The 124436-nt window shown below is 43.0% G+C and overlaps 5 protein-coding genes across 15 annotated transcripts; 1 reads left to right on the top strand and 4 right to left on the bottom strand.

Annotated features, from left to right (window-relative positions):
• Positions 1-2168: 2168 nt before the first annotated feature.
• On the bottom strand, positions 2169-19975 carry LOC121918325 (glycine N-acyltransferase-like protein 3). 5 transcript variants are annotated; one of them, XM_042444392.1, is made up of 8 exons: positions 19757-19975; positions 17660-17791; positions 16607-16743; positions 15705-15842; positions 13884-13991; positions 9014-9140; positions 6312-6432; positions 2169-2818 (listed from the first exon to the last, which is right to left on the bottom strand). In XM_042444392.1, the coding sequence occupies exons 4-8, from the start codon at positions 15780-15782 to the stop codon at positions 2413-2415; spliced, it is 840 nt and encodes a 279-aa protein (XP_042300326.1). In that variant the 5' UTR covers positions 15783-15842; positions 16607-16743; positions 17660-17791; positions 19757-19975; the 3' UTR covers positions 2169-2412. The 5 variants fall into 5 exon arrangements, with proteins under 5 accessions (XP_042300326.1, XP_042300338.1, XP_042300345.1 ...); XM_042444404.1 differs by lacking the exon at positions 16607-16743; XM_042444411.1 differs by lacking the exon at positions 15705-15842.
• A 2516-nt stretch (positions 19976-22491) lies between these two features.
• Positions 22492-41316, bottom strand: LOC121931709 (glycine N-acyltransferase-like protein 3). Its single transcript, XM_042469695.1, has 6 exons — positions 41180-41316; positions 30653-30791; positions 29814-29921; positions 29323-29449; positions 26097-26217; positions 22492-23186 (listed from the first exon to the last, which is right to left on the bottom strand). The coding sequence occupies exons 2-6, from the start codon at positions 30728-30730 to the stop codon at positions 22784-22786; spliced, it is 837 nt and encodes a 278-aa protein (XP_042325629.1). The 5' UTR covers positions 30731-30791; positions 41180-41316; the 3' UTR covers positions 22492-22783.
• Positions 39202-46093, top strand: POLD4 (DNA polymerase delta 4, accessory subunit). 4 transcript variants are annotated; one of them, XM_042469704.1, is made up of 5 exons: positions 39202-39361; positions 40794-40927; positions 43366-43467; positions 44095-44206; positions 45630-46093. In XM_042469704.1, the coding sequence occupies exons 2-5, from the start codon at positions 40831-40833 to the stop codon at positions 45652-45654; spliced, it is 336 nt and encodes a 111-aa protein (XP_042325638.1). In that variant the 5' UTR covers positions 39202-39361; positions 40794-40830; the 3' UTR covers positions 45655-46093. The 4 variants fall into 4 exon arrangements, with proteins under 4 accessions (XP_042325638.1, XP_042325646.1, XP_042325652.1 ...); XM_042469712.1 differs by having other exon boundaries at positions 39214-39361; positions 40799-40927; XM_042469718.1 differs by lacking the exon at positions 39202-39361 and adding an exon at positions 39664-39818.
• Positions 46094-54021: 7928 nt separating this feature from the next.
• Positions 54022-79372, bottom strand: LOC121919609 (MLX-interacting protein-like). 2 transcript variants are annotated; one of them, XM_042446408.1, is made up of 18 exons: positions 79045-79372; positions 67591-67697; positions 67249-67331; positions 66911-67000; positions 65111-65152; positions 64781-64934; positions 63936-64031; positions 62484-62612; positions 61287-61324; positions 60597-61047; positions 57890-57933; positions 57521-57617; positions 57016-57092; positions 56765-56881; positions 56500-56627; positions 56265-56388; positions 55995-56124; positions 54022-55232 (listed from the first exon to the last, which is right to left on the bottom strand). In XM_042446408.1, the coding sequence occupies exons 1-18, from the start codon at positions 79329-79331 to the stop codon at positions 55111-55113; spliced, it is 2316 nt and encodes a 771-aa protein (XP_042302342.1). In that variant the 5' UTR covers positions 79332-79372; the 3' UTR covers positions 54022-55110. The 2 variants fall into 2 exon arrangements, with proteins under 2 accessions (XP_042302342.1, XP_042302343.1); XM_042446409.1 differs by lacking the exon at positions 62484-62612.
• A 2462-nt stretch (positions 79373-81834) lies between these two features.
• Positions 81835-115978, bottom strand: SSH3 (slingshot protein phosphatase 3). Of its 3 annotated transcripts, XM_042440259.1 has the most exons (14): positions 115807-115978; positions 105613-105650; positions 103243-103441; positions 95459-95577; positions 94277-94348; positions 92389-92454; positions 90256-90450; positions 89668-89761; positions 89232-89360; positions 85902-85948; positions 85470-85616; positions 84144-84344; positions 83134-83569; positions 81835-82864 (listed from the first exon to the last, which is right to left on the bottom strand). In XM_042440259.1, the coding sequence occupies exons 1-14, from the start codon at positions 115870-115872 to the stop codon at positions 82364-82366; spliced, it is 2310 nt and encodes a 769-aa protein (XP_042296193.1). In that variant the 5' UTR covers positions 115873-115978; the 3' UTR covers positions 81835-82363. The 3 variants fall into 3 exon arrangements, with proteins under 3 accessions (XP_042296193.1, XP_042296187.1, XP_042296202.1); XM_042440253.1 differs by lacking the exon at positions 115807-115978 and having other exon boundaries at positions 105613-106400; XM_042440268.1 differs by lacking the exon at positions 115807-115978 and having other exon boundaries at positions 103243-103398.
• Positions 115979-124436: the final 8458 nt, after the last annotated feature.

The raw sequence follows: 124436 nt of genomic DNA on the forward strand, positions 1-124436 counted from the left end.
ATTATTATTATTATTATTATTATTATTATTATTATTATTATTATTATTATGCATTTTGGTTGGCCTAATAAAGGTGTCACTGTCTTGTGGATTTTGGATGTTATTGTACTTTGCTGCATGGCTAACACAACTACCCCTGAATATGTTTCCATAGTTATGTTTCATTTTGGCCAGATCCAGCATCTTTAAGAATGGTTGCAGCTGGCAAACTGGCTTTGACAGTGCAAAAGCAGCTTTGGCCACTGTAGAAGTCTGGGCTCCAGGTTCAAGCTGATTCTAGGATTACACTGAAATTGTGAGTGTGCATGTTCAGGGGAGATGTAATCTCATCCAATACACACTGAACCTCCTTTTTCTGATTTACTTTTCGACTGACCAAGAGCACTTCTGTCTTGTCTAGATTAAGTTTCAATTTATTCACCCTCATCTAGTCCATAGAATCATAAAATCATAGAGTTGGAAGAAACTGCAAGGGCCATCCAGTCCAACCCCCTGCCATGCAGGAAATCTAAATCAAAGCATCCCCGACAGATGGCCACCCAGCCTCTCCTTAAAGACCTCCAAAAAAGAGACTCCACTACACTCTAATGTTGAGGTGGAATCTCTTTTCCTGGAGCTTGCATCCATTGCTCCGGGTCCTAGTCTCTGGAGCAACAGAAAACAAACTGGCTCCCTCCTCAATATGACATCTCTTCAAGTATTTAAACAGGGCTATCATATCACCTCTTAAACTTCTCTTCTCCAGGCTAACCATCCCCAGCTCCCTAAGTCATTCATCATAGGACATGGTTTCCAGACCCTTCACCATTTTGGTCACCCTCCTTTGGACACACTCCAGTTTCTCAATGTCTTTTTTGAATTGTGCTGCCCAGAACTGGACACAGTATTCCAGGTGGGGCCTGACCAGAGCAGAATAGACTGATGCCAAGTGCCAGTTTAGAACTGAGGCAGCTTCCTTGAATTGAGGTGGATTGGACTGAGATATATCAGGTGCCAAAGTAGTTATGAAGTTGTCAGGGGAGTGGAAGAGGGAGAAACTGTCGCCTCTTTCTGATTTTCTGCCAGTACATGCCACAGCATCTCTGGGTAAGGGGACACCTCCAGGCCCCCAGCCATTGATCGGCTGTGGTGTTGTGTCCAGGTGCGTTCTGGGTGTTGTTGCATATCTGGGAAAGAAGCCTCCTCCTTCTACTTTTTTTCAGCTGCAGGAGGTATAGGATATTTTTCCACAACATCTCAAGAAATACCTAAAAAGACATAATTAGGAATTATGCCTGCACATGTCACCAAGAGAAGCCTTGTCATAATTAGCTAGAGAGCGCAATTATCAAAGGTATATAAAAAATAGATGACTTCATATGTAATGAGATGATGGAGCTAGAACAGACTTGGGAGGAAAAATGTAAGTAGAATAATACTAGATTAGTTGAGGGGAGATGTAAATCTGAATTCATGGTGGAAAATACTGGATGTGCCATAATAATTTACCATCCTGGTCTCAGAGGGATAGGAAAAGCAGGCACAGCTTCACCATGCTTAGCCCCAGAGGCAGATTACAGGCCCTCCCTCCATTCCAATTGCACCATACTGGCTTTGGAGGGAGAGAAGAAGCAGTATGTGCTGGAGTTGAGCCCCTTCCCCACTGCCATTCCCTTCTCTTTTTTTATCATCTCTTTTCCCCTATATTGAGAGAAAGGTGGGATATAAGATGATGATGATGATGATGATGATGATGATGATGATGATGATGATGATGATGATGATGATGATAATAATAATAATAATAGTCAAATTAACAATCTGTAAGGTGCTCTGAGAGCCTCTGTGGCTAAGTGCGGGATATAAATACTCTAAATAAGAAAATTTCTACAGTGTTCCCTGTAGCTTACAAATGGTGTCAGAGAAGTAAGAGCCAGAGAGGTTTGATTTTAGTGATTTGTTTGTTGGGCAGAAATGATTAGATTAATATAATGTTCACGTATAATAAAAAACCCAGACCCCCCCCCCCCCAGCAATTCTAAAACAATTTTATGCTGTATGTTAAGAACTGAACATATTTTATTGGCTAAATTCTGGTACACTCCACAAATACCATTTGCAGACCTATAGAACTGAAAGATATGCTCCTATATGTTTATAAGTAAAATATCCAGTTATAAGGCTTCCACATGTGGTCCGATGTTTTTTAAAAACTGATTTTTATTAATTATTGGAGTACAATCTGATCAGATGAAGAGAAGACTTTAGATACATTGTTTTTGAAATCAATAAAAGTGTCCATACAGTTTTTGGGGAATGCTGATGGGATTAGATCGCAACGTGAAAGTCTCTCTCCCCTGCAGAGTGATGGCAGGCTGGGTAACAGTTGGGCCAGGCAGACCTATGAAGGAGCCCTCTCTCATTCTTTCTATCCTATATTTCAGGATGTATTGAACAGATATGACACAACTCAGATAATTTCTGGTAACCTCGACGTTCATTTATCCCCTGCATGTGGAAGTTATCTAGGGCAACATGTCCGTATATTGGGTAACCAGCTGCATGGGCTTTCATGGCCAGTGACCTTCCTGCCACAGCTAAATAGTGTTTTCTACGGTGTGCAGGCAGAGTGTAGCCATGTCCCATTGCCCCAAGTGGATCCATTACACTCCAACTGATGGGTTGACCATCAGGATCCAGGATGCAGGCACTGAAGAAATACTGAACCATGTTGGCCAGGAACCTACGGCTTTGTTCATTGCCCCCATACGGCCAGGTTTCATTCAGCAATTGAACATGGGAGGCATTCAGGGTGGAAAGTGTGAAGCCAGGATCTAGCCTGGAAGAAAAGGAACATAAGAATTCAGCCAAAGTGATAGCTAGATATTTAAATGCAAAGACTGGGATACTAGCTCAATCTAAAGGTCTATCTAGTTCCATTATCCATCAGTCATGAGTTGGGCACCATGAACTATTCTGTCTCTGTAGAAGTTGGTTGCACCATCATAGCACCAGAACTATTCTGTCTCTGTAGAAGTTGGTTGTTATGGTGTGAAACATAGCCATTAAGAGATAATCTTTTTTCAAAAGCCATTAATGCTGATAGCCAAACCTTCATAACATAAGAATTACTGTCCTGTGAGCAGGGCATGGAGCTGAGGGAATACAAGTGTCATGTCACAGGTCAGCCCTAATGAATATTTCTTTCCATCTATAGACTTTTCCACAGGTGAAACCTTGATGAAATGCTCCCCACAAAATCAGGCAGCTTCTGCCTTCCCTCTCCTTCCGTTTTGATACCTGGTGCCTGTTTTCCTGTGTCAAACTCCTGCTGCGCATGGGAGCAACTCCTGCCTTCTCTTACTTGCCTACTTCCCATCCCATGCCTAGAAGTGGCAACACTCAGCTAGGTGGGAGGACTCTTGGTACTTCCTGTCTGGGGGGTTCCCCCCATTATTTTCTTGTCTCTGTTGATGGGATGGAGAAGAGATTGTTATTTATTGTTTGTTTTCTCACTCATTACTTGTGACTCAGCACTCCCAAAAGATGACCATCCAATCTTTGTTTGCAAACCTTCAAAGAAGAAGATTTTAGGCCAGGCCAGTGGGGTGGCATAGTGTTGTCCTAGGTGTGTGTACAACAATGCACCTTTATACCAGATTTACCCCGTGTGTGTGGTTGTTATCTGGGGCCAGCCCAGTTCATAAGACTCTGGACTGGCCCCCGAGTTTTAAATTGTGAGTTTTAAATCAAGTATCTCCTCACATGTGTACAAAGCTTTGGCATAATACTATTGTTCCTCCATTCTTGTTTGGTCTATATCTTTGGAAGAGATTATCTTCCTCCATTAATACTTTCCAGTCATAAGAATCATCCCACCAGGCTTTAGTGATGCCTATGAAATCATATTTACCAGGCTGGGTTAAGTGTTCTAGTTCACTGTTCACTGTGTTTATTTCCCATGCTCTGCACATTGGCCTATAGGACCATGGGTCATTGTTTCCAGCTGCTTCTTTCATGTTGTTTTTTCTGCCCCTTGGTGGATTCTTATACTATTATCCTAATTTCTCTTGTATCATTAACAATATTGTCTCTTGTGATTGTAGTCTCCCTGCCCTTGGGAATAATATCTCATCTCCCCACACAACACAGTTTAAAGCACTCTGTTCAGATCTGCAAAACTCCCAGAAAATACATTCTTAATAATAGCTGCGTGGTACAATCCATCTCTTGCCAGAGGTCCTTTTTCATGAAAGCAAAGACTATTGTTCAAGAAGACAAACCTTTTCCAACAGTACCACAAGAAAAAATAGGTGTCTACTTCTAGTATTCTTTTGTCTCTTCCTGGGTCATGTCATTTGTCAGGGAGAGGGATGAAATAACAACTTGTCCCACAAGGTCCTTCAGTTTCCTGACTGTTACTAGTCCCTTGCAATATACTGAAGGATATATCTTGCAGTTCATTTGTTACCACATGGATGTAAAGGAAAGAATAATGACTGGTAGGTTTGGTGAGTTTTGTCAGCTTCTCTATTACACCATGGATCTTTACCTTGGGACTCAGTGCACATCCTGAAACATTCTCTCACCACTGCCTCTGTTCCACTCAGTGCCTCTGTTCCACTCAGTAGGGAATCACCTACCACCAACACACATCTCTGAGAATGGACAGAAGCCCTTTCATCCACAGAACCCTCCAATGTAACCTCTATGCTGTCTCAGGACAAAAACTGTTGTTCATGTTCTGTTGGCTTAACATCACTAATAAAGGGCAGAACTTGGAACTGACTGTGTAACTTCAGACACACAACATAATTCTGCTTCTCTGTGTCACATTCTTCCAAGTTCATGCCTCTTGTGTTTGGGAATTGTCTTCTACCTAAAGTATGTTGCTCCTCCGGAGAATCTGCTCTGTTCTGTCCAAAAAGGCCTCATCCTCCCTGATATGTTGAAGTGTGCATACACAGTCCTCAAGCTGTTTGCTTTCTCTTCCATCAGAGTAACCAGCTTGTACTTGCTGCATATATAGCTCCCCACATCTTCAGGCAAGAAAACAAACATAGCACAGAGGTTTTTGGGCACTGCAGCAGCTCCCTCTCCATCCATGTTGAGATGTTCTATGCAAGCAATGTCAGAGAATGCTGGGCCTTCCACTCAAACCCCTTCACAAGACACCCACTAAAAATGCCTGTTGCCTTTCTCCTGTTAGTTGAGCTCTTGCTCCTGTGTTATCTCAAGAACCACCAACTGTGCAGTTCCTTTTGTGCAGAAGGTAAGGACACCTGGTCATCATCAGAATGCAGGGAAGGTAATAGGAGGGGGAGAGGAAGCCAGTGCTATTAATGTAGACAACTGAAATAGCAGTTTGTACAAAGGACATTAAAGAAAGAAGTAAAAGCATGCAATCAATCTTTTTTCCCCCATAATAGATCAGGCCTATTCTGAACACAATAAATGGAGCAACCAAAAAGTTCCAAAACCACATCTTCTTCTCAGGGTACATAGCATTATTATTTTTAAATGGGAAAGAACTAACAAACAAGGTTAAACAAAGATAATTTTTAAAAGGTAAAGCATGTTGAGCGATCCTACTATTTTTCATAATACATAATGTTTTGCAACTGTCATTATGCAACATTAAAGGTCTATTTGCACACAGAAAATTACATTATATGAGCGGTGGCTTTTTAGCATGCATGTGAGAAAGAGATTATGGAGTTTGTCACATGAAGTTTATCCCGTACAGAAATGGGACTTAAATCAGGAAAATCCTACAAAAGTAGGATCTTTTTCAGACAACATCGGGTGGCATCCCTCACAGAAAATGGACAAATCCCACAAAAGCGGGACCATTTTGAGACAATGTCGGGAGCACTGAGCATTAATCCTACATTAATCTACACTGAAAGTGGACAAAATTAGCTGCTTTTTACTTTTAATATTTTCCCGAAAGTAAAAAGCAGCCGATTTTGTCCACTTTCTATGTGGGTTAATGTCGGATTAATGGTCAATGCCTCCGATGTGTCTGAAAATAATCCCACTTTTGTGGGATTTTTCCGGGATTTAAATCCTGTTTCTGCACGGAATTTCTGACCTTAGCCTCCAGTGTGATAAACTCCTATATTTCAAATTTATGACCTGAGACAAAAAAAAAGTTATGCTTGAGCCGTGTTCATAACTATGGGATGATGGGCCAAAAAGCATATATGTCAATGAAATATCAGCACACAGGCAAGCAAGATTTTCCAAGTGTGAGCACCCCAGGTTGCTCAGTGTCTCAAAAGCATTGAAAGAGAAACCCTCAGTTTTTGTGTAGCAGGATGGATACTCACTGGTGTACTGCTAATTTATTTGGATTGGGATGAAGATAGGTAATGTAGAACGTTGCTGACAATTGCACCTTCTTGATGGCAGCAGCATTTTGGGAAACTTGATATACTCCATCTTGGTTCCCTAGTGAATCATACAATAGTTAGTCAGCAAGCACAAAGTGTGTGGATACTAGAGTGTAGATAGAATTCTATTAAATACAGTACTCATATTGAAATGATGCTCCTCTGCAGCTCATGTGAGGAGCAAAATACAAGAATTACAGCTATGTGGCAGCGGGAGATCCCATGCAGGAGTAATGCAATGTTTGGGTGCTTTAAAATATGGAAGGTTTATCTTGTTCTATCTGCACATACTATATTTATAGGTAGACTGAGAATGGTAATCTATTTTAATGGATTCCAAAGAATTTCTTATGTATGAACGGTGTATTATGTAGTTAATTATGCATGAATGGCGTGCCATTGACTATTCTGAAATATTGCTCAAATTCCTGCTTTTTTGGTTGCCTTCTACTACAAGAATAGTCTTTTCTTTTCTTTTTAAGTCCAAAAGTCCCACTATGGACCTCAATGCATGAGGCATTCCATAAAAAAGAAAATTTACTAAATTCTATAAAATATTAATGTCATTTGAAAACGAAGAAGAAACAGCAAAAAATAACATGGTAATATGGGCCCACAATATTGACTAAAATTTGGACTCAAAACATCAAATTCTTTGGAAGTAATGATTTAAAGGAGAACTTTTATAAAGTCTTATTTAGATGGCCTTTGATACCTTGGAAAGTGGCAGAGATGTACAGAAATATGAAAAATAATTGCTGGAAATATGGAGGGGAAAATGCGACATATTGTCATATGTGGTGGCAATATGTCAAAGTGAAGGAATACTGGAAAATGATATACAAGATTAAAGAAATATTACAAATAGATATTCCACGAATCCCAGAACTATTTCTACTTAACATTTTAGACAAAGTGGATAGGCAAGAAGAGAAGAAATATGGGAAAGTGTTACTATACATGGTGACAGTGACAGGGATCATCTATGCCAGAAAATGGAAGAGTAAGGAGATACCTTCAATAGAAGAATGGAATATGAAGATGGTGGATATGTATGAGAGGGATAAGCTAACAACCCTCTTAGGAAACAGGACAACTAGAAATTTTTATGAGAACTGGGACAGTATTGGCGCTCTTTGGGAATAAATGAAAGGAAATGGGGAAAATGAAATGGGAAGAAAAGGGAAAAGGGAAGACAAATAAAAACGAGATTAGGACCCATTACTCATAATTAACAAAGGGTGGTAACTAGTAATGAGATAAGAAATTAGACTTATCAGGAAAGATAAAATATCACCTCATTAAAGTGGAATAAAGAAGTTACAATTGATGTTAGGTGACTAAATATGTTGGTGGGACAGTCTGGTGTGAATCAGTAGATGCTGATATTGTAATGTATGTAATGTAAAGTTATCGTGTTCTGTGATAGTTCTGAGAGTATTGTTTATTGTACTATTGTAATATTTTATGGAAGAGAAAATTTGTGTTTTTTAAAAAAATTGTATGCATGCTCTAGAAATGTGACCTGCTAATTAATGACATTATTCCTACGTAGAGATAGGATGCTTTGTGATTATCATCTGGAAACATGTATATACCTAGAAGTTGGCCCTTTTCCTTTGTATCAGTCTTTTGAATCAGCCTAGCTTGGCATCCCTCCCCACCAAAAAGTCCCAATGAGACAGCGAGTCCAAATAGAGGTCACAACCTTCTGGGGAGAAGTGAACTCCATCACCTCTTGACAAGTGTGTATTCAAATCAATGGGAATTAGATTCTAACTAAATCTAAGGAAGACCTGTTTGGCAGCAGAGCAGATGGGCTTTGTCATAGATGCTTTAAATGTGGATTCCTGCATTGGCCAGGAGGTGGACTAGATTATTGTTGGAACTCTTTACAACTCTGTCATTGTATAATTCTATGAAACCATTTGTTATTTCTTCTCCTTCCAATGTTACTGCCAGGAAGTGTTAGAGGCACTTAGGGATTATCTTCCTGCAGTTAAAAAACAAAACAAAACTTGATACTGAACTTCAAGAAACAAAATCCGCTGGAATGATCTGTTGAAGTAAATGTGCATGAAACAGAAAAGAAAATATTTTGATTGACAAGCGACAGGTATTCTCTGTGACAACCACAGACTGCTGAGTCATGAACACATGGCATGAGACAAAGTTACAGTAAGCTTGTATCATGCTGTGTGGCACAGGGTAATGACTCAGAACTACCCTCCTATATAAGTGGACCAAGAGACTGGTCAATGTGGGTTAGTTGGGTGAGGTGCATTGGTTTGGAGCAGTTTTAGTAGCTGGTTGGAAGTTGTTGGGAGTCAGTGTGTGGAAAAGATCCACTCCTTTTTGGGCCAGGAAAGAGGTGCCTTTCATGGTCCTGACACAGCCTGAAGCCAGCTTCATGATGCTCTGGCAGCGTGTGGTGTGTAAACACCATACTGCTGCACCGTCTTGAAGCCATCCATGCCTGGGTGGCTGCTCAACTTCCAAGAGGCTTCAAGGAGGCTTGTGGGTGTGTGCCATATAAATGCTGCACTCCAAAGCTGCCCAGGCAGTGGCTTTAAAGGGCCATCTGTTCCAGCCCAAAGTCTTCTTAACTCTTCCCTCAGAAGGAAAGAACTGACAATTACCTTGGATACGGAAAGTTTGAGCCCAGTTGATAACATCTGTGTCTAGTATCACTGACCGATACACATCAAAATCATGGTAAAATGCTGTATACACATTGGCATACAAATCTGAGTTATCTAAGGCAACCTGAAAAAGAGAGACATGGATCTCCTCAGTAATTTGTTTAATAATATAACTTGCCTGCTTTTCTCCAGGTTAGTTATTTCTAACATGAGCCCATATTCTACTTCACCTACTTAGTTTTAAATGTGTAACTAAGGAGATTACCACACACAGCTTTTAAACCATGATCTCACTCAAAAGGAAGCGACTTGGTGATTCTGGTTACATGATGCCACCCCCCCCCCCCCCACCCATTCCTTTTCATTCTTGGGGCAACTCATGAATGAACAGGCAATTGCAAAATGCCGCAGGTGTGAAACATCATTCTTGGTGCACTTGCGCAATTGCCAGTCACATGGTGTCACTGTCCCTCCTGCTTTCCCTCCTCCTCCTCACTAGTCTTTTTATTATTTTTTCCTGTTTTTCTCACAATTCCAGAGCTCAATTTAAGTTTTAAAATTGAACACGATGAAGGCAGCTGTCCCAGTGATGCAAATGAGAAGAGGTGGCCGCCTGCAAAGTGGTACATGCCCATTTTAATTTAATTGTGTGACTGCACCAAGAAAGAGGCTGGTGTGATAACAAGGATGGTGGTGGTGATTATGATGATGATGACTTATTTCTCACCTGTCTTCAAGGCCTGAGGTGGGATACAACATATTAAAACACAATTACAAATACTTCAACCCACATTTAAAATGCTACTACAAAATTATTAAAATACACTCATAAGAGTTCATATCCAAATTAAAAATTATCATTAAAAGTTGACTGGATATGCCTGCTGGAAGAAACTTTGAGGTTGTTTTAAATGCGGTCAATGTTTTCATAGGTTGTATATTTTCCCAAATTGTACAGAAGAAGGCGATACTGTAGGTAACCTGGATACAAATCATGTATGACTTTAAAGGTAATAACCAATACTTTGTACTTTGCATTAAAACTTACTGTCAGCCTGTGGGGTGCTTTTAAGATTGTGTAATGTGATCACTCCTAGATCTACCTGTAATCAATCTGGCTGCCATATTCTGGTACAAAGGTAGCACAATGTAGAGTTCATTGCAGAAGTCCAGCCTTGAGATTACTAGCATGTACACTACCATCTTTAGGTCATTTGATTCTAGACTTTAGGAAAGCGGATTTCAGTAAATTTAGAGAAGTATTGAGGGTGATCCCGTGGTCAGAAATACTAAAAGAGAAGGGAGTTGAGGACGGATGGGAGTTTCTCAAAAGGGAGATATTGAAGGCACAATTTAAAACAGTTCCAGTGAGAAAGAAAAATGGGAGATGTCTCAAGAAACCAGGATGGATGACTAAGGAACTTTCAACTGAGCTAAGTTTTAAACCGAACATGTATAAGAAATGGAAAAGGGGGGAAATCACCAAAAAATAAAAAATCAAAGAAATAGCAGGCATGTGTAGGGGTAAAGTCAGAAAAGGTAAAGTGCAGAATGAACTCAGGCTTGCTAGAGAGGTTAAGAACAACAAAAAGGGCTTTTTTGGATGTGTCCACAGCAAAAAGAAGAAGAAGGAAATGGGAGGGCCACTGCGTGGAGAAGATGGCAAAATGGTAACAGGAGACAGAGAAAAGGCAGAATTGCTCAACACTTTCTTTGCCTCAGTCTTCTCAGAAAAGGAAAAGGGTGCTCAACCTGAGGATAATGGAGCAGAGGACAGAATAGGGGAAGTTCAGAACAGAATAAATAAAGAGATAGTACAGGAATATCTTGTTAATCTAAATGAATGTAAGTCTCCAGGACCAGATGAACTACATCCAAGGGTATTAAAAGAACTGAAAAATGTAATATCGGAGCCATTGGCAATAATCTTTGAAAACTCCTGGAGAACAGGAGAAGTCCCAGCGAGGGGGGGGGGGAAAAGTTGTCCCCCCCTTAAAAAAAGGGGGGGGGGGGAGAGGATCCCAACAATTATTGTCCAGTTAGTTTGACATCAATACCAGGAAAGATTCTAGAGCAGATAATTAAACAGAGACTCTGTGAACATCTAGAAGGCAATGCCACAATCACAAAAAGCCAACATGGATTTCAGAGAAAGAAGTCATGCTAGACGAATCTGATATCTTTCTTTGATAAAATTACTAGCTTGGTAGATGAAGGGAATGCTTAGGATATAGTAAGGCCTTTCAGTAAGGCCTTTGACAAGGTTTCCCATGACATTCTTGCAAACAATCTTGTGAAATGTGGGCTAGACAATGTAACTGTTACATGGATTTGTAATTGGTTGACTGGCTGAACCCAAAGGGTGCTCAACAATGGCTCTTTTTCATCCTGGAGAGAAGTGACCAGTGGAGTCCCACAGGGCTCTGTCCTGGGCCCAGTACTGTTCAACATCTTTATCAATGACTTGGAGGAAAAAATTGGGAGAATACTTATCAAATTTGCAGATGACACCAAATTAAGAGGAATAGCTAATATCCCAGAGGACAGGATCAAAATTCAAAACAACCTGAATAGACTAGAAAGCTGAGCCAAAGTTAACAAAGTGAAATTCAACATGGAGAAATGTAAGGTACTGCACTTAGGGTGGAAAAATGAAATGCACAAATATAGGATGGAGGACACCTGGCTGAACAAGACTACATATGAAAGGCATCTGAGAGTCCAAGTAGACCACAAGTTGAACATGAGTCAACAGTGTGATGCGGCAGCTAAAAAGGTCAGTGCAATTTTAGGCTGGATCAATAAAAGTATAGTGTCTAGATCAAGAGAAGTAATAGTGCCACTATATTCTGCTTTGGTCAGGCCCCACCTGGAATATTGTGTCCAGTCTGGGCACCACAATTCAAAAAGGACATTGAGAAACTGGAGTGTGTCCAAAGGAGGGCGACTAAAATGGTGAAAGGTCTGGAAACCATGCCCTATAAGGAATGGCTTAGGGAGCTGGGGATGTTTAGCCTGGAGAAGAGAAGGTTAAGAGGTGATATGATAGCCCTTTTTAAATACTTGAAGGGATGTCATATTGAGGAGGGAGTAAGCTTGTTTTCTGCTGCTCCAGAGAACAGGACCCGGAGCAAAGGATGCAAGCTGCAGGAAAAGAGATTCCACCTCAGCATTAGGAGGAACTTCCCTGACAGTAAGGGCTATTTGACAGTGGAACACACTCCCTCGGAGTGAGGTGGAGTCTCCTTCTTTGGAGGTCTTTAAGCAGAGGCTGGATGGCCATCTGTCAGGTATTCTTTGACTGAGATTTCCTGTATGGCAGGGGGTTGGACTGGATGGCCCTTGTGATCTCTTCCAACTCTACAAATCTATGATTTTATTATTCTACCATGCACAGTAGTGGCTTTCCCCTTGCATTTTTATTTTTCCCCATATTTAATAAATATAACTCTGGATTTAAAGATTAATCTAATTGATAAGTATTTGTTCTCCACACAATCAGCAGGCAGACCAGCAGGCAGTAGTTAGAGAAGAGAGGGATGATAGATATAGCTCCAACTTCTTTTCTCTGGGGAGTAATGATGGTGATAATCTCCTAAGTAATAGCAATAGCAATAGCAAGTACATTTCTACACCACTTATCAGTGCGCTTAAGCACTCCCTAAGCAGTTTACAACATGTAAGCTAACTGCCCCCAACAAGCTGGGTACTCATTTTAGCAACCTACAGAAGGATGAAAGGCTGAGTCAACCCTGGAGCCCCTGGCTGGGATTGAACTAACAGCCTTGTGGCTGTGAATTGTAATATTGCCTGGCCTACCACTTTTCCCCAAACCTCTTTTACCAGGTAGCAGCTGCACCTAGGGAATGAAAGTCTGTTCTACTGGTGATCAGGACACTGCAGGATGACATCTTTGTCCATCCTATCTGCGAGTGTGGCTGTGACACGGAGTTATGACAGGGTGGCCTGCGTCTGATTGTCACAGCCTCACTTGCTGGTGAGAAGGGGTAGAAATGTAATCTTGCTGTGGTCCGATTACTAGCAGAACTGCAGCCCGGTACAGATCACCCAAAAAGGGTGGTCTGCCGGCGCCTAGTTTTCCGCCAGGGGGAAAACGCAGTGGAAAACCGCACAGCTTCCCGCCAGCGGAGAAAGAACCCACAAAAAGCAGGTTCTTTTTGTGCCACGCTTGTGATGCCCGCGTGTGCCAATGGCGCACTTGTAACATCACAAATGCAGTGCGATGTGCGGATGCTATGCATCCATCACGTCATAATGGTGGCGCCTGTGTAGACAGGGCACCGTCATTTTGCCACCGCCAGTACGTACTAGGGTTAGGGAGCATGTGCATGGTATGCACTCCCCAACCCTACTGACGACAACACCACGCCACATTTTGCCCATCTGTACCGGGCCTGCATTTCTTGATAAAGCTGCTGCTTGGTAAAATAGGTTATGTGTGTATGTTTATGATTGTTGCAATAGTGCAAAGATCATGACTATGCAACATTAAAAAATATAGAACAGTTATGGATCCATAATTCTAGGTTACAAATTTCTAACTTCAATACAGAATGCCAACCATGGTTCCTAGTAGACTTCTGCATTTTAAGAATGACCTAGCAGTGTACAAAGAATGAAGGTACCCTCCCCAATTCCTTAAGTTGAGATGAATGAGAATAGCTTTGCCTGTTCAGCATCTTCATGTTCACAAGGTGGGCCCCTAGAAACAAAGCCAGAACCCCTTAGTACTTCTACCTACACCTGGTACAGAGAAGGGCATCAGCAAGGTACAAACAGATCAGGAGAGCATTTCTTGCATCACTGTATATATTGTGTGTTCTGTAACATTCCCCAAGGGTTTTACCTCTCTGCGTGGTCGGGTGAGGACAGCTTTGAATTTTGGCCATGAATCCACGATTACCTCATACCCTGCTGGATTTCCACGGTTTATGTTCATTACTGTACCATGGACCTGTCAAGAGTCAGATGTCAGAACTATTATTGCACTGGTATCACTAGGGTTGTTGTCACCCAGTGTGGGTGCCTGGAGAGAGCTGCTGAAGAGCAATGACAACCTGCCTCATCCTCTCCCCCTCCCTCCCTCTCCCCTCCTTTCTTTCTGTTGCCTCAGTTATTTCCCTCGCCCCCGCAGGGCATCTCACTGCCCATCACGCAGCCAGACCTAAAAAGGTGGTAGTGGCAGTGGGCCACCCTGTGCTCCCTCCCCTCCTGCTGTGTTTGCTCACCAGGCTGCCTAGCCGTCATCTGCCCAAACCTGGAAAGGGCTGCTGGAGGAGGCATGTGGCTAGGCAAATGAGGCAGTGGGAGGGGAAGGAAGGGGCTCACGCTGTGCCTCCTTCTCTGTTTCCTTGGCTCCCCCAAATGAGAGAGTCATGGCAGTGGAGAAGACAGGGTGGGCACCGGAAGTGGCATCACACATTACCACTCTACGGCAGGAGGAGGGCCCAGCCAGGTGTCACTTCCCCTCTGAGGCGTCACCCAGTGCAGTCCGCATTCCCCTCAACCCCTAGTGATGCCCCTGTGTAATTGAAGAAGGGTAGAATTACTAGAGTGAGCTCTTATTCAAATTATGTCCTGTTGTATTCCCCCCCCCCCCAAAGTGACTGCATCTTCCTCACTGCCAGGTGATGAACAAAGTGTGAGGATTTACAAGCCTGTTTCATAGGACTTTTTCACACGTGGACCTATGTGCTTCCATCCCAAAAATGGTTAAAGTGCTGGCATCCCATAAAAGCAAGCCCATTTCCTAATGGTTATCACACACAGAGCACATTACTTAAGGCCCAATACAAATTTGGCTTTTAAAAGGAGACAAAAAAATCCCCATTGCTAGTGTTGAAATATTTTTTCTGTGCATGCTCCAAACTGTCATTTCCACAAGTACACACACATGCTCCAGAGAGGGGGGAAACCAGGGGGGAATCCTCTTTACCCCAGAAGCTGTGTCAGAGGGAGGCAGAATGAGGATTCCCTTTGCAAACTCCGTAAAACCATAAAGACACACACACAAGAGGGGGGGGGGGCTGGGTCCATAAGCCTGCCTGATTCCACAGAGGGCTGACACTCCCAAATGCTCTCCTTTTCCAGAACATGTTCTCCATTTCTCCCTCCTATCTAGGAGGAATCCCAAAACGTCCTTTCTCTGCCTTCTCCCACCAGCTGTTTCCTAATTAGAGCCTGCAGGAGGAAGGAGAAACAGCTGGGCGAGAGAAAAAGGGGAGTGTGTGTGTATCCCCTTAAGAAGAGAGCTTTCTCCCTGCAGCAAGGTACCTTGGGAAATCTGGAAACAGGAGCCATCCAGAGGCTTGTTTTCCACACAGCTGCCATTACACGAAGGGAGTGAATTTGCAAGCATGGACATGCAAATACAGTAGTTTTGTGAATTTGCTCATTTCTTGATTCACCTCACATTATCCCTGGATTCTGTCCTGATTGCATGCAACATCATGTGGAAAGGCAGCTGCAAAGTTGTCCCTAATGCCCTGGATGACCCTGCATTGCCCCCACTTTAACCTTCCAATTTTCCCCATGTGAAAAAGTCCATACATATTCCCTCAACAACACTAGATTTGCCACCCACTGCACTATCAATAGAGAGCTGCATCTAGTCTCTGCAATTTGCTGCTGTTTAGCTGCTAATGCAGATGGTATGTCTCACAATTACCACAAGTGCTTGAGGGAGGCACTTCCTCAGCATCTCCTCTAGCATCCACAGTTTGGAAGGACAGGAGAGAATCAACATCACTTGGGATGAAGAAGCCTAAAGGCAGGTCTCAGAAGAAACGGAGTGGATGACAAACACCTAAAGAAAGGAGATAATAATTCTGTAATCCCCAGGTTGAGATGCTTTATATAGCATCTACTAAAGAGGTTTGGTATATGATGGTTTAGCTCCTGTACTTCCAAGAGCTGTGGCATCACTAGGGTTGGTGTAACCCACTGGGGTAACTCATGAACATCCCCCAAAGTGGAGGGCACCCACTGTAGGAATTGGGAAGGTCACAGGCACACACACAGTGCCACACAAACCCTCTGCCACCAATGCTTGGTTTTTCTATGTGCAAGATCACATACCGGGCCTTAGAGAAGCCTCCCTGCAAAAAATAACAACTAAACCCTCCCATTCCACAATCTTGCTTGGGTGCTCCTATTCACTGGGTGCTGCCCTTGAGGATAGTTGGCCAACATAGCAGGTGAGGAAGACGAGTGCATTGGATCCTCTTCCTCCTCCTCCTGAGCAAGAGCAGTCACAGTGGGACAAAAGTGGCAGAGGGCAGCACAGAGGCATCTCAGCTTTGGTGGCTCCAGTGACCAAGATGAGATCTTCTTGGGGTGCCAGGCATGCTGCTGTCACTGTCACCTCCCCAGGCAGTCATGTCACCTTTTCTGATGGTATCAACCAGTGCAATGCGCATCCCCCCCCCCCCACACACACCCCTATTGATGCCACTGACCAAGAGGAGCAAATAAGACCTCCTTCCCCTTCCTTTCCAGCTTAATGCTCAAGAGTGGTAACAACATGCCCACATAAATCAATGCAGCTCTGACACACTGTCGACTACTCACCAATAGTGGACAAGATTTTCTTGCTAAAAGGAATCTTTTAGGAATAAAAAGCTGAGGCAGTCTTTCCTCTGCACCTTTGCCTGATCCAGCCGGGTGTCTAGGCAAGACTGCATTGTTTTAAAACAGGTACCAGGAGTCTAGGTCAGAGGGAGGAACACTTGTGTAAATGTATAGTAGAATGAATAAAAAATTAACAGACTTTGCCCCCTCAGATTGTAGCCATGGATTTTGGTGGATGGGATCCATACAGCACAGTATAATTGATTGAGTCCCTAAATATAGGTGAAATGGCTCAACTTGTAATGGATGGGAGGAAGATACCTATTTAATGGGAAGTTCTTGTTGTCTACAGTTTCTCCCACCAAGTGCTGCTGATGGAGATAATGGACAAATTTAGGGTTTGGTGAGGAGGAAGCCTGAGGATGCCTGAGTGCTACTGGGGAATTGTGCTTCAAAGAGTTGTAACAGCAACTTACTCATAGGACTTCATCCCACGGGGGAAATCAATTATTCCGTGAAAATCATGCAATCACAATTAGCATTTTCACATGATGTCACGATTAAATTGCTATTATCTCAGGAATAAACAGGCTATAAACAGCTAGAAATCACTCACGGGGAAATCCCGTGAATCATTTGTTGCTGTTTATTGCCTGCTTATTGTCTGTTTATTCCTGGGATAATGGCAATTTAATCTCGACGTGTGTGAAAATGTTAATTGTATTTGTATTTCATGGGATAATTGTTGTTTAAATTCTCTTGTTTCCCCTGATAAAGTCCATAGCGTCATTAGTCCTGCAAAATCCTTATCTAAATAAAGATTGCTTAATTGCAAGAATGAAATTCTACATTATGGAACTGAAGAATCCAGCTTTGTACATCAGCATGAACTGACATTTACATTCATACATAACTTCTAGCACTGGTTGCTACTCAGAACTTTGCTGTCCAAGTGGTTGTAGAAGGCACTGAACCATGTCTTGGCTACCATCTCCAGGGAGAAGTTCAAATACATGATTGATTTACTTCAAATCAAATACATGATTTACTTACCTCTGGTTAGAGATGCAAAAATTTGTCCTTCCCATTTCTGAGTAGGCTGAGTAATGTAAGTACCCTTTCGTGACTGCTGGAAAAATCCTGATGAAAACTACACCCTGTTTCCTTTGTAGATGGCATGAATTTCTGGTAGGAGAAATTGTGTAAAATCAGAGAAGATATCTGGAAAAGAAGTGCTGTTTATATTGCTTAGGTGGAAAGTTTACTTCAGATATATTGGGGAAACTTTCAGACTCTGATAGAAAGTGACAAAGCAAGAGAGCAGAAAGGGATCGTCTGTCTCTCCACCACCACTACCAGCACCCCACTAAATCTCACACAAGAAAAGAAGGAGTATTATTGTCAGAGAAACACATATGAAAGGGAGATTTGGAAACTGGTGAGGTGTGGGTCCCATGATTTCTCTGCTCTCAAATGTGATGGGATAGTCATTCAATGCCAAGGCAGTTAGGGACTGTACAGACAGCTCCTAAGGGGCGGTACAACACCGCCCTTTGCTAGCCAGATCAGGCTTGCGGCAATTGCACACTGCAGCCCCAATCTGGCCTTTCCACGGCACAAAAAGGAGTTGCAAAAAGTGGCTTCTTTTTACGCTACAGAAAGGGTGCCATAGCCACCACACTGCAGCTTTTCGGGGTTCGTTTGGCACAGCATGTGTACACCCTGCACCAAAGGAGTGCCGTGACACCTCCTGCTATGGTTGGGGCATGCAGTGTCTTACCGGCATGGGGACGGAGTAGGGATGCACAGGATGCAGCCGCCATGCCCCCACTCTGCCCCAATGTCGATGTTTATCACCAGCCTGTACAGTGATAGACTGGCAACTGTCACCCAGAGGACATTTTTGTCGGCCACCCCTAATTATAGAATGACCTGCAGAGAGAGATTTGACAGCTCAACATGTATTAAACAGTGTTAAAGACCTATCTCTTCCAGCAGGCCCACCCAGTTGGTTTTAAACTATGAATTTTAAATTGGTGTATACATCTGACATTCCTGATAAGAAATCTGTACTTAGGATAAGAGGCTACTGTTAGAATAGAATTCAGAGAAACAAAATGGTTCCCAATTGGCAAAGGAGTCAGGCAAAGATGCATTTTATCATCCCACTTGTTCAACTTATAAGCAGAAGATATCATATGAGGAGCAGACTTAAACTCAGAAGGAGGAGTGAAGATAGGAGGAAGGTATATCAACAATCTTAGATAAGCAAATGACAGCATAATACTAGCCGAAATCATTATAAACTTGGAGCAATTACTAAGGATGGTCAAATATGAAAATGCAAAGGCAGGCTTAATGCTGCATATAAAGAAAAAAAAAGGCCATTGAAAAAATATATAAATTCAACCTAGACAATGAAGAAACTGAAATATTTAAAGAGATCCTTCCTAGAGTCAAATATTGGTTGGAATGGTGACTCACAAAGCTCCCCAAAGCTGGTCTGCCAAGATGTCCATGGCCAAGAAATGCCTAAACATTCATGTTTAATGAACACTTTTTAAATGGTCTCCCATGCTACCACCACAGAAGCATGACGATATCATGTGGGAGGCACCACTTAAGGCATTATTATCCTGGTGCTGTTGTGCTTTACTGGCTTCATGTGATAAGCCTCTTAGAAAAAATTGGACACATCATAGATTTCTGCATGCAAATGCCTCCTAAAATGGAAGCCTATGGCCCTGGATAGATGGGTGGTGAAATGCCACCTATTTTTGCTACGCATCGTTGCCACGGCAACCAAATGGAATGGCAATGCTGCGCAGCAAAAAGGGAGCCGCCTAGAGCTGCTCCTTTTTTGTGCCGTTGTTAGGAAGGATCGAATTAGGGAAATTTAATTAGCTCAAAATTACGAGAGGCGTGTCCTAACAATGCACGCAGCCGGATCGTGTCCCTGTGTGTATACCAGAGGTCATCTAGCCCAACCCCAAGAAACAGAGACTCCAATGCCAATGAGTTGCAAACATTTATTAAAGCCACACAACCAAAAGGGATCACACACGCACACACACATTCAATGCTAAAGCAAGGGAGGAGAAGAGGTTGGGGGTAAAGGAGAAAGGATAGAGGCATCGTTGAAATAATTACCTTAGGAGTCTTCTCCAAGCGACGGATGTGAGGGATGTTGGAAGGTGAACACGGCCGCAGGGAACGGGGAAAGCAAGCGGCGACCACGGTGGCTAGGAGCTAAGTTCCAGCGGGCTAAGCTAACAAGAGGCCCGAAAGAGACAGTGGGCTTTGGCTTGCCCAAGTGATTTCAGTGGGGCGCAATGCCCAAGAGAGCTCTGGAGCAGTTGCTCGACAGAGTTTAAGGTTTGGAACTTCAGCTCACAAGTCCAAAGAAGGCTGGAATCTAGGTCTTATTTATACTGCGAAACATATCCTCAGGCTATAGCTACCTGTGGAACAAAGGTCTTGATGGCTATCTATTGACTAAGTCTAAAGTTAAACAATGGATACACAAAAAGGGTCTGCCACTTCTTTGGGAGAAGACCACTATCTAGATGGCTGAATACTTAATGCCATCAATAGGTGAGGCAAACTTCTTTTGTCCTCATTCTTTCAGGTTGCCGGCGAAACTGGAAGGGCAACTCCCAGAACTGGTTTTAAAAGGTTTAAATCTACCTCTTGCTTATAGCCATGCCTTGCTAGGCTGTCTGACTATGTGGTCAGCTCACTTTTGGGATAATGGCGGCTGCGATGGGGTCAGTCAGGGCTCATGATTTTTTATCGCTTGGCACCCAAAATTTATATAAATCCAAACTTGATAACACCATCATAAGGGCTGCAAAGGGCTCTTCTGTCCACAGGCATGTGGGTGCTCAAGCTCCCTCACGTCATGGACATGCACCCTGTATGGGCAGGGCCACGCAATCATGGCGGCACCCACACATCATAGGGCTCGCTGCCAGGACGCTGCCTCCTGGCGGTGTGTACTGGCCCAATAATGTCTGAAATGCTGCTCTTAAGTTTAGAGATTTTCTTTTTCATTTACATAAAAATGAAGGATGTGAGTTGGGAAGAATACCTTCTGAACAAACCTCAACAACAAGGACCTCAACAAGGGATGACGAAGCTGTACACCTTGGAACTCCCTGTTCCCTAATTCACACAGTTAATAATCTTCTAAGTAGTATATTATTTACTGACAGTCCTACCATGTGGTAGTAATGATCTGTAAGTGAAAGCACAAAAACATTTTCAGTCTGGAAGGGTCTACTCAAAAATGGGCACATAGTTCACAGAGGCAAGAAGAGAACACCCAGCCATATGATCTTTTAGCTTAGCCACTTTGTCAGATGACAAGCTGTACTTTTGCATGTTTATTCAGTATGGTGTAGTGTTCTAAGTGTCAGACTAGTACATCAGAAGACCAGAGTTCAAATATCTGGTCATCCATGGAAACTCACTGCATGAACTTGGGCAAGTCACAGTCTCTCAGCCTCAGAGGAACCTCTCTGAACAAATATTGTCAAGAAATTTTTAAGATAGGGCACTATAAGTCAGAACAGATTTGAAGGCACATATCACAAAATCTACACAATACTAAAATACTTCAGCAAATGCCTTTTGCATCTTTGTTGTATCTGAGTCAGATGTGCCCAACTTAAATCATTTTTTGGCCCATAGAAGCCATTAGGTAGGGTAACCTGAATTAAAAACATTTTTGTTTTTAAACATTCCAGGATTGTCAGATATTATGTCTTTAAATATAAAAGGATTTTTTCTCAGAAGAAAAGGACCAAAATTGTTACTGGATGTAAAAATAGAATTTAAAAAAAAAACAAAAAACAGACATCTCAAAATACTCTCATATCACAATATTTATAGCTTGCTTGAAGCTAACTGTGTCCTTGTCACTTATAGGGCTAAAGGAGGCCTACAAGGCTGGGCTGAGTTACCTATCTCATCACTTGGCAGAATGGAAATATTATTTTGACCTTGAAACTCTGGTACATGCGCTAGTAACCTCATGACTCGATTTCTGCAATGCGCTCTACATGGGGCTACTCTTGTGCTTAGTTTGGAAACTTCAGTTAGTTCACAACATGGCAGCCAGGTTGGTTACTGATAAAACCAGAAGCCATCATATAACACCTATTTTAAAATCACTCCACTGGCTGCCCATTGCTTTCCGGGTGCAGTACAAGGTGTTGGTCATGACCTTTAAAGCCTCCTTTCGTATAATCCACCCCGCGCACTCAGGTCCTCAGGGAGGAATTTATTGCAGCCTATAAATACAGTGAGCCTATGCCATACATGGGCTCATTATAGGTGGCTTCCAGTTTATGCAGAAGCTGCCGGAAGGCTGGGAGAATGGCGTGCGCGCCTGTGGCACGCGCACACAGCCACGCGTCATGCATGAGACCCATTATATGTAATGAGGCTTGAACATACGTGCTTTTTGCCTTACGCAGGGGGAGCTGGAACATCCCCTGCATAAGGCAAGGGAAGACTGTACTAGGCTGATTGCAACCACCCAGAGGACCTTTTCATCAACCACTCCCAGATTATGGTATGGCCTGCCAGAGGAGCTCCATCACATTCCCAGCTTAGACAGTTTCAAAAAGGCTGTCAAGGCAGATCTCTTCCAGCAGGCCTTTCCTGAATAGAAAACTCAGCCACCAATCTGAACACCATCCCTCTAAATCCACTATAGCCCATTGGCTCGATTTGTTTATTTTAATGTATGATTTTACAGTGTTAACTGTTTAATTGATGTTTTAGGGGTGGGTGGGATATTGGGACATGGGATTTTGGATGAAAATTTTAACGTGTAAATTGTAAGCCGTCTCAATTGTCATTGACACAGAGGTGGGATATAAATAAAGTTTTATTATTTTACTATTTATTATATTATTACAGATCAGACATAGATAAAATTCTAGATCCCTTATCTCTGAAATCATTTTATTGTAAGAGAACTGATGTTACATAAAAATACAATTAAAATTTTAAGGAAAACCCTTAATGATTAGCCACTAAAAGAGGTCAGTGGAGGGCTCTCTGTCTCTCCCTCTCATTCAGAGCAATATCAGAGTTATAACTTGAACGGCCTGGAAGGCAGTGGGACTTAGGGAGACAGACAGAGAAACCCCTCTTATGTTTCCATTGCTACATTTTGGCATGGAAGCAGATATGATACAATTCAGACAATTTCTGGTAGCCCCGATGTTCATGTATCTTCTGCATGTGGACATTACTTAGGGCAACATTGCCATATACAGGGTAGCCAGCTGCATGGACTTTCATGGCCAGTGCCCTCATTGTCATGGCTGAATAGTGCTTTCCACGGTGTGATGGCAGTGTGTAGGTGTTTGCCATTGCACCAAGAAAATCCATTGTGCTCCAGCTGATAGGTTGACAATCAGTGTCCATGACGCAGGTAGTGAAGAAATGCTGCACCACGCTGGCCAGGTAATGGCGACTTTGTTCATTGCCTCCATAGTTCCATGTTTCGTTCAGCAGATCAACATGAGAGGCATTCAGGGAGGACATTGTAAAACCAGGCTCTAACCTGGAAGAGGAATAAGTTAATAAGAATTCAGCTAAAGAGACTAAACGAGTTGAATGCAAAGATTAGCATGTACTGTCAGACCAAAGGTCCATCTAGTTCCACTCTTAAGAATGGCCAGTTACAATTTGGACAATTATTAGCTCTCACCATCACCACAGGTATTCTTCCTCTGTAGAAGGAGCTTGCATTCTTGATTATTATAGTACCAATATAGCCTTTAAGAGAGTAATGGTTTTTAAAAGCCATCAATGCTGATGCAAACCTTCATAATATAAGAATACCTGGATTGTGAGCAGGAAAAAGGGCATGGACCTCTGGGAATATATGTACCATATAAAATGATGACCTTATTGGGTATCTCTTTCCACAGGTGAAACCAGGATTGGAAACACATGAGAAAAATGAGTGACTGTTTTTCCTTTCCTGGTGTTTTCTTACACTAAGCTTTTATTCATCTATTATAGTGTGAAACATTTACAGTGAAGAATAACAAACCATAGCCAGTGCACTGAGAATTATCACATATAAAGTTCATTTTTTGTAAGAATGAAGTGGCTGTTTCTGATTGCTATTTCATTTAGAGGACTATGATTCAGTGCATGAAGTAAGATGTAGATATTCTCTGTCAAAAGGTGCTAAGCTAAAATTTGATCATATGTAATGATGGGTTCCATGGAGTGTGTACAGTAACAATAAAAACAGTGCCAATAACAATAAAAGGATAATTTACAATAAAACAATAAAAGAATGCAAAATCTTGACAAAGTCACTGTCATTAGACCCTACTGCATGGGGTTAAAATCCCGGCTTACCTTTCCTGAAAACAGTCCTTATTCGGGAGGCAGCTGAGTGTTATCGCAAAGAAATTGCTGCCAAATCACTGCCTGGGTCCATTCCAGATGCAGCCCGGGTCCTATAAGCTGCTTCATTAGCCATTTTTAGAATCCAGAAGCTTCCAACTTGAATGGCTGCCGAAGTGGCTTAGAGGACCCAGGCTGCATCTGGGATTTCTTTGCAATAACACCTGGCTGCCTCCCAAATTATGACTAAATTTGGGAAGGTAGATGGGGTTTTAACCCCATGCAATAGGGTCCATTATTAGATACTTTTTTCAGTTTACAAGTTGGCATTTAACATAGAGCTATTTGCCATTTGCAACATAATAGACTATGTAAATGTCTCCAATGGCAATAAGACATAATTTTCATCCTTACTACCACCAACAGGAGAGAGATCAGGCTTTCCCCCCCCTTTCAGATTCTTGTTCTACTATGAAACAGAGACAATAACAACACCTTATAAAAATGGAATTGTTTGGACATTTTAGAAATTACAGTACATCTAATATTTGCATCCAGAAGATTTTATCATTAGGGTATGTAAGCCATATATGTCTTATTGTTCATTTTTCTTTGTTCCTTTGTGCATTCACATACTGTGGATAGGTTGCAGTTTATATATGATAACCTAAAAGGCACGAGATGTCATCTGTGAATTACTTTTAGGATACTCTCATTCACTGCTGCTGATGTAGATATGTAAGGCAGTCCAGACCATATGTTGTTCCACTGATTGTCAGGAATGACTATATTGAAATCAGATTCCCATAATGATTTTTACACTCTGATTTGGTTTACATGATACTTTAACAATCCAGTTTCTTTTGGGTCAGTTATATGAGATATGCAAAGATTCTCACTTCTGAAATCCTCTTCCCAAACATTTATGGACAATTACTTTAGTGAACTTTAAGTCCGAATTAAAGACTATTTTGTTTTGGGAAGCTTTCCAGCTTACAGCCTAATTTTGATAGTTAGATAAGTGTAAGTGTGTATTGCTTTTATAGTATACTGTTTTAGAATTATTTAATTATGTTATTTTATCATCTTTGCTGCTTTTGATTGTAGCTTGTACACCATAGGCAGGTTTTAACTGTATTCTTGTTTTGATGATTATGTAATAATAATAATAATAATAATAATAATAATAATAATAATAATAATAATAATAATAATAATTCTCTAATTTTGTTAGGCACTGTGGTGATCCTTCTTTTTAATAAATAGAATGGACTAGAACAGGGATGGCACTCCCTTATTCCTTCTGCTGGAAGCTCAGAGTATCTGCATCTTCTTTGCCCGAATGGTGCTCCTCTGTCCCCTTTCCCCAGCAATAGTAGCTGCTACTGTGACCCCGTGGCAGCTGCTACAAAAGACAAGAAACAAATTGAAGGTTTCTAATTACAAGAAAGGCGATCCCATTTAAACACTAGAAAGAGAGTGTTGCTATAAGACCTGCTCAACCATGGAATAGACTACCTCATAAGGTACTGGACTCTCTTCATTTGAGATCTTTAAACAGCTTGTATGGCCATCTCGCGGAAGTGCTTTCACTTGGATTCCTGCACAGTAGGAGATTGGATTAAATGGCCCTTGGAATCACTTCCAACTCTTACAATTCTATGAATAGGTTGCAATCCGTCCTATAGTTTTCAAAAAAGATGAGATATAACTGGCTCAGGAAATACACTATTGACCTACCATAAAGTTACAAAACAGGGTTCATGGTATAATCTTCTTCAGGGTGCATGGTATAATTTTTAAAAGTTATATGGTCCATGGTGTAATTTTTAAAACTTAGAACATTTAATTTTAGAATGAAAATAAATTCTTTTGTTTCATAGTGTCCTAGCAGTGGGATGGTAGCATGTGTGAGAAAAAAAGTTGTATTCCAGATTTATGACTTGGGACCAAAAGCCATAGGATGATGATCTAAAAAGCTTACATGCAATTTAACCATGAGCACACTGGCAAAAAAGATTTTCCAGCTGGAAGCATCCCAGGTTACCCAGTGTCTCAATAGCACCAAAATTGAAACTCTCAGTGTTTGCATAGCCAAATGGATACTCACTGGTACTCAGGAAGTATACTTGGGTTGGGGTGCGTATAGGTGATATAAGAAGTAACTGACAGTGGCTCATGCTTGCTGGTGGCAGAATCTTGGAAGACTTTATATATCCCATCCTGGTTCCCTGTAGAGAGTAATAAAATATTTAGTCAGCAAGCAAAAGTGTCTGCCCCTCTGCATGTCAGAGCAGGAGGAATGAATAGGATTCTGTTAGATGCTCATATTGAAATGATGCTCTTCTGTAGCTCATGTGCAAAATAAACATTTTAAAGGCAATTGTGATGTGGTGATTTAAGTGTAGGACAGACTTTGGGAGACCAAGGTGTACATCCCCACTCAGCCAGGAAAGCCAATAGGTGACCTTTGGAAAGTCACACTCTCTCAATCCTGTGGTGATGGAAAACTTCCTCTGAATAAATTTTGCCAAAAAAAACCCCATGATGGGGTTATCATAAGTCAGAGTCGACATAAAGGACCACCACAACAAAAGAAGAATGAAAACTCTAGTGGATTACATTTTTTAAAAAAAGGTTAAAATTCTTGCTGGCCTCCTGACAGCACCTTTTCTATTCTGCTGGGTGCTTTAAAAAATAATGACCGTGTAGCCAGTCAGCTAAGTACATCACTAGCTAGCATTTGGGAAGCGTCAGATAGGATGTGAAAAGAGATGGCAAAAGCCCCAATTACAATTACAAGAATTCAAAAACATATAATTTAAGACTAACTGAAAGAAAGAAGTTGGCACCATGAGCTTTTGTAGACTTAAGTCTACTTCCTCAAATGAATTTGGTGGAGTGGAATGCCAGAGACAGATCTATATAAGTCATTTGTGTGTGAGAATGTCAATTCAACTTTAAAATCCCAATTATAAAAATTATGCTTTGTTGGCAGCGGGAGTTCCACGCCAAAGTAATGCATTGCATTGGGAAATGGTAGAAGCGTTCCTAATTTAATTATATTTTATTATTATATGCATGCATTCTTAGAGATCCTTTTGAAACAAATGATCGGAGGGCTATCCAAAAGAAATAACATTCATTATCACATCACATAAATTAATTAGCTATCAAATAGCATTTTAAAGTGCACATAGTCAGGGTGATTAATGAGTGCTTAAAATATATATTTTATTTCATCTGTATGTGAATGGTTATCTGGCACCTTTTTACTCTCTACAGTTATAGCATTATGATTCTGTTTTAACTGCCATGGCATCATCCTATAGAATCTTGGCAGTTGAAGTTTGGTAAGAAACTAGAGCAGTGGTTCTCACCCCCAAACTGGGGTGCTAGCTAATATCTGAGAAGACTGCAGTATTGTCTAACAGGCTCAAGAATTGAGCCAAAACTAACAAAATAAGTTTCAACAGGGGAATAGCTATCGTTCTGATCTTAGATAGGAAAGTTCAGGTGCACAAATACAGAATGGGTGACCCTGGTTTGATAGCAGTAGAAGTGGGAAGAATCAAACCACAAGCTAAACATGTGTCAGTAGAGTGGTCTGGAGGCAAAAAAATCTAAAGGAATTTTCTGCTGCATCCACAGAAATGTAGAGTCCAGATCAAGGGAAGTAATAATACTTACTGTATTCTGCTTTAATTATATACACACACACCCAGTGAAATACTATCTCGAGTTGTGGGCAACACAGCTTAAGAAGGTCATAAGGAACAGTTGAGGTAATTGTATACATTTACCCTTGAGCTAGAAGATGGAGAGTTACTGAAACAGCCATCTTCAAATAACCTAAGGGTTGTCACAGAGAAGATGGAGAAAGCTATTTTTCTGCTGCTTTTGGAAGCAGGACCCAAAGCAATGTATTGAACTACAGGAAGAAAACAATAAAAAATGAGACTCCCCCACCTTCTGAGGTAGTTCTACTGTCAAACAGCTCTTACCAGGTTTGTTTGACAGTAGGGCTACCACAGAAGGTGGTGGACTCTCCTTTCTAGGAAGTTTTTGAAGACAGATTGAATGGTCATCTGTCAGGGATGCTTTAGCTGTGGATTCCTGCATACACTGGTCCATATTTCTGCAGTATCCTTTTGGTCTGTTCCAACTCTGTTATTGTGTGATTCTGTGAAATAATTTATTTATTGCCTTTGTAAACTTTGTTGTTGTTAGCTGCCTTTAAGTCGGTTCTGACTCATGACGATTCCGTGGATGAGACATCTCCAAGAATCCCTATCCTTCACTGTCCTGCCCAGATCCTTTGCCCACAACCTCCCTGATTGAGTTTAACCATCAGGTTTGTGGTCTTCCTCTCTTTCTTCTACCCTCTACCTTTCCTTAGCAATATAGTTTTTTCTAATAATCCATGCCTTCTCATTATGTGGTCAAAGTATGATAGTCTCAACTTGATCATCTTTGCTTTCAAGGAGAACCCTGGTCTGATCTGTTTAAAAGCCCATTTGTTTGTCTTCTTGGCTGTCCTTGGTATCCTAAGTACTCTTCTCCAGCACCACATTTCAAATGAGTTGATTTTCTTATTGTCTGCTTCCTTCACTGTCCAGCTCTCACATCCATACATGGTAATTGGGAATACAATTGCCTGAATGATTCTGACTTTAGTGACTTTTGTAAACTTACTTTTGGCAAATGGGAAAGGGGCTTGTGCAATTGTCAAGAAGATTTGAGTTTTCAGCTCTTTGATTGTTGGTGGAGATGCCAACTGCTACTCTATATTAAATGACAAAGCATTTTGGGCCAAGCTTGTCTTCAATTTATTTTTCAATATACTTGTTCTTTCACTTCACACTGCCTTTCTCCCCTCTATTTCTTTATTCCACTCAACCCATACTTTCTTCTAGGCTAATCATCATTGCTTTTGCTTTCATTTCACAGCTCTATCCTTCCTTCTCATTGGTTGCTTTTCCCCTTCCAATTCTCTGACCTTCCAATAATCACATTTTCCCCTCCTTGCAAATGCTTAAACACCAATGAAAATGTACTGTAAGCCTTGCATTAAAAAAAAGCCCTCTGTTTCCCTCATCCTTTTATCTCCCTCAATCCAGCCTCCATTTCATGGTTTTGTATTTCTTAACCTAATTACTTTGTAAGACCTAGCACTGTAACACCTAGTACTGTGGGGCATTATAATAATTATGATATTATTCTGTATATGGTGAAAGATAGTATCCTATCTGGCCAAACCTCAGACCTATAAACACACAAGACTTTTTAATGGGTCTTCTTAACTCTTCCCTCCAAAAGAAGGAACTGCTTGTTACCATGGATGCGAAAGGATTGAGCCCAGTTGACAGCATCTGTATCTAACATCAGTGTCCGGTAGACATTAGGATCATGGTAAAACGCTGCATACACATTGACATAGTGATCTGAGTCATCTGAGACAACCTAAAAAGAGAGACATGGATCACCTCAGTGACTGGTTTGTTAATATAGTTTTTTTTGGCATCCCTTAGTTGAGCCACTTCTAACAATTTTTCTAATAGTCTTTGTAGTCTACAAAAGATCAGGTAAGAATAGGTAATTCCCCAGGTGGAGAGGAATGAAAATATCTTTGCCTAATTAGCACATTCATGTTTTCAGGCTAAAAGTGTCCCTCTAGAAAGAAAGCCAGAAACCTCTTATACTTTCCACCTGCAGTTGACTTCGGAAAGGCCTCAGTATAGGACAAACAGATCAGGAATGTGTTCCTTGTTGGTGCTGCATAGAATGTGTATCCTATTAGACCCACCCCCCTCACCAAGCATATTACCTCTCTGCGTGGTCGGGTGAGGATGGCTTTGAATTTTGGCCATGAATCCACAATCACCTCATGGCCAACTGGGTTCCCACGGTTTATGTTCATTACTGCACCATGGACCTGTCAAGAGTCAGACGTCAGAACTGGTGTTATGGTGTAGTTGAAGGAAGCAGCTGAAACAGAATCACCAGAGTGCGCTCTGATTCAGATTTTGACCTGCTGCATCCACCCCCAACCCAACCCCTTGTATACTCTGACCCAGAATGGATCCAAATTGGCTACATCTTCCTCAGTGCCAGCTGATGAATAAAATGTAGTTATTCACCAGCTCATTTCATATCTATTCCATCAACAGCCCTAGATTTGCCTCCTGATGAACTCCGTAAAGGAAGCCATTTACCAAGTGGGTGACATCTTATGCTGGGGACCTATTCCCCCCTCCCGCCCCCAGCACTTGTGTGTTGCACTGAAAGCCTGAGACATACAGTGGGCCCTTGAGATCCACGGAGGTTTGGTTCCAGGGGCCTGCATGGATACCAAAATCTGTGGATGTTCAAGTCCCATTAAATACAACAGCATAGTAAAACAGTGCCCCTTATATAAAAGGGAAAATGGGGGGTTGCTTTTTGAAATTTATATATTTTAAAAATATATTTTCAAGCTGTGGATGCTTGAATCCGTGGATAAAAAAAATCTGTGGATATGGAGGGCTGACTGTACAACTAACAAAATGTAATGGACTAAGTTTTACTCAGATGCTTAATGTGGAGCTTTTAGGAAAGCTAGAAGTGCTGGTAGGTGTCTGGCCCATAAGCTCAGCTGCTCTCACACACAACAGGTCTCACTATTACCGCAAGTGCTTGAGGGAGGCACTTCTTCAGCATCCCCTCCAGCAGCTGCAACTTGGAAGGACAGGAGAGAATCAACATTGCTTGAGATGTAGAAGCTGATGGGCAGGTCCCAGGAGAAAAAAGAGTCGGTGGAAAGCACCTAAGGAGGGGAGAGAGCAATTCTGTAATTCCCAGGCTAAGAAGCCTTATATATGACTGATCAAAGACACTTGACATGTGTTGTTATAGTCTCCCCATTCTCAAAAGGAACTGACAGGCCTCCTTCCTCGTCTCTCTCTGCTCACTGCTCAAGAGCGGCAAGGACATGCTCATATGAGGCACTGAAGCTCTGTCACTCAGGCAGCTACTCACCGGGGGTGGACCAGATTTTCTTGGTGAAACCAATCTTTCAGGAATAAAAAGACAAAACAGCACCACACACCCTGGTGCCAGGGTTTATTCCAGCTTGGTCTCTTTAGGCAAAACTACTTTGCTTTGGGACAGGTACCAAGATAAGTAGGGGGAAAGGGAGGATGTATAAAATTTTGACTAGAATGAAACATTAACAGGCATAGTTCTTGGGAGTTGGGATCCACATAGTAGAGAATAAATGATTGATTTCTGAATGTAGGTGAAGTGGCTCTGCTTCTAACGGATGGAAAGTAAGTGCTATTTTAGACCACATTCCTGCTGTCTTCAGCTTCTTCCACTGGATACTCCTAATGGAGATAATGGACAACTAGGGGGGTGTCCCCACTTGGCAGTTAAAACGGATTATATTGGCACGATTCTGATTCAGATTATGTTCCGGGAATAATTCGAATTTTTTCCATCATTTCCATTACGAAAAGGGGCAAATTACCTCGATTCATTTAGACCCTGTTTTCGTTCCCATTTATTTTACATCGCTGTATTTTAAAGCGGATTAATTTGCTCCCCGTTCCCATTTGTGTCTGCAAGCTGTCAATCAAGTGTGTAGGCTTCAGACGTCACAAGTCTTGGGGTTTGGTTTTTTTGGGCAGCCAATGAAAATCGGCTGCATCCGAGGCTCTTCTGTTGTGTCTCCCCAGACTAGAAGGAGCCTCTATTCGTCCTAAACTCTTTGCTCTTCTGTGTCTCCCCATATTAACTGTCATAACTCAGTGCTAGGGAATTCTGGGAATGGTAGTTTATTATGGCACCAGCACTCTCTGGCAGAGGAGGGTAAATGTCTCACAAACACAACAGTTCCCATAATTCCTTAGTACTGAGCCAGGGCAGGTTAAGGGGTCTCAAACTGTATTATTTCTACAGCGGGTTTTGAACTACAGATGAGATTTTTTTCATAAATTAAAAAAGTTGTTACTTTATAATTTACTTTAGAAATACACACACACACACAAATATACATTCATATGTGTATATATACGTGCGTTCACACACACACAAACACATATGTATGTGGGTATATACCTATATGTTTGTGTGTGTGTGTGTGTGTGTGTATATATAGTGTGTGTGCGTTTGCCAAATCGCATCAAGGAGGAGAAGGCAGGGGAGTTCAGTGGGCAGAGACTATGCAGCCAAAGCCCAGGGCTGGAAAACTGGATCAAGGAGGAGAAGGCAGTGGGGTTCAGTGGGTAGAGACTCTGCAGCCAAAGCCCAGGGTTGGCAAATCGTATCAAGGAGAAGAAGGCAGTGGTGTTCAGTGTGTAGAGACTCTGCATCTAAAGCACAGGGTTGGCAAATCGGATCAAGGAGGAGAAGGCAGTGGGGTTCAGTGGGGAGAGACTCTGCATCCAAAGCTCAGGCTTGGCAAATCGGATCAAGGAGGAGAAGGCAGCGGGCGTCAGTGGGGAGAGACTCTTTGGGGAAGAGAGAAGAGAAGGCTTGATTCCCCCCCCCCCACAGATCCCTGGGTGCCCAATCTCACCTGTGTCTTCCCATAGTTCCTCTGGGAAAGAGAGAAGAGAAGGCTCAATCCCCCCCTCAGATCCCTGGGCGTCCAGGCTCTCCTGTGTCTTCCCATAGTTCCTCTGGGAAAGAGAGAAGGAGCCTCCATTCACCCAAATCCCTTTGCCTCCCCCATTGCTCCCTGGGCTGTCTGGGGGCATGTACTGCAAAGCCCATCTGCTCAGGCGTTCAGGCAGAGGCGAAAAAAGAAAAAAGAATAATTTAAAATGGTGTTCAATGGCTCTCCTCACACATCGGTCTATGAATGTGGAGCAGAGGGGAGGTTGCAGTCCACCAGGGTAGAGGCTATGTGAATGGAAGAAAATGGTGCTGGCGATGCAGAAAGAGAACAAAGAGGGTGACACCCCCAGGCCAGCCCCTTGAGTGCTGCTCCTCCCATCTCCAGGTTCCCGAATCAGACACCCTTGTCGTTCCCATTCGGATATCGCGAATCGGACCCCGGGAGCAAAAATAATCCGTGTTAAAACCTACTGTTTTTTTAAACCGGTTTATAGGCATATAATCTGGATTATACAATAAAACCCGAATCAGATTCAAAACTGAATGGTAATGATTCAGGGGCAATGCGGATCAAATTCGGGGTTAAATGGGAACAATGCCCCCTTAATTTGCATCCTAATCCACGTTTTAGGCCAGTGGGAACGCCACCTAGGATTTGATGGAGAATGAAGCCTGGAAATGTGACCCCAACCAATTTTCAATGTCATTAATCCTGCAAAACTCTATCTAGCAAAAGGATTTCTTAACTTGCAATAGCAAATAAAGAACAAAAGAATCCAAGATTGTTACAGCAGCCTGAGCAAACACTGATATTAATCAGTATCAGCTCTTAGGATTTGTCACTGCACAGTTCTTTGTTGTTGGAGAGAGCACTGGACAATGTGATGGCTTTATGCCTAGGAAGATATTCAAATACATTATTCACTTCTTTCAGCAAATGCCTCCAGGTACAACCATTCTGGATCTGGTGAAGGAAAGCTTGGACTGAATCAACTGTTTGATAGTTTATGATGACACATATGACAAGTCATATTCTCATTGCCTATACTAAAAGCATTGGGACCTGAATTCTGGAGAATTTTTAGAACTGTCAAGTATGGGGTTTTTTCAGTTTAAAACTTAGAAATGGTCTGTGGAGCCTCCTGTGAATTATAACACTTTCTTGCACTATCCAAAGGAGGATAAGAAAAGTTTGAGACTAGTGTAGAACACAGCAAGCGTGACACCATATCTTTTGGCTACTGTCTCTGAAGGTTCCTTGCTGGCTCCTTCCTGCAGAGGATTCAGAGCTGCACTATTAAGTCTGTCACACTGAAAACTGGGCACGAAGCACTTTCTTGCCCAAATTGTCCCAAATTACATTACAGCATAATTAGAACCAAGATGTGAACATAAAAGGGTATGTGATTTTAAATCTTCAGATTACATCTCACCAGGCAGTGGTGTCATTCAGCTGATTTGCCCAAACTAGTTGTTAAAATTTGTTGGGTTTGCCTCTTGTTATGGGGACAGAAAACAAAAACTTTTGCTGGCAACTGGCATATCCATATCAGCCATCTTCTCTGCCAACAACAATAACACAAGCAATCCAAAAACTTTCCCAGTCAGCTCTACCCCAGACGTGTGCACCGCTGTGAAAGGCTAAGGAAGAGGAGAAAAAGGAATTTATCATGGCCTTGTAAACAGCCCCTTCTGGGAAAGGAAAGGCAGGAAGAAAAGAAGAAAGGAGAGAGAACGATGGAGGTGTGTGTGTCTTCTGGAGAGCGCCCAACCCTGATTTCTCTCCTCCCTGCTGCTGCAGGCAAATGTGCATTCACACACATTTATAATCATAGGGGTTTATCACACAGAGGGCACATTGGTAAAATCCTGTACAGATATGGGATTTTAAAATCCAGGTGTTGTTTGTCAGATATGTTGGCATGAAAGAGAAATAACATGAAAATAATCTGAACTGAAAACTCCTTTGTACTTTTGGAATTTAGCAAAAATAAAAAGGAGCTGGTTTTGATGACTGCGTTCAGGTTATTTTTGTGTTATTTCTCTTTCATGCAAACATTGTCTGAAAAGCATCCTGCAAATGCGTTTTTCCCCAACTTTCTGTTTGCGTTAACCCTGAACATCATCTGAAAAACAACATTGGTTTCAGTTTAAATTTAGTTTCTACATGGGATTCATCCCATGTGATAAACTACATAGAACCATAGAGTTGGAAGAGACCCCAAGGGCCATTCAGCCCAACCCCCCTGCCATGCAGGAACTCATAATCAAAGCACCTCCAACAAATGGCCATCCATCCTCTGTTTAAAGACCTCCAAAGAAGGAGACACCACCACTCTCTAAAGCAGTGTGTTCCACTGTTACTGTCAGGAAGTTCCTCCTAATGTGTAGGTTTGGCTTGAATCGGTTGCTTCAAGGCCTGTTCTCTGGAACAGCAGAAAACAAGCTTGCTCAGCCTCAATAAAACACCCCTTCAAATATTTAAACAGGGCTATCATATCACCTCTTAACCTTCACTTCTCCAGGCAAAGCATATCAGCTCCCTAAATCACTCCTCATAGGACATGGTTTCCAGACCCTTCACCATTTTAATGAATTTTATCCAAAAAAGAGATCAGATAGGTCTGGCATGACTTGCTTCTGTGAAACTCATATTGACTTTTTGTGATTGTAGCATTGCCTTCTAAATGTTCCCAGACTCTCTGTTTAATGATCTGCTCTAGAATCTTTCCTGGTATAGATGTCAGACTAACCAGACGATAATTGTTAGGATCCTCTCTTTTCCCTTCTTTTTGAAGATGGGGACAACGTTTGCCCTCCTCCAGTCTGCTGGGACTTCTCCCGTTCTCCATGAGTTCTCAAAGATTATCGCCAGTGCCTCCAAGATTACATTTGCCAGTTCTTTTAATACCCTTGGATGTAGTTCATCTGGTCCTGGAGATTTAAATTCATTGAGATTAATCAGGTATTCCTGTACTTCCTCTTTACTTATTCTGTGCTGCTTTCCCCCTATTGTGTCCTTTGCTCCATTTCCCTCAGGCTGATGAGCACCCTTTTCTTTTTGTGAGAAGACTGAGGCAAAGAAGGTGTTGAGTAGTTCTGCCTTGTCTTTGCCCCATTATCCTTTCGCCATCTTCTCCAGACAATGGCCCGAATGTTTCCTTTTTCCTCCTTTTATGAGGGACATAACCAAAAAAATCCCCCTTTTTATTGTTCTTAACCTCTCTAGCGAGCCTGAGCTGATTCTGCACTTTACCCTTTCTGACTTTATCCTCACACATTCTAACTATTTGTTTGAATTCCACTTTGGTTATTTCCCTCTTTTTCTATTTCTTATACATATCCCATTTAAAATTTAGCTCAGTTTAAGGTTCCTTAGTTATCCATCCCAGTTTCCTGAGACACCTCCCATTTTTCTTCCTCACTGGAACTGTTTGAAATTGTGCCCTGTCTCCCTTTTGAGAAACTCCCATCTGTTCTGACCTCCCTTCTCTTTTAGTATTCCTGACCATGGGATCACCTTCAGTATTTCTCTAAGTTTACTGAAATCAGCTCTCCTAAAGTCTAGAATGCATGTCTGACTATGACTGGCTTCTCTTTTCCACTAAAACTCGAGGAGAACATGGTCACTCCCACCTAAGGATCCCACCACTTGCATCCCATTAACCAGGATATCCCAATTGGTTCAGATAAGATCTAAAATAGCTGACCCCCTTGTTGCCTCTTCCACCTTTTGACCAATGAAATTACCTTCCAGTCAAGTGAGGAATTTGCTAGACCTTACATTTTTGACTGAGTTCAACTTCCAGCAAATATCAGGATAGTGTGTTTCTCAAATGATGATTTATACAACAATTAAAATGTTTTGTTTAATGAAGGGGACTTTTTTCCTCTTCTAACTCTAGGAGAAATGAGAAGACCAGGTCTGGTGAATCAAAGATCCAGTTTTATTTAGAGAAAGAAATGTATCCAAGTTCCTATGTACCACCTAAGATTAAGGCCAGAGTTGTTTCCCTTCTGGTCGCCTTCATAATTGAGCATGGACTATGTCATGTAACATTGATTTAGAGCAAAAATGAGCAATTTTGTGAGCCTATAAATGTATGGAAGTGAGAGTTGGACAGTGAAGAAAGTGGATAGAAAGAAAATGAACTCATTGGAGATGTGGTGCTGGAGAAGTGTGCGGAGGATCCCACGATCAGCCAAAAGGACAAACAAATGGGTCCTCCAGCAGATGAAGCCGGAAACCTCTCTGGAAGCCAATATGACCCAGACTAAGGCTGTCATGTTTTGGACACATTGTGCGAAGAGATGACTCACTAGAAAAGACAATAATGCTAGGAAACATGGAGGGAAGCAGAAAGAGAGGAAGACCCATGCTAGATGGATGGAATCTATTAAGGAGGTTGTGGGCCTGAATCTTCAGGACCTAAACAGAGTGGTGGAGGGCTTGGAGGTGTCTCATCCACAGGATTGCCATGAGTTGAGATCTACTTGAAGACATTTAAACGTAACAACAACAGTTCAAAGGTAAGCTGTATTCGTCTGTATTAGTCTGTAGAATCGGTCTGTAGAGAGATATTGCAGCACCTTTGAGACTCACTGAAAGAAAGAAGTTGGCAACATGAACTTCTGTAGACTTAAAGTCTACTTCCTCAGATGCAAACTGATGCCTAGGATGGATGTTGACCCTCCACATTTGCAGCTTTGACTTTTGCTGATATATTTGTGGTTTTGATTCACCTTTCCTCTCTGGGAATCTCTAAGTCCTCCAGCACAACTCTTCCAGAAGTTAACCACAGTGCTGTGGTGGAGAACCTGGAAGTTCCTAGAGAAAACACTTCTCTAGGCATTTCTGGGTCCTCCAACATGATTCTATGATCAGTCTTTGGAAGATGTTGACCATAGCATTGCAGCGGAGGACCTGGAGATTCCTAGAGAGGTGTGTTCTTAGGTAACTGAATAACTGAAAGAAAGATGTTGGCAGCATGAGCTTTTGTAGACTTAACCCATCTGAGGAAATTAAGCTTCCAGTCTAGGAAAGCTCATGCTGCCGACTTCTCTTTCAACTAGTCTCAAAGGTGCTACAAGATCCCTCGGCAGCCTGATTTCCCACACTATCATGGCTATATCTTTGTTTTCTTTCGGTTATTCTCAAAGGTGCTACAGGATCTTTTTGTATAGCAAAGTACACCCAGCAGTTGGGCACCAGTCCACTCCATGTGGACTGGTGCCCAAGTAGCAAGTAGACTTTAGTCTACTCATGTTTATGCTGCTTTCTTTCAGACAGTTGCAAAGGTGCTACAAGATCCCTTGGCAGACTGATTTCCCAGACTAACACAACTATAACTTTGATTTTTTTTCCTTTCAGTTATTCTCAAAGGTGTTGTTGTTGTTATCCACCTTTGAGTTGATCTCAGCCCATGGGGACCTTGAAGATGAGACATCTCCAAGACTCCCTATGCCCCACTGCTCTGCCAGGTCCTGCAAATTCATGCCCATGGCCTCCTTCATAGAGTTCATCCATCTGGCATGTAGCCTTCTTCTCTTTCTGCTTCCCTCCAACTTTCCTAGCAGTCTTGTTTTTTTCCAATGGAATTTATCAGACAAGGGAAATTGGAAGTATAATCCAATGGCAATCCGAACGCAATCATGGGGTTTAATGTTATTGCATGATAGACTACCACATGCAATTTCGGGCAATGGGAAGCTATTTTCGGGCAATGGGAAATCAGTTCGAACGCAATTTGAATTCACAAAAATTCGCTGAACTAGCAAATTCACGTGAATGTGTTCTGGCTCCATGTTCTTTTCATTTGAAATTAAGAGAAATTCCTCCTGTGTGATAAAATCAAGCGAGTGGTGCCTCATCATGATGCAGCCAAAGTACGACAGCTTCAGTCTAGTCATCTTGGCTTCCAGGGATATTTCTGGTTTGATCTGCTCTAGGACCCATTTGTTTGACTTCTTGACTGTCCCTGGGATCCTCAGCCCTCTTCTCCAGCACATCCACTTCTCCAATGAATTAATTCTCTTCCCATCCGCTTTCTTAACTGCCAAGCTCTCACATCCACACATGGTGATAGGGAATACAATGGCTTGTATGATTCTAACTCAAAGGTGGTACAGGATCTTTTTGTGTAGTACATCCATCAGTTGGGCACCCGTTTCTACCCAAGTCTGTGCTGCCCACTTAGCAATAGCAAGAACAAATACTTAAGCCCTCCCTATGCAGTTTACAAAGTGTAAGCTAATTGCCCTCAACAAACTGGGTACCCATTTTAGTGACCTTGGAAGGATGCAAGCCTGAGTTGAGCTTGAGCCCTTTCGCTGCTATTGAACTCGCAACCTTGCGGTTTGTGAGTGGCTGCAGGAGGACAGGCACTCACTCCCTTCTTTCAGTGGGTCTCAAAGGTGCTACAAGATCCCTGGACAGACTGATTTCCCAGACTAACAGGGCTAGACCTTTGAATGCTGCCACTATGGAAAGCACCAAGTTTGGCCAAAGGGAGTGGAAACAGAGTCACAGCGCAAGGCAGGCGTGGCGGGAGCCCTCCCTAAGAAGCACCAGCATCATCAGCAGGAGGAGCCTTTCCTCCTCGCAGGGCCTGTGCCTTTAAGGCAAAGCGAAAGTAGCTCTGTCACTGGAGGACAGCGCCAGCAGCAGCAGCAGCAGCAGCCAGACCTTCCTCTCTCTCAGCCTGCTGGGCTCCTGTCCCTTCTTCATCGTCCACCCGAGACCCAATGATCGCGGGTGGAGGTTTGGCATCCTGCCCGGTAAGGAGGCATCGGGCCAACAACAAACTCTCCCCAGGGAGTCTTCTTGCCAAAGGAGAGCAGGATTGCCCAGCCGTCCTCCTTTTCCAGGACACGTCCTCCAGGCCAGCCTTCCTCCATTTGGAGCATGGCCAAGAAGCCTGGCTTTACATTGCTAGCCTTGATCCTGCCCTCCAGTTTTCTTGAAGGTCCTAACCTTTTTTGGGAGGATGCCTTGCCTCCTCCCCCTCCCCCCCGCTTTTGTGGCCATGACATCTGGTCAGCCAGAGTCTGACCGCGCTTTAACTGCCCTGGCCCCATCCTCCAGAATCCTGGGATGTGTAGTTTGGTGCGGCCCCAGCACTCTTTGGCAGAGGAGGCTACAGACCTAGATGGAAGAGATCGCTTGCCATGCAGGAAGCCCCAGGCATGGAAGTCTCTTGCAAGCTGAGAGAGTATGGTAGACTGGCTTCAGCATGTATGTATGCAAATATATGCATGCTTATGAGAAGGTAGAATAAGAAAGATACTGCTTGCAAATCCCAGGATTCCATAGGATGGAGCTGCTTTTCTTGCTGTTGTGTGCCTTCAAGTCCTTTTCAACTTATGGTAACCCTGAGGCAAACTTACCATGGGATTTTCTAGGCAAGATTTGTTCAGAGGAACTTTGCCACTGCCTTCCCCTGAGGCCGAGAGAGTGTGACTTGCGCAAAGCCACCCAGTGAGTTTCATGGCTGAGCTGGGCATTTGTTTTATTTTATTTTATTTTAATTTATTAGAGTACTTATACCCCCCCCTTCAGCCCTAAAGGTTATCAGAGTGGCTTACAATTATTATTTTTAATTAGACAATTTTGAATTGGAATTGAAAGGAATTGAGCGCTCCTCTCCAGAGTCCAACCCTCAAATCATTACGCAATGCTGTACGGTGCTTAAAGTGGTGTCAAACTGCGTTATCTACAGGGGAGATGCACTTCAAGGCACTGTTCCCTTGGGAGGGCTGGAAGCAGTGCTGATGGTCAGAACAGGCTGAGGGGAGTGATCTGGGCAATGGTTTTCACAAAGAGTGCCCAATGTTGCAATTCTGCCCAGTTGGCAACTGGGAGACCCTCTGCCAATTGTCTCACGGGGATTCCAGGTAGAGAAAGGACTCTGAACTGCCTCAAGATTAGACCCAGAAACTTTCCATGTCCATACCAGTCCTGCAAAGTACAAAGAAATATATAAGGGGAACATGGCCTCTAAGCAATGTACTAAACCCTTCCCATTTAGTAAAGCAAGGCTCAGGAGCATGTTTGGGGAGGAACTTCCAGGTGGGATCATGCAACTGTCACCCAGGTAGGCATGTGCCCAAGATACCACTTTAAAAAAAAAAGAAATTGGCATCTGAAGTAAAAACACAAAGCCAGGAGTTGATCTAAAAGTCTCTGCTTCTCTTCCTATCCTTCACGTAGAGCAGTTGTTTGTGCTCCCTGAGCATTGCATGGAGCCATGGGTAGAAAGCGACTTATCACAGACTCATTCCAAGTGGTGAAGAAGAGGAAAAGAGGGAGTAAGGAAGAAAAGGAAAGTCAGAGCCCAACCCATGGTGAGTATTTCTACAATAGGTTGAGAGGTTATTCAGATGCTGGAAATAATAATCCTGGTAGAATATGGGTTGAACCTTTGTTGTTCACATGCATTGCAAATGCACCTGAGTACTTTGAGGGAGGCTGCCAGAAAACCCACTTAACCCAAAAAAACCGATCTTGAGTCCCCCCCCCATGTTTTCCTAAAAGATTTGCATTGTCAGCTGTGTGAATAACTGATGCAAATAAACCTGGGATAAAGCTCTGCATACCTTGGACGGGTTTTGAATACATCAGCATCATCGACTCCATCTGTATTCGCAGAGCTAACACATGGAAGCAACAGAACTTGCAGAGATGTGGTTCCAATTAAAAAAAAAAACAGAATGCATGAGTGAGATTATTTGCATAGTTGCATAAAACGCCCTGATATCTGAATAACCCTGGAGTGTCCTGCTTAAAAACATATCTTCTTACTGCCAGGAGTGGCTTCTTGGTGATCAATGAATAAACTTTAAAAGTCCAGGAAATGTAGCTGAGGTGTAGACATACATGAACGGCTCCTTTGAGAACAACAAAATCTCAGTTCTTACAAGCACACTGTCCCCTTTATTGATCCATGAGCATGACTTGCAAAGGGCCTGTAGCACTGGCTCTCTTTCACATCCCCTAATACCAGGGCGTGCAAAACTTGGAAATTATATACTGCAAATATGGTGGAGGAGAAATGCTCCTTTAACTCTCTCTCTCTCTCATATATATATATATTAAAAATGAAACAATGAGCTTAATATCTTCTTTGGAACATGGCCCCATGGTGATGCAGAGATTCATCCCCCTCGACTGGGAAATTCAAGATGGCTCCAAATGAATAACACTATTCCCAACTGTATCAATGGGGGTATACTATATATATGACATGTCTAACACATGAATGATTATTGTGAAAACAAACTATAGAACTCTTTTCAAATCACCTTCCACAATATAAATGGGTATGTATAATTGAGAAAGAAGGAAACCCTGTCTTCCTTCGGTATTTGACATGTGGAAAGCTATCTATAATTGACAGTGCAGATGCAATATCACTGCCACTGTACCCTTGTTTGTTTGGGTGTTCTCCATCCAACATTAGGCAAAGGTGTTAAAAATCATACAGGAGGGGGAAAATTATGACGATGTTAGTGACAAACCTGCGTTTTGTCAAGATGTGGCTGTTCTCAGTTCAGGTGGTATGGAGGGAAATTCATGCAGGCAGGACCCTCATCCTTCTGGCAAATATGGATAATCCGGAAAATAAAATGTAAGTTCCATTACCAAGATAAGAAGAAATGCTCCTCTTGAGATCCAGTTGCCTCCATCCTTTGTGAAGGTTTTTGCATTAGGAAATGTTTTTAGGTGCTGTTTTGGTAAAACATGCCAAATGTATTCCAGATTTTTTAGAAATTTTGTTGGAGGTAGAAACGCAAGTGGCAAAGTCCCTGTCCATTGGTCTCTTTATGATTCCTCTGATGTGGCTAAAATGCAGTATCTTACATCTGGGAAACATATCCAGGGGTAGCTGTGTTGGCCATGTAGCAAAGTGCAATAAAATCCCAAATCCACAAGTTTATAAGTTCAACCAAAATGCACAAAATACATGTTGAAAAATTTCAAAGCTCCACTGGCTTCTTCATCAGGCAAAGGTGTTAAAAATCATACAGGAGAAAAAATATATATGATTATGTTAGTCACAAGCCTGCATTACTTAAATTTTATTTCCTGGACTACCCACATGGCCAGAAGGAAGACGGGCCTGCCTACATGAATGTCCCCTTCCTGCCATCTGAACTGAGAACAGCTACGTCTTGACAAAATAATTTTATTTTCTCAGTTCTTCCTTTCTTTCTTTCTTTTGGGGGGGGGGGGGTTTAACAAGTGTATTATGGTTGCTTAAAGCTATGTAGAACACACAGAAACAACATAATTTTCTGTGTTCTACTAATGTAATATTTGTTCTGTTTTTACTGGCGGGTGGGTTGCCTACTTATCAAACTGGCAAAACCCAAGAGGTTCCTTATAGCTGAGGTGTCCCTTGGAGTTCAAGACTTTATAGTGCCATTTGTAGCAAATAATAAAAATGAAAAGTTTAATTTCTAATTATATTCTGAAATATACAGCACTTTTAATATTAAAAAAGGTAAAGGTATTCCCCTTTGACTTTTATGTTCCTAAAGCAACACAATGACTTTCAATCTCTATTTTTTTTAATGTCACCTCTCTTGCATTTTTCTGAAAAATCTACATAAAAAAAATTCTCCCATGACTTCAAAATTTCTGTAAATTTTACATCTCTGGATTTCTGTTAAATCATGCTAGCTGGGGTATTCGGGGAGTTCAAGTTCTGTGCATTTCATACAAGAATTCATTAGCCAGTGCTACCACAGGATGATGCTAATCTGTGTTCTTATATAATCAGACACAGTCCAGGCAGAATCTCCCTTGCAAGATACTGCGCAGCCAGATCAGGTGGAGCTACTGAAGCAGTTTGACCTCAGCTGGCAATATGGTCCCTGCACTGGTAAGAATTACAAGTCTCTTCACCACTAAACCTATGAACGCATCTTTGAAATGAATGCAGCAATTCACCATGTCTTCCCATTGCCTTTCTCTGTGCTGCTGAGTATTAGATTATGAACTCCTTTGGGCAGGAGCTTTCCCACTCATTAACATGCCATGCACAAAGATTGTTGTTGTGTGACCTCAAGGGGTTCCCGACTTATGGTGACTTTAAGGTGAACCTATCACAGATTTCTTACCTTTGCCTTCCTCTGAGGCTGTGTGTATGAGCTGCCCAAGGTCACCAGTTGGTTTTCAAATATTTGTTGTGTGCCTTCAAGTTCTTTCCAACTTATGGCGAACCTAAGGTGAACTTATAATGAGGTTTCCTTAGTAAGATTTGTTTATTGGTTTTCCATTGCCTTCGACTGAGGCAGAAAGTGTGAGACTTGCCAAAGGTGGGTTTCATGGCTGAGCTGGGAATCAAACCCTGGTCTCCAGTCATAGTCCAACACCCAAACCACTATGCCACACTGTCTCTATAGTGCCTTACAAATCATCCAGAACAAGGGACAGGACCCTTCATTCTAAAAAGAAAAGTTGCTCTTGACACGTCAGCTCCTGTAATCTGTTTTTGCTTTGTTGACAGGAATCACCCGCTTGCAGCGCTGGGAGAGAGCAGAGTTGTTGGGTCTCAGTCCTCCTGCCACTGTGAAAGAATTGTTGTTGAAGCACAATCAGGATCCCCTTGTTATATACAGGTTAGTATAGACATTCCTCTGCCCCTTTCATTCCTTAGGACTAGGTGAAAGAACTTGCCTTTGTAGCAGTTTTTGCATTGGGGGGGTTACAGGCCTCAGCTGCCCCTCTCAATCCAACTGGGCAATGGATGTCAAGCCATTTACTCCCTCTTTTTGGTCACTTCTGGCTTGAGGTAGAGGTTGGGGCAAATGTTTGGCCTCTGGCCTGCCAAGGTTGTCCACTCTTCAAGCAGAAGGTTCAGTCTGGGAGAGCAAGATGGTTGAGGTTAGATTGCCAATGAAGACTGCAGCAGGTAGTTGCACCAGTTATAGCACTACGATTCAGCTTTAACTGCCATGGCTGCCTCCTGTGGAAAACTGGGATTTGTAGTTTGGTCAGAAGCACCAGAAGAGCTCTCTGGTTAATTCTAAATACCTCTCCCTAAACTACCAGTCCCAGGATTTGATGGACTGCAGCCATGGCAAGATAGTGCTGTAACTGCATAGTGTGAAAGAGGCTCTGGACAGTTTGTATTCACTTTTATAAATGGGTACAGTACATTCCAAGGAGACTCTGAATTTGAGCCAACAGAGGTATGAGGTCAGCAAAATAAATCAATAAAAACCCATGATTAACCCTGAACGATAAAAAGACTTGCAATGTCATTCATGAACACAATCCATCCCTCTTTCCTTGGAGTGCCTGCCAGTATTTTTGATAGGAACTCTGTTGACCGCATCACGGTTAAAAACTTGTATTGGTAAATGCTGCATGTTTGCCCAGCCTCAGCATATGTGTCAGGCAGCCGTTCCACTCCTCATGTCTGCCATTCCTTCAACTGCTTGGTGCAATTCCCAGTCTGTGAATTTATTTACTATAATTTCATCTGAACTATAATTGAGCACCAAAAGACTTATTGTTGCATTAATACTCAGCTTGTATTAAATCTAGCCTCTTTTAGAAATCACTCAAAGGGACAGCTTCTAGTTTTTGTGTGTATTGTTCAGCTTCTAATTTTGGAGTACTGTAAGTGCATGTGGGCCCTGGGGCTAGAAAGGCTGTACATGCCTGCACTAAGTGCTCCCAGAACAATTAACACCCAAGTTTATGGGAGTGATCACATTTCAAAAGAACATATAAATGTAGATCAAGAATTATTTCCATACATCATTTTTGTATGTTTACTTTTTGCCTCATTTCCTCCTCCGCTCTGGCCAAGGCTTCCTGGCCTTGAAAACTGAGAACCTTGGGACAGTCTCTGCCTCCAGATGGATCACTTGCTTAACTTGACCATAAAATTTTGTCTGATCTGAGGCCGCCATTGTGGCACTGAAGGAAGCCTAGCCCATCTCAGCTGTTTGGCATGGGGTAGAGGAAAAGGCATGTTAAGATGTCAAAGCTGGATTCTCCAGAGTAACAGTATTCCACATTCCTTCCTTGCAGCTTGTGGTATGGATACTCCATGTGAGAAGAGCAACTGGTGGTTTCCTGGGCAGCAAAGGAGTTCCTGCTGGCTTGGCATGATAGCTGTATGGATAATTCATTCCTGTAATGGACACTGTTTTGTGGTGGGAGGCCAAGGCTCCCTGCTGGTCTCCAGTCATGGTTCTGTCCTCAGCCTCTGTGTCTACAATCAGTCCAGGACTTATACTAAACTGGCTTTTGCTACTTTGAATAAAAGTTTGTTAGAGTACTAATGTGGTCTAGGTCAAGTTAAGATAGTATTTGTGACTTGTGAGTCCCTGTCTATTGTGACAGCCAAAACTCAGACCCAGGATGAATAGTTCTTAAAGCCAAATTAGCTGCGGCACTATTTTTCTATTAATGTTTTATTACATTTTAAAATTCATTTCCTTTTTGTAACCACCCTTGGCTGTACAGTAAAGCTGATTGATTGTTGCAAATGATGCTGAAAGGAGGACATGATTAACTCTTACCAGGCTTTCTTTTTGTCTTATACATTACGGACTAGGAAAAGCTGCTGTGCAAAATTGGGAAGATAGTTATTGACAGAGACTCACAGATACCAGGATTTGGTGGGGACATCTATCAGAACCATTGTTAAAAGTTTACGTAAGACATAGGGACTAGATGCAGAGGCAAGATACCATGGACTAACCCTGTAGTATCCTGCCTGCAGTTCTGACCCAATTGTATGCCTGGGTTGATGCTTTGACAGGGAGGTATTCACATGCCTGGTGACCACCACACCTTAAACCACCACTGTTGCATCCCCTGGGAAAGCTCCTGCTGTGGGCTGAAAGGATGGAAACAGACTGCCTATAAGTCAAAGGATTTCATGGCCAGCCTCCATATTTTTCTGTGGGTTTTTCGGATGATGTGGCCATGTTCTAAAAGAGTTTCTTCCTGACATTTGACTAGCATCTGTGGTAAGCATCTGAAGATGCCAGCCACAGATGCTGGCGAAATGTCAGGAAGAAACTCTTCTAGAACATGGCCATATAGTAAAAAAAAAAAAAAAACCACAAAAAACTAAAGACTGCCTAGAGTCACCCTTGTGGCCAGGCACCCCCTTCCAATGTCACAAGCTGCGACTAGAGCCTTCAGAGTGAATGTGACGGTGGCAGCAAGTAAGATGGCACAGGACTGTGTGGTATGCTGGCTGTTGCAGCTGAGTTTCCAGGAAACTCTGCTACAAACAGCTGGTCTTTTTAGACTATGTTAAGGGCCTTTTGGGGCCAGGTTCTGTCTTGAATTGCTGAATTGGCATTCGGACTGGCTGATCCTGGCCCATGGGTATTGGCCTGCATCGTCCATACAGTACACCAGGCTGAGGGGAACATTGGCCTTTTGGCTCATGCATTCAGCCCTGTAGTGGGGGGAAATTAGAGATGTAACTTTGAAATTACAAAAAGAACACACAAAAGCCCAAAACATTCCTTTAATATATTTGAGAACAAAAAAAGAAAACACGTTCATGTATGCTTTCATTAAAAAAAACTTAGCCTGAGGAAATAAAATAATCACAACCCATGAGACCAACAACACTGATAGAATGCCATTCTTGGCTTGAAAACAAACAATGGAAAGTCATCACACTATCACCAAAGAATAAGGGAACAGTTATCTGGGCATACTGACACAAGTTTTCTGCCAACAACAGAGTGGCATAGGGGTCGCTTACAATGAAAGTTTCTTTTCAGCAGTAGACAGAATGTATTATACTCTGGGTTAAGTCCTCCCATTCACCAAGAGACAGGAAATTATCTAACAGTGTAAAAAAGAAAATTTCCCAGTTTAAGATAGCAAACTCCAGTGCAGGAAGAAAGATTCAAACATGAAATAGAGTAAGCATCAAACCCATCAGTGAGATTCAAACTGGTAAACTGCCCTCTGTCCATTGCTAAAAATAAAATTCCACAGCAAGAAACATTCGTTTTCCCAGGACTGGAGGGAGGTATGCTACTCTGGGATGTAGCAAAGTGGGGATGCCAGTGGACTTCTTACAATTTACAGTGATTGCCTTTCTGCGGAATCTTCCTGCCAAAGGAGGTGTCCATGGAAGCATATTTATCCAACTCAGAGTATCAAATAAAGTGACCACATAGCTTCTTGACAAACATTCATCAATGTAGTGGGGAAACTAAATGCAGATGATACAGCTCCACTCATAGGGGAATGGGCACACCCTTCTACAAGAATAGTAACTGATACAGTTTGGTAATAAAAGAATTTTTCTTCCCCACAGAACCAGGATTGAAAGACAAAAATATTCTGAAACTCTAATACTTTCCATGCGTAAGAAATAAACATTAGTAGAATTTAAAGTCATAGACATTTTAGTCTCCATTAGTATGCAGAAATCTTAAAGCATTTTTGAGATTGAGAGGAAGGTGGTAGCATAAACTTTCATAGACTAAATCTACGTCATCAGATGCATAGAGTCAAATACTTAGGGACAGACATTTACAGCTATGATTGAGCAGGCTATGTGTGTGAACAGCAATAGAAATGTGAGACTTGTGGATATGTTGCTGACAATTCAGTTTTAATTATGGTTATTAGAGGACAAAGATGGGAGGAAAGATACTGCCTAGAGCCAAGGTGAATAGATAACCACATGAATGGTGGCAAAACTTTTACCCATGACTAATCTTACTACAGAACAGACCAAAAACAAGAAATGGTGGAACCTTGCTCCCAGCTCAAGCCATGCAGACATATTATCAATAAAGTCGGCCCTCCGTATCCACAAATTCTGCATCCACGGATTCAATCATCCATGGCTTGAAAACATTTGATTCCCCCGCAAAAAAAACAAACCTTGATTTTGCCATTTTATATAAAAGACATCATTTTACTACATTATTATATATAATAGGACTTGAGCATCCACAGATTTTGGTATCCATCCAGGGTCCTGGAACCAAACAGCAGCAGATACCAGGGCCCCACCATACAATCTGTTCTGGACAATAATGCTGCCCTCTCAAGGGCTCTTGGTGGCAGGCCTTTACTTGCCTACAGACAGCCTCCCAATCTGAAAGTTACTTATCTACAGAAGGATACACAACACACATAGGGAGACAGGTGCAAGACTTTGCCACAAACCCAGATGCCAACTTTGCCCACACATCTACTTGGGAAATGTCCTTACTGGACCTAGTCACATCAGCCACAATATTAGAGGTCTTTTCATTTGCTCATCTTCTAATGTGGTATATGCCATCCTCTGTCAACAATGGCCTTCAGCACTCTACATTGCACAAGTAGGCCAGTCTCTGCATGAGACATAAATCTGAACATAAATAAGATATAAGGAACAGGAATACACAAAAAACCAGTGGCAGAATACTTCAGTCTTCCTGGACATTCCATCCTGGACCTCAGAACAGCAGTCCCTGAACAACAAGAACAGCAACAAAAAGCCTACAGAGGAACACAGGAAAGAAACAGCATAACTGAAATATACCGTATATACTCGTGTATAAGTCCACCTCATGTATAAGTCAAGGTGGGGTTTGAGGGCTGACATTATGAATTTTAATATGACCCGTGGATAAGTCAAGGGTGCAGTCACAGTCCCTCTGCTCCACTTGCCTCTTGGTGTTCCTTTGAGTGGCTGCTGCTCCCAAGACATCCTTGCTGCTCTGCTTGCCTTTTGGTGCTCTGCGAGGGCAAGCTCCAAAGAGCCATCTCTGCTGCCATCCCCAGTGCTCCCTCTCCCATGCTTCTCCCTTGGGGCTCTCTAACTCAAAGGGTTCATAGAATCATAGAGTTGGAAGAGACCGCAAGGGTCATCCAGTCCAATCCCATTCTGCCATGCAGGAAATCCAAATAAAAGCATCCCCGACAGATGGCCATCCAGCCTCTGTTTAAAGACCTCCAAGGAGGGAGATTCAGATTTGTTTGTTCCTTTGTATATTTTGGAGAGGAAAGAGTTAAAGAGAGGCTCCTTTCCCCCTCCCTTTCAGTTTGGGCTCTCCAGCAAGTCTTAAGCTTCTGCCTCTTTAAGACCAGTGGTTCCCAAACTTTGCTCCTCCAGGTTTTTGGACTTCAACTCCCAAAAGCCTCAGCTCTCTTAGCTAACGGCCTGAGATTCTGGGAACTGAAGTCTGAAACCCTTGGAAGGCCAGAGTTTGGGAACCACTGAGCTAAATAGAGTTCTCCCCTTTTTCTTTTTCCTGATGCTGGTGAAATCAGGCAAGCTGGCTTCTCCCAGCAATAGCTGTGGCCAGTGTTAGGTTTTTTTCCCCTTTGAAAAGTGAGGAAATTAACAGCCCTCTCTTCCTTTTGTCCAGGAAGACTGCCCTTCCCTCCCTGCCTCCGTCCCATGGAGCCATCCCTACTTCTCCTTTCCTTCCCTCATTTGCTCCTTGGTCCCTTCCCCCCCCCCCCCCTCGGACTCTGCAGGATGAGGAGCCAGGGTTAGGGATTAGTTTCTTCCCCTTTAAAAAGATGAGAAGAGCTCTATGCTAGCTACTCAAGCAGCAGCTGGGAGATTTCACCAAAGAAAGAGACCTTCTTTCCAGCTCCTTTTTCTTTTCCTGAGTGGCTCCAGTGAGTAAATGTTAAGGTTTCTGCTCCTTTAAAAGCCTTTTCCTTGCCTGAAGGAACCGATGCTCTGCGAGCATGCAAGTCAGCCCCTCTCAGGGAAAGGCAGCTCTGCTCATGTTTGCAAAGGGAAAGAAACTAATCCCTAATCCTGGCTGCTCATGCTGCAGAGGCCGAAGGGAAAGGAGAGGAAAAGGGACAGGGAGTGACCTCTCTTTGGAAGGAGAGAAGCAGGGAAGCTTGCAACTCCATCCCTGGCAAGGCAAGGAGACCGGCGGGGCGAGGAAGAGAGGGAAGGCAGCGTTTAAGGGCAGTCTCCCTGGACTAAAGGGCACACACACACACACACACACACACCCCAAAGAGTCGCAGGCGCCATTTTTCTGAGCCACATTACCGTATAGACCCGTGTATATGTCAACCCAGGATTTTGAGATCCTTTTTGGCATAAATTTTTCAACTTATAGACGAGTATATACGGTATTCAATGCTAGTGTCTTCTTCTTGTGTCTTTAACCCAGGCTAGGATATCTTATCAATTAGATTTAATAGTACAAGTAAGACAAATTCCTTAAATAGACCATCTCCTGCTTAATGATAAATATACACAAAGCAATACTCCCATGACATATGAGGCAGGCGCCTCAGGCAGTGGATTTGGAGTTCCATTATGGGTAGAATAAGAATAGGCAGCTAAAACATATGTTTTATGTGAGAAATCACAGCATTGTTTAAAAACCTCTCTAATCTACCTCAGCAAGCATGTGGCCTTTTGGACATGCTACAGTTGATACTGATGGAGCAGCAGCTAACCAAGAGCTTCATCAGAATATGACTGAAAGACTACGCACTGTACGAGCAACTCAGCAGGAATTACTTAGAAGACAAGATCTACCTCGAAGCTGGTGGTGGACAAATAGGCCCCAAGCCCTTGTATCAGCTCCACGGGTCGGTGTACAGGCGTATGGACCTGCTGATAATGCTGAAGTTTTTGCAGCATTAGTATCTACTGGTGCCAGATTATTGCCCTGCATATTGAGAAGTATTGATATGGCCCCATTTGTCCAAGCAGATGTGGATAACAATCGACTAGGCATTGAAGCCTTACTGACAGCTTCAACAATTTGCTCAATGAGGCTAAATAGCCCCGAAGCAAGACGTCAACAGATTATTCAAGAACTATTTGCTCTTTATCTTCCAAACACTATGATTCTAACCTGGGACCAAGCAACAAATGTGTTTGATATACAGTACTGACTACAAACACTACCAACTTTCAAGATCAACCATGGTTTCAACTAGGATTAGAAGGTATGCGTACAAGAGAAGTCCCACGTGGCATCCACGAGAGATGGGCTGGAGGTGCCTGGAGAGTAGACGCCAATGGAGCAATTCCTCCAATAGATGAGAGAATGGAGTTTTTCCATCAAATGAGCCAGTGTATTGGAGAAAGACAACATGCACGAAGCCTCTATCCAATTCTTCTGTGTATCATTTCATTCTCTTTTCGGGGTGAGATTACTCAAGCAAAGTTGACAAGAATTCAAAGAGATTTAAGCACTGTCATGCCTGGGATTACTGAACAATAGATCTGAGATTGCAACTACTTGGGCGAATTTTGGGGTACTAGTAGATGACTGCAATGTTGCGCCTTTGTTCAGGGATTGCTAAATTACATCCTGGCTGTGGCTATCAGACTTAGAGTCTGTGTTGCATAGGCAGCAGGATCAGGACTCACATCGCTGGATGTCATTGCAAGGGCCCTTCATACCCATCCTCTGTTTCCATGGCATATGATTATTAGAATGTATCCAGATGAATGGGCAAATGCTGTCAGGGCATTACAGGCTGTTGGAGATAACCCCTACTACAGATACAGAAGAGATCTAAGCATTGTGAGATCTACTCGATACAAATTTTTATCTTGGATATGTGGTCGACTACTGATAGTCAGTGGAGATAGAACTTTGGGAGACTGCCGTGGATTTGTCAAAGATGCTCAAAATAGGGCTTTTATTGAAGATCTGATTAGATCTTACTATGAAAGTGCTCCTCAGCCTGATCTCAGTTCTCCACCGACACGAGAGGAACTTGGAAGTGTGTCTGGACTGTTAGAGCTAGTTGCTAATCATCCAGCTAATACAGGGGCTGCTGTGAGTATGGCTGATCATCCAGATCCACCTGCTAACCCACCAGCTGGCGGCCTCCCACAGGGTGCTGCTGCACCACCTGCTAACAACGCTGGTAATGCTGGAGGGAATTAACTCAACAATGCCCATACAGTTCTGCCTGCTACCTCTGTTTTAGTTACTACATGGGTTTACTCTTCTTATGGGCATTAATGGTTAACGAGTTATGTGTTTCTACGTCACGTTTTAAACTTTCATGTTGTATTCACAGCTTCAAGAAATTTTCTTTAATAAACTTGGAGAGAAAACAACACGACTCCCTAGTATTCATTGTTTAAAAAAACATATATTTCAGATATTAATAAAAATGGAACTAAAAAGAGCTATGCAGATGATGCAGAATACTGTAACTTGTTAAAAGATGTCCTGTGTTTATTGGCGAGGGGGCACCAAAATATTTTGAGCTGTTTGAGATTCTACCAATACTTGTATAACCCAAGTTTAAAAGAATTTAATGAATAGAAACAGACCGATAGTTGCCTTCCAATGTAATAGGCACTACTGAATTCTAGCCTGGAAGTTAGGAGCGGGGCCTCTCTATTTCTAAAAGTAGTTGCTGCTTTCATATGACTGCAGTTGTGGAGACACGGCATCGTAAATGCTGTATTTCCCACAATCATATTACCTTCAGGAGGTGTCAGAGTATTTGCACATACTAGCATTTAGCTTAGAACAAAGTGTGGCAAGAAGAGCACAAAGTATGTTTTGCTCCAAACCACCATTACATAGATTTGTAATTGGTTGACTGGCTGAATCCAAAGGGTGCTCAACAATGGCTCCTTTTCATCCTGGAGAGAACTGACTAGTGGGGTCACACAGGGTACTGTCCTGAGCCCAGTGCTGTTCAACATCTTTATCAATGACATGGATGACAGAATTGGGGGCATACTTATCAAATTTGCAGATGACACCAAATTAGGAGGAGTAGCAAATACCCCAGAGGACAGGAACAAAATTCAAGAAGACCTGAATAGACCAGAAAGCTGGGCCAAAGCTAACAAAATGAATTTGAACACGGAGAAATGTAAGGAACTGCACTTAGGGCGGAAAAATGAAATACACAGATATAGGATGGGTGACACCTGGCTGAACGAGAGACTACATATGAAAGGGATCTAGGAGTCCAAGTAGAACACAAATTGAACATGAATCAATAGTGCGATGTGGCAGCTAACGAGGCCAATGCGATTTTAGGTTGCATCAATAGAAGTATTTTGTCTAGATCAAGGGAAGTAATAGTGCCACACTATTCTGCTCTGGTCAGGATCCACTTGGAATTTTGTGTCCAGTGCTGGGCACCACAATTTAAAAAGGATATTGAGAAACTGGAGTGTGTCCAGAGGACGACTAAAATGGTGAAGGGTCTGGAAACCATGCCCTATGAAGAACACCTTAGGGAGGTGGGGATGTTTAGCCTGGAAAAGAGAAGGTTAAGAGGTGATATGATAACCCTGTTTACATACTTGAAGGGATGTCACATTGAAGAGGAAGCTAGCTTGTTCTCTGCTGCTCCAGAGACTAGGACCTGGAGCAATGTATGCAAGCTACAGGAAAAGAGATTCCACTTAAAGATTAGGAGAAATTTCCAAACAGTAAGGGCTGTTCAACAGTGGAACACACTCCCTTGGAGTGTGGTGGAGTTTCCTTCTTTGGAGGTCTTTAAACAGAGGCTTGCCATCTATCGTGGATGCTTTGGCAGGGGGTTGGACTAGATAGTCCTTGTGGTCTCTTCCAACTCCATGATTCTATGTAATCTGTAACAGAGGCAGAGGCAAGCAAGCTAGGCTGGGGAATGCAAGAAAGCAGGAGGAATGAGTTGTGTAATGCTTAGGAAGTAAGCCCCACTGAGCTAAATGGGCTTATGCCTGAATAGAATGTATAACTATGAAACAACCCTTACCTATCAAAGAGTCCAAATCTGCCTCCTGCCCCCAGGCAATTCAAATTTTCCATTCTGGTTATAAAGTTATAAATTCCCTATGTGCTACAGTATGTGTGTTTGGGGGAGAAATCCCTCCAAGCATAAATAATTCAGATGAACTAGAAGCCATATCCTGTTCTCAGGCAGAAATCCAGCAGATGCCTTGAAAATGCACACTCCTGTGTAAGCTCTCTGAACTAGAATGAAAATGGGGGAAATGGATGAACTGTACTTAGAAGAGGTTGCCAGATAAGATTACATGGCAGAAATTTTCCATCATACTGTAGCACATAGGGAATTCTTCCCTAACCATGAAAAGATTGTTGTGAAGATTGCTAGAGTATTCTCACATTCAGCAAGAAACAGAGCCACTAATTACAGTATACACTCTGTAACAAGAGTGCCTACAAGACACTTCACTGCCCTCTGGTGGGCAGTGGAAAGGGAAAGCACTCCAACCTCTTTGCTATTCCAAGTTCCAAAAGTGGCTGAAGCCATGCCTGGCACCCAACTTCTAAGAGACTTCATCTATATTCTGACTCCATGCCTCTACATCCCTCACTCTACCATGTGAAGTCCAAACTTTGTTCTGCAAAAGACCAAGTGTCAAGATGATTGCCAGCACCAAAATGAAACGTGAGAGACTGCCTGATCTAGCATTCAGGAGCCCCAGTACTGCCACATAGAACAGCATTCTTTGCAAGACAAAGGAATCCCTGAGTTAGAGGTCCTGTTTGCTGTCCTGACAGCATCTGGCGTAGTCTAGGAGATTCACATACAAATGGACCCAGTCTTCATCCTAGCTGTTGCCTTTGCAGTGTGGAGGGCAAGATACTGCTTGAAGGGCTTGTTCAGGCAATTGGGCTGGCTGAGTCAATATGGAGGTGATCTTGCTGAGTTTTAAAAGGGAGCCAGAGATAGCTGTGGGAAGAAAAAACAGAAAATGATGAATAAACCTGATCCTGACAACAGGGATCTTCCTGAGTCTTGGGCAGGTGTCAGAAGAGATCTGTTAAAACACAACTGTGACACCTAGAATCCAGCCAGATTTTTCAAAACTACAACAGCCAGAATTCCAAGGTTACAGATAAGTCAGATTGCTTGGAATATTATCTCCTAGACATGAAATGAATCAGTGTTCAAAAGTCAGGCAATGATGTCTACAATCTTAGCAAGGCAGGAATCTATCATCATCATCATCATCACCACCACCACTACCAGCACTAATAGTAGTTACTGTTATTTTAATTTGATGATTTCCCCCTTATCTTAAAATATTAAATATACAAAAGTTAATGAGAACAATAAAAACAAATATCTAGAAGGTGTAATTGCATCCTGTGACATTCTCACAAAATCATCAAATCACAGGAATGATCAAATGACATAAAACCAAATTTTAAACCATTAGCCAAGCATATCCATCAAATGTCAGGGAGTAAAAGAAAACCGGGATGATAGTACTGAGACCAGGAACCTATCGCACAGTATAGCATATATAAGGAAGGCCGCAGATGTTTATTTCAGCATACAGGCCCGTTCATCATTGGAGATGGGTTCTCTATAGGCCAAAATGTGCCATTTGAACTGGGCCAGAAAACATAACAGCAGCCAATACAGTTCAGCCAAAACTAGTGTTGAAGGGACAGACCTTTGAGTTCCAGTCATCTGACCCATACATACCAGGACGCAAGAGGGGCAAGGTGCAGTGCTGCTCCAACCAGCTCAACACTGAGCTGCGGAATTCCTTGATGCTGCCTGTGTTCACTGTTCTAGTATAGCTCTCAAACAGAGGCTTAATCACCATGCTGAACTGTAGATTGAGAGTGTTAAGGAGCCTACATAGATTAAGTGACCCCATCACATTTTATACTTGGTAGGGTACCTCTGTTATGTAATTGCTCCCTTTGCTGCACTTGAGAGCCTCCCATCCCCCCAACTGCTGGTGGATACAAGCCAGAAGCGCCAATCTTGCAAGGTGCGCTGGCGCACATATTCTTCATAGAGCTGAGAAGCCCGGTCTGATTGTCGAGGTAACACAGGCGCTCCATTAGGTGGAAGCTGGCGCTGGAACCCTCTGCAAGCAAAAGAGCACAGCCAGTTCACATGAGAACACTTTTTAAAATGAAGCCAAAAATGTATGTCCCTTAACCTTAATCCAGTGGCTCTAGCCTACTCCACAACTCACTCAATGTCAGTGCTCAGCTCTTCAATCTCATTTCGTAGTCTTTCTACTGTCTCCTGAGCTTGTCGGCGCTCCTGCTGCAATCTTCTGACGTAAGCTACACTCTTTTGCAGTAACAGTGCTTTGCTGAGCTGAGGGCAGAGTAAAGATGTAAAATAGGTCAGAAAGACAATGACAGCAGGAACAACTCTAGCAGCAGCGCCACAGAAACCAGTAAAACTGGACCAATGGCCAAGATATCCCTTTGGTTCAGGGAGGGGATGTATACCTTAGCATTGGTCTGATCAGACCCAGGCAGCACCAGACTAGCAAGAGTGTTGAAGCCAGAACTGATGATCATACGGCGAGCACAATCAGAAGAAGCAAAACTGGAGAGACAGCTTCCCTGCAAAAGACAATCTAGTCAGATCAGGCAAACTTCTGCCTATGCACCTGACCCTTTGGGTATATTCTGTCAATTTCTTCTCCCATCCTGGATCATGACAATTAGATGTGGAGGCAAACTGATATTTCTAATACCTTGGCAGAGTGATGCTTGTACATTTCCTGGGGACTGTAGAGAATTTTCTCCTCAGCTCTCTCACTAGTTTTGGTACCTAAAAGAATCCCAAAAACAATGAATGGGATAAGTGGTTTCCTTTAAGCTGCATACCCAATTTCCATGTTGGTGTGATATGTGGACTAATCCAGCAACTGAAGACAAGACAGTGCTAAGAAAAGCCAAGTGAGTTTCTAGCCACAGAGAGATCTTGTAGCACCTTTGAGAGTAATTGAAAGAAAGACGTTGGCAGCATGAGCTTTTGTAGACTTAAGTCTACTTCCTTAGATGCATTCAGATCAAAAATACATCTACAGAATTAGACTTAAATCTAAAAAAGGTCATGCTGCCAACTTCTTTCTTTCAGTTAGTCTCAAAGGTGCTACAAGATCTCTACATACTGATTCCACAAACTAACATGGCTATATCTTTGAATTCTAGCCTTTGAATTCTTTATCTCTGAATAGCCATATCTAGCCTATTTACCTGTATCAGCGAAGGCAGGGGCAGGCAAAGGAAACTTTTCTGTGACAGAAACTGAGCTGAGTAAGGCATCTGCAGAGAGCTTCTGGGTGCCACAAGCCTGTGGGAAAGAAAAGGAAGAGTTAAGAGAGAAAAGTAAAAATGAAGGGGGAAAAGAGAGAGGAGAGGGAAGGGAGAGAAGAAGAGAGAGGTGTAGAGAGATAGAGAAAGAGAAAGAGAGAGAGAGAACACGCGCCTGTTGACCCAAGAAAGAGACTATAAGGCCATCTGTTGGAAGCCTCCAAGCAGAGAGGGTGCATGGCAGAAGGAAGGTGGGAGCACTACAGTTGCTCAGTCCTACCCTTTCCAGAAGATGGCAGAGAGCTCCCTTACCTGTGCAGAATTCATGACTGAAGTGAGGGGCAGTGGGGCAGGACCTAGAGATGAGAGAGGGAGAAAGTTCTTTCTTGTTCTTCCAGATTCTACATCTCCTTCTCACTCCAAAACTGGCTGACCAAAGAGCTTGGTCAAGGAACAGCCCCACACCCTGTAGCTTAACAAGCTCACTTTACTATGTAAAGAGATCTTGTAGCCTCTTTGAAGCTAACTGAAAGAAAGAAGTTGGCAGCATGAGCTTTCGTAGACTTGAAACCATATGAGGCAATCGCAAGTCTACGCAATCACATGCTGCCAACTTCTTTCTTTCAGTTAGTCTCAAAGGTGATACAAGATCTCTTTACATACTGATTTTAAAGACTAACACAGCTATATCTCTGTATTAAGATCAATTTAAATACTCAGTAATAGATTAATATTGTAATAGGATACATTTGCTTTGACTTAGCCATGCAGGCCTATCAGATCCAACCCAACATAAATGAAAATGTAAACCAAGGTTATTTATTTGAATTCCCTATAATGATTGGGAAATTTTCTGCAATTACTCCCTGGTGTCCACCTAGGCTACATTTGCATTGCAGAAATAATCCGGTTTGACACCACTTTAACTGCTGCTGCTCAATGTTATGAAATCCTATGAAGTGTAGTTTGTTGCAGCACCAGCAGAGCTCTGAAGACTAAATGTCTCACAAAACTATGTTTCCCAGAATTCCATAGCACTGGCAATTAAAGTGGTGTCAAACTGGATTATTTCTGCAGTGTGGATGCAGCCATAGACTTGGTAGGCATGGAGGACAGGATTTATGATGTCTGAATCTTGAGCAGAGGCAAGTAACGGATGAAGAACAAACTTTTGTGGGTACAGCTTGTGTTCTTGCATTGCTTATTTATTAGAAATTAAAATATTGACATCTCACCTGTTCAAAACAACTACAAAAAGTTATTGACAGACTTGTACTGCACTGCCATGTTAAACAGTAAGATTAACAGAAATAGAAAATTACTATGGGCCAATTTGCTTTTTTGTTTTGTGTGAAAAGGGTATTATAAATAAAGCTTTCTTTTACTGTTATTATTAATAAAAAAAATTTAAAAACAGTCAAATCTTTATTGTTAAGGATGAATCTTGTTCTTCAGAGGTTTCAGTTCACTTCAGCTACTAAGCTAAACATTTCTGTGTTGAGCTATACAGCCTTTAGAAAAATGTTAGCAATCACAGGCTTTATTTACAGTAAATGGCTCCATTTACCTCATGCAGCAAAGCTACCAGCTTTAACCAGTGCCTGGAGGACCACAGAGGAAACTAAAACAGGAATTTCAGCAAAAGAAGCTGGTAATTTTTTCTCCTTTTCCAAACAGTAATTTCTCATTCACTATAATATGAACTACCTTTAGATTTTAGGGAAAGCAGCTGGGGAGAGGGATTGGTATAATGTTACACTCCTACTGCGAGTAATCACACATACCTTCATACATACATATCAGTACTGGTTACATCCTGCCCTTAAATCTATAATAGAAAGTATAATCTAGGTGGAACCTTTTGCCCTGACATATGTGACAAACTGTACTGTTTTGCTATTCTCTGCTGTAAACTAGTCTGTGAATAGCTGTCAACACAATCCTTTCACAATCATCACAGAGCTGAACTCTGAATCTCCCATGAAATGCAGACACTGCTGCCTGAGCCTCAAAACTTTTCAAACACTATAGTTAACACAAAAGTGAAAACATATTTTCTCCCTGACCATCTTTTCTATACAGAAGATAGCTTTTGTGACAACTGAGCCATGAGTGTAACTTAAATGTTACCTTCAAGTCCTCATTCATATCAAAATAAAGGTTAGCAATGTATGAAATTGCCTAAGTTTCAAAACTTGGCTCTAGTAGGACTCCCAATAAACCCTTCCAAGGCTAACAAAGATGAAGATGATTATTATCTGACAATTATCTGAGGTCTAGGAATAAGAAGACTACAATAAAAAAGGCAAAGAGCTAAATGAATGCAAAGGCTGGTTCAGAAATACAAGTGCAGGGAATCAGGGAAGGATTTCATGGTCTCTATTAGAGGTGGAGAAAGCACAGCCAACAGGCAGTAGCAGTCCCTATCCCTTTTTTTTGCAGCTCCCCAAGCCTCCTAAAATTTGATGGATGTTATAGGGGTTGGCTGGGGACCTAATTATGGGGAGAAACAAGATCATCAGGAGGCAAAAGCTTCTCCCTTCCTCTGCTTGAGGGGACTCTGTTTTATCTCTTGGTACCAAGAATCAATTTCTTGCACCTTGACTAACCACTTGCAGCTGAAAGAAATTCATGTGCCAAAACAACTTCACTTTTTCCTGAAGTAGAAAGCTGATTCTTAGTTCTGAGAGAAAAAGTCAAACCCTTCAATGGAAGGGAGGGAAGCATGATCCTGTTGCATACGCTGTTTCTGCATCTTCTGCAATAAGCAACAGTTCTCTGCTTTTTTGCTTCGGAGAGGGCTCCTCTGTGTAAAAGGCTCTTTCGTGTAGCCCATCCTCACTGTATCTTTAGGGGTTTTTTTAAGTATAATTTTTTAAGTGAAACATTTATAGAGGGGTGTAGCTCTCTTACGTTCCCAAGGGGAGAAATGTGATCCTTCAAACCCTTGTCCGCTTCTGTTCTGTTTCAATACCACCCCACTTTTCCTTATAGAAGATCCATCCTGACAGGCACATACCAGTTGTAAGTAGGTGGGTGAGGGTGGTACAGGGAGGTGCTAGCTGTTGACTAGAGGAGGGAACTGAAGCAATCCGCTGCAACTGTTTGCACCTCCCACTCTTGGCTGTGGGAGCAGAGATGGGTACAGCAAAAGTCCCCCCAGGTGGGCATGATGAGGGTAAGGAGTCCTTTTCTGATCCGGTGTGTGTGATAACGGAGAAGACCAAGGTTGTTTGAGGCTGTACTTGCAAGACAGAAGTGGCTGGTGGAGGACTGGTCCTCTGTGGAGAAGTGGGGAAGAACGGGAGGAAAGTCTGCTGTCCATTCAGAGGTGCAGGTGGCTCCACATCCAGCGAAATTGGCAGGGGCATGAGAGAGCCTCCAGGAGGTGGGAGTTTGGTAGCACCAGGGGCAACAGCAGGCATATCTGGGTCAGGCAAGGCAGTAGGGTCTGTCAACAGTGCAGAAGCCTAATGTAGGAAAAGGAGTGAGTTAAGCACAATTCCTCAATTCAGGTTTGAATCCATGTGGAGGCAGCTGCAGTGGAAATCCTACAGACACACATATAGCCAATGGGAGAACTTCTACCACACAACTTTTTGCAATGCTAAGAAAAGCCTATTCACAGATGGCTTATCTGCAGCAAGTATGAAGAGTGGGAGATGTCCCAGAATAGGAAATAAGGCAATGGATAAATCTTTCTTCTTACCTGGCTTGCAGGCTGAGAACGACAAGAATCGATGAATTCTGTGAAAAGAACAAAATAACTGTAATATCACTTGAGGAAAAGCAAGAAATAAAACAAGCTGATTAGTGTGAATAATGGAATAGTTAAGATTTCACTACACTGACATTATCTGTTAGTATCCAAAGACAGACTATGGGGCTAAACAGACTGACATAAAACACTGGTATTGGGGTGGAATAGGGGCATGGCAACTGCCCATCCCTGATACTGGCGTCATGCCACTTCTTTGGCACAGTGTTTAGACACACTGCGCCAAAGAAACGCAGAAAAGCTGCAGTGGCAAGAGCACCTGTTTGCCGCTCTAAAAAGGAGTGACTTTTTTCTGGTTCTTTTTAGCACAGCAAAGCACCAGATTGGACCAGTGGCGTGCAGCTGCTGTGGGCCTGATCCAGCGCTGAAAGGAGCAGTGTCAAGCCACTGTTTCAGAGCCATCTGTTTTGCCCCTATGCTAGAACAGCAAGTGGGGAGGGATGAGATATAATTTTCAGGTGAATCCAGAAGAGCTATATGGCAGACAATCAAATAAAGGACAGGTGGGGACTATTGATTTCAGGATCCTGGGATGGAGTGGCAGGAATGAACTTGGACCATGACATGATCTAGAATGCTCCAACCACACATTACAAATGTTATAAACAAGATTTTGCAAATTCAGAATTCCTCACAATTTAACTTGCCTACTTCATTTTTCCTGTGAAACTGGCTAGGGGGGAGTGGCTGGGTAGAACACTGCCTAGCTAAATGAGGAAATGGAAGCAGTGGAGATACAATATATCAAATACAACATGCATATATATGTGCCATCAGTATAGATATACTGTATAGAGATTGTGAAATGCAGGTTCACAAGAAGCTAAAGCAGCCAACAGATTTGTTGTTAGAAATATACCATATATTCAGTACACATCTGTACCTCAAACCTTTTCCAAGCTCACTTGATAATGAAATAATGACCACTGGCTAGTACTACTGTCCTGATATTTAATATAAAGAAGTGTCCTGAAGTACCAAGATTCTTGCATCATATGCATTCATGACAGTCATTACAAACTTTGCATGTAGTGGACAACAGTGATTGCATTAGATTGCAGATCACAGATAAAACATCTGGAGGGAATATGTGGAGGGAACCTCCCCCCCCCCCAATGTTCCCATTACCTTTCTTTGCAGTGTTTGTTGAAACAGATGGGAAAAGTTCAAAGGAATCAGAAGAAACAGAAATGGCACTAGAAGCAAGGTTGAACCATTGGAAACCATGACAGATAGAATGAGAATTTGCTAGACTGACTGCAAACAGTAAAGGCAAAGAAAATAGATAGAAGATTGGAAGAAAAAGAAAATCAGTGAGAGGGAGGAACTAATCCAGACAAAAAAGCTATTATGCTGGATCACAAAACAATGTCAGCTGAGAGTTAATATGGACCAATGGTTAGAGTAAAAAAAGGAATCTGTTCTGAACCAAGAGCCACAACCAAACATATCACTAGCAAAAATCACATATTAGAGGTTTTGACAGAATGATTACTGCTTTATCTTTCAGTTAACATTTCCCAAGATCTAGCAACAACAAACTTTCAACACAAACATATGAAACAAGTGGGATATACAACAAAAGGTAGAATACTTTGGTTCATGTTCCACCCAGCCTTTCCCTTTTTGAGGATTATTCAATCCATTTCTCTCTCTCCACAGATCTTTACCATCCTCCCCCTCAAAAATTCTATCAGTGTGATGGGCCACAGAGGATGTCCTAGCTGAACTATTTGAGGCTTCCAAAGCTTTAACTTTTTTCTCCTCTCAATATTTCTTGTATTTTTGTAAATCTTGGGATTTACTCTTATGTGTGAATTGTGCTATTTTGTTTACTTAAGGACTAGCACTCAGAGAATAAGTCTGTTATTAATACACAGGAAGTCAACAAATTTAGCAAATGTTTACAAATTTACTGACTTCTAGAGTTCTACCAGGAAATACCATGTTTCCTGAGCAACATTCTGTGATCTTGGATGAACTAGAATTCTGAATTAATGACACAATGGAAAGTGCAATGACACATGAATGTTCCCTCTCACTAGCTATACCTCTCAGAAAGCTCAGGTGACCTAAAGCTCTGATACTATTTACTCAGAGGGTACAGGTCAACCTCTCAGGATTTTCATATGTGCGGTTCAAGAGTAACCCAGAAATTATATTTATTTGAGGGGAGGGGGCTTTATTCATTTAATTTTTTTCTAGCCTGTCCTATATCAATAGATCTCAGAGTAAGAAATAAACAACAAATACAAAGACAGTAATAACGGAAATATATCAATATTAAAAGCATAACTCCACATTCTAGTATGCAGCTAGTGATGGTGAATTAAACTGTGCTATGGTCAGTAAGATTTAGATAAATAGTCAGGACTTAATATGGTGCTGAAATGAAACTAGTGTTGTCATCAGGAAAGTCTCGGGAGAATGTGTTCCATAATCACAGTGCCACAGCCAAGAAAACCCTTTCCCAAGCCTCAGAAAGTGCTTCTCGGGGTGCACAAATTCTGCTTATAACATGCAACATCTGACTACTAAGTTCAGCTTTGCCATATGAGGTTGATGACTCTATGATGTTACCATGAATAGGGTCCAAGGTGTCCATGAACTCCTCTCCAAAGATTGGGTGCAGTTGGGTCAGGGTGGGTTGGATCATGTCTGCATTACCCTGGTGAGCTGAGGGCAAAAAGATGAGAAAAGATAACATCCCTTTGTCATTCTGTCCCATAGCAAAATACTATCCATCACCACACAACCCAGCAACAAACTAAGATGGGTCTATTTGGGAGGCACTCTACCTTAAGCATTAAAAATAAAGTCTTCACTATATGTCCCCTGAAGGCAGAGCCAAAGATTTAAAAATATGATCCTTGGTAGAAAGTGGCAGGAGCCAGTGTGATGCAGTGGTTTAAGCATCAGTCTATGATAGAAGGTCAGGGTTGGATTCTCTGCTTAGTTATGGAAACCCACTGGGTGACCTTGGGTGAGTCACATACTCTCAGTCCCAGAAAACCCTGTGATAAGGTTGCCATAAGTCTGAAACTACTTGAAGGCAAATGAGAAAAACAACAAAGAAACAGGCAAATCTTACAAACAAAATGAACAAGTACAGTAGGCCCGCGTCATATGCGGCTTTCAGCATATGCTGAAAGCCGCGAGGGAGCCCGCTGGGAGCAAGGGATAGTGCGTCCCATTAAGATTAATGGGGCACGCGCCTGTGGCATGCCGCACACCGCCATGCCGCCACACCATGCACGAGCCCCATTAATCTTAATGGGACGCGCTACCCCTTGCTCCCAGCGGGCTCCCTCGCGGCTTTCAGTATATGGGGCTTGAGCATACGCAATTTTGTACACAGGGGGAGGGGGTCCGGAATGGATCCCCCACATAAAAAAGGGTGCACTGTACAAAGAAAAAGCCCTTACCAAGGCCACGTATGTTGGGGCCACCGTAAGGGTTGCGGCTGGAGTAGATGGCATCTAGAAATGCTTCCAGATCATGCAAGGGGTCAAGTTCCATGGGACTTCCACCTGCCGTTTCACTGTTCAGCTCCACTCCTGAAACAGCACTGGCTGCTTCCTATCAGAGTAGATGAAGAAAGCTGTGAATTTTTGTACAATTGTGGGAAATTCAAATTAAATGCTGGAAAGCTATGTGTCTGCAGACAACCTTCAAGCTCCAAGTTCCAGCATCTGCCAGAGAGGTAGGGAAACCTCAGTATAGGTACAGGACTAAATGAAGTATAAAAATAGTACCTGAGTAGGACCACAGATTAGTTTATCCAGCTTCTTTTGTACCTAAAACAAAAACAACAGGACTGTTACAATTAACAGAGACTTCTGAGAAAACTACAACTGATGACACCCAAAGCCTGGAAGGCAGTAGCTACAAATAATACATTCCCAATTAGTAATTTTTTCCAATAAATAACAAGTTACTAAATCACCTTACAATTACAACTCAGCAAATAAGAACTTCAGCTCTTTTGCTATATAATTGTAACTTTTTAGTTCCTTTATGATTGCAGGGGTGTGACCACATGAAATGATAGAAAAACACTGCTTAAATACAGGATATTACTACATGCGGCATTTAAACCATGATCAGACCTGGAAAAAAGCAGCTTTGGTGATATCTATCACACAATAACGCCTCCAATCCCTAGCTGCTTCATTCCTCAATGACAATTAGAGTGTCCCTTTTCATTGACAGGGAAACCCATCAATGACCTGGCAACAGGACAAGTGCCCAGGTGCAAAACTTTGCTATCAGGGTATTGGCAGTCAGGTGGTGTCAGCGTCCCTTCCTCTTTCTGTTCCTTTTCCCATCACTATTCCCAAGCAGTCTGATTATCTTTGGCCCGGTACAGATGGGCCAAAAAGGACACCCACATCACGTGCGAGGCACTGCTTTTAGACACCCCTCACCCCTCGCATGTGACGAGGGTGTCCTCGATGCGTGGCGCCGAGTAGACGGCGCGCGTAGTGATGATATCACTGCCGTGCAGCAGCAACATGCTCGCGCGCCACTGGCTGTTTGCAGCAGCACAAAACGGAGCCGCTTTTAGTGCTCCTTTTTCTTGTGTAGCCTCTTTCTGGCGGTCTGTACCCTGCCTTTGTTATCTTTTTCTATTTCTTTTCATTTTCTGTAATTTTTTAAAAGAAAAATAAATCACATAGCAGAGCTCCGGAACTGCATGAAAAAGTGAAATTAAAAATAAATAAAAATAAAATATTAAAAACTGAAAGACATACTGAGTAGGACATAGGGCAGGGAGGAGAGATTAAAGGGGTGTCCAGAAGAGAGTGCAATGGGGGCAGAAGCCCCAATCACACAATTCCGAAGACACACAGTAATGGCTATTACAGAAACAGGAACAATTTCACTTGTGTTGACAAGTTTGACTTCAGCGAGAAGGGGATTTGTACAGTAAAGTCCAGTGTTTCTTGCTGCTTCTTCAAGGTCTATTGGGGTGATGATCAGGTAAATGGGAGAAGTCTGTATGGCTTGTGGCATTTAGATTTCTTTGAAAAGATTTGTACTGAAAAACAGGAAATTTGTATTTAACAAAATGCAGCTATAACAATAACTAAATGGAGGGGTTGAGTGCTGGAATTATGGTTGAAATTCATTACTTTATAAAAGTTACTTTCTTGACTCTCAGTTTTCCACAGTTAGCTCATTTGAACATATTTGAGGTACTAGGATAATAAGATGGCTTGGTGATCACCAATGTGCTTCTTGTGCAAGTGAGGGATATGGAAAGAGGATCCATTTCTGCAGCTGGAGATGACAGCCTTTGGGCTGAGGCACCTGTAGAATTTGGATAGAAGGCTAACTACTAGCACCAGGTCCTCTTATGACTACTGATTCCGAAATATAAATGAACTACCGTATCGCAAAGATCTAGAAATCCAAAATCTTTCAGGATCCAAAGACCTCTCAGGAGAGGTTAAGATAGCAAGAATTGTGTGAGGACACAGCTAGAGTAGAAAATATCATCTAGTGAGGAAAGAAGGTCTTTTGAAGTACATCTTGCCTGAGAAGAAACTTACCCGGGTATGGAAAAATGTCCTCCATTTGTGATACTCCCTAATAACAACCCCAATTTGCCGTTTCCAGTACTTTCCCTCCATGATGACAGCCTGTCAAATAAAAGAGTAGCAAGGGGTCACTTAAGAACAAATGATGAACCTGGGGGAAAGTGTGGGATAATGCACTGTTATTGTACTTTATATAAAATTTTAATATGTAAGCCACTTCGGTTGTTTTGTAACAGAGAAGTGGGATATAAATAAAAGGTTTTATTATTAATTAATTAATTAATTAATTAATTAATATTGATTATGGTATCTCTTTAAGCCAGAAAAGCCTACAAGTAGCCTCTACTCACCTCAGGCTTGCGGTGCTCATCTACATCACTGTATTCCAGTGGAGTCACAAAACCACACACAGGATTCTGCCGTTTCTCCACATCTATGTTCAGAATGAAAAGAAAAAAAAGAGCTATGAACTCCAAGGACAGTTCCAGGTAGCCCAAAACAAAGGGTGAGGTTGCTTTATAACCAGCAGCAAAACATGTGAGTTTTGTCAGTGGGATGTTCTGCTTGCAGGCTATAATTTTGTCAGAAATAATCTCTTGGGTGTAGAGCTCACAGAGAACATATACTCTCTTAAAGAGAGGAGGAGCTCTTTGAAAGAATCCCTTGAGGTTACCCTGTATCAAGTTACTCACACTGGAGATACCAGGCCCTCCATATGGCATTGTTCAAACGGATCTTGTCACGTTGCAGCAACTTCAATCCCTTGAAGGTTTTCCATTTGGGAGAGACAATTTTTCCACTAGAAATGAAAAAAGCCCCCCCCCCCAAATTTTATAATACCATTTGTATCTGGTTTTCAAGTATAAACAAACCAAAGAGGAGCAAGAAAGTCCAGAACACAAGGGGCAGGGACATCTGTATATAAGTTATCTGCCCCCCCATAAGATATATATAGCCACAGTTATCTCTGTTTTGTGCAGTAAGGGGAAGCTTATGGGGGGATTCTATCCTCACCACCACAACAAAAAATAACCTAACAAAATATGTGCAAATGCTAATCTTTCGCGAATATTTACTCACTGTACATGCTTTGTTTGGAACATGACATTGGATGGTTCGTTCCTGTTCAATGTAGGATGTTAGGCCAAATTGAGGGAGAAGGATGTAAAAGTGAAAAGAATAATAGCATTCTAGAATTGTAGAGTTGGAAGAGAGCACAAGGGCCATCCAGTCCAACCCCCTGCCATGCAGGAAATCTCAATCAAGGCATCCCCGACAGATGGCCATCCAGCCTTTGCTTAAAGATCTCCAAGGAATGAGACACCACTATACTCTGAGGGAGTGTGTTCCACTGTCGAACAGCCCTGACTGTCAGGAAGTTCCTCCTAATGTTGAAGTAGAATCTCTTTTCCTGTAGCTTGCATCCATTTCTCTGAGTCCTAGTCTCTGGAGCAGCAGAAAACAAGCTTGCTCCCTCTTCAATATGACATCCCTTCAAATATTTAAACAGGACTATCATATCACCTCTTAACCTTCTCTTCTACAGGCTAAACATCCCCAGCTCCCTGAGTCTTTCCTCATAGGGCATGATTTCCAGACCCGTCACCATTTTAGTCGCCCTCCTTTGGACACGCTCCAGTTTCTCAATGTCTTTTTTGAATTGTGGTGCTCAGAACTAGACACAGTATTCCAGGTGGGGCCTGACCAAAGCAGAATATAGTGGCACTATTACTTCCCTTGATCTAGACACTATACTTCTGTTGATGCAGCCTAAAATTGCATTGGCCTTTTTAGCTGCCTCATCACACTGTTGACTTGTGGTCCACCTGGACTCCTAGATCCCTTTCACATGTAGTCTCCTTAATCCAAGTGTCCTCCCATCCTATATCTGCATTTAATTTTTCTGCCCTAAGTGCACATTTTTCTGTGTTGAATATCATTTTGTTAGCTTGGGCCCAGCTTTCCAGTTTATTCAGGCAATTTTGAACCTGTTGTTTTTTGTGGGTTTTTTGGGCTATGTGGCCATGTTCTAGCAGAGTTTCTTTTTGACCTTTTGCCAGCAGATGCTGGCAAAACGTCAGAAAGAAACTCTGCTAGAACATGGCCATATAGCCCAAAAAACCCACAAAAAACTATGGATGCTGGCCATGAAAGCCTTCAACTTTACATTTGATCCTGTCCTCTGGGACATGGGTCAAGAAATGTCTGTAAGTCTAGAAGATGATTAAGACCATAAATAGATATAAGAAATTATGCTGGTCTCAGAAGCTCTTTTCCCAGACCAGTATTGCTCTCTGTGGAAATTATGCTCCTGTTTTCTGATGTATCTTTACAAGAAAGGACATCATTTTTTCAGTACAGTATCCACTGGGGTTTGGTTCCAGGACCCTTCATGGATAACAAAATATATGGATGCTCAAGTCCGATTAAATACAATGGCATAGTAAAACGATGTCTCTTATAGGAAATGGAAACATTAAGGTTTGCTTTTTGGAATTTATATTTTTAACAATATTTTCAAGCCATGGATTTTGAATCCGCGGATAAGGAATCCACGGATATGGATGGCCGGCAGTACTAGATATTAGCTTCTGTGCACTGAATGTGTGCCATATGGATATTATCACAAAAATTTATAAAATAGCCCTGGCTTCGTAGGATATGCAAACACAGAGGTTATTTCTAGTACCACCATTCACTACCATTGTAGAACCCCAGTTGTGAAAAGTTAGCAAGTGCTAGACAAACGTTTCTGAACAGAAACCTAATTATTCTGGGAAGATATGGTATATATTGAAAACATTCAGCTAAATGGTTTATGTTTTGCAATTAACAATGTCCAGATCTATAAAGCCCATTCCAACTCTCCAACCCATTCCCTTGGTCACTGTCTTGACTTAGTTCTCCCCTCCAAGTGTGTCGTGTCTGACTACTCGGCCTCTGATTTTCCACTATCTGACCATCACCTACTTTCCTTTACTCTTACCTACATCCCACCTCCCCGTCATACCGTCCTCCGCCAGTTCCGCGATCTTCATTCTCTTAACCTTAACCATCTCACTCAGTCCTTGGACTCATCCTTCGCTTCTCTCAATCTTGGGGACTGCTGACTCAGCTATGTCTAGGCTTGCCATAACCCGGTGAGAGGCGTGACTCCCCCGATTTCTAGGGGGCGTTCCCGGTCACGTCACGCCTTGGGTGGCTGCCCGGCTCCAGGCCCTGCTGCATCCCTATATTGTGATGGGCTGGAGCTGGCAGGGGAGGGCTCTGCTGCTCTGCCTTGCCCCTATTGGCCAGCCCTCCCACGTAGCAGGCTTAGTCAGGCAGGGCAACAAGGCGCCAGGAGGAGGAGCAGAGTCAGGCAGGTCGGCAGCAGCAGTGGCCCCCGCCCATCCAGGCAGGCCGCTGGGAGAGGGGAGGAAAGGGCCCTGACCTCTGGGGCAGCCCGGCTTGGGGAACGAAAGGACCCTTTCCTGGACCCCCTGCCCCCCAGCCCTTCTCCTCCTCCTCCTGCTCTTGCAAGGAAGGGGCTCTGAAGCGCCAGGAGAGCTGCCTCACTAAAGGGGAGGGACGCCTCAGGGACCCAGCCGTCGGAGAGGAAGAGGAGGAAGAGCCTCAGCATTTAGGCTCAGAAGAGGAGGAAGGGGCTGGCACCCGGGAGAGGCAAGAGGGCACCTTCCAGGCCCCTCCTGGGCCCCAGGCTCCCCCCAGGATCACCCCCATCGGACATTGGAAGCCCCCTCCCTAAGGTCCCCCAAACACACACCCCTCTCCTCTCTAACCCTCTCTCTGACTCCCTCTCCCCCTGTTACCCCACTTTAACTGAGCCCTCTCTAACCCCCTTCTATCTACCTCCTTCTCTCCATCAAAACTCCCCTCCAACCCCTCTCTATCTACTCCCCCCTCTCTCTAACCCAGTGATCCCCAAACTGTGCTCTTGAAGGAATTTTGGACTTCAGGTCCCAGAATCTCAGACTATTGAGTAACATGTCTGAGGCTTCTGGGAGTTGAAGTCCAAAATCTCTTAAAGGACACAGTTTGGGAACCACTGCTCTAACCACCTTATTTAATAATAATAATAATAATAATAATAATAGGATTTATTTATATACCACCCAATCACTGGGAATCCAAGCGGTTTGTGAAATTAACAGCCAAACTACACAGGCAAATCAGCTCCTGGCACTGAACAAGCAGAGCTCTGCTCTGGAGCCACAACAAACTACATTTCCCAGAATTCCATAGCATTGATCCAGGACAGTTAAAGTACTGTCAGACTGGGTTATTTCTGCAGTGTGTATGTAGTCTGAGAGCCCTGCAGAGAGAACAACTCTGGTGCTTTAGAATTTAAGCCCATCTAACCCCCCTCTATCTAAGTTCCTTATTTAAGTCTCTTCTAAGCCCCCCTCTAACCCCTCTTTATCTTACTCCTCTTTATCTAACCCTAATCCCCTCTAGGTACCCCATCTAGCCCTCCTTCTATAGCCCCCTTTCTCAAACCCCCTTATTTAACCCCCCTTTCTGTTTAATCCTATATTTTTTTAAAAGAAACCATCAATTTTTCATGTCCTCCATTTTTATAAAAGTGTCCTACATTTGAAAATGTTGTCCTACATTTGTCCTGGTTTGGAGGTCCTGACTTATGGCAATCCTAGCTATGTCTTTACTGAATTCTACTCTCTCTTCAACTCTTGACAGCTTTGCCCCAGTATCTACGCACGTGTCCTCCTCTTCCTCTATGACTAGGCCTCAGCCCTGGATCACTCCCATTGTTAGATTTCTCCGGTCCTGCTCCCGAGCAGCCGAACGTCTCTGGAGAAAGTCCAGGGAGTGGACCGACTTTATCCATTTTAAGTTCATTCTTTTATCCCTTTCACGCGCCCTGTCGATGGCAAAACAAGACTACTTCAAATCATTGATCTGCGCCAATGAGAGGCGCCCGCAGCGCTTGTTCTCCTGTTTCAACACACTGTTAAAACCCTCTCCTCCCTCCGTCTCTCCATTATTTTCTCCCTCCGACTTCATTACAAAGATCACCACCATTCGTTCTGAGTTAACTCCTCATGATTTGGCTCCCACCATTAATCTCCTCGCCCCTCCTACTAATAAACTCTCTGTGTTTCCTTTTTCTTTGGAAGAACTCTCTTCGCTGCTGAACTCATCAAAACCCACCACCTGCTCTCTTGACCCACTTATTATTATTATTATTAACCTTCTCATCTTCTAATCTCTATAGCCCCCTTTTTGTTACCCTCCCTCCTCTATATCTTTAATCTCTCTCTCTCCTCGGGTTCCTTCCCCTCAATCTTCAAACATGCCTTAGTTCCCCCTATCCTGAAAAAAACCTCTCTCGACCCCTCTTCCTTGGCTAGCTATCGTCCAATCTCTCTTCTTCCTTTTCTCTCTAAGGTGTTGGAACGAGTTGTCTATTCACGCTGTCTTGAGTTTCTTGAAACCAACTCCATTCTGGATCCCTTCCAGTCTGGTTTTCGCCCACAGCACTCCACAGAGACGGCCCTTACTAAGATCTCAAATGATCTTTTGCGGGCCAAGGCGAATGGCCTCTATTCTATCCTTGTCCTACTCGATCTGTCTGCGGCCTTCGACACCGTGGACCACTGTCTCCTAATAGATGTACTCACTGACCTTGGTTTCTCGGGCCTTGTTCTCGATTGGTTCACATCTTACTTGTCAGATCGATCTTTTTCAGTGGTCTCGGGTGGTCAGACCTCGCCTTCTGTCCCCTTATCTGTTGGAGTTCCTCAGGGCTCTGTTTTGGGTCCCCTTCTGTTCTCTCTATACACACTCTCCCTTGGCAAACTTATCAGTTCTTTTGGTTTCTCCTACCATCTTTACGCCGATGATACCCAGCTGTACCTTTCCACCCCTAATCTTTCACCAGAGCTAGAGCAGCAAGTGTCATCCTGTTTAACAGCTGTCTCCCACTGGATGCACCATCAGTGCCTGAAGCTCAATATGTCCAAGACTGAGCTTCTTGTTTTCCCTCCTAAGCCCACCCTTCACTACTCCTTTTCTATTTCTGTCAATAACATTTCTATCCAGCCGGTCCAGGAAGCCCGTAGTCTCGGTTTCATCTTTGACTCCTCTTTGTCATTTATCCCACAGATCCAGACTACAGCCAAAGTCTGTAGATTTTTTCTCTATAATATCGCCAAAATCCGTCCATATCTCTCAGCTTCTACCGCAAAAACACTGGTCCATGCCTTAGTGGTCTCACGATTAGACTACTGTAACCTCCTCCTGGCAGGGCTTCCCCTCTCTCATCTCCACCCATTAATTTCTGTTCAGCATTCAGCTGCACGCATTATTTCACTCGCTCGCCGTTATGATCATGTCTCTCCTCTGTTGTCCTCCCTTCACTGGCTCCCTTTTCCTTTCTGCATCAGGTACAAACTCTTGCTACTCACCTTTAAAGCTCTGCATGGGCTGGCCCCTCTTTATTTAACCGATCTTCTCTCTCCCTACATCCCTACTCGCACTCTCCGCTCTGGTAGCCAAAGTCTCCTCTTTCAACCCAGGATCTTCTCTGCCCCATCCCGGATCCGTCCCTTCTCTCTTGCTGCCCCTCATTCCTGGAACCTTCTTCCTCTGCATGCATGGCTCATCACTTCCCTAACCAGCTTTAAGGCTGAGCTGAAAACCATATTGTTTAGGGAAGCGTTCTCAGGGAATTTGTGATTGTCATCTGGCTGTCTGACAATATTTGATGTGATGTGATTTGTTTGATATTTGATGTTTTTAATTTGTTTTTTCTTTTCTATATGGTAATTTTAACTATTCCTCTTTTAATTGTTATTATTTTAGAATGTACGTCTTGGGCAGGCTTTTATTTACTCCTAATTTTACCGACTTTGTACAGCGCTGTGTATAATTACAGCGCTTTAGAAATAAAGTTTAATAATAATAATAATAATAATAAAGGTTTCCCCCCAAAACATTTTGATGAAAGGAGGGAAGTTATTTGAGTGATTTCTTTCTGTCACTGTTAATGGAGCACAATGTTTCATCTCTATATCTTGCGTATGTAGTACAGATAAGTATCCCTCATCCAAAACACTTTGGACCTGTGTTTGGGATTTGGAATTTGGATTTTAGAATATTTGTATATACATAATGAGATATCTTGGAAATGGGACCCAAGACTAAATACGAAATTCATTTATATTTCATGTACATTTTATGCACATAGCCTGAAGGTAATTTTGTACACAACATTTTTAATAATGTTGCTCATGAAACCAAGTTTGTGAACACTGAACCATCAGCAAGCAAAGGTGTCACTATCTCAGCCACCGATGTGGATAATTTGAGATTTTGAAGTATTTCACATTTCCAGATAAGAGACACTCACTCAACCTGTATCACTTTCCAGCTACCTAATCTCACTACATCATCAGCCACCCAAAGACCTTATCTGGGCAGAGGTTATTGTAACATGCTAATATTTCACCAGGATTACAAGGTGAAACTAGTTGTCATCAAAACCTATGTAATCAATAGCAATACACACTAACACTCAGCTCTTCTGATGTTCACATGAAAGCATACAAATATCTGACATGCCAAAAGTAATGAAATCCATTTTCTGACAAGCTCCTTGTACTCTGTCCTATAACACTTTGAACCTGGCAGCTGCTTCACAGATGAACTGTATAAAAACAAAGGGAATCAAAACAAAGATATCCTACTCTCAACAACAGCTCCTTCTTCCAAAATTATTCCAGATCAGTCACAAGGCCAATTCAGAACCTTGTAATATAATGTTCTGTGACTCTGGTCAACAGTAAAAAGCTAATGGTGAACCTTTTTAGGCCAGCCCTACCTGAATATAAAGCATATGCCAGAACTGAATGGGACTGATTGGAGTTTCAATTCAACACATCTGGAGACCAACAAATTAGGAGAGGCTGATTTGAGAATTTGTTACATTCAAGTAGGCAAATTTCTTGCACTTTTTTGCCTTTATGCTTAGTCCAGAAGGGTACCTTATAAAATAGATGATACGTTCAGAAGGAAATCAATATATGTTGGAAAGCTGAAAATTAGTTAAATAAATATATTAAATATACTAAATTAAGCCCAGGCCAAACAATCCAGCTTTGAGTATCTGTTAAATACACAGGCAGCTGTTACCTAGACATCATAATTTTCCAAGAATATGCCAAATATTGAAGCCTAGAGTAAAACTTTTCCCTTTGGAGCTTATTTAGATGTTCCTTTGCTGACTCTCTTTGTGTCCAGATATTTCATATCTTAGAAAATTTGGCAATGTTGAGATGCCAAAAGAAAGGCAGGTTCTCTAAGCGGAAGCCAAAGCAATTGTAGGAAGGGGTGTGGATATTGCCCTATCTATCCCAGTTAAGATAGCTGGAACACTTTGTGCTTACCCATAAGTGAAAATAAAAAGTGAGAAGAGAGGAAATGACAGCAGAAGCCATTCTCTTACAATCAGCAGATACTTCCTGTCCCAAAGTTTAGCCTTTAGCTAGAGGCTACTTTGTATGTCCCAAGCACAGGTCTTTGGCCACTGCCATTTTTCTACCTCCACTAAGACTGCTAGATAAAAGGAAAGTGTTATGACGGTATCTGAATTCCAAACAAATGAAGATATCTTAACAGGGTGTCCATTTCCTTGATTTAAAATGATTTTATAGATTATTTTTTCCACACAAGCAAAATGTATTATGTATTGCAAAATTTAAAACTGGTATAAGCATTTAATTTGCTGAAAATGAATTGGAATCTGATACATAAAATACATTGGCCAGTATATTATAAAAGTCTAATTTGGAAACACTAGAGTAAGGCTTTTTGTATTAAAACTAAACACTGGCTACTGTTGGGATCAGGAAACTGGCTACAGCAAATATAGTCTCTTCCAGGGAGGGACTGGTCATTTCAGTTATTTATAGAACTGGAGAAAAACCCAAAGATCATTAAGACCAGAGGTGGAGAGTCTGTTTGGCATGAAGAATTTGAACAGAGGCATTTAAAAAAATATATCACATGTTCAATTTATCTCTGCAAAGTAGGTTAAAAGTTACCTCTTAAAAATGAAAGAGAAAAATTTAGATTTGCAGGTTTCTAAACCTGGAACGCCATAGCTCTGGCTACCAAGCTACTATCTTACCAAGAAGAAATATCTATTATTTAACTTTACTTTTTACACGCAATGGAATCTTTCTTTCTTTCTTTTAAAGTGTTTGACTGCTTATTGAACAAGTCAGGCCAGGTCTAGAGACAATGAAGATGGGGAAAAAAGAGAAAAGAAACCAAAGGAATTTGCATGGGTCAGAGATATGGTCTGAGCAGGAAGGTTTAGTGACAAAGATAAGAACTTATCTCCTGACTCCCAGCATGTGTTTTAGATATCCCAGATTTGACTGAGCGCCATTCCTCTACATAATGATGTTATTCTTGTTTTCCTTCAAGTCAATTCTGAATAATGGCAACCCTAAGGGGAACCTATCACAGGCTTTGCTTGGCAAGGTTTTTTCAGGGGCAGTTTGGATATGCCCTCCTCTGAGGCTGATAGTGTGTGATTTCTCTAAGGTCAGTCAGTGGGTTTCCATGGCTGATCAGAGATTCAAACCCTGATCTCCAGAGTCGTAGTTCAACGCACAACCCACTAAACACTGGCTCAGTACATGTATGTGACAGGTCTACTCTGCTTGGGCACAAGGAATAGCATGATGATAAAGGACCAGGCATACATCTGTGTTCAATAATACAGAAGCCCTAGTGCTGGTCAGATGGTGAACATCCTTGTGGCAATACCACTCAAACCTTTGCACTCAGGTTATTATGTTCACAGTTAGTGCTGAGACTGCTTACATTTTATATTATGGCTGGTCTGCTTCTAACCCTAAAAGGACTGCTTTGTTCCCCTGTACTTTATTTTCACACATGACACCAACAAGATATTTTCAACCTCTCTCAGAGTAGTTGTGCTCAGGAATGTATGTTTTAGACTTTAATATGGTATTATGCATAAGAGAAATGCAAGACTTATCCTAAGTGTAATTACTGTTTACAACAAATGTGGGCAAAGTGAAACCACAGGGCCTTAGACACTATCTAGTGCTTTTTGTAGACTCTGACAGCCTTCCCTTCCTCAGGCTTCCCTTCTACTGACAAAAAGAAACGGCAAATTGCCTCTCTTAGGGAGAAAAAAGCCCTTAGGCTGCTAAAATTGCCCAATCCTGTTTTAGCAACACTTGCTTAAGGAATTCAAGGCAACTAAGCAAGCACAGATTTTACTTAATGATGTTAAACACCTATAACTTAAAGGCACTAGAATACCTAGTAGTCACATTAGGCAGCTTAGAAAAAAAAAGTAAGTGGAATATAGCAGAGATGTATAAAATTATTCATCATGTATTGAAGAGATAGTGGAGAGTTTTCCCAGTCCATAGTCACTGAATGAAGCTGAATGGTGTGCCCTTCAATACAAACAAATTAAACCACTTTCACACAATGCATAGTCAAATGACATAGCACAAGATTAGTGATAGCCACCAACTCAGACAGCTTTAAAAGGGCATTTTAGATAAAATCATAGCTGTAAATAGCTACTAGTCATGTTGGCTCTATATTTTCTCCAGGATCAAAGGTCTTTGATGACATAAGCAGCAGAGCAGAGCTCATGTTTTCCATCCAGCCTGTTGGCTTCCCATTCTGCCCACTGTGTTGGAGACATAAACCACTTTCTTGATCTAGCATGGTCCTTCTCATGTAGCTTTTATTTTTGCAAGCCCATGTCCCTTGTACAATCAAGGAGCATGACCAGCAACTTGGTTGTGGTGAATGTCTCTCTGCAGGCACACACCAGGCTTCCAAGAGGTTCACAAGCCTGCATCACTTAAATTTTATTTCCAGGAGTCCCCACATGGCCAGAAGAAAGGAGGCCCTGCCTGCATGAATGTCCCTCCGACAACAGCTGAACTGAGAACAGCAACATCTTGACAAAATGCTGGCTTTGGTCTAGCATCATCATATTTTTTTCCTCCTGTATGATCTTCAACAAGAGCCAGTGTGGCATATTAGTTTGAGTGATGGACTATGACTCTGGAGACCAAGGTTCAGTTCCCAGCTTGGCCATGAAACCCACTGGGAGACCTTGGGCAAGTCACATACCCTCAGCCTCAGTGGATGACAATGGCAAACCCCCTCTGCACAAATCTGCCCAAGACAACTCCAGGATAGAGTCCCATAAGTTAAAAACCATTCCTATGGAAGGACTCAGGGAGCTGGGGTGTTTAGCCGGAGAGAGAAGTGAGGCGATGTATAGCCCTGTTTAAATACTTGAGGTGTCATATTGGGAGGGAGCAAGCTTGTTTTCTGCTCCAGAGACTAACCCAGAACAATGGATGTAAGCTCCAGGAAAAGAGATTCCACCTCAACATTAGGAGGAACTTCCTGAGAGTAAGGGCTGTTCGACAGGGGAACAAACTCCCTTGGAGTGTAGTGGAGTCTCCTTCCCTGGAGGTCTTCAAGCAGAGGCTAGATGGCCATCTGTTGGATATGCTTTGATTGAGATTTCCTGCATGGCAGACTGGGGTTGGACTGGATGGTCCTTGCGGTCTCTTCCAACTCTATGATTCTATGATTCCAGAAATCTATAGAATGGAGTTACAGCACTTGAAGAGTGTGGCTTCATCAAGGTCCCTCCACTGCGTCTCCAGAGTCGTAGCCTTAATGCTCAGACTGCTACACTGCACCACACAACGCAGCTCTGTGTTAGAATGATAGAGTTGGAAGAGACCGCAAGGGCCACCCAGCCCAGCCCCCTTCTGCCATGCAGGAACTCTCCATCAAAGCATCCCCATTGACAGATGGCCATCCAGCCTCTGCTTAAAGACCTCCAAGGAAGGAGACTCTGCCACTCTCCGAGGAAGGAGTTTGTTCCATTGTCGAACAGCCCTGACTCTCAGGAAGTTCCTCCAAATGTTGAGCTGGAATCTCTGTTGCTGGAGCTTGCATCCATTGCTCCATTGGGTCCTGTTCTCTGGAGCAGCAGAAGACAAGGTTACTGTCAGGAAGTCCCACTCTCCAGGTCTCCCAGGATTCGCGCCCTGCTCCCCAGAGGGATACGAAGGCGCCCTGCTTGCCTCAGTCTCCCTCACCTGTAGGCCAGGGTCATGCACTGGAAGAGCTTGGTGAGCGAGGCGTCGATGTTGAGGGCTCCGCTGCTCCGGGGCCCGTAGCGGTAGACCAGGCACGTCCCCTCGTCCGCCGTACCGCCGCCGCTGCCGCTGTCATCCCCGGAGGCCTTCCCCGCCGCGCGTGGCCCTGGAGGCCCGTCGTGGCCGCCCTGGCTCAGGCCCACCTCGGGGTCCGGGTCCGGCTCGGGCTCGGCGTGGGGCTCCGACACCATGAAATGGCCGCTGTGGATGATCTGGGGCCGCGCCATCTTCCCAGGCTCAGCATCGCCCGAGCGGCGCCGCCGTCACCATGGCGACCACGCCCGGAAGAGGAGGGGGCGTCGCGCGCCATAGACGTCATCGCCGCGAAACAGGGACGTGGCAGCTGCCCTAGGGCGGGCCCCTATGACGGCAACGAGGGGGACGCGTACCGCGCATGCGTCTTCCTCCTCACCGCAAGGCCTTGTGGTTGTCGTAGTTCTTCCCCGACTTCCTTCCAAGCCCAATTGTTTGGACCTCCGGGTGATTTGGACTTCAATTCCCAGAAGCCCTACAATAAGGGATTATGGGAGTTGAAGTCCAAAATGTCTGGAGAATCAAAGTTTGGGAAACACACTCTGCCCCCCTCCCTTTACACTTATCCCCAGTGGAGGGAAACAAACAGGCCATGGAAGTAGTTGTTGTTGTTGTGTGCCTTCAAGTCGTTCCTCACTTGTGGCGACCCTGTCACAGGGTTTTTTTCTTGACAATGTTTCCTCAGAGGGGTTTTGGCCCTTGCAACCTCTGAGGCTGAGAGAGTGTGACTCGCCCAAGGTTTCAGTGGCTGAAAAGGGATTCGAACCCTGGTCTCCAGAGTCATAGGGTGCCCAGGCGTCCTCCTTTTCCAGGACCTGTCCTCCATTTCAACCTCCTCTCCAGCAGGAATTTTCTAAATGTGTTCCATCCTGAGCATGACTGAAGCATGAATTTATTTTTCTATGAGAGTTTTTAGCTTTTACGGTTCTAATGGCCTCCTACATTTTTTTCTTGAGCATCCTACATTTTGCCGTGCCTTGGCCTCTTTTGCAGTTGGGACGTCTGGCCATCCTGTCCAATTAGGGTTGCCATAAGTGAGGACCTCCAAACCAGGACAAATGTAGGGCAACATTTTCAAATGTAGGACACATTTTTATAAAAATGGAGGACGCGCAAAAAATTGAGTTTTTTTTTTAAAAAAAATGTTAATATAAATGCATGTATTTAGGCATGATCAAAATGGAGGACATTTTGGCATTATTCTTAGACAGAGGGCAGAAATGGACTTGCCCTCGGGTTCAACTTTACTTCTCAGAAGTGTGTACTTGGTCAATGGACTGTGGTTTTTCTTCACTGCGCATGAGTCTGTAAAAATCACTGCAAGTTACATTGGCCATGCCTTAGAGGCTTGTTGATATCAATATCACCATCATCAGCAGCATCATCATCATCACCACTATAATTGGCCAAGAAAGGCAGACTTGTTAGCATTCAAAGCGCCATAAATACACAGAAAATGCACTTGCATATATTTAATAATAAAAAATAATGAAAAAATAAATAAAAAACAAGGCAGGGGTGTAGATATTTGATAATAAAAATTAATGTAATAAAATAAAAAACAAGCAATAATAAAAATTAATGAAATAAAACAAAAACAAGCAATAATAAAAATTAATGAAATAAAATAAAACAAGCAATAATAAAAATTAATGAAATAAAATAAAAACAAGCAATAATAAAAATTAATAAAATAAAAAATAAAAAGCAATAATAATTAAAAAATTAAATAAAATAAGTATTTTATATTTTTAAATATAATTTTAAAACCCCAAAATACCAAGGCAGACCTAATGGCCACTGACTCAGCTTTCCTCCTCCTCCTCCTCCTTCTCTGGCCCAATTCTGCCCTGGCCTTCAGGCACCCTTCCTCCGGCTCCTTCCTCCTCCTCCTCTCCCCCCCTCCTCCTCCTTCTGATGGCTGGTGCGTGCGCGCGGAGGGAACTGGGGCAGGCGCGCATGCGGGGAGGAAAGAGGGTCAGGCGCGCACGTGCACGGGGAGGAAAGTGGGGCAGGCGCGCACGCGGGGTGGAAAGTGGGGCAGGCGCGCACGCGCAAAGGGAATGGGGCAGGCGCATGCGCTGCCACTGGCTCCTGCTAAGGCCTGGGTGGCGCGCAAGCCCTCACAGTGGGGGCGCGGTGGTGGCGGCGCTTCTGCCGCCGAGGAAGAGGAGGAAGGCGGAGCCGGAGGAGGAGGTGGGTTGGCGCCGCAGCAGCCGCATTAGCAGCAGCGGCAAAGGCTGGAGCGGGCCCCCAAACTGGGAACAAGGCACAGGTGGGGGCCCAAACCGGACCGGGAGGGGCCCCCCGAAACCGTGATTGGCACGGGGGCCGCCGGGTTATGGCAACCGTATGTCCAATGCTCAAACAGGGTGACCTGATGCCCTCACCACAAAGGAGGGCAAAGCGCCATAAAATGTAGGATGCTCAAGAAAAAATGTAGGAGGCCATTGCTTTTGTATGTGAATTGGGGAGTAGATACCATTTTCTCCTGTGCCTCAGGCAGCAGAACATTTCAGGCTAGCCCTCCATTTCTACGTCTCACATGGCTGTTGCTTAAAGCAACTGCTTTGTTCACTCGTCAGTCCTTAATAATAAACTCCCCACTCCATCAGAGATGACCTCTCTCCCTGCTAAGGAGGTTTATTGCACAGGACATACTTTGAAGGAAAAAGACAAGACTAACACTCCAACAAGTGGAAAGCGAGTGAACTTTTTTATTTTTAGATTGAGCAAAGTTGGCCATGGCACAGCGGCTGTGTGTGTGTTTGTATAAAAATAAGTACAGTAATGGTAATTTGTTCCCTACTTGATCACAGTGAGTGGCAACTGCTCCTGAAAGTGTAGTAGCAACTGAAGGAAGTTAAAGGAACAAAGAGAGGTGCCCTGGAGTTGTGCAAGCTTCAGGGCAATCAGGAAGCCTGAAATAAGTGGATGGAATGAAGTCGCACAAGAGTGTGGGTGTTCCGCCCTGCAGTGCCGCCTGTTACCCATGGAAAGAAGAGATGAGCTTGTGAACAGTTCAGGTCTCTGGAAGAGCTGTTCTCACCCTATATTCCTCTTCCCTGTACTTCCTCCAAGCAGCATTCTGAAAGTGCCCTCTCCCAGGTTAACTGTCACTAACTTTTAGGCAGAAGGAGGAAGTCTCCATGATAACAAATACACCTCTGTGCTGCCCCTCAGCTCCATGGATGACTCCACTCAGTAGAAAGGCAGGGGCTCTTCCTCATCCTGAACTGGGGTCTATGTCGACACTGGCCTGGCGTACCATTTTCCGTGTGCGAGAGCAGGTCAGGGAACAGGCGGCAGTATTTTCTCCAAGTTGGGATTCTTTTGGAGAATGTGATTGGACCTTGTGAGGGCTTTCAGAATCCGTTTGTCTCTCAAACTCTTTGGTTCGACTCACCACCAAGGCAGCATCTGCCAGCTGAGCCACAGAGAGGCGGTGCTGCAGGGCAGGTCTGCGGCCAGAAGGAGCAGCACCTTCCATGCGCCCAACAACTTTACGCACCTTGCCTGGTGCTGGGTGGTAGGAGAGCTGCTTGCAGAGCTGGGAATGGCCCCGAGGTGCCCTGCGTCCATGTCGTCCAGGCCTGCGACTATGTGTCCGCTCTCCCCCTGACACAGACCGCTTTGCTGTAAAGTCTCTTGCTGGTTTTAAATTCTCTTCATTTGGGAGAGATTGAGGAGAGGTCACAGGGGTCTTCCTCTCAGAATGAAGAAATACCTATTGGGAGAAGAACAGGTAAACTGATTGACTGCCAGCTGCTACAATGAATCAGTGCCTCAGGTAGCATCTGCCACTCATCTCTACATAACCTTGTCTCCCAGAGCCATTACTGCTTGTTCAGCAACTTACTTATGCACTGCCATTTTTATTTCCCTTCTTGAATGCTTGGCTCTGTTACTCCATGGCCTCCCCTTAATCATACGATAGCTGACTCCTTCCACCCAGCCCTCTTGAGCTGCATGCACTTGCACAGTCTGCCACCATACCTCTTCCTCAGTGGCACTCTCTCCTGGTGTAGAGGTGAGCTCTGGACTATCCATCTCACTGATACTGCGCATGACTGCATAAAGGTTAATGCGCTCACGTCGGAATGTGGCTGGCTTCTCTGGTATTCCCATGGTAGCCAGGTGTCTCCGCACCTCCTCAGCTCCTGAGTCATCTGATGCCCCTGGTTCCTCCAATGTCTGAAGGCCAAGTTGGGGACCAACAGGGAATTCCAGAGGATGACTGGGTTCTTCAGGGGGCTCCCGTAGAGGTCGAAAGCAATATTGGGGAGTTGTCACTGTCTCCTCTGGTTCCTCTTCTGAGCTCAGAGTCTCATAGCCTGGGCTTCCTGAGGGATCACTGCTGGCATCACTTATATCTGAAGAGCCTTCTGACTGGGCGTCTCCTAGCTTTTGCTCCCAAAGACTGCTGTGCCGGCTGAAGAAAGGCAGAAATAGGAAGATGTACTAAGCGGTAACAAGATTCTTTATATACATTGATATGTTGCTATTACAGGCCACTAAGGAATACCATATCATATGTTAGGAAAAAATATGGATTTAACTTACAGTGACAGCCATTAAAGTAAACCTATTAAAAATTACTAATTTAATTGCAATCTTAAAATGAGTTTATGTTGTTGTATGTGGCTTCTAAAGATCAAATGTAGTTTAAATTCAATAAATGATTTACCCTTGAAAATAACTATTTACCATCCTGGGGGGAGGGGGAAAAGGTCAAAGGAGTTAAGCATCCCTCTCCACTGCTTCTTCTCAGTTCCCAAAAGTCTCCTTCCTATTTACAATAGAGCAATCAAGCTACTGTTAACACACCCTAGCATGTAACATGTTGTTTGGTCCCTGGACAACAGTAACAAACACACTTTGTCCTATAAGATTTAAGGCAATTACTAGACAGCTGCAGAGCCCACCAATCCATTCATCTGTACCCACTCAATATGCACACTGACAACATGATAACCTGCCATCCTCTGGCCTTCCCTTCAAGTTACCTGGCATCCAGAATGCCCTGGTATAGCTCTAGCTGCCTCATGAAGCCTGGGTTGGGGTGGACAATTGGGCGCCGCTCCCGCACGTAGTAAAGGGCCTTTTCCAGTGACCAGCCATACTCCTTCATGGCATAGGCAATCACGGTGGAGCCAGAGCGGCTCACACCCATCTTGCAATGCACCAGCACTCGGAAGCCTTGGATCCTGCAAAGGAGAATCTCAGCTGTAAGCAAGGCTATCACATCACTTAGAACAAATATAGCATCAAGCATCCTGACAGCCCTTGCTTCCTGATCTAACTCAATTGTTGTTGATGGTACAGACCTACAGAGATTGAGAAAAAATATGGTTTTGAACATAAGTCCCAGATTTCTGGAAATAATAATCCAAAACTATAACTGCTCCCTAGCTCTGAAGATTTGTTGCATTTTACTAACATCACAGTGTTTTATGGTGACCTGGGAAGTAAGCTTTGGGCAAAAACTGGTAGCTTATGTGTCAGAAGACTACCTTAGGAAAGAAAGGGAATTTGTAAACATTCTTCCAGCAACAATTATATTTATGATCCTGTAATACTCCAACAATGAGCCAGTATGGTATAGTGGTTTGAGCTTTGGACTATGACTCTGGGAGACCAGGGTTTGAGTTCACTCAGCCATGAAAACTCACTGCGTGATGTTGGGCAAGGCACACTTTCAGCTTTAGAGGAAGGCCTGCTGAATAAATCTTGCCAAGAAAATCTCATGTTAGGATCGACATAAATCATAGGATCCCATGTTAGGATCAACATAAGTCAGAATTGACTTGAAGGCATGGATCAACAACAACAACAATAGCTACTGCTACTATTACAATAATGAAGAGGCGGCTTCATTTCTTGCTCTTTTAGCCAGATTACAGGCTCTGTCAGGCTGTGATCATCTGTCCTCCCCTGCGAACATTGTTCCCCATCCTGTATGTCAAAAGTAGCTTATGCAACCTGTGCTGGATTCAGTGATCTAGAACTAGGATCATACTGTAGGAAATGATCCTACCAAAATCGGGGATAAACAAATTCTCACCCACAAAAACATCCAGATGAGAGAGGTCAACACTTTTGTCCTGTTTACCAAATTCCCAACAATTACCAAAATAGGATCACACAACATGCACATGGCACTTCACAGAGGGTGACACAGTACCCTTCCTTTTCAGGTCAGCCCAGCAGCCCACTTCTGTGCATGCAATGCCCTTGGATGGATTGGGGCAACATTAATTAGCCTCTTTGCAATGCATGATGCCACAGCCGCATTCATGTATGTATCTTCTATCTCAGTACCCACTCCTCACCGAGCAGCTGAAATGAAGCTGTAGGTGTCCTTCCAGTGTGGCAGCAACTGTGAGGCCTCCTCATCATAGAGCCGCACATTCATATATGTGAATTGCTCTGGGAAGAAGTTGTCAATCTCACGGGTTACATTGAGGATGTGGCTGACTCTGAAAGACACAACAGGGAATCAGATGGGAGTCTTTGCCTACCCACCTTCATATGGGTAGGCATCTTCCACACCAGTCACCTCATTCTGATCCATCTCCTAATCATCCCTACTACAGTCATTCCATAGCTAGAGGGAATCAAAACTTTCAGCAGTTCTCCCTTCCAAATGGAAAACAAGTCTGAACTGAGAGGCATAGTAGACTCTCTCCTGAAAGTACAGAGGTTCCAGGTCATGAGAGGTGCCAGTATTGTTCTCTGGATAGCTTCCTGTATAGATCACATACCTGTTCCTTTGGAGCTCCTCCAGGTTGGATGCATTCCATTCAGAGCCCTGACACAGAAGCAGAGAAGAGGGGACACAAAATACAGCTCAGTTTGAGTGCATGGACACCATCAACACAGGGTTTCTTTTTTAAAGGCAAAAAGGCAGTGTATGCATGTTTCCAATAAACAATGTGCATTATTTTTCTCTTTAATTTCAACTGATTGTTATGTAATTAAGAACATTTGTGTATTTAATAGTAAATATACTTAGGAAAACATACTGACAAGTGTACAGAGCTCCCAATATAATATGATAGCTTGTGAACATCAGTGGCCAACACTAGATATTTCATGAAACAATATACAAGAGTTATTCATTTGGCTAAATACATCTGGGTTTTGTTGTTGTTGATTGTTAAGATGGTGGTGATGATCTGACTATACTCAGCTGTTCCAGCCCAGGATCTTCTCTGCCCCATCTTGGATTCACCCCTTTTCACTCGCTGCTCCTCACTCCTGGAACCTTCTTCCCCCACGAGCAAGAGCCATCACTTCTTTAACCAGCTTAAAACGGAGTTGAAGACCATTCTGTTCAGAGAAGCGTTCCCAGGCATTGCATAACTGTCACTTGCTATTTGATGTTCTTTTGTTGCCTGTTTTATTGAACCATTTCCTGTACTACTATGTATTTTATATATATTATCCTACTTGAGTGGCAGGCTAGCTCCAACAGGCCTCCCTGGTAGAAGATTAACCATCCATTAAGAAGCCAAGCCCTCCCTCCAGTCCCTCTCCCTTGGTCCAGACCTCGGAGGTAGAGAAGAACTGCTGGACCTCATCCCCTTCCCCGCCACCACTCCCTTCTCCTTTTGTGTCATGCCTTTTTAGATTGTAAGCCTGAGGGCAGGGAACTGTCTAACAAGCTACATTTGTTTTTCAAATGATAAAATACTTTTTTAAAAAAATTGATAAAAACTAATTTAAATGTATACCAGACATAAGTTAGTAATTACTTCCAACAATAAAATCATATCTATGTCTCCAAAGAAGTAAATCTCACTAAGTTCATCAACACTTACTCCCAAAAAAGTGCATACTATTGCAACCAAAGTTCTATCTACTGAAATCCGTCGACCTTTTCCCAATTTACTGAAGCACTCAGCTCCAATAGTGGGAGTGGGAGAATACAGAGAGTAAGCAGCCCATAGTTGCACCATTGAGATGAGGTGGAAAAAGGATGGAATTTGTTACTTGGTACAGGACTGACCACAGATCCATCCATAAATGAAAATAGTGTTTTTCTGTATTCCTGACCCGTGTTTCACAATACCTTAAGCAATACAATTGTGAACATTATAATTTTATAATTATACAGTTGGCCCTCCTTATCCATGGATGCATTATCCATGGATTCAACCATCCCTAACTTAAAATTATTTTTAAAAATTATAAATTCCAAAAAGCAAGTCTTGGTATTACCATTGTATATAAGGGACACCATTTTAGTAAGCCACTGTACAGTCTGCCCGCACCATAAATGGCTTCCTATACTCAGACTTGAGGTCACGCGAATGAGAAGCCCAGGAGGACGTAACGGTGTGTGTGCCTGTAGTGTCGCACCATGCACGGGAGTGGCCCTTATTCATCTCTATGGGGCTTGAGCATATGCTGAATTTGCTTTACGCGGAAGGGTCCAGAACGGATCCCGCATATGGTGCAGGCAGACTGTATTTAGTGGGACTTGAGCATCCACGGATTTTGATATCCACAGAAGGTCCTGGAACCAAACCTCAGAAGATACCAAGGGTCCACTGTAAAGATAAAAATTATACTTGTATTTGTTCAAAGGGTGCAACCTATTAATTTCATCATGGAATGAAAACAATAATCCATAAAGAATTAGTAAATGAACATAAATTAATAAGTATTAAGGCTCCAGTTCTGGAAAACATCCAGTCAAATAGAAACTGTTGTTGATGCTGCTGCTGTATAATTCAATCTGGACATTTCCCCTTTAAAATGTTGTCATTAATGGCCCTTTTACCCAGTCAAAGAATTGTGTCCCTATTGCATGGGGTAGCTGCTGCCACAAGTTCTGTTCCTATGGAATGGAAAGAGGCACCTGGGGCATGGAAACAGCCCACCTGTTTAAAAGGAACTGGGCTGGAGCACTGGAAGACAGCACATGGCATTTAGTGGGATGGGCTTGTTTGTAATTAATACAGACTTCTAAACAGCCACTTGATTGATTACCCATGAGTCGTCAGTAAATGCAATGATGAGTAAACAGAATTCAGAAAAGTTACTTTTTAGGACCATCTGGCTGGGGAAATTGTGAGAAATGTAGTCTAAAAAAGTAACACTTCTTGTATCTGAACAGGTCACACACATTGTGCAGTCAATATCTGTAGCACTGCAGAGCAACATTCCATGGAACAATCCAAACAGTGCCAGGTATGCAATGGGGAGCTGGGGTGGGAAACAGAACATTTTTCCAGTGCTAGAAAGTGTAATAATCATACAACAGAATCAGAATTTTCAGGAAACGTGTGCTTTGTACAACAAAACAACTGATAAATGTGCACGCACTGCACTAAAAGCTTAAAAGAAGACTAACCACATAACACTGGAGAGTGAATTAGGAAAAGACCTGACAATGCCTTACTGACTTACAGTCATTTCTACTCTTTTAATAAACACTGCTCTCTTTTTTTTTGTTTGTTTGTTTCTGCATTCAACAATGTTGTAAAGTGTAGAATCTGTTTTATGGCAAACCGGGTAAATGCTGTACTCTAGCTAGCACCCATTGCCTGCCCATCTCCTCTTCACAGAACACCTGAAGTTCCCTGTTAAGGATGATTTTCAAACAACAATAGACATGATTAAGTGCTGGTACCAAGTTATTTCCCCTAACCTTCAATTTCATACACAGTAAAATATAAGTCTAGTCCCATGCCCTTTCTCAGTGAGGCTTGCAGATCAGGGCTGGTAAATATCTGGCCCTCCAGATGTTCTTAGACTACAATTCATATCATCCTAGTAAGCATACACAATAGTGAGGAATGATAGGAATTATGGTCTAGCAATCAGGCAACACATTCCCCCTTTGCTCTTAAAGACAAACAAAAGAGAAGGCAAAAGGACACTTTGCTTTCTCTTGTTGGGTGGGGGAGATACAGTGTCTGGAGGCTATGAGATAGCAGCAAGGCCTCCATCTTCTTGTTAGGGAAGAATTGGATAAGAGTGAAGCATGCAGGTTGAGAAAAAAGAATTGGATGAGGGTGGGGTCTACAGGTTGGGCCTTGATCACCACACTGTGGGCGTCAGGGATCCCTTATTATTTTCCTTACTAAGTAGAGGTAGTCAAAGATCCTGGAGGGCCGATCCATCTGAGCCATGATGAGCAGCATTTCATTGTCGATAAACTCCTTGTAGTCCTTCAAGCTGCAGCCAGCTCGCCGCTCCAGTTCTGCCCGAATCTGTGGAAGAAAAGAGGGACGGACGCTAGTGAGAAACAGGGTCACTGAGGGTCCAGCCTTGCTGCTCTCTAGTTTTGCACCCTTAACCCTCTGCCCTGCCCATTGCCCACCCCTCACCCCAAATTCCTACATCCCAGTCTCCAAATCTTTCTCTTTCACTGTGGGCACCTTCCCTGTTCCCATATCCCCTCACACACTAGTTTCCATCCCCTTATATCCATGTTTCCCACCCTGCCCATCCACCCACCCTTCTCCTGCCCCCCCCCATCACTTCCTATTCCAGCACCCTCTTGTCCCAACATCCCACCTCCTTGGAGGTGATGCTCTCCAGGTCAGTGGTGGCCATCACCTCACGCAGCTTGGCCCGGATCATCCGCTCTGTCATCTCCTGTACTGTCGGCCTGAGGCACAGAGACGGAGGGTCGGCAAAGCTCTCGGCCCACCAGACTCTGCCCCAGACACCATCACACCAGCTTTCCCCCTATATTTTCCTTCCTTCCCACCCTCCATGGTAGCAGATTTGTGCATTTAATATGGCTCTGAAGCTCTACATTTCCCCAGATAACTTTATTCATTCAGGATTGAAAAACAATGTACTGGGGTAGGCCATATGGTTGTATGGGATAGAGTTTGGGTCTAACCAGTGTCTCAAACCAACGTCTCCCTCTGACTCCCACATCCTCCGGGAGTGGATCGCAGAAATGGATGCTGGGAATGGGGCTTGTGGACAGGGCACAGTAGATGCTAGATTGACCGGCAAGACCATGCCTTGGTCTGCTGCACAGCATGGAGCTTCCTTCCCATCCACTCCCTGGGGAACAATCACAGCTCCACCGACTGTGCCCATCACAGTCTCCAACCAGCCCCACTGGGAGGGGGAAGGGGAATCACTGACTGGTCTGAGAAGACTGCGGGAGAACTGGGGCGCACAGATTCCAGATCGGCCATGGCCAGCCATTCATTAATGCAGCTCTGTTCAGAGTTGACAGCCTTCTGGTACCACTCAGTCCAGCTCAATGCACTGCCTCCTGGGAAATAATTGTTGCAGACAGCATCACTGCATGCCTTGTGCAGTACTTGTAGCGCTGACCTGAGAAACAGAGATGACAGCCAGATATCAGAAGTGTTATGAAGCCACAGAAAGTGCCTGCAATGGCAGGTGACACAACCAAGGGCTTGACACAGGAATTGCCTTTAACATTATTAGCTCCCCTGTCTTGCAATACTCATCTTCTTTCAGACATAATTGTATCTACAAGGCAGAAACTGAGCCAATCTGAATGCTTTCGAAAAGTAGTGGGAAACCTGTTTGGGCCCAAGAGCTGAACTAGCTCCAGGCAACCAAACTAGGGGTCATGTATCAGAACACCCTGTGAGGGCCTAAGCCCCTGTAATACCCTTGCTTCCCCCCCCCTTCATGCCTAACACAAACTGACACAAGCCTAAATCTAAGTCCCCAATAAAGCACACCTACTGAATCTATAGGGATTTACATAAGTGGTGATTTACAAGGTACCCACTGTTTCACTGGGCCTACTGTAGTTGGGACAAGCTAGACTGAACTTTCAGAGACCCCTCTCCTTTTTTCTCTCTCTCTCTGCTCACTAAATCACTTTTGTTCTCCCCTGTCATTCTTACACACACTGAACTGCTGTCTGAAGAAAGCTTTATAAGCTTAGTTGGAGACTATTTCGCCCTTGCTGTGCAAAGCAGACTGAGCTGCCCCTTCAAAGACTTCTAATTCAGATAATGGATTTATTGGGACTATTTCCCCCACTCTCCATCCCTCCCTCAAGGGGATAAGGCTACACTGAAGGCCTTTACAGGACGGATGAGGAGGCCAGAAGTTCCCCATCTTAAAAGTGCCAGAAAGGTAACACAACTTTACAATCTGCCAAGGAAAGATGTAGGAGAGGCACAAAAGGTAGCCCACTTTATCCAACTCCTATCGCTGCAATAAAATTTTATATTCCCTTGAAGATACCAGTGCCAATAGAAAAATGCAGAAGATTCCTCCACAGGATTTAATAGCCCCACTCATCCAGCTAGCAAAAGCAGTAATAGCATCTATATAATTTTCTTCCAAAACTCATTCATTTATTGCAGGAATGGACAATTGTGGTAGGTATGAGAGCCAATTTGATATGTACTGCTAAAAATGTAAAAACAAAACCTGACAAATATCCTGAAAGTAAATGCAAGTCTACTTCTAGTTTTGAAAAACAAGTAATTGTTGACATTACACAGTGTAAAGGTGTCCCACAAACTATTTAAATGATGAATTGCCTCTCCTAGATGCTTCCAAAAGAGGCAATGCACTCTCTTTTTTTGGCCAGACAAAGTCAGTCTTGGGAGCCTGGAGAGGGCACGACTTACCACTGATATATTGTTTTCCCCTCTAAGCATATTAGCTATCAATGCTTGTTTTGTAGATCTATGTTGACAGCCTTCTGGTACCACTAGTACCCTTGAGAAGGGGCGTGTTTTCTATGCAAGAACAGTGATGTATATCTCTATGGTCATTTGGTCAGTGTTTCTTGTGAAGTGGTCACTTTCCAAACCCCTCCCTTTTCTAGGGGTCAATAAAGTTTATTGCCCTTTGTTCTCTGCTCTCTTCCTTTCTCTACTCTCACCAAGCATGGACGCTGAAAACAAGTTATGCTACTAAAGATGTTTTTTCTTCTTACTTACACACATGAGAGTCCGCTCTAGGGACTCTACTGCCAAGTATAGTTTTCCCTACTGATTAGTTATTTTGTACAACCAAGATGTAGCAATAAAGTAAGTTTCTTTTTTTACCTACCAATGTATCCTGTTTATTTGCCAAAAGCTCAAATCTAGTACTGTAGATTTTTACCAAATACCTGTGGAGTACATGCTTGTTGCTGTTGGTGCTACTGCTGCTAAACTTTCTTAACCACAAATAACCAAAACCATAATCAATTTTCTAACATGGCTCACCACTGATATATTGTTTTCCCCTCCCCTACTGTTCACATTTCGTACCCTACTGAACCACCTTGCTCACCACATGGTCTGGACAGAGATGGGTTTAAAGATGCGAGTCTGCCCTCCAGATGTCACACTGAAGCCCCTGGAGAAAAAGAAAGAGACAATGATTTCACAAGCCATTTGGAAGTGCTCCATGTACAGGCTGACATGGTTGTGTAACTGTCTTGAGACATTCCATAATGCCAGATCCCATTTGTAAAGGATAAAAAACTGGGCTCTTTCTGCCCCTGGGATCTAAAAGTCAAGTTGGTTGTGCAATTGCAGCAGACTTAATCTACAAGTTCTAAAAATGGATTGCACCAGCTACTGTTAATATGCTAAGCTGTCTCCACTGCACAATCCTTCTCAGCTTTTATGTTTAAAAAATTCTTCTTTTCTAGATGTAACTCCAGTTTTTTCAGGAAGAATCAGGGATGGTATGGGAACTGAATATCCCTATATTAGTTTCCCAGATTTATATGTGAGCTACCTTGTGTCCCTTTCCAGGAAAAAGCTGGCATATAAATTAAATGAAAGAAATGACATGAAATAAATAAAGAAATAAATAGCTGACTTTTATCAAAGAGAGAGAGAGAGAGAGAGAGAGAATGAATGAATGAATGAATCCTGTTTGCAGTCTTCCAACAGGTGACTTTCTGTGGACACTGCTACAGAGCTTGGAAAGGTACACATCCCCTCCCACATGATTGAGCAGCTCATTATTTTACTTGTTCTTTTCTATTAGGTTTTTTATATAAAATTACGATTGATAAGACAATGGCATGACATTTGAAAAAATAGGTTGAATATGCTTCTAAAATGCCCTCCAAAAGTAACTTTTAAAAGTAATTTAAAATAATAATTTCTTGAGTACACACATTCACATTACTGTTGTTACATTACTGTAAAAATGTACCTTTGTTACATCCTTATGCAAGGTGTGTGTGATAAGAAATTACTCACAGCTATGTTATAAATAACATGATATTTCCAAACTCTGATTGTTTTACAGAGAGCTATTTCCATGGCAGATAAGGAAACTTGGAAGCAGAATTGTGTTTGGTTTAATGGGCATCTATTGTCCTCTCTCAGCAGATGTGTGAATTTTAACATGACAACTGCTGGCCAACAGCCAATAAACACACTGGCAGAACATGGAACACTAAGTTGTTTCCAGTTTAGATTTTTAGCTTGAGACACCATAATATGAGACACAGCATTAAGTTGGCACTGTTACTGCCATGTTATCTCTTTGCTCATATAGTCAGATTTTGCCTACTCAGGACCTTTGTTCCCTCAGTTTCACCAGATCTCTAACAGCTTCCTCAAATGAATCCACCCTTTCTCTTTTGAGACTGGGAAGAGCCTCCCTGAATGCATAAGGAGTAACCTTTTCTCCTTCCCTATTGAATATAACTGAAATCAACACACACTCTTCTTTTTCCATTTTCCTTTGCTTCCTCCACTCCAACTTTCAAACAGATGGCTCCTTCCATTGCAAAGTAAAGAATCTTGAATTTCATTGGACCTATATTGTTATGCATACAATTAAAAGTAACAGGAAAATAATGGAGAAATGCTGGCTTTCTACTAATGCAGAGAGAGGAGTGGGTTAATACCAAAGCAAGCTAAATCCCTTTCTTAGCAATTCACTCAGGGTAAACTACATGCCACTTCTATCTGTAAAGTCAGTTATTAAGTAAGATCGGGCAGGAGGATCTCCTTTGTGTTTCACTATAGCCAGGACACAAATATGTAAGTAGAGAAACAAAGACACCCATACAAAAAATGACCTTTTGTTATCACAGGCTGTTTATGTACCCCAGGCTGTCTGCAAAACAAACTTGTGCTAAACCCTTAAAACTAACACAGGGATTAGCATTACACAGAAGAAGATGAATGGGGAATGGGAGTAAATATCTTACCCATCGCCATCAAGGAAGACCTGGGTATCACTCCAGAGTGGAAGCACCATTCCCAGGGTGCAGCCAGCCAAACTGAAGTGAAAGAGAAGTGGGGGAGAAAAAGAGATCAGGCAGAACCTAGAAAGGTCATTATACTCTCCTCTCATTTATGCCTGCCTCCTCTCCTGCAACAGTTTGATAATATATTTCCACCATAAAAAGATATAAAGGAATCCTGTAGTATGTGTGTCACAAACTGAGAAAAAGCATTTTCTAGAAATCTCACATGTGCCGGAGGATTCTTTTACTTTTTTTTATGCTGAAACGAATTAGCATGGCTCTCTCTTTGAATATTATTTTCACCATGTTTATTGGCTGCAAACATAAAGTCAAACATACATTGCATAGCACTACCAGCGGTGCTCAGGGAATTGCAGACTATGGCTCTGACAGAAGAACCTTAATTGTGGTTAATAATTCAAATTCAGCATTAGTTGGTTCAGCTACTTGATACAGTTACATACTGTAATATGTATGTTTCTTTACCTACATGAATATATAAACAAAGGCTGAAGGGGGGAGGGGGGACCTTCAGTGAACAGCTGCTAAACTGGTTTGACTAGGGCGTCAAACATATTAAGGAGGCCTCTGCAAACCAGGAAACAACTCTGAAGGAAAGATGATTTTGATAAGGGTTTCTGCTTGTACTAACTTAATGGAAAGAGTAATGAAATTGTGTATTTGTTTTCTGGATGCATTTGCTTACTTCCAATGATGTGTTAGTAGTTGTTCCTATCTAATGCTGGCTAGGATCACAAGTTTGGTTACAGAGACAAAGCTTGGAGTATGGTCAGAGCCATGTTTGCTCACAGGTAACACCTACTGATTTCAATTAGATTTACTTTCAAGCAAGTGTCAGATTGGTCTCTGAGAGACTTCCCTGTATCTTATAATTATGCCCTGTTGAAATGCATCATGCAGAAGATACAAAGCAAAGGCATGTCAGCCACTGGGAGCCTTCTGCCTTAGAAATGCTCTCCTGTCCTTCACTGTAGCAGCAAGTGGGCTTTTTTGTGTTGTTCGGTATTTCATGTTCTGTTCTGCAAATTAATTTTGTCTAAACTTCTGGCAAGTGAAGGCAAGCCTTAAGTCAAACATAGGCACTCTTCTGTTCTCCTCCCACTCCCTCCCTTGCCCTCTCACCCTTCTTCAGGGAAGTCCACTCCCAGCAGCACCATCTCGTTCTTCCTCTCCATCTCTGCAGCTGACACAACCACCAAGTACCGGATTCTATGAGCTCGTGTTGACTCCAGTCTTACAGCCTGCAAAAGAAAAATACAGAAACCTTGCCACCCTGTCTTACATGCCATCTAGGCATAGACCAGTGAGGTCCTCCCACCCAAGTCTGGGGTGCTCTCCTCAGATTGGGGGCTAACACCTTCATCCATGCCAATGGACAACATTTGTGCACACATGAAACTAGCACTGACAGCAACACATAGACATGTAGACTCCAAGTAAGTCCAGGCTACAGGATGAATCTAATTCCTTTTGTGCAGAAATTTGCTGCAACTTCCAGTGTGAGAAATGGTTTTGAGGAATATCTACAGGGGATCCTGGAACTAAACCACAGCAGATACCAAGGCTCCACTATATTTGTTTGCTCTAGGAGCTCATGGGAGGACCAACCCAATTCACAATTCTCAGGAGGATCTCACCTCTGCCAGGAAATGGTCTTGAGGGGAAAAAACAGATTTACATTTATCCAGAAATAAACATATAGTTAGCTCTCTATTCTTTATCCACAGATTCAACCATCCACATCTTAATATACCACACACACCCCAAAAAGAATGCCAGAAAGCAAACCTTGACTTTGCCATTTTATATAAGGGGTACCATTTTACTATTCTTACTTAATGGGACATGGGCATCTAGTATTTAATGGGACTTGAGCATCCATGTATTTTGGTATCTACAGGGGATCCTGGAACTAAATCACAGCAGATACCAAGGCTCCACTGTATTTTATTTTATTTTTTGAAACATCAAAGAATGAAGTAAGCTCAACCCTCTAAATCACACCATGTAGGGCAGGAATGGGGAAAGAGCCGCTTACAGGCCACATGTACCACCAATCTCTTTTCTGTGCCCTTCCTAATTCCTCTGTGTTCTCAGATGGCCCCCAACACTTTTTTTAAAAAAGGAATTGGTCAAAAGATAATCTCTCCCCTCCAAAGAGTTCCTGAAGCATATCCTCCAAAATACCCTGATACCCCCAGACACTTTCAAAACCCAAGACTCTGAAAATCTATTGGAAAACCTGGAAGATAGAAAGTGAAAGTAGACTCTTAGGGGATGTACAGACATCTCGTAAGGGGTGGCGGGACACCGCCCCTTTCCTAGCCAGATTGGGACTGTGGCAACAGCACATCACAGCCCCAATCTGGCTTTTCTGCAGCCGCCCTGACTGTTCTCAGAGGGGCGGGATACAAATAAATATTATTATTATTTATTATAAAAAAAAGAGCTGCAAAAAGCGGCTCCTTTTGTGCCACAGAAAGGGTGCCATAGCTGCGAGTGTTGTGGCTTTTTGGCACTTATTTGGCACAGTGTGTGTAAACACTGATCCAAGGGAGCGTGTGACGCCTGCATCTGTGCAGCGGAGCAAGTGGCATCATGTCAGCATGAGGGCAGAATCGGGGCACACAGCATGCAGTTGCCACACCCCCACTCTGCCCCAATGCTGTCATTTATCACCGGTCTGTACAGCCTCTGAGCCACTTCTAGGACTTTCAGCCCAAAGGCTAGAGGTGTGTCCTGCCAAAGAGGAGAAAAAGTGGCCTCCATTACAGCTACCTATTCATGATGTAGGATATTTAGACAAGTCACTTAGAATATAGAAACTGACTTTCTAGTTTACTAAGAACCTTTGCTTAATCTTTAGAACCCTCACTCATAAGTCACTACTACTTGGAAGGCGAAAGGGATGGCAAAAATAGTCAAACTGACACAGAGGAAACAAGGCAAACAGTGCAAGGACCCAACAGTGGGAGGCAAAAAAACTTGCACAGGCAGCAAGTAAAAGGGAACCATGGTCTGCGATGTCTCTACACTAATGCACAGAGCATGGGAAATAAGCAAGATGAACTCGAACTCCTAGTACAACAAAGCAAATATGATATAATAGGCATCACTGAAACCTGGTGGGATGAGTCTCATGATTGGAATGTGGAAATAGAGGGGTATAACCTTATTAAGAGAAATAGGCCAAACAGGAAAGGAGGAGGAATAGCACTATATGTCAGAGATATTTACACCAGTGAAGAGATCCTGGACATCAATCATGGAAGCCAGGTGGAGAGCATCTGGATAAGAATCAAAGGGGAGGAAAACAACAAGGATGTTATGGTGGGAGTCTACTACAGACCCCCAAGTCAGACTGAGGAATTGGATGATATCTTTCTAGAACAGATGACCACACAGTCAGAAAAGAGAGATGTAATATTGATGGGCGACTTCAACTATCCTGATATTTGCTGGAAGTCAAACTCAGCAAAATCCTCAAGGCCTAGCAAATTCCTCACTTGCCTGGAAGACAATTTCATGGTCCAAAAGGTGGAAGAGGCAACAAGGGGGTCAGCTATTTTAGATCTGATCCTAACCAACAAGGATGACTTGGTTAATGCGGTGCAAGTGGTGGGATCATTAGGTGGAAGTGACCATGTTCTCCTGGAGTTTGTAATACAGTGGAAAGGAGAAGCCAGGCATAGTCAGACACGCATCCTAGACTTTAGGAGAGCGAATTTCAGTAAATTTAGAGAAGTATTGAGGGCGATTCCATGGTCAGAAATACTAAAAGATAAAGGAGTTCAGGATGGATGGGAGTTTCTCAAAAGAGAGATACTGAAGGCACAATTTCAAACAGTTCCAGTGAGAAAGAAAAATGGGAGGTGTCTCAAGGAACCAGGATGGATGACTAAGGAACTTTCAACGGAGCTAAGTTTGAAACGGAACATGTATAAGAAATGGAAAAAGGGGGAAATCATAAAAAAGGAATTCAAAGAAATAGCAGGCATGTGTAGGGGTAAAGTCAGAAAAGCTAAAGCGCAGAATGAACTCAGGCTTGCTAGAGAGGTTAAGAACAATAAAAAGGGCTTTTTTGGATATGTCCGCAGCAAAAAGAAGAAGAAGGAAACGGTAAGGTCACTGCGTGGAGAAGATGGCAAAATGCTAACAGAAGACAGAGAAAAGGCAGAATTACTCAACACCTTCTTTGCTTCAGTCTTCTCAGAAAAAGAAAAGGGTGCTCAACCTGAGGATAATGGAGCAGAGGACAGAATAGGGGAATTTCAGCACAGAATAAGTAAAGAGATAGTAGAGGAACACCTTATTAATCTAAATGAATTTAAGTCTCCGGGACCAGATGAACTCCATCCAAGGGTATTAAAAGAACTGGCAAATGTAATATCGGAGCCATTGGCAATAATCTTTGAAAACTCCTGGAGAACAGGAGAGATCCCAGCAGACTGGAGGAGGCCAAACGTTGTCCCCATCTTCAAAAAGGGGAAAAAAGAGGATCCCAATAATTATCGTCCAGTTAGTCTGACATCAATACCAGGAAAGATCCTGGAGCAGATCATTAAACAGAGAGTCTGTGAACATCTAGAAGGCAATGCCATAATCACAAAAAGTCAACATGGGTTTCAGAGAAACAAGTCATGCCAGACAAACCTAATCTCTTTCTTTGATAAAATTACCAGCTTGGTAGATGAAGGGAATGCTGTGGATATAGTATATCTTGATTTCAGTAAGGCCTTTGACAAGGTTTCCCATGACATTCTTGCAAACAAGCTTGTAAAATGTGGGCTAGACAAAGTAACTGTTAAATGGATCTGTAATTGGTTGACCGGCCGAACCCAAAGGGTGCTCAACAATGGCTCCTTTTCATCCTGGAGAGAAGTGACCAGTGGGGTCCCACAGGGCTCTGTCCTGGGCCCAGTGCTATTCAACATCTTTATCAATGACCTGGATGACAGAATTGGGAGCATACTTATCAAATTTGCAGATGACACCAAATTAGGGGGAATAGCTAATACCCCAGAGGACAGGATCAAGATTCAAAATGACCTGAATAGACTAGAAAGCTGGGCCAAAGCTAACAAAATGAAATTCAACACAGAGAAATGTAAGGTATTGCACTTAGGGCGGAAAAATAAAAAGCACAGATATAGGATGGGTGACACCTGGCTGAATGAAACTACGTGTGAAAGGGATCTGGGAGTCCAAGTAGACCACAAGTTGAACATGAGTCAACAGTGTGATGCGGCAGCTAAAAAGGCCAATGCTATTTTAGGCTGCATCAATAGAAGTATAGTGTCTAGATCAAGAGAAGTAATAGTGCCACTGTATTCTGCTCAGGTCAGGCCCCACCTAGAATATTGTGTCCAGTTCTGGGCACCACAATTCAGAAAGGACATTGAGAAACTGGAGCGTGTCCAAAGGAGGGCGACAAAAATGGTGAAGGGTCTGGAAACCATGCCCTATGAGGAACGACTTAGGGAGCTGAGGATGTTTAGCCTGGAGAAAAGAAGGTTAAGAGGTGATATGATAGCCCTGTTTAAATATTTGAAAGGATGTCATATTGAAGAGGGAGCAAGCTTGTTTTCTGCTGCTCCAGAGAACAGGACCCGGAACAATGGATGCAAGCTGCAGGAAAAGAGATTCCACCTGAACATTAGGAGGAACTTCCTGATAGTTAGGGCTGTTCGACAATGGAATGCACTCCCTCGGAGGGTGATAGAGTCTCCTTCCTTGGAGGTCTTTAAACAGAGGCTGGATGGCCATCTGTCAGGAATGCTTTGAATTGGATTTCCTGCATGGCAGGGGGTTGGACTGGATGGCCCTAGTGGTCTCTTCCAACTCTACGATTCTATGATTCTATGATTCTATGGTAGCATTATTAATTATAAAGGATTGCTTTGTGGCTTGTGGATTACCAGTTCACCTCACATAGATGGTTAAGGAAGGGATCGTACACTAAAGGCTCCCTATCTACTGTCAAAAGTAGGGATGGGAAACAATGGCAGATGTTGTTGTTGTTGTGTGTGTCTTTAAATCATTTTTAAGTTATGGTTACCTTAAGGTGAACCTATCATGGGGTTTTCTTGGCAAGATTGTTCAGAGGAGGGTTTCCTTTGCCTTCTTGTGAGGCTGAAAGAATGCAATTTGCCCAAGGTCACCCAGTGGGTTTCCATGACTGAGTGGAGATTCGAATTCCAGTCTCCAGTGTAATATTCCAGTGTTTGAACTACTATACCACAGTGGCCCTCATAGCCAGCTAAAGAGCCAGTTTTCTGTCTCTGAGGTGCTCCAGGTCAAGGGAGCATAAATATTGCCAAAATACAAAAACTGGAAGTGGCTGGAAGTCCATTTCTGGTTTTAAAAAAACAAAAAGCAAACAAACAGGTATTTTAGATATTAAGCAGCACAGGAGAGATCTGTAACATATTTAAAAGATGAACCGCCACTCCTATCAGCTTGCAGAAGAGGCACGTCTTTATTTATTTACTTATTTATGCCAGAAAAAAGGACAGCTTGGGGAGTCTGGAGGATCCAGAACTGCAAAAACAGCCTTAGGGTGGTGGGGTTGCCCACTCCTTTCCTATAAGCATTTTACATTATTGATAACACTACAAATTACATTTAATCTCCCCTGTTGCTATTTGTATCTCATGTGAATACTGCTAATTTACCTCAGAATATGAAACAGAATTAACTGTAAACATGAAAGAAAAAAGTAAATGCATTACATATTCTTTCCATCCCAGATAGAATTTATCTTTTAAAATTAGGTGCATGTGTACAGGTGAGCCTTAAATATATGTTGAGCCTCATGTGTGATTAATCCCATTTTAGTGTCATATGAGTGCATTTTGGCATTGCATAGCAGGATCCCAGGGAAGAGGCCTCTGAGCTCACTGTTTTAAGGGAGCATTTTTCAAAATGTCTGTCTTCAGGAAACATTTTCCATGGTGACATCTGCCCTGGAATGTTTGTGACTTTGCCCAGAATTCTGGAGCAGATTCTCATAGGGATACTCAACAAGTATCTTGAGCTTCACTATTACCCTGCTTGAACTAAGAATACCCAAGACAGAGGCAGATTTATTTATTTATTTATGTATTTATTTATTTATTGCAGGGGAAGGCCATCTGTCTGACATTTCTAACCGCCTAGTTAAGCAACCTCTGGTAAGCTTCCAAAGAGCCTCAGCCTCTACCAGAAAAGACTTTGAGAGCTGCTGTCTTTAAAGAATTGTCTGTGCTGGGAGTGACTCATTCTCAGTGGTGATGGGGAAGGGTTACTTTAGCCGGCTTGGAAATCTCCCAGCAGAGTCCCTAGAGCCAGAGTTTGGAGCAAGCTCAGCTGAGACGCCGTCTCTGGCTGCCCGCCTAAGAGAACAAAAAGACCTGCAAGCCATAAAAGGGGAAGTGGCTACACCTCCCAGCCATGTCTGCTTGAATGCCACATTCCAAAAGGAAAGGCATCCCTCCCTTCACCTCCCCACAAAACCTCCAGAAGCATGAACCTAAGCTTGCAACATTAGAGCTTGTGGAGTGGGGTAGGGTGGGGGGCAGACGGACTGAGTTTATTTATCAGAAGAATGCTGTAAGAGAAGCAGTACAGATTCTGGACTCACACTGAGAGGAGGAGAAAGGCTAAATCAGGCCATAAACACAGAGTCATACTAAGATGCCAGCTACAGAGAGAATCCAACAGGCTTGGAAGAAATACTGTGTCATCACAGTGGATGTTCTTCCTGAGACAATAAAGATGTGTCTCAATTGCACTTTTTTCAGGATGGAGGTGAGGACTCATGATGGAAACATCCACAACATAACCTATTACACACAGTGAGAAGGCCAGGCTAAAACTTTTTCTTTCTGACATTTACAGTACAGTTATAGTAATATGATGACACTTTAATGGCCATGGCTCCACCCTAACAAATCCTGGGTAGTTTGGAGAGGCACATAGAATTACTAGGTACAGAGCTCATGAACACTACAGCTCAGGGCAGGGCACTGGAAGACTCTAGCAAAGAATACCAATTATCTGGGAGAAACCTTTGGCCCTTCAGTGTTTTCGCCTATAACTCTCATGATTGCTTACTATTGGCCATGTTGGCTGACACTTCCAGGACTGGAAGTCCAAGACATCTGGAAGAACATTCAAGTACATCAGCCCTCACCACAGATAATGCCAAAGCATATTGCCTACCAATTCATGAAATGTGGATCATAGGTTGAGAGCACACAGAGACCTGGAACAGTTTATTAGGGCTGCATCCGCACTGCAGAAATAATCCTGTTTGACACCACTTTAACTGCCACAGCTCAATGCTATGGAATTCTGAGATTTGTAATTTGTTGTGGCACCAGAGCTCTCCAACAGAGAGAGCTAAATGTCTCACAAAACTGCAGTTCTCAGAATTGCACAGCATTGAGCCAGGGCAGTTAAAGTAGTGTCAACCTGGATTATTTCTCTGGTGCAGATGCAGCCCAGGGAAAGAAATCATTTATAGTACTAAGAAGATGAAGGGAGGAAAGAATCCACAGAAAGGGGAACAGATGATTTAAGTGACAGAATGGACCAAAAACTGTTCAATTCTGGCAACAGGAAACTCACTCTGTAGTCATCCAATAGCAAGAAGATACAAAATTGGGAAGGAAATTTGAGCCAAGTGTTGGATGAAGGGACATAGAATGGAGAAGAAGAAGTAGGGCTAACACTAGAACAGGAGGAAGAGGAAATATTTGAGCAAATTCTTTTACAACAAACTCAAAACACTGAACTACATAATTGACTGCTCCAGGCTCCTTGGATTTATCTGAGGAGCCACATGTTCTGTGGTCAGGTCAATTCCTTTTGTAGCTTCAGTCACCCCAGTATGCTATATTGGCCCTGGCCATTAAGAGTCTCACCAGTCGGATGGTGTCTTCTGGCCGCAAGAGCCCCACCATTTGCTGTAAGTGCACTTCTTGCTGTCCGGCTCCAGCACTCTCGCTCTTACTGTCAGGCTCCTCTTGGTCTATGGGGACTGATGGACCCTCCTGCACAGACTCCAGTTTTTCTTCTTCCTGCAGGAGTAAAGCAGCTCCTTTGACCATGACAAAGCTGTGGCTGGAGAAAAGAAGAGGTAGGGGAGAGAAGGATATAAAGAAAAACCATCTCATTCATTTGGGGACCATGTCTGCCAAAACCAGAAAAAAAGGAAAGAAAGAAAAAGATTTGGCCCCTTTGGAAAACTGTCATGAAGTCTGCTCTGTGCAGGCGAGTGGGGTTTGCTGTACCCTTTAAATCAGTAGTTCCAAAACTCTAGTACTCCAGGCATTTTGAACTTCAGCTCCCATAATTCTCAGCCAGCTTGGGCACCAGACAGGAATTTTGGGAGCAGAGGTCCAAAACATCTTGAAGACCATAGTTTGGGAATCATTTGGGATCTTTTCCAGTGGGCCTATACATCTGATCCTGTATAGGACATCCATCCACTTATCTCCACTCCTTAACTATGTTTATTGTACAATCTTATTGTTAACAACTGACGTATTATGATAGAGTTAGTTTTTATCTGATTTTATTGATTGCATTTGTATGCATTTTATTAAGCTGTAATCCTGCCTCGATCTGCAGGGAGAGGTGTGAATATATATACATGCATGCTTTAAAGTCTTCCTGCCCCATCCTAAGGGGAAAGGTTAAGAAACATTTTGTAATTGGGAAGCAACCATGGACTCTAAAATAGTAAAGAGACTGAATAGTCCCTGCATTTGGAGGGAGATAAATGAAGACATTCCATCTAGCTTGAAGCATTCAAGCCCACTAAATGTATCAAGAGATAGTGCTGAACTGAAAATCATATTTCTTTCTTTTCTTTAAAAAAAAAGTGTTGACTGTAAGGAATATCTAACTGGCAGTAAACCTCCTCCTTCAGTTCACAGAATATGAAGCAAGCATATTCAAAATTTGAAGCAAGCATATTCAATCCCATGTTTAATTTACAAAAATTCAAACACAGAGTTATTGCTTAATTTAAAAGGATATTATCCAGCATTTGATTTTAGGCGGAACCTAAGTGTCTTAATTATTCAAATTAAAATATCTTTGATGACTCCCCATGCATTTTTAGGGAGTGACATTTCAAAGTCACTCACCGCCACCCTAACAGGGCTTCCTATGAGTTACATGTAGATGCATGTAACTATACTGTACTGTTACTTTTTAAAGCAGGGGTGACATAATAGCAGAAGGGGATGATCAGTGATGCAGTAAGGGGATGGTTTGTGGTCTTTCCCCATCTATGGTTTCTCTGTAACTCATATGTGTTTGAGAAAAAATGGAAAGTTCTGCCACCAAAGAAGAGGAAAATGGACCCTACAGTTGACCATATTCAGAGCAAATTCCACCATTTACAGTTAATGCATGCCTTTCTTCCAGGTATTTATTCAGCATGCATTTTCCAATGGCCTAAACACTCTAAAGGCACCAGATCCTATCTGATCTTGGAAACTAAGCATGGTCAGCCTTCATTAGTACTTGGATAGGAGACCACCAATGAATATCAGGTGCTATAGGCTATTTTTCAGAGGAAGGAACTGCCAAAACCACCTCTGAGTATTCCTTGCCTAAGAGAAGCCTAGGAAATTCATTGGGTCACCAAAAATGGGCAGGTGGCTTGAAGGCACATGCATACACACACTTTCCAGTAGAAAGTACTGTATTCTATTCCTCACTATTCCTCCTAATAGGAGATTTATTCTCTGCACTGTCATTGTAGAGCACACAGTGTGCTGCTGTTACACTTTTGTTGTGTGCACTCAGGATGACCTTTTGGGGGGAAATATGTAAATCTTCCAGGCAGTTGTCACTGCAATGTGGAATTTAGCTCTGCAAGTTTCACATGATCCTAGGATACCAGAGAAACTTATGAGTTAAACCACACAGATATAGGCATTATGCATGTGTGTGCACCACACACACTCTATCACACACACACCAAACACTCTTTTAGTTTACTGTTCTCTGGAATCATCTTTTTCTTAAAGTTGTGAAGCAGCCTGTCTACAATGCCCAAATAACCCTTTAGCTGGGGGTACAGTATTGTGCCATTGATGATGGACTGCTGTTGGTGAAGAGTACAACGCTAAATTTAACACTCAGGACTTCTTTTTTTAGAAGTTATTTATGTGAAAATATCCAATAGGTGGTTTTAAAGGATCCCTGCAGTTCAATGCTGGATTTTCAAAATTATTTGTAAGCAAAAAAGGACGAGATTTTGAAGACTGTTTTCTCACCGTCGCTGCATCTGCCTCCTCCTGGAAACTTCTTCATCCTGCAAAGGAATACCAGATAGATTAGTCACTTCTGTTTCAGAGAACAGGAGAAGAAGCTCCTGCTGTAGACAAAAAGGTATGCTAGCTTCCATTTGCCCAGACCAATGTTTTCCATTCAGCAACTCACAAGTAAGACCTTCCAGATAACTTGCCACAATTAAAACATCAGATTCTGGCAAGTGGAATGAATGTCTGTGTCAGCCTCTCCTCTTAACCTGGAGCCTTCCAGATCCACTGGGTTGCTATAATTTCCACCATCCCCAGTAAATTTGGAAAATATTGAGTGCTGGTGATGAGAGAAGTGGTCAAGAACACTCCAGGTTGAAAGAAGCTTGATTTAATCTATGAGGTGGAACTCTGAGAGACATAAATCTGTTAAGTGAGGTATACATAGGCTGACCATATTTCCTGGAGACAAAAATGGGACAGTGCTATGTAATATTCCATATTCATGACCATAACAAAAGTTTTATTGCATGAACCTACTGAGCTAACAATTATTCTTCAGTGATAAAACTCATACGAAAATTTAGGTATAGAGGGACTATATTTCATCACGATCGTAGCATGAATATTTTTCTGAAGATGTAATCTTATGCAGCAAATTTCAGTCTTTGAACAACTTAACATACAAAACTTCTCACGCTCCATGACACAATTTTATTTGACAACCACAATTTCAAACAGGGATCTTCAAACCATTTTCACAACATAACGGGATTTTTCTTGAAAATAGGACAAAATTGACATTTATATTAAAATTACAGGACGGTCTGGAAATATGGGGGGGGGGGGGGCAAACAGTACTACATGATCAGCCAAGGTATACTGGATTTTCCTCCCAGTCTAACGTAACAAAAAAATCAGTAAAATAAACCAAATAGCAAATAGATGGGGCAATTCAACTGAATGTTGAAAGCCATCCCCTAGTACCAGTCACATATATAAAAATCTATCAACTGCAGTATAATTCCATGAAGTGGGTGGGTATCAGTCCATGGGCTCCTTCAGATGGAGCAAATTCAGATGGAAGTTGCTAGATGTAATGATATTTGTTGTTTTGTTTAATAAATAATAAAATAAATAAAATATTTATTTATAGCCCGCCTTTCCACAGATCAAGGCAGGTTACAAAAAGTGCCATTACAAGATAAAAACACAACACAGCAAATATACATTAAAATAGCAAAACATCGAATACAATCAAACAATGTAACAATATCCAGCTAGCTTAGGATGTACAACAACAATAACAGTGAGGGGGAAGAAGAGAGGCTACAAAAGGAACAATTAGGAGAAAGCTTGTTGGAACAGGAAGGTTTTTAGCTCCTTCCTGAACCGGTCATGGGAGGTGGCCGAGCGGAGCTCACCGGGAAGCGAGTTCCAGAGCTGAGGGGCCGAGATGGTAAAGGCCCTACGCATTGTTGTGGCATATTTCGAGTCTGGAACTCTCAGCAGATGCTTCCCGGCCGATCTGAGTGTGCGGGGCGGATTATATGGGGAGAGGCGGTTCTCCAAGTACCCTGGGCCCAAGCCATTTAGGGCTTTATAGGTAATAACCAACACCTTGTACACTGGTGCCTCGGGATACGAAATGATCGGGTTACGAAATTTCCGGGATATGAAAAAGTTGGATTGGCAAAAACTGTTTCGGGTTACGAAATATTTTTCGGGTTACGAAATTCATTTCGGCGCGAAATTCAAATGCTGCAAAGTGCAGCTATAGGCTTTCCAGTGCTAACGGAAAGCCTTTTCGGGTTACGAAATTTTCGGGTTACGAAAGGAATGGCGGAACGAATTAATTTCGTAACCCGAGGCACCAGTGTATTGCGCTCAGAAGCGAATAGGCAGCCAGTGTAGATCTTTTAATACCGGTGTTATATGGGTGGCCCTGGAAGATCCAGTGACCAATCTAGCTGCCATATTTTGAACCAACTGTAGCTTCCGAGTATGGTACAAGGGTTGCCCCATGTAGAGCGCATTACAGAAATCCAAACGAGAGGTTACCAGGGCATGTACCACCGCTTCAAGGTCCCTCCGGCCCAGGAAGGGTCGCAGCTGGCGTATCAACCGAAGCTGATAACAGGTGCTCCGGACCGTCGCATCCACCTGAGATGTAAGGTGGAGCGACGAGTCCAGGAGCACCCCCAAGCTGCGGACAGAGTCCTTCAAGGGGAGCATGACCCTGTTCAGGACAGGTGGACAAACCTCCAATCTTGGACCGGGGGAACCTATCACGAGCACTTCCGTTTTCTCTGGATTCAAGCTGAGTCTGTTTTCCCTCATCCAGCCTATTACCGAGTCTAGACAGGCATCAAGAAGAGAGATGCCATCCCTGGTCACTGCATCAGTCAGAGACACAGAGAAGTATATTTGGGTGTCATCAGCGTACTGATAACACAGCGCCCCGTGTCTCCGGATAATCTCTCCCAGCGGTTTCATGTAAATGTTAAATAGCATGGGGAACAGAATGGCTCCCTGAGGGACACCAGATGTAAGTGTCCTCTTATCGGAGCACACGTCCCCCAGCTGCACCATCTGGAATCTGCCCGAGAGGTAGGAACGGAACCACTGAAGCGCAGTGCCCCCGATACCTAACTCCCTCAGGCATTCCAGAAGGATACCATGGTCAATGGTATCGAAAGCCGCTGAGATGTCCAAGAGCACTAACAGGGACACGCTACCCCTGTCCATGCCCAGACAGAGATCATCGACCAGGGCAACCATGGCAGTCTCAACTCCATAGCCCGCTCGTAACCCGGTTTGAAATGGGTCCAGATAATCAGTATCGTCCAAGATCGATTGAAGCTGGATTGCAACTGCCCTCTCGATCACCTTCCCCAAAAAAGGCAATAGCGAAACAGGCCGATAATTATTATGCATCAGGGGGTCTAGGGAGGGCTTTTTTAACAGCGGTTTTACAATGGCCAATTTTAAGCTGGATGGAAATTGCCCTTCCCTAAATGATGTATTAATTATGCGGTGCAACGTAGTAGTTACAACCGCACCCCCCTGAGCCGCTAGCCACGAGGGACAGGGATCGAGAGAGCAAGTTGTCTTCCTAACACTTCCAAGAATCTTGTCCACATCCTCAGTACTTACAGACTCAAAATGATCCAGTACAATTGAGTCCATGGAAGCTCTGGAGACCTCTACTCTGGTTTCTGAACTAATAATGGCATCAAGATCAGCCCTTATCCGAGAGGTTTTATCCACGAAGAAGTTGTTAAATTCGTCGCAGCAGGCCTTGGATGGTTCCAAAATAGGGTTCAGGGAGGAGGGTAGCCGAGTAAGCTCCCTCACTACCCTGAACAGCTCTGCCGGATGCAACTCCGCGGACGCGATACGCGCAGCATAGAACAAATTCTTTGCTGTGTCTATCGCCACTCCGTAGTCCTCCAAAAGAGAGTCCAGGAGTGCCTTGTCGGCTAAGTTCTGATGTGCCCGCCATTTGCGCTCTAGTCGTTGCAGGACCCGCTTCCTTGCCCGGAGGTCTTCTGTAACCAGGGCTGCTTTTTGGAAGCAGGCCTGAGAGGACTCTTGGGAGCGATGCTGTGTATAGCCCTGGAGAGATCAGTGTCCCAGATGTTCTGAACATCTAAATAATATTTCTGTTGCCCCAGACTAGTTTCTGGCAGTTCTTTACACCAACTGCAACAGTTTCTGACCATCCTCATGTGACTTTCTTTTCACTGTGAGACATATCAGAATAAAAAAATTATATTTCCCTTCTCCTTCCTTCTCTGCTTTTTCATTTTTTTAGAGTTATAGTGCTATAGTTACACTGTAACTTTAAAAAAATCAAAAATTCAGAGACAAGAAAATTGCCCCTCAAACCATAGGACCACCTTAGCAAAAATATCTTCTAGAAAAGCCATACTATAGATCTATGAAATCACTGCAAACAGCGCCCCCAAAATTGCGAAATGAGTAGATGCAGAGGAGACAAGAATCATCAAAACCCAAGGAATTGTACTGTGAGAACTCATGCTTCTTTAGACCAACCTGCATGAACCCTATTTTATAGCATAATATATCTGTTAGGCGTTAAGGCAGAGTCTGGCAACTTTGGTGAGTCCGGAGGGCAACTTTGAGTCCCTGAGGACTAGAGACTACCAAAAATGAAAACCAAGCCAAAAAGCAACCCAAATCCATTTCTGATCCGGAAAGACAGGGTTCTTAAATAGTCCAAGGGAGCTTGTCAGCATACTTCAGATGTTAAGCTCAACTTCTGGAGACCTTTTTTGTCAGAAAAAAGGTGATCTGGGGCACTCTGAGGGGATTGGGAACTTCAAAAACAGGTACACACATCCACAGTGCTACACTTTGCCCATGTCTGCTGAATAAGGTGTCAGAAGATTTTTTTTTTTAAATTTTCTGAAAAGGACTAACACAGCTATCCCTCTGAAAATCCAGAGTTTAGAAAATGTTGGACAACAGCTCCCAGAATCCATCAACTAATATGTCATGTGGTCACACTGTCTAGTTCTGATAACATTCAAAGAATGTTGAATGGCTTGGCACCTTGATACTTGAAGAAATACAGATGAAGAAGCCAGCTGGCTTTGAAAGCTTGCATCATGTATTTTGTGCATTTTGGTTGGTCAATAAAAGTATTGCTGTTATGTGGATTTTGGATGTTATTGTACATTGTATGTGTCCTCAGTTTGTCTCAGCACCAAAGAAGCTAGAAAATGAAACCTGTCCATCTTAGCATATGGATAGTCAAAGCCTGTTCTCACTTGTGGCACCAAATACAAACAGTCACCCTTTCATTAAAAGGAATGCTGAAAGGATGGAAGTAGTTGGTCTTACATGAGTCTTCAAATCAAGGCTGCAGTTATGGTAATGCAGCTGGTACTATTTTTGTACTAATCACCATCTCCATGTCAATAAGAAAAAGAAGTAAGGGAGGAAAAAAGAACAAACAGTCCTCAGAAAAGAGAATCACCATATTGATTGCTTTGGATGGGAAAGAAGGACTGGCTTTGCTGTGTATAAAGTGGGGTAGGGAACACATCTCCCCAGCCCCATAATACTGTACTTGAACCAAGAACTTTTCTGTTCATATCTTAGTTATTATTCTTGTTCTCTCCACTCTGCACCAAACCTGGATGTCTTATATTCTAACAAGCAAATTATTTCCAATTAGTCACATATTACTGGGCTATGAAGTGTAAGAAAATTCCAGTTTCCTACTCTCATTTCTTCCATGAGGAGTATGCAGCCTCTGAGATGTTGGCACTGCAACTCCCATCATCCCACCTGGTTATGCTGTTGATGAGAGATGCAGCCCAACAACATCTGGAGTGCCATACTTTCCTTATCCCTGCCATGCAGGAAGAAAAACACAAAGTTTATCACGTATTGGGCATATCACAAGATATGGCTGGGTGAACCATACATTGTATATTATATTTTAAAATGAAGTAAGATGTGCAGACCTAAATAATTATCTAAGTTGATAGTAACAGAGAGACCAAAAACAAAACAAAACAAAAACTGTGGAAATACATATTTAGGGGTTTCCTTCTCAAAGCACTGACCAAAGCTTGTCTCCTTGGAATGGCAGCAAATATTTTCCTGGATCAGCCTTGAATTCAAAGTCTTGCATAACTTTTATCTCTGTGCTTCCCAGCCTGTTGACTATTTCCTGCAACATTTTTAAGCATGAAAAAAACCAAACAGAGTTCCTGCTCTTTCCTAATTACCAGCTCCTTGCATAATATCTAATTACACATGAAACTGTACCAGTCTCTCTGCCTGCCAAGCTTGGGGTGTTGACTTAGGCACCCCAATGCAAGTTTACACACAGGCATGTGCCCAGCGCTGAAGCTGGGGATTCCCTCTTTTTCTAAGGGACCCCATTATGCAAAGGTGATTCCCCTCTTCTCTTTTCTTTTCTATACTCCATGGGTCTCTGACGTTGCAATCTGCAAAGAGCTGGCAGGAAGTGGCAGATTGTGAAACTCACTGACAAAGTCACTATTAGTGCCCACTTCTCCCCACAGGATCTCCAGCTGTCAAAAGCTGATTAGAGAAATAGCCACATTTGTCGGGGGACACAAAGGGGGAAAATGTCCATTGGCCACTGGCATGATTTTTTTTGTTTTTTGACAAGTGTTCCTACATTGCTTCCTTACAAGGAAAAATTGGAACGGGTGCAATCCAGGAAGAAAAAGAAAAGGCCCTACAACAAGACACCCTCTGTGGGAAAAAGAGGCCCATGCAAGAGAAGCTGAATGCTCCTTTCACAACCATAGCCTTCCCTGCTCCCAAGAGAAATGGGCTGGGGCTCACATGGTCCAGCTTCGAGCAACTAGATGACTCCATTCCTTTCTAGATAAGCCTACTGGTTGTAAACATTCAACACAAAGGCAAAGGTTGGCACAATGCCCCCTTCTGTTGTTCTTGCGTGCTTTCATGTTGTTTCTGACTTATGGCTACCCTAAGGTGAATCTAACATAGGGGTTTCTTGGCAAGATTTGTTCAGAGAGGGTTTGCCATTGCCGTCCTCTGAGATGACAAAGTGTAACTTGCTTAAGGTCCCCACAGTGAGTTTACATGGCCAAGCTGGGAAACTGAAGCTACTGCTGTAGAAGATCCTCATCCATCTGAGAAAGTTAGACTCAGGTCTAGGAAAGCTCATGCTACCAACTTCTTTCTTTCAGTTAGTCTCAAAGGTACTGCAAAATCCCTTGGCATAGTGCTGTAAAAGGGATGAGAGATTGTCCCTGCAGTTGGAATGAGTGTCTTATTTGCTAAAATTATAGCCACCTTTCCACTAAGAAGAGAGCTCACAGAGGCCAACAATAAAACGCAAATAAAAGAACAAAGCTACAATTAAATCTCAATTTAAAAATACACACAAAGAAAGAACGGCACCAGATTAAAACCTGGAGCAGCCACAAGTCATCTTAAAGGAGGGCCATTTCGCACTAAACAATTATGGCACTATGATTCCATGGCCATTGCTCCATTTTAGGGAATGCTGGGATCTGCAGTACAGGAAGGAGCATTTTGAATTCTTTGCTGGAGCATTGTAGTGCCCCTGCCCAAACTACAAAACGTGGGATCCCTCAGTAGTCAGGATGGAACCATGGCAGTTAAAGTGGGATCAGAATGCTACAATCTTCTAAGTGCAGTGGTTCCTGACCTGTGGGATCGCCTAAGACCTTCGGAAAACACATATTTTTTTTTCCATAACATTTTATTGAGTTTTCCATCTGTTGCCAACATAACATAAACCAAAATTTACACATATTCTCTTAATTTTTACATTATAAGAGTTCTTTTCATCAACAAACTTAGCTACTATTGTTATCCGACTTCCCTTCTTCAAACTTCTAGAATTCAACTTAACCATTATTACACAGTACAACACATATTTTCATATAGCAATGAAAATAATTTTATGGCTGGGGGGGTCACCACAACTTGAGGAACTATATTAAAGGGTTGCGGCATTAGGAAAATTGAGAACCACTGTTCTAGTGTGTAAGGGCTGCAGGTCTATCTGAAAAAAAGGAAGGAAAGTGGTTTACTTTCTTGCAGGTCTATAAAACATCCTGAGTGAATGTGGAAACACTGCAAATAAAAAAACGCTATTCTTTTTACCGCACTAGGAATCTCCAGGTCCTCCAGTGCAACTCTGTGGACAACATCTGTCAGACGTTGGTCACAGAATCATGCTGGAGGACCTGCAGAGTTCTGCTGGAGGACCTAGAGATTCCTAGAGAGAACATATTGACCAAAACCACAAATAATCAAATCTGCAAAAGTCAAAGCTGCAAATGTGGAGGGCCAACTCTGTGTGTGTGTGTGTGTGTGTGTGTGTGTATACAGTTGCCCCTCCATTTGCACAGACTTCAGATCCACTACCCTTGCTTACTCATGAGGAGGAAACAGAGGGGGTTAGAATGGAGTGCGTGCTGCAGCCACTTGAGGGCACGTGCCCCAATTCAAACCCAATGGGGCTTGAATATCTGTGAGTTTCTGTTTTCACGGGGCGGTCCGGAATGGATCCCCCACAAAAACAGAGGGCTGACTGTGTGCATATGTGTAAGCTCTTTCATGTGCTCTCACATTTCCCCCACCAGTTAAAAATACACTCATCCCTCCATCTTTGCAGATTTGATATTTATGGATTTGATTATTCACAGATTTGATTAATATGTTCTCTCTAGGAATATCTAGGTCCTCCATTGCAACTCTATGGTCAACCTTAACTAAAAGTTGCACTGAAAGGCCTAGGGATTCCTAGAGCGTACACTCCACTAGGCATTTGTAACTCTTCTGGCGCAGTTCTATGGTCAGTATCTGTTGGACATTGACCACAGAGTTGCCCTGGAGGACCTAGAGATTCATAGAGAGGCATCCTCTCTGGTAAAAACATGGTGTTTTTGTTATTAGTGGTTTTTCCATAATCATGGGGGTCTTGTGCCCCTAAACCTAGCGCATAGGGAGAGACAAGTGTAGTCCCTCCCTTTCTCACCCCCTCGTCCTACAGCGCCCCCTGCAGGGAGGTGAGAAAACAAAGTGGGAAAGCGGTGAGAGGAGGAGCCCACTGAGGGGCATCTCCTTTCACTGGTCACTCCAAGAAGTGGGGGGGGGGGTCTGAGGAGAAGGCAGAGGAGCCACCCTCGCCAAGGGAGTCGTCAGGTGTGTCCTCTCTGCAAAGGAGGATGAGGCACCGCAAAATGGAGGACCTTCCAGAAAAATGGGACATGAACAAAAATAAAAGCTCAAAACACTCATAGGAATGTACATTCATGCTTCTTAGTCAGGCTCCAGATGGAGGACATTTGGGAATCCCTCCTGGGCAGAAGGTTGAAATGGAGGACATGTCCTGGAAAAGGAGGATGCCTGGTCATCCTGACTATTACAGCCATCCATATAATCCCCTATATAATGGAGGACATGACTAAAAAAAAGCTACAAACACTCACAGAAATATAAATCCATGCCTTTTTAGTCATGCTCCATGTGGAAGACGTTTGGGGATTCTTCCTGGACAGAAAGGCTAAAATGGAGGATATGGTCTGGAAAAGGAGGACGCCCGGTCACTCTGACTATATAGCCATCTATGCAATGTAGGACATGACCAAATCAAAGCTAAAAGCACTAATAGAAATGTAAGTCCATGCTTGAAGGTACAGTACTGCAAAACGGAAGATATTCCAGAAAAAAGGGAGGACAGGCCCAAAGAAGCTCATAACATATACAGTATAGAAAGTCAAATCCATGCCTCTTAGTCAGGCTCAGAATGGAGGACCTTCAAGAAAAAGGGGAGGACATGACCATATAACAGCTAAGGACACTCCTAGAATATAAATCCATGCTTCATAGTCCTCCTGCTCAGAATGGAGGACATTGTGGAATTCCTCCTGGACAGAGGAAGGCTGGAAAAGGAGGATGTACTTGGTCACCCTGACTATACAGCCATATAATGGAGGACATGACCAAATGAAAAACTAAGAACACTCCTAGAAATGTAAAGCCATGCTTCTTAGTCCTGCTCAGAATGGAGGACATTTGGGAATCCTTCCTGGAAAGAAGAAGGCTGAAATGTAGGACGTGGACCAGATGTTCTGACAGTAAAGGAGGACAAGGTGCCAAAAATGTAGGGCATTCCAAAAAAGGGGAGGACAGGACCTAATAAAAGCTCAAAACACTGATAGAAAGGTAAATCTATGCTTCTTTTAGTCAGGCTCACAATGGAGGACCTTCAAGAAAAAAAGAGGACATGGCCAAATAAAGGCTCAAAACACTCCTAGAAATATAAACCCATGCTTCTTAGTTCTGCTCAGAATGGAGGACCCTTGGGAATCCCTCCTGGAGAGGAGAAGCCTGAAATGTAGGACGCGTCCGGGGAAGGGAGGACTTGCCTGACCACCCTGGCTACATAGCCACCGCAATACAGCCACTATTATAGCCATATAATGGAAAACTAAGAACACTCCTAGGAATGTAGAGCCATGCTCAGAATGGAGGACCCTTGGGAATCCCTCCTGGAGAGGAGCAGGCTGAAATGTAGGACGCGTCCGGGAAAAGGAGGGCGTGCTTGGCCACTCTGTGCCAGAGGGAAGGGATGAGAGGGTGGAGGGAGCTGGATCCTGGGGAGCAGAGGGGCTCCCCTTCCCTTCCCTTCCTTACCTTGCAGCCGGTGGGCGTCGAGTGTCCGCTGCCGGAGGGAGAGCGGCACACAGTGACCAGCGCCATGCCCAGCAGCAGCCGCAGCAGCAGCAGCCGCCCCTGGCAGCGAGAAGCCCTGCTGCCACTGCTGCTGCTGCCTGCCTTCGTCGCCGCTGCCGCCTGCAACCTGCAGGGGGCGTGCGGAGGAGAACTGGGCGGGGGCTCACTCCGCCGCCCCGCCTGGGAAGGAGGGACTGGAGCAGAGGGAGACTTCGCCGCCGCCGCCTGGGAGCCCCAAGGCAAGGCAAGGCAAGGCAAAGGGACTCTGGGGGCGCAGTGGTTAGGCGCAGGTACTGCAGCCGCTCACTCACAAGGAATGGTGTTGCCAATGTGGTGACTTTCACACGGAAACGGGGGCTTTCCAGAGCTTTCCGTGTGATTTTGGTGCCTGGCTCTATTTCAGTGCCTTTTCGGTGCCTTTTGCCCATTTCAGCTCCAGCCCTGACTCTGGTGTTTATCAGACGAGCTCTTAAAGAGGTACTATTCCGGTGTGACTCCTCTAGCTGCCTCCTGTTGCATGCTGGGATTGGCAGTTTTAAGGAGGGGTATTTAGAATTCTCAGGCAGAGAAGTTCAGCTCCTTAAAACTGCCAATCCCAGCATGCAACAGGAGGCTGCTAGAGGAGTCACACTGGAATAGTAGCTCTTTAAGAGCATAGTGTGATAAACATCTCTGAGAGCGAGGCTGGCGACAGAGAGAGCAACCAACCCTTCGGAGTGTCACACATGAACAGTTTTCAGCCAATCAGAGAGAGCCCTCAGGAAGGGCTCTCTCTCTCTCTCTCAGCCCTCGACTCCCTCTTAAATCTAGCTTTCCTAGACTTAAGCGTACTTCCTCAGGTGCATGGGAACTGTAGTTCATTGTGGCACCAGAGCTCTTTCTCACAAAACTACAATTCCCAGGGTTCCCTAGCACTAAGCCAGGAGAGTTAAAGCGGTCTCAAACTGGATTATTTCTGCAGTATGGATTGGACCTTGAGCGTTTTTAATAACTAAGGTCCAAAGCACACTGCAGAAATAATCCAGTTTGTGACCGCTTTAACTCTCCTGGCTTAGTGCTAGGGAATCCTGGGAAATGTAGTTTGTTGTGGCACCAGAGCTCTTTTTGATAAAAAAGGCTCAATGTCTCACAAAACTACACTTCCCAGGGTTCCCTAGCACTGAGCCAGGGCAGCTAAAGCAGTCTCAAACTGGATTATTTCTGCAGTGTGTCTTGGACCCAACTCAGGCTGCATCTTCACTCCAGACTCCAGAGACAATCCAGTTTCATACCATTTTTACTGCCATGGCCCAGTGCTAGGGAATCCTGGGAATTGTAGTTTGTTGTCACACCAGAGTTTGCTGAGAGAGAAGGTTAAATGTCTCCGAAAACTAGAATTCCCAGGATTCCCTAGCACTGAGCCATGGCAATTAAAAGGGTGTCAAACTGGATTCATTTCTGCAGTGCGGTTGCATCTGAACACATTTCTATTTGGCACAAAGCTTCCTGGACCCCCTTCATGTCAAAATAAACATCTTGAAAGTATTAGAAGGACTGAAAGATTCTTTGGTTGGTTTTAATGGTAATTTTGAGAGTTGAAATAAGGTCCAATTATTTTTATTCAATTAGGGCTATGTTTTATTGCCATATTAACATTACGGGGACTTTTTGGGGATTTTGACTGAAGATTTGGTGAGATACGGGGGGATTTGGTAAGTTTTGGCCAAACATTTGGGGAATTATCTTCGAGGCTTGAGTTCAATCCCAGCCATGGGCTCAGGGCTGACTCAGCCTAGCATCCTTCCAAGGTTGTTAAAATCAGTACCCAGCTTATTGAGGGCAGTAGCTTACACACTGTAAACCACTTAGGGAGGGCTTAAGTGCACTATTATATATATATATATATATATACACACACACACAGAGTTGCCCATTAGAACTCGCGGGGATCCGTTCTGGACCCCCTTATGAAACACATGCATGGGGCACGTGCATGCTGGGTGCAAACACAGCCGTGCGCCCCATTTCAGTTAATGGCGGTTACCCCCTGCGGATTTCCAAGTCCGTGGATTTCAAGTCTGTGGACTTGGAGGGGCGACATATATCAGTATAGAAATGTAGAATCCTAGAGTTGGAAGAGATGCCAAGGGCCATCCATAGAACCATAGAGTTGGAAGAGACCACAAGGGCCATCCAGTCCAGTTCAACCCTATTCTGCCATGCAGGAACTCTCAGTCAAATCATCACCAGCAGATGGCCATCCAGCCTCTGTTTAAAGACCTCTAAGGAAGGAGACTCCACCACTCTCCAAAGGGAGTGTGTTCCACTGTTGAACGGCTCTTATTGTCACAAAGTCCCTCCAGATGTTGAGGTGGAATCTCTTTTCCTGGAGCTTGCATCCATTGTTCTGTGTTCTTATCTCTGGAGCAGCAACAAACAAGCTTGCTCCATTTGCTATTTGTATTTGCTGTTGCTCTCCATTTGGGGATGCGGGTCTCTTAAAGGAGCAGCCCAAGGAACAACAAAGGTCTTTAATTTTTGTATGTCTTAAATTTTAACCATGTGGTGTTTTAATTAGATTATATATATATATATATATATATATATATATATACACACACACACACACACACACACACACACACATATATATATATATATATATATATATATATATTACTGTTTTTAATGTGTTTCTATATTGTGACCCAAGCTGCCTTGGGTCCCTTTTTGGGAGAAAGGTGGCATAGAGAAATAAAATTAAATAAATAAACAACTGCAAAATAGAGGACATTCCTTGGGGAAATGGAGGACAGGACCAAGCAAAAGCAAAAACACTCGCAGAAATGTAAATCTCTGGTTCTTAGCCAGGCTCCAAAGGGAGGACAGTAAAGAAAAAAATGGAGGACATGACCAAATAAAAGTTTAAAACACTCAGAAATATCAATCTATGGTTCTTCGTATGCTCAAAATGGAGGACATTGCAGGAAAATTGAGGACATAGCCAAATAAAAGCTGGAAAATACTCATAGAAATAGTCAGGCTCCAAATGGGGAACATTTAAGAAAAATGAAGGATATGCTCAAATGCTCATAGAAATGTTAATCTACGGTTCTAAATTATGCTCAACATGGAGGACATTCAAGAAAAAGGGATATCATGCCCGCATAAAAGTTAAAAACATTCTTAGACATATGGGTCTTAGACTCAAAATAAAGGATATTCCAGGAAGATGGAGGACATGAACATATAAAAGCTCACAACACACCTAGGAACAGAAATTCATGCTTCTTAGGCCCAAAAGGGAGGACATTCAAGAAAAATGGAGGACATGACCACATTAAAGCTACAAAACACACTTAGAAATGTAAATTCATGCTTCTTAGCTATGCTCCAAATGGGGGGTGTTTTGTCCCAAGAGCAATACTATGGACTTTGGGTGTAGTAAGGCCTCTGGCTCTCGGGATCACAGCCAGAACAAAAGACTTGTCCACAAATTTCTTAAGTTTCTAAAAGCTTTACTGGTTATAAACACAAATAACATGAAACTGATTTCTTCTTTTTCAATAGTCCTTCCTAAATACCTTGCTCTCTCTTCTTGGTGGATTCTATCTTTCTTCTTCTGAGGACTATCTTTCTTCTTTTGTAGACTTATCTCTTTGTCAAAGGAAAATACTCTCTCCAGGTCTGACTTGGCTGAAATCTTACTACACATTGAAACTAGTAACTAGAGGGAGACAGTATAAGACCCTGGGATTTCCCACAATCCTTGTCTTTCTTAAAGCTGTAGATCTCTATTGCCCCTTCTAAACTAATACACTGGTGCCTCGGGATACGAAATGATCGGGTTACGAAATTTCCGGGATACGAAAAAGTTGGATTGGCAAAAACTGTTTCGGGTTACGAAATATTTTTTGGGTTACGAAATTCATTTCGGCGCGAAATTCAAATGCTGCAAAGTGCAGCTATAGGCTTTCCAGTGCTAACGGAAAGCCTTTTCAGGTTACGAAATTTTCGGGTTACGAAAGGAATGGCGGAACGAATTAATTTCGTAACCCGAGGCACCAGTTACATAGAAAAGCTAATATAATGTCAACTAAATATATGTCTACTCTCAAGAGCATCAAAGATGCTCTGGAGGTATGACAGGGGGCATTCAAGAAAAATGGAGGACATGACCAAATAGAAGTGAAAAACACTTATATAAGTTCATGCTTCTCGGTCATGCTCAAAAGGGAACGGATTTAGCAATTCCTCCCAAACAAAAGGTTGAAATGGAGGACATGTCCTGGAAAAGGATGACATCCAATCACCCTGGACAGGAGGAGGAGCAAGAAAAGGGTTGCGTGGCTCATACTTGGGCTCTGTGGCCACTTCCCCAAACAGCCCTTCTTCTCCTTCCTTCTTTCTTGCTGACACATACTCAGAATGGCCCGGCTTTCCTGTTGTGGTTAAAAACAAGGAGAGGACCTCTGAGGGTGTGCAGAGTGCCCCCTCTAACCCTTTTCTGCACAGCCTCTGTAGATTCTTCTTCCCCACCTAACTGACAGTAGACAGTCTTTGAAAACTCATGCTGGGCAGTAGCTTTTTGTCTTGCTAAGGGAATTTAAAGTTTATTTCCTGGACTGAATCTCCCAGCATCCACATGGCCAGAAGAAAGAGAGGCCCACTTGCATGAATCACCTCTCCATACCACTGGAACTGAGGACAACAAGCACAATGTTTTGACCAAATGAAGGTCTCTGTATAATATTGTCAATCAACCAACCTTCCTTCCTTCCTTTCTTTCTCCTGTATGATTTTTAACCGCTTTGCCTGATGCAAAAGCCAGTGGGGCTTCAAAAGCTTGCAACATGTGTACAGTTGTCCCTGCATATCCACACAGTCTTTAGCCACAAAGTCAAACATTCATGGCTTGAAAAAATATTCAAAACAATATATAAATTCCAAAGAGCAAATCTTGATTTTGCCATTTTATGTAAGCGTCACTATTTGGTATATAATGGGACCTGAGCATCCACAGATTTTGGTATCCACGGAGGGTCTTGGAACCAAACCCCAGCTGGTACCAAGGGCCCACTCTAATGTGCATTTTGGTTGGGCCAATAAAAGTATCCCTGTTCTGTGGATTTTTTTTTTTTTTGGATGATGCTGTACTTTGCTATATGGCCAACACGGCTACCTCGGATAGGTTTTCTGTCTTTCAGTTAGTCTCATAGGTGCTGCAAGGTGCCTTGGCCCCTGTCAAGGCTTCCACCTAAAGCAGTGAGGTTGGTTTTTGTGGAAACACCACTGCCTCTCTTTTTAAGAAATTGGCCAGAAGTTTTGGGCAAGAACCTGCAAAGGAAAGGAAGTGCTGGGGCTGAGGCTGGAGAGGAAATGTTTTTCTCTCTCTCTCTTTCAATATATATATATATATGTTTGTGTGTGTGTGTGTGTGTGTGCGTGCGTATGTAGCCATTACATAGGCCACTGGGTATGACCTGATTATGGGTTTTGTACAAATTAACAAACGTTCCTTTGTTTCCATGCATCCACACTGGAAATCTCCCCGGTAACGGAGAGTCTGAAATTAAAACAGAAGACGCTGTCCAGGTGGGAGCTCCATCCACGCCTTGATATATTTTATTTACTGCTGTACAGAGTGACTCAGCAGGCGGTCCGGGCAAAAGCCGAACATCAGAGTGAAGGGGAGGAAGCAGGACCAGCACAATCTACACGATCTCACTCCCCTGCCATATTTTTCAGAAGTGAAGCCACCATCCTAATCTACAGAACAGAAGCAGCCAGTTGACATAAACCAGGACAAGGGAATCAACAGAGAAAGCAACGCTATTGCTGCATCCCCACTACAGAAATAATCCTGTTTGGCAACACTTTAACTGCAAACCTCTGGTGCCAACTACAATTCCCCAAATTCCATAGCATGGAGCCAAGGCAGTTAAAGTGGTCTCAGACTGGATTATTTCTGCAGTGTTTTGTACCTTCATCTTTGGGATGATGGCTAAGGCTGCCAGAAGTTGACCCAGCAAAGATGCTGCCTTGTCTCTCTTTTTTTTAAACGGATTTCTCCAATGAGGGTTGGTCCAGGGATTTTGGCCTACAATTCCCAGCAGCCCCAACTAGTATGATCACTCATCAAGGGGACCCATAATGGGGAAGGCAAAGCTCACATTGCAAGAGGTACAGGAGGAAGTTTTGACTAAAACCAGCTGTCCCAAAGCGTTTCAGACAAATAGTCCTTTGTTAGGGGATTTTCCAAAAGTGATCCTATAACTGAAAGCATTAAAGCATTACCTTACATAGTTCACACTACCATTCCCACAGTGAATTCATTAAACTTCCAAGCAATTTAGTTTGGTGTGCCAAGTGCAGCATGAAGGACAGCATGTAACTCATAAGGGTGCTAATATGTTTCATGGGTCAATGTATGCTGCTGTATGGGAATAACGGGGGTTATAGCCTGAGTTGTATTTGCTCAAGAGATGCTTGGAACAAATGAAAGAGGATGTACAAATACTACACCTCAGCCTCTTTGCCTGTTCATGGGAGAGCTTGGTGGAATAGGCTCAGAGTTTGCAAAAATTACTTGTGGGGCAACAACTCCCAGAATTGCTGCAGGCAGCATGCCACTGGCCATGACACCGATAAGAAATTTTGGGAGTTACATCCTTACAAGGCACCTCTTTCATGACTGGAAAGCATTATGTTAGAACTTCTAAAAGGAACAGGCAGAATCTTAAGGTTCACTGCTAATATCCCTAATCATCTTAAGTCTTTGTCCATCCATACCTCAGCCCTAGGGTGCACTGTAGAAATAATGCAGTTTGACACCATTTTAAGTACTGTAGGTCTATCCTACATAATCCTGCCATTTGTAGTTTTACAAGGTCTTTACCCTTCACTGTCAGAGTACTGGCACCTAACCAAACTACAAATCTCAGGATTCTTTAGAATGGAGCCGTGGTGGTTAAAGTGGAGTCAAATTGCTTTATTTCTACTGTAGATACACCTCTACAATCCAGATCAGTGTAGTTACAACACACTCCTTGGCCCAGGACTACAATTAAGAATTTGCCTTATTTTATTATTTATACCCTGTCTTGCTTCTGCCAAGAGACCCGAGGCAGCTTACAACATTTAAAATCACACTATTGTCCCACCTAGTGCAGTATCCACTATCTTCCAGGTTTCTAGATGTGACTCTTACCTGGAGATGCCAGCAATGGGACTTGGGACTTTCTGTATGCAAAGCATGTATTCTACCACAGAGCTTCAACCCATCTCCCAAAGTGAATGAGGGTTGAGCTTGATTCTAGCAAGACAGAGACCCTCAACAGCTCTTTGCGCACCTTTCTAGTGTGCAGGGATATAAATAAGGAAGGCTGTGCCATGTGAACACAGATAAATCGGGCAGGTAATGACTGGAGAAAGAGGAACCAGCCAAAAGTGGTAGTAGCTTGAGAAGAAGGGCAGAAGAGATTGAGAACAAAGGCAACATAATATCACATTGGGTTAAGCCCAAGAGAGACTGCATGCTATGGGGAAAAAAAGAGGGGAGTGGTAGGAGTGTCTGTTCAACAATGGCAGAATAGCTAAAGGAAGGGTAGTGGGAATATGTGGCCCTCCAGATGTTACTGGACAGCAGCACTTAGAAATACTTTCCCATTTTGTTGGGATCGTGCCGATGGAAATCACAATGCAACATCTGGAAGGGCATGAGTCCCGCATATCTGGGATGAATTTGGCTGCCTCCTGAAAAAGCAGGGACCTGACTAAAACAAAGGCGGATGGGACAAAAACAAGGTCCAATAAAAAAAAACAGCACTAGGGCAAAGAACTAAATGGTGGTAGGGAAGGAGACACAGGGGTATAAGACTGGCAGACAGTGACAGTGAAATTGTGCAATCACTGGTTATACTGGCCCTGGATCGTTGTGACCTAAGGGGATGGTGAGGACTAAGGAGTGTCAGAAACTTCACACTGTGAATTAAGATAAGCAGATTAATATATTTTTTACTGCAGGATTCTAGGTTCTAACAAATGGAACAGTCCCATTTTTGATGCTTGTTTGTACAGTAATAATAAAAAATGAGTGTTGGTATTCTGAAGCATTTGGAACAGGGGAAGCAAGCTGTTGTTCTTCAGATAATGTTTGACTCCAATTCCCTTGAGACTGAGTCAGTAGACCCAAAGGAAAGGGATCACAGGAAGTGAAGTTCAGTATTTGCAGATCTATAAGTTGCCCATTACATCACAAGTAAGAGCAATGCTGGCTGATACAACCTAAGGCTTTTTGTGTGTCCCTTGAAAACCTCAACCCCCATCCCATGGTGTATGTGATAAAATGGGGAATCAGGGTCCCAAAGGTTGCACTGGGAAAAGGCCCCAATTAAAACAGAAAACAGATTGGAAAAGGAGAAAAAAGAGGGTTTGTGGCCCGCAGGGGCCATCTTACGTGGCACGGACAAGGCCTTTTCACCCTCTATGGTTGCCCACGTTTGCCAAACATCGTTCTTCTCCAACCTGCCATACATCAGCCTCCAGAGGCAACTAGCTTTGGAAGCTCACCATGCACCAGTAGGATACAAGTATTACAGCCTTCTTGCTTT

This window comes from Sceloporus undulatus, chromosome 1 (genome assembly GCF_019175285.1).
Source record: "Sceloporus undulatus isolate JIND9_A2432 ecotype Alabama chromosome 1, SceUnd_v1.1, whole genome shotgun sequence".
In the NCBI taxonomy this organism is placed as follows: Eukaryota; Metazoa; Chordata; class Lepidosauria; order Squamata; family Phrynosomatidae; genus Sceloporus; species Sceloporus undulatus.

What these genes read in the sequence shown, in the direction of transcription:
- LOC121918325 (XM_042444404.1), bottom strand. Translation starts at nt 15,782, where the DNA reads ATGTTGATTCTCTCCTGTCCTTCCAAACTGTGGATGCTAGAGGAGATG. An exon ending in TCAAACTTTCCGTATCCAAG is followed by an intron (nt 6,433 to 9,013) that starts GTAATTGTCAGT and finishes ATGATTCACTAG; the next exon opens with GGAACCAAGATGGAGTATAT. An exon ending in AATAAATTAGCAGTACACCA is followed by an intron (nt 2,819 to 6,311) that starts GTGAGTATCCAT and finishes CTTTTCTTCCAG; the next exon opens with GCTAGATCCTGGCTTCACAC.
- LOC121931709 (XM_042469695.1), bottom strand. Translation starts at nt 30,730, where the DNA reads ATGTTGATTCTCTCCTGTCCTTCCAAGTTGCAGCTGCTGGAGGGGATG. An exon ending in GCCTCCCTCAAGCACTTGCG is followed by an intron (nt 29,922 to 30,652) that starts GTAATAGTGAGA and finishes GACTCTTGACAG; the next exon opens with GTCCATGGTGCAGTAATGAA. An exon ending in TCAATCCTTTCGCATCCATG is followed by an intron (nt 26,218 to 29,322) that starts GTAACAAGCAGT and finishes TACTCTCTACAG; the next exon opens with GGAACCAGGATGGGATATAT.
- POLD4 (XM_042469704.1), top strand. Translation starts at nt 40,831, where the DNA reads ATGGGTAGAAAGCGACTTATCACAGACTCATTCCAAGTGGTGAAGAAG. An exon ending in AAGTCAGAGCCCAACCCATG is followed by an intron (nt 40,928 to 43,365) that starts GTGAGTATTTCT and finishes TTATATAATCAG; the next exon opens with ACACAGTCCAGGCAGAATCT. An exon ending in GCAATATGGTCCCTGCACTG is followed by an intron (nt 43,468 to 44,094) that starts GTAAGAATTACA and finishes CTTTGTTGACAG; the next exon opens with GAATCACCCGCTTGCAGCGC.
- SSH3 (XM_042440253.1), bottom strand. Translation starts at nt 105,743, where the DNA reads ATGGAAGCTAGCATACCTTTTTGTCTACAGCAGGAGCTTCTTCTCCTG. An exon ending in AGAGCATCACCTCCAAGGAG is followed by an intron (nt 89,361 to 89,667) that starts GTGGGATGTTGG and finishes TTTCTTCCACAG; the next exon opens with ATTCGGGCAGAACTGGAGCG. An exon ending in GAGGAGCTCCAAAGGAACAG is followed by an intron (nt 85,617 to 85,901) that starts GTATGTGATCTA and finishes TGTGTCTTTCAG; the next exon opens with AGTCAGCCACATCCTCAATG.
- LOC121919609 (XM_042446408.1), bottom strand. Translation starts at nt 79,331, where the DNA reads ATGGCGCGGCCCCAGATCATCCACAGCGGCCATTTCATGGTGTCGGAG. An exon ending in CCCCAACATACGTGGCCTTG is followed by an intron (nt 64,032 to 64,780) that starts GTAAGGGCTTTT and finishes TTTTGCCCTCAG; the next exon opens with CTCACCAGGGTAATGCAGAC. An exon ending in GAGCTGAGCACTGACATTGA is followed by an intron (nt 56,389 to 56,499) that starts GTGAGTTGTGGA and finishes TTTTGCTTGCAG; the next exon opens with AGGGTTCCAGCGCCAGCTTC.